Genomic DNA, 111,087 nt, shown 5'->3' with positions numbered 1-111,087 from the left:
GTGCAAGTCAATGTCTGCAGCAAGTAGAGAGACTGGCAACAGGTGTAGCTATTTAGGATATGTAAAAAGGTCATGAGTGCTGACCAGATGTGATTGGCTAAAGCTAGTATAACAATAGAGCTCAAGCATGAGTCACTTGTCCACAGTGGTCCACGCTGCTCCACTGTGGTCCACCCGGCTGCTGTTACCTATGTGCCTGCTGTAACTGTACCTATGTGTATCTGGACCTGCTGAGACTACATATCATGTGAGTGTCCTGTACTTCAATACAATCTACGTTTGACTTTTACTCATGTGTCTGCGTGTTCTTGCTGCAATATGAATTGGGGGCTAGCAACTTACTCTGCTACAACAGGGCAGCGCCAACAGTTCTCATGACCCATCTCTGGCAGCCAGCCCAGGAGGATACCATGAGAGTGGTATTAAAAGCAGAACAAACAGGAATGCACTACTCTTGTATAGTTCCTGACATAGGTTTTCAACTATGGTAGGAGTTCCCATTTCCCAACCTTGAGTTGCCAGGTGTTGTTGAATTTCAACTCCTGTCATTCCCAGCCATAACGTCATTTGCAGTCCAACAATATCTGGGGACCTTATGGTAACCCTCATAATCCCAAAACAGGATTTTAAACCACATTAAAGAGGATCCAGATGATCTATCATGAATCCCTGGAACTGAACTGTCGTCCCCCCCCCCCCACCCAACACACACGTTTCTTCCCCAGAAATTCTATTATCTGATGCTGACAGATCGTTTATTTTAATTTGGTGATATCTAATGAAGGCATCTTCAATAATGTTCTTAGTACTACCTTTTAAAGGTTGCATTTAGGTCTCATGGTACCACAGACCTTCTTGCAGTGAAGTATTAATAATCTTTTCCACCCACTCAGACACACAGACACCCCTGCTTTAATTTGCTAGGAAGGGCAGGAATCAAGCAGGCATAAGGTGAGTCTCACAAGTCTTGGGACAAATGTGCCCCAAGATATTATCCGTATATTCTCAAGGGCAGAATATGAGGTGGGAAATTCTGAGAAATTTTTCCTGAGCTTTAAATTGTCTTTGAATATTCACTGATTATCATGCTATCATTTTCGGAAATTGTTCATTGTACTCCCTCCCCACATCATACTCCTTTAGAAGACAATGAAGTGCCAAAACAGAAGATCCTAAGGACTTCTTTCATTTTGCTAAAAGAGATATTATAGGTGCTTGGAATTGCAAGTTAACCAAGTCCCGAGTCTAGGCCTCTAGACTTTTGTTTCTCTGCTCTTCCCAAAATGTTATTTTGCTCCCCCACCCACCCAAAGTATCCTCTTTAAGTATTCTGGATTTTCTGGATTCTTTGCTAAAATGCCCTCAAGGGGCCATCTATGAATAGATATGGGAATCTGAATTATTTCCATGTTAAAAAGTGAAGAATATTCTTTTCCAAGTCTCTAGTAATGGTGCAGCAGGAAAGTAACTTGCCTAGGAAGCATGAGGTAGCTGGTTTGAATCCTGGCTGGTATGTTTCCCAGACAACACCTATATCAGGCAGCAGTGATATAGGAAGATGCTGAAAGGCATCAACTCATACTGCACGGGAGATGGCAATGGTAAACCCCTCCTGTATTCTACTAAAGAAAACCACATGGCTTTGTGGTTGTCAGGAGCTGACACCAACTCAACGGCACAACTTTACCCTTTACTTTAGTGAAGAGCGGGGGAGCCTATCTTCCCCCCACACACAAATACAGTTGGATTTGTGGTACCCAGGATTTCATCATCTCACTCCACCAGACCTGTAGCATTACTCCTCACCTTCACTTGTACAAAATTGAGGGGAGAAAAAGCAAAAAAAGAAAAGGGGAAGGGAGCGGGCCATGACAGATGTGACAGCTGCCACCAAATATCTCTCAATTCCACCAAAACTCTGTCCTCCCACAACAGCCCCAAAATCTCCACTTCTCCAAGTAAGAACAAATAGGGGTAATGACCCCCGCCCATTGCTGCCGCGTCTGCCGCCAGGAATAAGCAATTTTTCTGACTCATATATTGTTTTGGGAAGCCCCCCACCCCCTCGAACCAGCTCCGAACTGGCTGAAATTCAAGCTGAGCTGAGCTCCAGTGTGGAGGGGGACAAAAACAAACCAATCCGAATCTGGTTCGGCTTTGAACGAAACTGGAAAAACTCGTTTTGTGCACATCCCTACCTACTAAATCAATTGCACAACACTGGCACATGGATCTTGAGAGAGAAATTTATTTATGCAGCTCATCCCACCCAAATTCCAGTACACAAAAACTAATTTCAGTCCCCATTATCCACAAGAATAAAAACAAATCCAGAGGATTTTATTCTGCTGGGTTTGGGTTTTATTGCAAATGAACAGAGGGATTTCAATAGGAATTGTTAGATCTCTATAGAGCATTCCATTTCACTGTTACTCTTATTTTTAGATGTTCTTTTTATTGTGGAAAACATTGTTTGCTCAGCATAATCTCCACATATTCCCAAGAACTTCAGTTTTATTGAGAGGGAGAGGGAGAGAGAGAGAGAGTCCAGTAGTGATGTGTATTTCAAAGATGCAAGTATTTTTTTGTAAATTCTGAACACTGATAGGATTATAAAACACTTCCCTGTGCCCTATTTACATGACAATACTTTCATAAGAATATAAGAACAGCCCTGCTGGATCAGGCCCAAGACCCATCTAGTCCAGCATCCTCTTTCACACAGTGGCCCACCAGATGCCACTGGAAGCCTACAGGCAGGTGTTGAGGGCATGCCCTCCCTCCTGCTGTTACTCCCCTGCAACTGGTACTCAGAGGCAATCTGCCTTTGAGGCTGGAGGTGGCCTATAGCCCTCCTCCATGAAGTTATCCAAACCCCTCTTAAAGCCATCCAGGTTGTTGGCTGTTACAACACCTTGTGGCAGAGAATTCTACAAGTTGATTATGTGTTGTGTGAAAAAATGCTTCCGTTTGCTGGTTCTACATTTCCTGGCATTTCCATCAGTGTTGTCATGTAAATAGGGCACATAGCTATTGGCAAGTGCCTATTGGTTTGTCTTACAGACCTTGTGAACTGAATGATTCGTACCCCATTATTCCTCATACTGAATGATAGGCTACCTCTATTTTTTGTTACTCTGAAATACTGCAGAAAATGAGATAATGGGAAATGTTCACATTTTACAGTAAGAGTGAACCTGGATTTTTGATATGTTACTTCTGACTGGTGGATAGCTGGAACTGTATATTTATAGCACAATTTGATAATACCTTTATTAGGAACAACTAAAATGAAACAATTGTAAGATAGGTCCTAATAAAGGTATTCCAGATTCTGGGTTTAGAATTCTTTTCTAATGGACCAACATGGCTCTCTAGAATGTTCATATCACAATAGCATCTAGGTGGTAAAGTGCATGACTAACTTGGTCCATTAATTTAAATGGAACTACTCATGAGTAATTTAGTCTGGATGTCAGCCACTACTTTTGAAAGGTGTGGTCCAGCTGTGATATCTCCACTTCCTATGAAGGCTTTGAATTCCTTAGGTGTTTTTCACTGCCTTAAAGTAATGTTTAAAGAGATTTCAGCCCAAGGGGCTATGGCTATAAACCATGACTAATATGAACTGAGTATGCCACAACTCTTTCCTGGTAAATCATTGGTCATATTCAACAATCACCATAGCTTGCCCAGGCGCGTAACAACGATCGGGCAAGGGGAGACAGTTGTCTGGGGGCCCCACTGCCTGGAGGGGCCCCCCAGAGGCACCTCACGTGACTCCCCATTGCCCCTTGCCCAGCCCCAAGGCTCCTCAGCCACTTGCCCTGTTCGCCGTCTCCCCAGCTTGTTCTCCTGGCCGGCAATGGAGCAGCAGACACTCTGCAAAGAGCTCCTTTTCTCCCGCCTCTCAGCTGATCGGCGGGTGGGCGGGGCTTCCACGGTGGTCTGGTGTAGGCCTCTGTGAATCCTGAACTCGAGTAGGGCCCAAGCAAGCCAGGAAGGAGGAGGCAGCCAGAGAGGCCTCCACTGTTCTCTGCAGCAGAAGACCCCCTGCTGCCAGGTAGAGTGTGAACTCCTTTTTGTGGTTACCTTCCCCACCCCCCCACCCGGATATATAGGCATCTGCTTGCCATAGGGCTTTGATATGGGGGGGAGGGACTGAGAAGTCTCTGAATATTTATTTTTAAACAGCTTGGAAAATTTGCTGGCTTAAAAAAAACTATCTAAAAAGTCCTATAAGTGGCTTGTTTCATGGCAGAAAATTACAAAAACTTCTGGAAGAAACAGTATTATATTTATTTTATTCATTCATTTATAAATGCACTTATGTTCAAGTTGTTTTGCAACCCAGAAGGTCTGAGTGAGAACTGTGAAGCATGTCTTCTGCTTTTATTTTATTTTATTTTTCTTGTGTGTGAACTGCTCCCCAATAACTTGCAGGGACTTCAGGGTAAATCTGGCCAACATGTGAATGCAGCACCTCCATTCCAGAGGAGATGTGTGTTAAAGGGCTTTAAAAGCCTCCTGTGAAAAACCTCCTGGAATCAAACTTGACTGAATTTGTTCAGAATTCTGAGAAAACAAACATAGGCTCACCCTGCATGGTTGAAAGTCTCCTTGGCTAATCTGCAGCGAGGGGCCCATTTTAATCATTCATCTTTCTAGTGTGTTCTAGGCATTAAAAGTAAAACAAATGTATAGTACTCAATGTATATCTCTATATATTGTGACATGTGCGTGTGTGTATTCAGTGAAATGTATTTCCAGGCAGCATACTTATTTTGGAATATCAGACTTAAATCCTTGGGGGCCTGGGGTGTGCGGAAGCCCTGGACTTTGAGTGGGGGGGCCCCATTTTAAAATCTTGTCTCTGGGCCCACTCCAACCTTGCTACGCCCCTGAGCTTGCCATATGTTTTTTCTGATACCTTCTACAACATTGCATCTACTATTGTAGTGTAGGATATTTTTTCAATAACAAGAGTAATAAATAAATAAGCGGACATGAGGAAAATTACTTAAAGTAGTCCCATTGAAATGAAACTGACAGGTTAGGCAATGGGACTATTTTGAATAATTTTCCTTGTTGTGTCAGCCATTATATTTAACATGAAGAAACTCTTGCTTTCTTCTCCACCCCTTTAAATGTTACATGGCAATCCTCTGCGGCACATATAAGACTCCTTTTAAAATGTGGTCCTCCTTTGCTTTGACAAGTCATCAGAAAATCATACATGGGGACATGTCTGGAAAGCATGCATGCCACTTAAATCACATTGAAGAGGCAGACACAATTAGCAGTCAATGTGCAACAAATGGAGCAAATTCAGTCCATTGCCCTGCCCAATACAGATGGCATAGTCGCTTTTAGAAGGAAAGTAAAAACATAGTATTTTATACCCAGGCTTTTTAGATGAGGGCTATGTTCTGTGTTGCTGCTGCTCTATACATTGTTGAATTTTATTGTTTTATTGTGCATATGCTTAATAGATTTGTATTGTTTTAATATTGAAATTTAATATTTGTGTTAAGTTTTTAATAGATTTGCATTGTTTCAAAGATACTGTAAACTGCCTTGGGATTATTTTAATGAAAGGCGGTATATGAATCTGACACTAAATAAACACAGAGGCCACACAGAGCACCTTGTAAGGAAACAAAAGGAGAATTTGGAGCTCTGGCATTTTTCTGACTTTGTGAAATACAAGGTGAACAAAAGCTACTTGGGAATAAGCCAAGAATTCTCAGTGTGCCATTTAAGAAGAAAATGCTTCTTCTAGAACAGGCCTGCACAACATGCGGCCTGGGGGCCGGATGCGGCCCGCGAGGCCTTTCTTCCTGGCTCCTGGGGCTATTTCCCCTTCCTCCCCCTGCTGCTTAACCCCCCCCCCCCCGCCGCCAAATTCCAGCCGCTGTGCGGCTGAGGAGATGGCTGCGGGGGTGCGGGTGTTCTTCCTTACCCTCCCTCATGGCAGCAGTGGCACACAGCGGCAGAAACCAGAGCGACACTCGGGCCTGCGATTTGGCCCAGCGTTACTTCCCAACTGAAAGGTGCGCCTGCACAGTTAAGTCCCTTAAGTCTCTCTCTCTCTCTCTCCCCCACCAAGACTGCGCCATTCTCTCTCTCTCTCTCTCTCTCTCTCTCTCTCACACACACACACACACACACACACACACACACAGACTGCTCCATTCTCTCTCTCTCTCTCTCGCCAAGCCTCCTGCTGCATCCTTTCCATCTTTCTTTACCCTCCTCCCTTCTTTTCTAAAATTATGAGAAGAAGTTCTCTTCCATGTTTTGTGTGATGATTTGGCAGAGGTGGAAAGGAAGAACAATGCATTTTATTATGTATTTTGTACAGATTGTATAATATTTATATTATTAGAATGAATTTTAATTCAACTTATTTCATATTAATTTAAATCAATCTTGGTCTGCCAGAACATCAAAAGTTAAATATTGATTAAATTCATTTTTAATTCATTTTTAATTCATTTCTCTTTAATTTGGTTGATTGGTTGATTGATTGATATTAAGTGTTACTCTAATAATCAGCACCCTAGGAATTGACCTCGGCCCCCATGAACCAAGTCACAGTTGGTTTTGGCCCGCCAGGTCATTTGAGTTGTGCAGGCCTGTTCTAGAATATAGTTTGTAAAGGTTTATATGGCCTTGGGAGTATGTGTGTGTGTGTGTATGTATGTATGTATGTATGTATGTATGTATTTATTTATTTGGAGTAGACATGGTACAGTGGAAATAATCTAGAAGCCTTAATACCCATGCATAGGATATTAATTTAATAAAATTAATTCATCAGGTCCAACTTCTAGTGCAACTTCAGTCTGTAATGGACTGCAGACTCTATCCAGGTGTTTCTCAACAAGATGTGTCAAGTAGGATTAAGGGATCCCCTACCCACCCACCCACCCACCTGGTCTTCCTTCTGTAGTTCAAATCTTGCTGGCAAATGCTAAGGCAGTGAAAACTGCTGTACTGTCAGTAATCTCATGACTCAGCAGAATTTCCTCAGAACTGGATTCGTGCTTCATCATCTATGGCCTATCTGTTCACCAGATGTTTCATGTTGAGGCTCTTTGAGGTGTGGCCCAGTGATCGCTCTGGTGCACTCAGCAAACAATAAGAGGTACTGCATAATGAAACTGCAAATTGGCGTTTACTTTTTAAATTTGAATATCATTTTTCCCAAGTGACTATCCCTTATGATAATTGTACATATGTTCTGTACACTTTCAGTTTTTTATCTTTGTAACTAAGAACAAATGGCTTATGCTATGTAAATTCTTCCAAGGCAATTATAAACTCTGATTCCCAGTAAACAAAACTGATAATAAACTATCACCAACCTTACCTCTGAAGCTAACGTTCTGGGAAACTGGCGTGGCTTGTAATTATTTTCATTAAAATCTGCTCTTCACTAGGATGTGAACCGTTAAACTATCTGGTTTTACTGTAGGTCTGTGTGGGAGTATTTGCTTACATTTTATACAGTTCTTGTTACTGCAGTTTCTCTGGGGAATCTCATCATGGAATCCTTCCTCTTCCACTCTTGAACCAGTCAGTTTTTCATTCAAGTGCTGTTTATTCATCTGTAGCTGGATTATGTCTGTTGAAAATCTGCTTTATTGCTGGGATTCTGTATTGGCTGTATGCCCTGGTTTCCACACAGAATCTCTGTCAGTGATATTCTAGATTTATGTAGGTGCTTTGTCTTCTTCACCTCCTTGGGAATATTTATTTATTTCTGCCTGTGTTTTCAAACCGACTAAAATGGTTGAGATGCTATAGTCTGGCACCCACACTGAGTTTGCCTGTTTTTTGGAATGAGCCTGGAGAATGCAGGAATTGTTTTGCCTAATATCCAGGCCAGTTTTATCTTGGACACAGAACAACCAGGAATTTTTAAGAAGTACACAGTATTATGGTCAGAGCAGAGGTGCATTTAGGTAATTTTGGAGCCTGGACCTAAAAGGCTTAGGGGGCCCCCTGCCATGCTGGAGGCCCCCCTCCTTCTGCAAGTTAAGCATCATCCCCCTACACACACACACACACACACACACACACACCATATTTGTAACAGTTGGGGTATATTTATGCAAATATGAACTAGCAGAAACATTTCAACAACTTAACAGATTCTTATCCCACGCTTTTGTTTCCCCACTCTGCCGCCCCCTCTGTTGCTAAAGCACCCTGCACAGGTCATAATCACACTCGGCATCCCAGTGCAGTACAGGCCAGCAGTGACCACACCACCCGGGACAGTCTAAAGAGAATTGGGGCGGGGGCAAGTGGTGTGGAGGCCCTGGACTTTGGCCCCGAAGTCCAAGGGCAAGAGCACCACTGATTATGCTTCATGAACTTTCAATCTTGTGCCTCAATTCTCTTCACCTTTTTGTAGCAATGTTCATGGCCTGCCCTACCATTAAGCAGGGTAAAGCAGGTTGCTTCAGCTGTCAGATGGTGGGCTAGTTGCCATGGGCAGCATGTAGCCGACTCAGCACCCCACCACCAGGGATGGCCTGCAGATAGAGTAAGGTGGAATAGCATCACCATGTTTTTTCTCTTTTCTTTAAATAAAAGAATTAGGAGTGTGATTTACTGTAAACAGCGGTGGGGGAAGACAAGGGAGGGAAGAGAGAACAGCAAAATGTCATGGGCCAGCACTGGCAACGTTATATTGTAGGGATAAGAGATGAAAAGAGCATTTCCCCTTAACTTTTCTTCCTGTTCTTCCATTCTGTATTAGGTGGTTTTCAGCTTTAAGTGAGAAAGGCTTTGTGGATAAGAATGAAGCCTATAGCCCTATCCATATGTTATGTTCAATACACATACAGAATGTAGATCAGGGTTGCTCAACTTTGGCCCTTCTGTAGATGTTTGTTTGTTTGTTTGTTACATTTTATATCCCGCTCTTTCTCCAAGGAGCCCAGAGCGGGTACTACATACTTAAGTTTCTCCTCACAATAACCCTGTGAAGTAGGTTAGGTTGAGAGAGAAGTGACTGGCCCAGAATCACCCAGCAAGTCTCATGGCTGAATGGGGATTTGAACTCGGGTCTCCCCGGTCCTAGTCCAGCACTCTAACCACTACCATAATCTCTGGCTATTGGCCACTGTGGCTGGGGATTATGGGAGTTGTAGTCCAAAAACAGATGGTGGGGCTAAATTGAGCAGACCTGGTGTGTAGAGTATACACAGGTACAATTATTCACGGTATGTTGAACACAGGTATAGCAGTACACTTCCTTTCTGCACCATGTTTTTGAGGAGCCTGTACCCATGTTCACTTTTATCATAAATGCCGGTATATTCATTCACACAAAAACACATACAAAGTGTACAAACTTCGTTCATCAGAGCCAACTTTGTCAACACAAACTACATATGATGCTGGATACATCTTCAGAAGGCATGCTTATCCCAGAAGTGGTCCTTTTCTTTCAGCCAGCATTCCAGGCTGGCACAGCATGTTAGTACTTTCTCCTGGCTCCATTTTTTGCCACCCAAATTGCCCCCAAATGGAAATTTGCTCCAAAAGAAGCAATTACCTGCAAATCAATATGACAGGAAATCTAGATGCACAGGTTGACATTCCCCACAGAGCTATGAGATGCAGAAGTATCCCTGTGGAGATGCAAAAAGACTGGGGCTTAATGGCAGTCCAGTGTTTCCCTGCGGCCCCACCTGTGGCAAAGCAGTGGCAGAAGGGCATGATTTTTGCTCCTCTCTTCTCCCTTAAGATCAAGTGTTTGTTTCCAGGGATCTGATTTCTGGAGGTTGCACAGCCCTCAGGCGCAGATTCCTGGATGTAAAAATTCAGTCTGGTGGGAGGGAACAGAAGAAATTGTGCCCTTCCCCTGCTCTTCTGCCACTGGGACTGCAGAGAAAGACTGGAATGCTGTTAATCTCCAGTCTGTTTGCATCTCCACAGGTAGAGGCACTCTTACCCCTGGACTTCTGGGCAGACGTCCTCCAGGGCCTCCACACACCCTGGGAGCCCCCAAATCCCCTTTCATCTCTCCCAGGTGGTGTGGTTGGTGTGCCAGTCAGCCAAGGGTGACTAACCTGTGCTGTGATTGTTAGATAAGACAAGACAAGTTAGGCAAGGATCAAGAGAGCAGGTGGTAGGACACACAGTACAAAACAGCTTGTCCATGTCTTCAGGAGTCACAAACTGAAAGTGAGCCTGTCTGACCACATAAGAGGAGTTGCTGGATACCTTCATAGCATACTCTGCCCTAATTGAAGAATCCCGTTTGGCCCGCATACGCGATATTTTGTCCATGAAAAAATCATTAAAAGCATCCTAGTGGGTAAACTGATGGTTGTAAATTTGGACTGAAGGTGGAGCGGGTCATATTAGCCCTGTCACAACCCTAGACAATTCCACTGGATGTGAACTTACAGATGCAAAGCAGGCAGAAAATAATTGCTTCTTTACCACACGTATTGCCAGAGCATAGATCTTCAGATGTGCTCTATGTTGTAACCTGTTGGGTCCAAGTTGAATCTTTTCCCATTTGCACTCTAATCATCTACTCGCCACTTCAGCTCCCATTATTTTAAATACCATAGGGCTAATTTTGAAGCAGGTCAGAGAGGACGCTTAGGAGCTATTGTGTCTAAGATCCTAGTGAGTTCATAAACTGCTAAGCAAAGAGACAATTTTGAAGTGGTGATTCTCTTATATTTAGCAGAGAGAGAGCAGCTGGCCCCATCCAACCCCAGCACAGCATCCCTCCAGTGGCTGTTGCTGGTATCTACCTTATGTTTCCCTTTAGATTGTGAGCCCTTTGGAGATAGGGGACCATCCTATTTATGTATTATTTATTTTTCTATGTAAACCACTTTGAGAACTATGGTGATATAAAATTCATAGTATTCTGAATTTGTACCAGAGCATCAATAGAATCACTGGCAGAGCCAATTCGAAACCCTTCCAAGGCTTCTTGGAACCCCATAGGGTCCAATAATCTTCTCGGGTGGACCAACCTAATGGGTCCTTCATCCCTACAGAGGTGGGTTGTGGTTGCAAGTCTTATCTTAACCAGATGGTATCCATTATGTGTGATTCTACAGTCATATACTATGGTGTCCAAGTTCATCATTAACCATTGTACATTTTAAGTCCCACGGACAGGAGATCCACAATTTCATGATCCCTTCGGTTCATTAATCAATTCTTGACAGAATATTTACATAATTAAATCTGTGTGTGTGTGTGTGTGTGTGTGTGTGTGTGTGTGTTTTCAAAATAAAAAAACAAATTGGGAAAATTAGGATAATGAATAAATATAGTAAACAGTAACAACAACAACAAAAGAAATAAAAATAGAAGCATTGATAATTATAAAACAGCAGAAACAGTAGAAACACTAGTCTTGAGTGACATTCATCAAGATGGTACAGCAGTTTCTTCCTCCTCTGTAAAAGGTAAGCGGGTCTTATTGTGCCTCAGGCAAAGAAACAGGGCTGGAACAGCTGGAACCCTTCAGCCAAGATGGTATGGCTTGCTGATGTCATCATTTGGTTCCTTGATGCTATGCAAGGCAGCACGGTAGAATGGCAGGAAGAATCTGGACCTCCCTTCTGGGGAGAAAAACACAGAAATGCTAGAAAAAACCATTGCAACAAATGACATTCAAATGGGAACTGGGAGATATGGAGAATGAGGAATGAAGAAAGAAAACGTCTCTTACATTGTTCTCTTTAGGTCCACAGCCTTTTATGGTGGTCTCGCATTTCATGAACCTACAAAGGTATGAAAAATGACCCAGAAGATCAGTAACTTTTAATTCTCAGCAAAGGCCTGGGACTTTAAAATATTTTATTATTTATTATTATTATTATTTTATTTTTTACATTTATATCCCGCTCTTCTTCCAAGAGCCCAGAGCAATATACTCCATACTTAAGTTTCTCCTCACAACAACCCTGTGAAGTAGGTTAGGCTGAGAGAGAAGTGACTGGCCCAGAGTCACCCAGCAAGTCTCATGGCTGAATGGGGATTTGAACTCGGGTCTCCCCAGTCCTAGTCCAGCACTCTAACCACTACACCACACTGGCTGTTCTCTGTGAATATGCTGTTCTCCACCCCTGCAAGCTTAACCAGGAAGGTTCTGAGGAGGGAGTAGACTAGGTCAGGGTTCTCAGCCACAAAGGACATGTCTGAGAATGATGGGAGTTGTACTCCAACAACATCTGGGGGCCCAAGGTTAAGAAACCCTGGACTAGGAGGATCCCAGCCACACCAAACTATTCCCAGTGGCAGTTAGAAATGGCCTGCAATGCCATCTCCATGAAGGTTCTCCTGCAGTGAAGTGCCTCAAAAAGAAGGAACAATGGCAGTTGGCCCATTTTCATAGTTGTCTTCCAACTCAGGGCTCCGCACCCCTGTAAATCCAAGTCATACTGCAAAGAAAGATACTTACATCGTACAGCACATTTAAATTATAAAAGGCTACAATTTGGAGATGAGTTGTAGCTTTGATGGCCTCAGCTTTTTCCTGTACTACTCTGGACAGAATCCATCCTTTGAAGTGCTGTGAAAAGAAGTGGCACCTCAGAAACATTTTATTGGGTACAGAAAGGACACAATGCTCCTGCCATGCTACCTGTGCCTATGAATGATTTTGTGTCCAAACCACTGCAAATAGGCTCTGCTTTCCAGGAAGGGAGCAGTTCTAAAAACATCCTCTGGCCAGAATTTGAGGGCCATTCATTGAAACATTAACCAATACCAAGTGGTTAAGTTTGCCTGGATGGTGCCACTTCCAGCTGCAGGCATGAATTCCCCACTTTTTTTGGCAGGGGGAGTCCTTCTAGGTAACAATGGGGAGAAGATAAGGTCAAATTCATATTCCTAATATCATAGTTTCTATGCCCAGTTATAATTCTATTATTTTTCTCTCCTCCTCCACTTCCTCCTCTTCCTCCTCCCACTACTACCTACTACTGCTGCTGCTAATCGGGGGGACATCTTAAATTCCTTTCAAGAATTTCAGGTAAATACAGTATAGCCTATATTTAATCTACATTTTTAAATGGGCTGGGGGGGGGGGGGCGTTGTCTTACATTCAGAGTTGTCTGATTTGGGTAAATACAGTTTCCAATCTTGTTATACCTGCAGCCTAACAGGGTACAATCCATGGAACTTTGCCATGATTCTGGAAGTGTATAAAGTGGTCCTGTTTTTCTAGGGGAGAAAAGGAGTCTCTGCTAGACTCACTATGCTCATACAAATGAGGAACATACTTGGTGAATTCTCTCCTACATTTCTTTCGTGTGTTCAATTATCTGTCCATTCAATATTTTATCCATAGGCCTTTATTTAGTTCGTGTTCATGTTGCTCAGCATAACATTGCAAGAGATCTGGCATTTTGTAAAGTTTGTCTGCCATTAGAGGAAGAGCTCCAGTTGTGAATGGTGAGAAATTCTGCTACACCAATGAGATATGAGCAGGTGCTAAGTCAAGCCAGGCTGCATGTGGGACCACTCTTTCGTTTTAAAGAATGGAATATTCACCACTACATTTTCTTCCCTTTTTTTTGGTAAACTATTTTTGTAAACTTTTAAGACTCATTCTTCAGTGACGACAAATATATCAAGTAACAATATAAATAAATGAAACATCAATAATGAGCAATTACAATCAGTCCAGATGGCATTAAAGAAGGCTGTTAAAAATTTCTGTTTCTGCAGTCATGTTAAAACATTTAAGTCTATATTATGGTAATATAATCTAAAAATAATACTTAATCTGTCAGATCTTTTGTAAGATAGTTTTGATATATCAATGCAATTTAGGAAACGGATCCAACTTGCTATATAGAGACATTGGTAATTAATATTTAAAGAAACTTAAATTTATGAAGAGAACTTACATTGGATTATAATTTACCAAATTTTCTGAAACCAATCTTTTATCCTTGGCCTACTCTTCTTTCAGTTAGTGGCAACATAAAATTTAGGTGATGCCGGTAATAAGTAACTAGATTTTTTAAAAACATGGAAGTGTAAGTTCACTCAAATAGTTTCAAAGTACCCAATTTTGTTTGGGCAATATTACTTTTCCAGTTATACCTTTTATAGTTTCTTCAAAGACTTACCTCCAGAATGTGCAGCAGATGTGCAGTGGTTGGATTCTCTTCCAGCAGTCTTTGTAGCATTATCATTAATGCTGCTGAGGCATCTTTATACATTGTCTATAGGGAAACAGAAAGCCAGTGTGCAGTTTCTGGGTTCTACCCAGGCCCTGACACAACATGTCCACCAACAGGCAGCAGAGAACCACTCAAAGCAAGATACTTCACTGGAAATGGATCCATGTATACATGACAAAAAGCTGGAAGTGCTACTACATCTTCCTCTATTGTCTGGGGCTAGAGATGTGCATGAAACGAATTTTTCTGTTCACTTCAAATTCAAATCAAATTTGAATCTAGTCCAAAATCTGAATCAAAATTGAATCGATTCAACCCTTTTTCGGTGCCTTTTTTAACCAATCGGGGCCTGAATGGTTTTTTAAAGGTGCCAAATGTCTCTCGAATAGAATTCGAATCAAATTTTGAAAAAACGGAACAAATTCAAATCAAATTGCCCTTATAAGGGATGATTCGATTTGAATTCTAATTAGTCAAATCACCCAGATTCGAGTCAAATTGATTTGAATAAGAATCAATTTGTATATCCCTATCTGGGATATACAGTTGACCAAATGCTCAAGCTCAACTGAGGCACAGCAGTGCAAATGAGACAAATAATCAGATGCCACACAAAGACCTACCAGGTGAATTTGCTACAGTATGGAAGTTCAATCAGAACGTACCTGGCTGCAGACATCCATCCTTCGTATATCACTGCTAATCACTCTCTTGATCACTGCACAAAGCACACGTGACTCAAGCTCAGGACTTAGGGGAGGCTTGAATTTGCTGGCAGGACAAAGGGAAAGTATGAGAAAATGCAACGTGAGTGGAGGGATAGCCATCCATATTAACTTGCAATCAAGGCAATTGATGCACCCTCCAACAGGACAGGAGTTTGCAAAAGCCAGAGGAAGGCTGCTGCCAGGCACAGGGCTTCAGGCTCTAAAACATGCTGAGAAGGTAGGTTTCTGGAGTGAAACTGTTGTAAAAGGCAAGGGCTGCCTATTAAGGATGGAATGCTTCATTCTGGACACTCTCAGAGTCTCTTAAAGGGCTACTGCTGCTAGTTCTTTGCCCAATCCCTTCTGGAGCTGATCTGAAGCAATCCCTTCTTTTATAGACTCTTCATCATGCTTCTGACTATTCTGTTTGCTTTCCTGTATAATCTGTGTTCTCCTTCCTTTGCCAAGAGACAACCTCGCTAATACTTACTTATAAAGAATAGATAAACCCGATCAACCTCGCCCAGTCTAAAAATACATACCTTAAGTTGGAGATGGTGGACATGCAGCTCGTAAATATAAAGACGGCCAGTGGGTGATTAGAGAACTCCTCCATAGCTTCCTGGGAGAGACCAAGGGGCAAAAGAAAGCAGGTGAGAGTCGATTCCCCATGGTTACTCCAAACTCATTTTCACACTTCCCATCAGGTTTTCTGAAACTCTGTTTAGATGCCAATCCTAAGCTCCTCAGAGTAGAGGTGTTCACAGAACCGGTTTTGCCACTTCAAACTGGACTGGGACCTGGTTTGGTTTGACCGCTGAACCAGTCTGAACCAGTTTGGAGCTCTACTGGTAAAGGGGAATCCTGTGAGGATTCCCCTTTACCAGTAAAGGGGCAGGGGGTCTTCCCTAAACCTAGAGGGTGTGGGAGAGGAGTCAGTTAGTACTTACAGGTACTAGCAGCAGTGGCCATGGTCAGGTGTGTGGCTGGCATAGAAAAAGCTCCCCACCCCCGTCAGCCTCCCCCAGAGTCGCCCAGGCTTGTGGTGGCCCAGTTCAAGCCTGCTCAGGCCTGATTCAGGCCTCTGCGCACACATGGAGGCCATTTTAGTGATCTCCACACATGCATAGAGGCCATTTGCATGACCATACAATGTGGCCATGCAAATGGCCTTTGTGCATGCACAGAGGGAGGCCAGCGGGGATGGGGGGAGCCCCCACCGCCTACTACCGCCACCACTGATGCTATTACCTTTAAGTACTAAATGACTCCCCTCCCACCCCCTCTAGGTTTAGGAAAGCCCCCGAGTCCCTTTACTGGTAAAGGGGAATCCTCACTGCTTTCCCTTTTACCAGTAGAGCTCTGAACTGGCTCGGTTCAAACCAGGCTCAGGTCAGTTCGAACTTGGACCAGCCAAGGCTGGTCTGGTTAGACTCCAAGCTGTTGAGCTGTGCTGGTTCAACGTTGGGCCCAGCTCGAACCAAGCCAGCCTGCACACCCCTACCTCAGAGCAGAAATTACAACTCCCCAGTAGATTTTTATTGAATAGGTATTTGTTGATTTTAATCAAAATAACTGCATATTCTTTCTGTCTGCAGACCCATAAATTTACATTCAGAGAATTTCCCCAAAATTCAGTCCCAGGGCCTCTCTTGCCTTTCAGTCAGCTGTCACCTTCCCAATGGTGTTCTGGTGCTGATTGTCACTCACCACAAGTGTTTCCACCATGTCCGCTTTAGAGTAATGGAGGCCCAGAGTCTCCCTGCCATCTTTCCCTGTTGTCATACATTCAGCATTCACAGCATCAAGGAACCTTATGAAGATATCAATGCCCTGGAAGTTGCAACCATCAGACCATTAGACAGAGAAGAACATTTCTATATTACCAAAATTGTTTGAGCATCCTTTCCAGAGTAATTGAGGATGAAATTGGAAGGCTGATCCCTTCTATTCTTCCATCACTGAAGCACACCCAGCTGACATTCTCAAATGGCTGAAAAAATAACCCCACCAGAATAAAGCTTATCATTCCAAATTGCCTTAGAAAGTCATTGGGACAGGGTGGCATACTGCACTTGACCCACAAACCTCAGAATAAAAGCATGCCAACATTTCTACTTTCAAATGGTGAAAGTAGAATGAAAAGTCTTTTCTATAACTTTACTCAAGGTGTTCTGATTGCAGAATCACAACCCATCACAATGCATTCAGAGACTATTCGAAAGGGCTATAATTTTCTCTTTGGCAATTGGGGATTGTCCCCAATAGCCACTGTATAAGCGTCCAATCTCCTTTGGCTGAATGCAGTCCAACAGCCATTTGGAAACAGAATGCATTCCTATGGCCATCCAGAAGGTATGTATGTATGTATATATCTATTTATCTATGTATGTATTTGCAATATTTATACGCTGCCACTCCAGTACACTACAGCTCAGCATGGCTCACAACATTAATAAAATAGATAAATGTAAAATAAAAGATTGATACAGTTAAACAAGTTAAAAGACCAGGCTAAAACCACATTTAAAATTACCATTTTAAAAAAAGTTTCAAATTAAAAGTTATTAATAAAAAGCTAAAAACTGAGAACCATAAAAACTAAAAAAACCAACCAGATGTAAGCAGCAGATAAAACATTAAGAAGCCTCTTTAAAAGATGTGTTTTAATTGATTTAAAAAAAAACACTGAGGTAGGGAGCATGGCAAAGTTCTTCAGGGGAGGGTGTTCCAAAGCCAAGGGGCCACAACTGAAAAGGCCCTGTCTTTAGTCCCCACCAACAGATCTCTGTTAGTGGTGGGGCCATGAGCAATGCCAAGCAGAGGGCTCTTGCAGGTTCATATGAGTGAATGCGGTCCAACAGGTACCCTGGCACCAAGCCGTGTAGTGCTCTAAAGGTCAAGACCAGCACCTAATCTAGCCTGGAAGTGGACTGATAACCAATGAAGCTGCTGCAGGATGGGTGCAACTTGTGCCCACGTGCATCCTTGCAACAGTGTTCTGGACCAGCTGACTCTTCTGAACCATCTTAAAGTACAGCCCCATAAAGTGCATTGCCGTAGTCCAATCTGGATGAGTGACTGAGGTCATGAGTGACAAGTGACTGAAGTCAGGTCTGACTTCTCTAAGTAGGGTAGCAGCTGGCATACCAGCAGTAGCTGGTAGGAAGCACCTCTGCACATCTCTGCCACCTGTTCCTCCAAGGACAGTGGCGGGTCCAGAAACACCCACAAGCTGTAGACTTTGTCTTTCAAAGGGAGCGTGACCCCGCCCAAGGCCAGATTTACTTCACTACTCAGATGATCAGTTTTACCAACCCAGAACACTTCTATCTTATCTGCATTAAATATCAGCTTGTTTGCTGCCATACAGTCCAGAACAGCCTTCAGACCCCAGTTCAGAGCATCCACTGGCTTCCTGGTGTCTGCTGACTTAAAGGATAGGTAGAACTGGGTGTTATCAGCATATTGATGGCACTGCAGCCCACCCCCATGGATAACCTCTCCCAGAGCTTTCATGTAGATGTTAAACAGCATAGGGGACAGAATAGATCTCTGTGCACCCCATAGGCCAAAGGCCAAGGGGTAGAGCAGGTGTCCCCCAGCACCACCTTCTGAGTATGACCCTCCAGGTAGGAGTGGAGCCACCATATAACCGTGTCCCCATGTCCCAAGCCGGAGAATAGGGGGCCATATGCCGGTGCCATGTGCATGCTGACGCTGCACAGGGCTTCTAGGATGCACACCGCTTCAGCAGGTAGCTGCATGGGGCAGCGGAGAGAAGGTAAGGACTGTTCTTTCAAGTTCCCAGTCTCCCTGCCCAAAACGTGCTTGAACCCTGGTTCATGCACATTCCTACAGGAGAAATGACCCAGAAGGATACCACGGTCGATGGTATCAAAACCCGCTGAGAGGTTCAGGAGAATCAACAGAGTCACACTCCTTCTGTCTGTCTCCTGGCATAGGCCATCCACCAGGGCAACCAAGGCAGTTTCTGTCCCATATCCAGGCCAGAAGTGAGACTGGAAAGGATCTAAGTAATCAAATTCATCCAAGACTGCCTGGAGCTGAGACACCACCACCTCTCCAACATCTTGCCCAAGAAGGGGAGGTTAGAAATCAGTCAAAAATTATTTAAATTATCTAGGTCCAATGAGGGCTTTTTTAGGAAGGGCCTAAGGACTGCCTCCTTCAGCTGAAGGGGCGCCACACCATGGTTCAGAGAGGCATTTACCGCCTCCATCACCCATGGACTCAGTCCCTCCATAGCAGCTTTCACTGACCATTAAGGGCAAGGATCAAGCATACACGAGGTAGGCCTCAGCGTTCCAAGCAGCCTGTTCACCTTCTCAGACAACACAGTCTGAAAACCATCCAATATAACAAGACCAGACAGTACATTGGCAACATCCGGTTCTGGTGCTACAAAACCCTTAGAATCCAAGTCAGAATGGATACAAGGGATTTTATCTGCAAAATATAACATTGATCACAGCGGGCTGCCAAGGGTTCTGTTTGAAGGTCTTTCCAGCCCTCACATGCATTCAATTAGCCAATCTCTCTCATTTGTTTTCATACTAGCATTAATTTTACTATGTGTGTGGGGGAGCAAGTGTACCTTATTCCCACTCTTCCTTTCTCCCCATAACTTGCTGACAGGATGACACTCAGTGGTTCTACATGCTGATTCTGAGGGGAAATGACATTGAGAAGCATCTGTTAGGCAAGATATTAATATAACTTCTTTAAAAGAGGTCCAGCTTCTTGACACTGAAACAGTTGCAGAGGTCTGATCACCAGCTCGGCCACCACCCTAATAACCAGGACATATTTTCCCTTCCAACAATTCCCCCAAAGTCCATGCATCTCCTCAAACAACTTTTCTTGGAGGCGCTGATGGGGTGATTACCTTCCACAATGGGATGCTGATCTTTCACAGTGCTTCTGCTTTCTTTTCTAAATGCAGATACATCTTCTCTTACAGTGCTGTCACCCTGCCCCTTGAAAGGGACAACTTTGACACTCCTCTTTCTAAAGAAGAACCTCAGGTGTCTATGCCTAGAACATAGGGTGGGGGGAGATGAGAAATAGAGCTTACACAATCCGCTTGTTCTGTGTGTCAACATTCAGCTTGGGAATATTCAAGGCTCCAGACATTACATGAATTCACTTTAATGGGCAAAAAATAATTGGAGAGAAGGATCTGGACTGTCTGAATTGCTGGCAATTTGATCTTTCAAACTGTACTGAGAGCTCTCTCTGCACAGGGGGGAAGGTTCCCTCCTCACACCAGGGTCAGGGGCAGAGATGGGGCATATACAAAGGAAAAGATGAACTGTTTTACTAGCAGTATTCAGTTTTAGACTGGTCCTGGGCACCATCTCTCTCTCTCAGCACCCTGTCCTGGCTTGGAAAGGTGGCTAGGAGGAGGTGCCGAGGACTGCCCTAAAATGTCATTGCTAAATATAGAATGAGATGGTAGAAACCTTTAAGAAATCCTACTTACATAGTTATCTATTTCTCTCTGTCTTGCTTGCTATCAAAATTCAGCAATGATAGAAAAAAGGCCAAAGGGAAGAGTAGAGTATCAAGACTCTCTTCCAGCAAAGTACTACTGGCCATCTGACAGCTGAGAATGCAGAGGGTGATGTCACAGGGGAGGTGATGTCACAGAGGGTGATGTCACAGTTACCTTACTAACTGGGCTCCCCCCACCCCCGCCCAGTCTCATGTGGTTTCCTTTGAGTCTCAATGTTGAATTTTTAATGAGGTTTTTTATCCAGACAACTTCACTCGGCAGCTGCATATGGGTGCTGAAAACCATGGGGGACAAGAAAGAGCCCTGTGATTCCCCATAAGGCCAAGACCAAAGGGCAGAGCAGCAGTTCCCCAGCATACCACCTTCTCAGACCTGCCTTCCAGGAACTAACAGAGCCTCCCAAACATAGTGTCCCCCCAAACCATTCCTGCAAGGTGACCCAGAAGGATTCTATGGTCTAGGTATCAAATGCCACTGAGATGTCCAAGAACATTAACAGGATGCTGCTTAAGTCTAGATGTGATTCACAACCTGCCTTGATCTTCATTTTAATTTCTAACGCAAATTGAATCCAGAGAAAACACGCAGCCTTTGCTATTTTCTCCTGATAGTCACATGTACCCAAAGAGCCGCAAACCTAGACAGACACAGATCTGAAAAGTATCCAGCTTGCCTTGCAGATGAACTGCGGCTGCACAAGCTGTCTTGTTGCATTGACTTTACTGACTGTCAGATTGCTTTGTCAATGGACTGAGTGACATTAACACAGGTTTAGACTGTGGGAGAACATGTGCTGCTCAGCCCATTTGGATTTTTCATGAGTACTGAAAAGCCTTTTTTTAAAAAATAAAAAATAAAAATAAAGTGCAGTGCACATTCAATAATGACACTAATGCTCCCCCTCATTCTTCATGATCCCTAGTTCTAAAATTTGGTTTTTTAAAGTGCTTAAGGAAATTTGGGATGCACTAAAACAGGGGACAAGAGAATGATAATTGGTTCCCTCTGAATGGTCAGCCAAAGGCACGGAATTTCTGAGTGGACGTAGGAATGCATTAAGCCCTCATTGAGATTCTACTGCCCACTGCCAAGAAATAAGACTCTAGTTCATGGCTTTCCACAAGAATTTTTCCATGGAGTGAGGAGGGCAAAGTATATCCACACAAATCTATACATAAATTATATAAATAAAATTGGTATGCATAAAATTAATCCAGGAGGGGGAACTGACCCCTTGTCTACCCCTCTTTCCTCATAGTGTCCTTGCTGCACTGTTCACCATTACAGCAGCATTCATCAGAAGAGACAAACACAGCACAGGTGGCCCTTGTTATCAGCGAGGGTTCCATTCTTGCCCACAACTGTGGATAACGAGGTGAGGCAGGTGGCTACTAGGGGGAGGGCCTTTTCCGTGGTTGCACCCCATTTATGGAATAGCCTCCCAAGTGAAGTTTGCCTACTTCATCACTTTGTTCTTTTAGACACCAGGTAAAGACTTTTTTTGTTCACACAGGCCTTTTAAATTTAAATTTTGATTTTTAGATTTGATTTTTAAACTGATTTTAAAAGGGTTTTAAAATTGTTTTGTATTGTATATTTGTATTTTCTCCACACACACCACCACCACCCCTTTTGGTCTTTTATGATTTAATGTGTTGTGTGCTTTTATTTTATATTTTAATGCTATATTGTGAGCTGCCCAGAGAACAATTTATTATGGGGTGGATAACAAATAAAGCTTGTTTGTTTGTTTGTTTGTTTGTTTGTTTGTTTGTTTGTTTGTTTGTTTGTTTGTTTGTTATTATGAAACTACACATAACAAGACCTTAACCCTATGGGTATTGGGGGGTCACATTCCTGAAGGTCAAAAAAGCTTAAATAAGTGGAAAAGAGGCAGAAATAAGAGAAATAAAGCACTGTACCATGCTCAACAGGTTTCCGGTGAGCATGGTACTGGAGCAATGCCCACCCCACGAAGCAATGTCTCCCCTGCAATTCCCCCCCCCCAGCCCCAATTCCATTGATTTCCTGCAAATTTTGTAGGCAAATTTTAAGACAAAAGAGCCACAAAAAAGGCTTCATTCAGAAAAATAGTGGCTGGAAATGACATCGGAAATCATTTCCAGTCACCCAGAAACTATGGATAGGCAAATTTTTACTATTTTTGGAACCATGTATAACAAGGTCAAAGCCACCTAATGGTGCAGTGGGGAAATGACTTGATTAGCAAGCCAGAGATTGTTAGTTCGAATCCCTGCTGATATGTTTCCGGAAACACCTATATCGGGCAGCAGCGATATAGGAAGATGCTGAAAGGCATCATATCATATTGCGCAGGACATCGCAATGGTAAACTCCTCCTGTATTCTATCAAAGACAAGCACACGGCTCTGTTGCCACCAGGAGTCAACACCTACTCAACAGCACAACTTTTACCTTTATAACAAGGTCAGGTCTCCATTGCCCAATTGCGAAACCGCAGGTGCTGGGACCGCAGATAACGAGGGCCAGCTGTGTAGTAATTGTGATGTGGGAGTTTCCATGATCAGGAGGCTGATCTTGCTGCAGAAGAGACAGTGGTTTGACTGCTTGGCTGCTGTCATAAAACCAGTATGAGCAGTGTTTCATTACATAGAATTCCATTCTAGAGAATTACGACGGCATATAATCAGGGCAAAGCACTTCCTCAAGTCAAACCTAGCCATTCAAGGGACTGAACAAGTTGTTCTAGTAAGAACTAATCAGCCTACTTTTGTTTCACTGTCTCTACAACTGGACTAAATTTGGTTCAGATCATGGTTCACAGGTTAGATCTCTTGCACCTCAAATGTTCATGCATCCACCATCTTGGATAAGGGTGGATGACATTATCACAAACTATACCATTGAGGTGTCCCTGTGTGTCACTCACTACAGCTGTAGCAAATTTGGTTCAAACTGGTTAAGTGGTTCACAAGTTAGCCCACTTATTCTATCTATCTATCTATCTATCTATCTATCTATCTATCTATCTATCTAATTTGTACACCACCCCAAACATTCATCTCTGGGCGGTTAACCATAGCATAAAACCAGTTAAAAACATATACAAAAAAACTTAAAACAATTTAACAATTTAAAAACAAACCAGAGTTTAAAACCCAAAAAATTTAGGAAGCTGAGCTTGCACCTCAAATGTTTACGTGTCCACCGTCTTGAATTGGGTTGGATGACATTGTCACAATCTATACCATTGAGGTGTCCCTGTGTGTCACTCACTGCAACTATACCAAATTTGGTTCAAATGAGTTAGACAGTTCACAAATTAGTCCGCTGATGCCTCAGATGTTCATGTGTCCAGCATCTTGGATTGGGGTAGATGACATCATCACAAACTATGCTGTTGAGGTGTCCCTACATGTCCCAACAGCTGTAGCAAATTTGGTTCAAATCAGTTAAATGTTTCACAAATTAGCCCACATGCGCCTCAAAAGTGTGTGTGTCTGCCATCTTGAATCAAGGTGGATGACATCATCACAAACTATGCTATTGAGGTGTCCCTGTCTGTCACGCACTGCAACTGTATCCAATTTGGTTCAAACAGGTTAGACAGTCCACAAATTAGCCCGCTTACATCTTGGATGTTCACGCAGCCACCATCTTGAATTGGAGTGGATGTCATCATCACACACCATGCCATCTGAGCATCCCTATGTGTCCCTACAGTTAGTAGCAAGTTAGGCGGTTCACTAGTTAGCCCACTTGCGCCTCAAAAGTTTATGCGTCCACCATCTTGGATCGGGGTGGATGACATCATCTCAAACTACGCTGTTGAGGTGCCCCTATGTGTCCCTACAACTAAACCCGATTTGGTACCTGTTGGTCCAGGTGTTGCAAAGTTGATAGGGGGGTTGAGAAGGTGGGGGGGGAAGCCAAGAGGGATGCGGGAATGCTGAGACTGAGGGGGCGGGGGGAGAACTAGATGCACAGATGCTTTGTGTCCGGGCCAGCCAGTACTCTTTATTCCAGGATCACAGGATCCTATATGAAATGTGTATCAAGAAATTGAGATAGGATCAAAACTAATCTCAGGATCATGGGATCCCAGAATCAAATTGATCCTGAATCAAATATTTGATCCAGAATCAGACCTGAAAAAACAGGCCCTGGTCCCTGAAAATTTTGCTGTAACTTTTAGTTATTTCTGCACAAATTTATAAACTCAATATTATAAATAATTGTGTAGTCATATATGTATATATTTGTCTTATCAGGATAATCATGTATGTTGTAAAGTCTTTTCCCCCTTTATCCTTTATTTTTCAACCAATTATGTAAAACTTGAAATTTAGTCATTTTTTGTATTCAGAGACCCCTCATAATGTGAGGCCCAAAATATAGCTTACGTAGATTGTGCCTAAATCCAGCACTATGCATGTACAATTAACACTGCCACCTCCTTTTTATACAAACTCATGCCTGTGTTTTGTTTCTGCCTTTTATTTTGACCATCCAAAGCATATTGAACTTTTCAGAGCAGAATTCAGAACTGCACGGAACCTGAAATCATGAAGTGGCCTTTCTGGATATGTTTTAAAGCTTCTGTCCACATGTTTTTATGTTAACCACCCAGAGACGAAAGTTTGGGTGGTATAGAAGTTTAATAAATAAAAATAAAAATAAATAAATTTAGTTTAACGGCACAGAAATCATGTCTGAAAATGCATAGGGAAAGATGACTTAGAAGGAGAGGAGAGCTTGTCTTGTGGTAGCAAGCATGACTTGTCCCCATAGCTAAGCAGGGTCTACCCTGGTTGCATATGAATGGGAGACTTGATGTGTGAGCACTGCAAGATATTCCCCTCAGGGGATGAAGCCGCTCTGGGAAGAGCAGAAGGTTCCAAGTTCCCTCCCTGGCTTCTCCAAAATAGGGCTGAGAGAGATTCCTGCCTGCAACCTTGGAGAAGCCACTGCCAGTCTGTGAAGACAATTCTGAGCAAGATAGACCAATGGTCTGACTCAGTATATGGCAGTTTCCTATGTTCCTATGAAGACTATATAGAAATGACATGTAGGAAGATATTGGTAATTCCAAGCCTTTTCTCAGTAACCATGTCCTCTTTGGACCTCATTCTATTAATTTACTCTTCCCATATCAGTTATGGAAAAGACATGCAGGGGATCACTGCCTTGCCATTCAGTCATTATGTGGGAAATTATCTGAGGTCTTTCTGACATATATTCCAAGAGATGTGCCTAAATTTTGGTTAGGTCATGCTGTTTCAAATACCTAAGAAATCAGGATGGATGCAAGCATTTCCTTTAGGTATAATGTGATCTTGATTTGAAAGAATGAGCTCAATTGAGATCTATTTTAATTCTTTGGCTCACTCTTTCCCAAGTGGCCAATGGAGTTAGTGCTAGTTTAACAGAGCAACTGTGCCATCCAGTGGCTGTACAGGTTAACTCAGAAGCACTGTCTGAACATTGCAATGTCTTGTCTTGGGTAGAACTTACATTGTTATTTGACACATTTGTATCCTACTCTCCCTCTAACAACTTCAAAGTATGATATGTGCTATTGAGCATCATCTGAAGATGATACTCAATGAAGACTTACCAAGAGCCACACTATCGGCTTGGTGAATGAATGGGGTGTTCCTGACATAAATTGGATGTAAAAGGAAAAGACATTGCAAAAGCATATTCAACCAAGCACCTAAAATGACTCTGCCGATCAAGACAGGGCTGGTTCACACAATATGGTTCTGGGCAGCCACCCATCATGCAAAGAGGTGCACCACTACTCTCTGCCCTCCCAGCACACCATCCCTGCATGCTCAGAGTCACATAGAGATCGAACATCTGAACCAGCCTCTAATCACATGGTCAATATAAGCCAACAGTCAGAGCTGATTATAACATCCTATCCCCACATAACCATATGGAGCTGGGGTGGCATACTGAGTAGGCAAAGGGTAATGAAACACTTTCAGTCCTTTTAATACCTGGGTCACCACGCAGGGCCATAACAACAGAGCAAGCCTACATACTCTGTATCTCTATGCACCTCCATCACAACGTCTTTGTCCTAGTGAGAACTTCCATTACTAGGTAGGAGATTTGAGGCAGAGTAGGGATGTGTAATAACAGAGATACATTGGCACTCCTTTTTCATGGATGCTTCCTCTGCCTATGGCCTCTGTACACCTTTTCCTATTCTAGCCTTCACCCTATTGTTACATATATATAATCTTGATGTGACAGCCAGACCCAAGTACTTATGAAATCACTTTTTAAAGCTCTTTGAAATTTTCAGAATGAACATTTAATAAGAAAGAACAAGATCAAAAAGACGGTAGCAACTGGGAGGTCACAGGTGCTTTACCTGGAATATAAAGGTAAAGTGTGCCGTCAAGTCGATTTCGACTCCTGGCACCCACAGAGCCCTGTGGTTTTCTTTGGTAGAATACAGGAGGGGTTTACCATTGCCTCCTCCCGTGCAGTATAAGATGATGCCTTTCAGCATCTTCCTATATCACTGCTGCCTGATATAGTACCAGCGGGGATTCAAACTGGCAACCTTCTGCTTGTCAGTCAAGCATTTCCCCGCTATGCCACTTAAGGTATACCTGTGGATAAAATTGAGGAAGTAAAATGCTTTCCAGCATCAGGGACATACATTTTGTCATATACTGTAAATGTGGATGGGACAAATATGCTCAGGGCAAATTTCCAATGTAATGGGTTTCCCCATGGGTTTCCCCATTTCCTCATGGTTTCCTCATTTTATAAGGAGAATGGGGTGATGCAATTTATCTGCCTTTACAGATCTTTTGAAGATAATATTCTCTCCTAATCTTCTATTAAAAATTCTTGTGGGGATTTGCAATTGGAGGATATATGGAAATTCTGCAGAATGAAGTGTTAGTGCAGGTGCTTGGCTTGCAAAGAATTTCACTGACACTGATGATGAGGCTGGGTAGGAATTCTCCTGCAAACCCTGGAGGATTGTGTGTTTAAAATGACTGCTGGCCGACCAACACTATGCATTGTTAACCAGACATGCAAAATCTCCACTTTGAAAAGAATTCTGGTTTGAGCTGGTTCTGAACTGCGTACAAGTTTGTTTCCTTTGCCTGTGATCTTTTACAATCTGGAGTCCCAAGACAAAAGCTGTAACGAAGCATAGGCTGTTGGATATTGACAGTCAACTGGATTAGTTAGCTGGATATTTATCAAAATATTCTACATGGCTACATTTGGTGAAAACAGATTCACTCACTGGTAAATTACAGAGGAGACTTAAATGCTAATAGATAGCACAGACCTCAAGACATTAATTCAGATTGCAGTTCTAAAGTGTAAAAATCCAATTCTTTTATTGGATGTTTTAATATTGTGATGTGAACCACTCAGAGAACAATTTTGTTACGGGGTGGCTAACAAATAAAGATGATGATGATGATGATGATGATGATGATGATGATGATGATGATGATACATAAACCCAGTTGTATGTGTGTGTCACTGCATAAGCAGATGTGATGGGGAACCTACTCCATTCAATGTGACCTCTAAGGAAACTGGACATGATTTATAGGATGGGAGAGAGGGGCTGTGTGTGCAGCTTTCTCACAGGCTTTAAAAGCTAATTCTATTCAATGGACACAAAACTGTTTGTAAAGTTACCACTGCTTCTATGAATATAACAGTCCAAGCACCAGGGGCAGTTCAGCATAGGAACATAGGAAGCTGCCATATACTGAGTCAGGCCATTGGTCTATCTAGATTAGTATTGTCTTCACAGACTGGCAGCGGCTTTTCCAAGATTGCAGGCAGGAATCTCTCTCGGCCCTAACTTGGAGATGCCAGGGAGGGAACTTGAAACCTCCTGTTCTTCCCAGAGCAGCTCCATCCCTTGAGGGGAATATCTTACAGTGCTCACACTTCTAGTCTCCCATTCATATGCAACCAGGGCAGACCCTGCTTAGCTAAGGGGACAAGTCATGCGTGCTACCACAAGACCAGCTCTCCTCTCTCCTATATCATGAGGAAAGTTGAGGCAAAGTCCTCAGGCAGTGCCTGCACCCTGAGGCAGTAAATGCGGGCATCTGGACCCATCATCCCAACACCTGCAGCATCACCTCAGCTGCTCTGCCACTCCCAGTTTGTAAAAGCAAAAATGTTAGAGATAAGCTCATCGAAATTAATGAGCTTATATCTCTACTAATTTTTAAGCAACTAATTTTTGCTTTTAAAAACTACTCCATTTTTCACCCACCAAGCAGTTTTCTCACACTGTTCTGCTCACTATTCTAATTGAAGTAGCTCTTCAGATATTCTAATTGATGGTAATTCCTCCTTATTTTGAGTTTTTAAAATTGTCCAAAAGGATAGGAACTAGAGACGAAGTTGGAAATATGAAAATTGTGTCTCTTTTAAAACCCTATACATGTCAACATGCTGCTATCTGTCAATCAACCTGCACATACATACACTGTAAGAACAGTTTACACCTTTACAAACATAAGTTTTAGAACACATATCAATAACACAATAAATAAATTCAACAAACAGTACTAAATGCAAACCAAAGAGTGGGGAGAGTTTTTTTAAATTCTATTCCCCCACCATGGTTCAATCCAGGACAGTGGTGTATTAAGTCCAGGGGCGCACCAAGATGATTTGGGTGCCCGAACCACCTGGATCCCCCAGTCACAAGCCCCCCCCCATGCAAGGGCTCCCAAAACCTCCTTTTTGGGGGGCCACCCCACCAAACCTCCAGTTTTGTTTTGTTTTTTAATTCCTCCCCCCTTACTGCCGCCAAGGGGTGCTGTGGTGGGGGGAGAAGAGCAGTCCTTCTCCCTTCTCCCCCCTTGACCCCAGTCTCATCCTTGAGAGACTGGAAGGATGCTGGCCATATCTGTTCGGTCCAGTATTTTTAACACAGTGCGAGGCGCGCCTGTACAGTTTAGAGATCGCCGCAAGCCGTAAGGGGAAAACAGTTTTTTAAAAAACCACAGAGGTTTGGTCGGGTGGGGTGGGGTGGCTGCTGAGGGCCCCCCATCCATTTGGAGGGCCCCCCAGACCTTGGAGGACCAGACCAGGTCCCCAAGGTCTGGGGGTTAGTGCACCTCTGATTAAGTCCTAGTTATTTCACACCAAATAATAATCTAGCAAATGCATTTTGTATCAGTTGAAGTTTCCAAACACTTTTCAAAGGCAGCCAAACATAGAGGGTATTACACACATCAGATTTGGAATCACTTGAGCATGATTGGCAGTGGCCAGGTCTAACTTCTCCGGAAAGGGGAGCTGTTGATATACATACAGGCATAGATTATTTTTCAGCTATGGATGCACACATAAGCATACATACCATGGTCAGGCCTGATCCCGCTTCCCGGATGCATTATTTCTACCATTGTGTTGCAGGCATATACATAATGTGTGACCATTCACAAGTGACCTCTTAAGCTGTTATCTTGATAAAAGCATGTTATGCCCTGAAGAGGCCTGGAAGAGACTGATCTAGACAGAGAAGGAAGTATTGCATACAGATATACAAGTTCTTCACCTTTGGGTCAGACAGAAATTTGTGAAGAATTATGTGGGTATAGGCCGCTGATCTTTCAATCCACTGTGTGTGTGTGTGTGTGTGTGTGTGTGTGTGTGTGTGTGTGTGTGTCCATGTGTTGAGGGATGGCTACAATACTTGCAGGTTATGCTCTGAAATATTGGTTCATTCTTTCTCAAACTAATAACAGAAGCTGGTTTGTCTGGAAGTGATGTTGGATGGTAAACTACTGATAAAGTCTGGTATCCATAGAACTGGAAGCAGACATCTGGAGACAGATGTCTGTATCAGGAGGGATAGAAATATGATAAATAAATCTTATATATACATACATAAAACATACCTGAAAAAAGGATGTCATGCTTCAATTTTAAAAAAAATCTTCAGGCTGACTTCCTAACAAAGGACATATATTAGTAGGGTCCGCGGGGGCACAGCAGGGGCCTTCATGCAACTCCCCCAGTCCTTTTGTGCTCGTGCTGCTGTGAAAGAGTGCTAATACTTCTGAGCACTGCCTGCATCCCAGAAGCACTCTGTAAGAGTGGGAACAGATCACAGAGAGCGAATGACATATTTCCACACATACAGAGGACTTCTGGAGAGTGGAGACTGCTTGGAGACTGTTTGGATGTATTAGAGCTCTTGCAGAACAGCACAAATGAAAGAGGACTGGGGGGAGGACTACGGAAATGCAGCCGGAGCCCTTGCGCAATCCTCCCTGTTATTCCACGCACTTTATCAGTCAGGATGCTAACCTCTGTAAATAAAGTATACAGGTGAAACTCGAAAAATTAGAATATCGTGCAAAAGTGCATTAATTTCAGTAATGCAAATTAAAAGGTGAAACTGATATATGAGATAGACACATTACATGCAAAGCGAGATAAGTCAAGCCTTAATTTGTTATAATTGTGATGATCATGGCGTACAGCTCATGAGAACCCCAAATCCACAATCCCAGAAAATTAGAATACTGTGAAAAGGTTCAACAGTCTAGGCTCCAGGTGTCCCACTCCAATCAGCTAATCAATCCATAACACCTGCAAAGGGTTCCTGAGCCTTTAAATGGTCTCTCAGTCTGGTTCATTAGGAATCACAATCATGGGAAAGACTGCTGACTTGACAGTTGTGCAGAAAACCATCATTGACACCCTCCATAAGGAGGGAAAGCCTCAAAAGGTAGTTGCAAAAGAAGTTGGATGTTCCCAAAGTGCTGTATCAAAGCACATTAATAGAAAGTTATGTGGAAGGGAAAAGTGTGGAAGAAAAAGGTGCACAAGCAGCAGGGATGACTGCAGCCTGGAGAGGATTGTCAGGAAAAGGCCATTCAAGTGTTGGGGACTTTCACAAGGAGTGGACTGAGGCTGGAGTTAGTGCATCAAGAGCCACCACACACAGACGGATCCTGGACATGGGCTTCAAATGTCGTATTCCTCTTGTCAAGCCGCTCCTGAACAACAAACAACGTCAGAAGCATCTTACCTGGGCTCAAGAAAAAAAGAACTGGTCTGTTGCTCAGTGGTCCAAAGTCCTCTTTTCTGATGAGAGCAACTTTTGCATCTCATTTGGAAACCAAGGACCCAGTGTCTGGAGGAAGAATGGAGAGGCACACAATGCAAGATGCTTGAAGTCCAGTGTGAAGTTTCCACAGTCTGTGTTGATTTGGGGAGCCATGTCATCTGCTGATGTTGGTCCACTGTCCTTCATTAAGTCCAGGGTCAACGCAGCCGTCTATCAGGAGATTTTGGAGCACTTCATGCTTCCTTCCGCAGACGAGCTGTATGGGGATGCTGACTTCATTTTCCAGCAGGACTTGGCACCTGCCCACACTGCCAAAAGTACCAAAACCTGGTTCAATGACCATGGGATTACTGTGCTTGATTGGCCAGCAAACTCGCCTGACCTGAACCCCATAGAGAATCTATAGGGCATTGCCAAGAGAAGGATGAGAGACATGAGACCAAACAATGCAGAAGAGCTGAAGGCCGCTACTGAAGCATCCTGGTCTTCCATAACACCTCAGCAGTGCCACAGGCTGATAGCATCCATGCCACGCCGCATTGAGGCAGTAATTGCTGCAAAAGGGGCCCAAACCAAGTACTGAATACATATGCATGCTTATACTTTTCAGAGGTCCGATATTGTTCTATTTACAATCCTTGTTTTATTGGTTTCATGTAATATTCTAATTTTCTGGGATTGTGGATTTGGGGTTCTCATGAGCTGTACGCCATGATCATCACAATTATAACAAATTAAGGCTTGACTTATCTCGCTTTTCATGTAATGCGTCTATCTCATATATCAGTTTCACCTTTTAATTTGCATTACTGAAATTAATGAACTTTTGCACGATATTCTAATTTTTCGAGTTTCACCTGTAAGCTTTAAAATAAATGCAAAATGATAAACCAAGTCAATGAATAGTGCCTGAACACATGTGACACATAGACATTGTGTAAGATTACCGGAACAACTAAAATGTACATTAATATGTCAAATTATTACTAAACTGACAGTTCCAGTAATGTTACATAATAACCTGTTCATATGAGAAGAGACTGCACATCTAAGCAGCTGATCCCTTTCCAGTTCATGTCTTTAAAAGTAGCTGGATTTGCACCTAAGACACTATTAGGCAATGGGAAATTTTAACGTCATCACATTTACACAAGTCTATGCATATTTATTCAAAGTCGGGAATGAGGGATAATTTCAGACAGATTTTGTATGCAGAAAAGCAAGTGGCCTGAAACGAGGGATGTAGCCTAATTGAGCAAGTGGCGGGGAGGAAGAAAGACAGCCTGGGCTGTTTCCCTCTGCCCTACCTCTTCCAGGTGTGTACCCTCACTAGTGCTGCTGCTGCTGCTGCTATATGGAGCAGCCTGGGGCCTCAGATCCTCTCCACCTCACCAGGAAGCGAGTGACCAAGATGGTGATGTGAAAGCAGCTGGCCTTGTTAGCTCTGATCAGTGGGAATTCTCCCCTCTCCTTCCTTCCTTCCTTTTTTGGTGGCCTATGTCTGGACTTTTAGAAACCGTTTTAATGCTGTTTTATATATGGACTCTCCTACAAAAGGATTTAATTCGTTTTAGTCCCCCTAGCCCCCACCCCCTTTTAAAACTGCTCCTCTGTTTGTGGTTTGTCTTTGGGAGGAGTTATGCACTCAAGCTGCTGGAGCACTGTTGGTCAATTGCTTAGCTCCCCCCCCCCGGATTATTTGGTTTTTAATAAAGGACAACAGATGATCTTCTGTTGTAAACTTTTGAACTAACCTAAACAATGGGCCAAAAAAAAAAAAAAAAGGCAATGTGTCAGCCCAGAAGTGCAAGGATGGGTGAAAATTTTGAAGCAAACACGTCTGGATACATTTATGGCAATGAAGGACAGTTAGACACCAAAAAAGCCTGCAAGTCCGAACTACCCTGTTCCCACATCGAATAGATTTGCACTCTTGGAGCAACAGGAAACTGAGTTAATTGAAGCAGCAACGGTTATGAAAGAAAGACAGTTGCAGGGGGATAATACCTTGGTCAATGATAAAGAGCTTTTAATGAACCTATCTCTTGCATCAGTTGGAGGGTTGGATCCAAAAGAGTGCCCCGGATTATCAATAGATTTTATGAGAAAACAATGTTTACTAACAATTAGGACTGTCCTTGCGATATTTGAAAAATTAAACTTAATTAGCCAGAAGGTTGATTGTATTATGACTCCAGTTGACACCCTTATGCAAAAGCACTCATTTAGTACAGCTAGCTTTATCAGAAAGACTTCTGTGAACAGAAATGTGGTGGGCACAGGGAGTGACTCTGGCAGACATCTGATATCAGAATTCTTCAGACTAAACAGGTTGCACTTCAGATTATTATTAATTATCTGAAGGTAACCGGGATGGGTGGGTGCAAGGCCATTTGATCTGCCTTGCCGGGACTTACCAACTGTCCCCTCTGCCTCCTGTGCAGCTTCCAGCCCAGAAGGAGAGCAGCCTGGTTGTCTGCTGCCAAGTTCCAGCTGGCTAGTTGCCAGCTTTCTAGATAGTTGAACTGAACCATCGTTCGCTTGTCCTGGGAGCTGCTTGTGGGAGGAGTGGTTTTGGGGCCTGCAAGCTGAAAAACAAGGAGGCTTGCCAAAGGCATAGCCGTTGGGCTGCCTGTAGGCGGCCGCTGAAGCAGGCCACCGAAGGGGGCCAGCCTTTGGGGCTGGGCCTTCGAGGGGAGGGCTGGGGGGTTGGGTCGGATTGTGCCAGGCCTTTCTGCAGGTATGTGTTTGGGCTCTCTTGAGTGGGATGGTGCTGGGAGTGCGCCCGGCAGTTCTGGGGCAGCTATTACTGTAGTAGTGGGGAATAGAAGAATTGGCACTGGCAGAGCAGCTGACCGTTACAGGGGAAGTGAAATCAGTAATTTAGTAACTGTTTCTACTTCCAACTGCCTTGTCAACTCTCAAGCCTCTGGGAGCAGCTCCAATTACCCACAGAATCTGGCCTTGCTCCTCTGCAATGCCAGGTCAGTTCAGAATAAGACTGAAATTTTTCACGATTTGATCGTGGATGAGGGAGCTGACCTGGCATGTATACCTGAGACTTGGTTGAGGGAGGAAAGTGGTCCAGCATGGGCTCAGCTTCTCCTTTCAGGTTATTCTGTCATGGAGGGGAAGTGGGCGGGTGGCTGGGTGGGGCAGACTGGCTGTGGTTCATAAGAATACCATTTCTCTTACCAGGGCCCCTGTGAGACAGTTGACTTATATTGAGTGCATATTTTTGAGGCTGGCAAGTAGGGATAGATTGGGGATTCTGTTGGAGTACCGTTCACCCTGCTGCTCAACTGACTCCCTAACTGAGCTGACGGAGCTGGCTGCAGAGTTGGTGTTGGAGTCTCCTTGACTTTTGATGCTGGGGGACTTCAACATCTACTTTGGGGCTGGCTCGTCTGGTGCGGCTCAGGAGTTCATAGCAGCCATGACAACTATGGGCCTATCCCAATTAGATTATGAACAAACTCATGTTGCCAGCCACGCACTCAATTTGGTCCTTTATTCTGATCAGGGGGCTGTTCCATGGGTGGGAGATCCGGTGGTTTCCCCATTGTCATGGACGGACCACTACCTGGTTAAGGTTGGTTTCACAGCCACAATCCACCTCTGCAGGGCTGGTGGACCTACTAGGATGGTTCATCCGAAAAGGCTGCTGGACCCAGTAGGATTTCAAAAGGCCTTGGAAGATTTTGATGTTGGTGCGGCCGGTGAATCTGTTGATGCCCTGGTAGGATCCTGGAACAGGGCAGTAGACATGATTGCTCCTAAGCGTCCCTTCCAACCTGTGTCCAAAATGGCCCCTTGGTATACAGAGGAGTTGTGGGGGCTAAAGCAGTTGGGTAGGTGACTAGAATGCAAGTGGAGGAGAACTTGGTTCAAATCTGACAGGAAGTGGCACGTGACCCATTTGAAGACCTTATGCGGTGGCAGTGCGTGCAGAAAAAGAAATTTTGGTCTGTGCACATTGCAGCTGCAGGTTCACGCTCAGCAGAGCTATCCCAGGTTGTGAGGAGTTTAATTTCTGCTCCTTCTACTCCAAATCAGATCCCGGTGTCATTCTGCTGTGACACTTTTAATGGGTTCTCTGTGAACAAGATCTCCTGTATTCGGGCCAACTTGGACTCCACTATTTCTGCAAGGTCTATGAAGGAGGTCCAGCAATCCTTCTTGTGGTAATAGGTTGGATATGTGACTCCTGAGGATGTGGACAAGCTGCTTGGGGTGGTGCGGCCTACCACTTGTTCTCTGGATCTTTGCCTGACTTGGCTGCTTCTATCTAGCAGGGAGATTGTTGGAGGCGGCCTAGTTAAAATCATAAATGCATCGTTGAGGGAGGGTAAGGTGCCTCCTTGTCTGAAGGAGGCAATGGTTAGACCACTCCTTAAGAAGCCTTCCCTGGACCACTTAGTGATTGATAGTTACAGGCCAATCTCCAACTTCCCTTGGTTGGGCAAGGTGATCGAGAGGGTGATGGCCAACCAGCTCCAGGCAGTTTTGGAGGAAACTGATTATCTAGATCCATTTCAAACTGGCTTTAGAGCTGGCTATGGGGTTGAGACAGCCTTGGTTGGCCTGATGGATGACCTTTACCAGGGAACCGATAGAAGGAGTGTGACTCTGTTGGTTCTTCGGGATCTCTCAGCTGCATTCAATACCATCGACCATGGTATCCTTCTGGATCGCCTGGGGGAGTTGGGGATAGGGGGCACTGCTTTGCAATGGTTCCTCTCCTGCCTCTAGGGTAGATTCCAGATGGCAGAGCTTGGTGACAGTTGCTCCTCAAAATGGGAAATGTTATATGGAGTCCCTCAGGGCTCCATCCTGTCACCAATGCTTTTCAATATCTACATAAAACTGCAGGGTAAGGTCACCAAGAAGTTTGGTGCTGGGTGTTATCAGTATGCTGATGACACCCAAATCTACTTCTCCTTTTCATCGTCATCATCAGGAAATGGCACTCATTTTCTAAATGCCTGCCTATAGGCAGTAATGGGCTGGATGAGGGAGAACAAATTAAAGCTGAATCCAAGCAAGACGGAGGTGCTCATTGTAGGGGTTCAGAATCTGAGGTGTGAGTTAGATCTTCCTGTGCTGGGTGGGGGTTACACTCCCTCAGAAGGAGCAGGTGTGCAGCTTGGGAGTACTCCTGGACCCAGGCCTCACCCTAGTATCTCAGGTGAAGGCCATGCTTTCTATCAGCTTTGGATGATTCGACAGCTGCACCCTTTCCTTGAAGAGGATAACCTCAAAACTGTGGTGCATCCAGGCTTGACTATTGCAATGTGCTCTACAGGGGCAGAGCCACAATTGGGCCAATGGGTTCAAAGAACCCAGGATGCACCCAATCAGGGGCCATGCCTCGCAGCCCCAACACACATTCCGCATCTGACATCAGACGCGGGGGTGCTGGTTTAGCTCCCAAGCGGGCGCAGCACACCCCCTTCGGGAGCTAAACTAAGGCTGGTGCTGCATTTGCAGCACAGCCAGGAGTGGCTCTTCCGTACATGAGCCACTGGCGGTTAGGCTCCGTGCCTGGTGCTCAACGAGGGGCTGCCTTTGTACGTGGTTTGGAAACTTCAGTTAGCTCAAAGTGCAGTAGTCAGATTGGTCTCTGGGGCAGCCTGAGACCATATTATGCCTATTTTGAAACAGTTGCACTAGCTGCCGATTAGGGTTGCGCATTTTGTATTTTTTCTGTTTCGATTTGTACCAAATCCAAATCAACCCCATTTTGTATTTTGTCCAAAATTAAGCCTTCCGAATCCACTAACCACTAACAAAGGAGTTAAACAAGGGTGCATTTTAGCACCCTCCCTGTTCAATCGTTACCTAAATAGCCTAGCTAATAATCTCTCCGATCCAGCGCTACACTCCCCAACTATTGCGGGCGCAGCTAATCCAATCGTGCTGTGTGCAGATGACGCTGCTATCATTTCACAAACTCTGTGGGCCTTAGGAGAGTGCTTAGGCTCTTGGCCACTTATTGCAAGGACAACCACTTGGTAATTATCTTCCAGAAATCCAAAGTGATGGTCTTTGCCAAGAGGCCTAAAAGGTTTAACTGGCAAATAGAAGGTCATCGTATAGAGCAAGTCAATAGTTTTAAATATCTGGGTGTGGTTTGTCATGCCACTGGGTCATGGAAGGCCCATGTGGACTACGTTGCCCAACAGGCACAAAGAAGTACTTCAGTAACATTAAGATACTTTCGCTCCAAAGGTGAAGAGGTCATCCCAGCAGAGTTAAAGTTATTTGCTGCTAAATCATTGGCCCAACTTTTGTATGGTGCACAACTGGGCCCCTACCCTAACTATAGGCCACTGGAGATAATCCAATCCAAGTTTATTAGAGCAGTATTCAGGGCCCCTCAATGCATCTCCAGTGCAGCACTGAGGTTGGAAACGGGCCTCCAGAGGGTGAAAACAAAAGCATGGATTTTAATCCTCAGTTATTGGTTTAGGATACATTTCTCCCCTCTGGGATTGATACCTTTTATGTTGGCCGATAGGCTTCAATCCACCTGGACATGAGCAATGATGGGTAAATTGTCATCACTCAGCCTCTCTGCTGAACATTTGTCATTATTAGATTATAGTCAAGCCAAAGAGATCCTCAAACAGAGGGTCTTGGACACTGAACATCAGAATGATTTAAGGTCCATCCCGGAGACCATAAAAGGGTGCCTTGGTGACTTTAACCAGGAACATGCTAGCTACCTACTGTATTGTCTCTCTCTTTACCAAGACATCACAGGGTTTTCCTCAGAGCAAGATATGACACCTTATTATCAGTGGTTTTATCTGGAAGGTTTTTGAAAACCCCTCTGGCCAGTCAGTTTTGCCCCTATGGTTCAGATGGGGTCGAATCTGTCCACCATGTGCTGCTGTTTTGTCCGTTTTATAATGATAGCTGGTGCAGTCTTATTTCTCCCTTGCTATCACGCTTTCCCAGCCAGACCGCTGAATTTTACGCCACACTCCTCCTTGCAGATATAAAACCATCTACCCCCTACAAGGTTGCCAATTTTTAAAAACATTTTTATATCCCGCTTTTACTTCAAGGAGCCCAGGGCGGTGTACTACATACTTAAGTTTCTCCTCACAACAACCCTGTGAAGTTGGTTAGGCTGAGAGAGAAGTGACTGGCCCAGAGTCACCCAGCAAGTATCATGGCTGAATGGGGATTTGAACCTGGGTCTCCCCTGTCCTAGTCCAGCACTCTAACCACCACACCATGCTGTTAAGATTCATCAACAGCTAACCTTAAGATCCATCAACAGCTAACCTCCAGCCCTTCTTTTTAGATGTCGTTACATGAGGCTACTATGTTGGTGTATTTTGTATGATTTACTTCTTATCTGAATGTAGTATCATCTGTTTGTATATATAACTCATCATTGATCGTAATAAAGCTATTCAGCCTAATTGAGCAAGGAGGGAAACAAATGTCCTTGTACCCCAAGTTAGAGCGACCCTACCAGCTGAGTGACAACCTGCTGTTTGCTCTCCCCTTCCCACCTCTCTGAAAAAGAAGGTGGGAGGTGGGCAACAAAATGGCAAATGCGGTTCAGTGTTGGCAAGTGTAAAGTGATACACATTGGAATGAAAATCCCCAACTTCAAGTATATGCTGATGGGATCTGATCTGTCGGTGACTGACCAGGAGAGGGATCATGGTGGACGGTTCGTTGAAAATGTTGACTCAATGTGCAGCAGCTGTAAAAAAAGGCCAATTCCATGCTAGGGATCATTAGGAAGGGGATTGAAAATAAAACCTCTAATATTATAATGCCCTTATACAAAACTATGGTGCAGCCACACCTGGAGTACTGCGTACAATTCTAGTCACCACATCTAAAAAAGGACATTGTAGAACTGGAAAAGGTGCAGAAGAGGGCAACCAAGATGATCAGGGGCCTAGAGCACCTTCCTTATAACACTAGAACCAGGGGTCATCTCATGAAATTGATTGCCAGGAAATTTAGGACCAGCAAACGGAGGTCCTTTTTCACACAACTCATAATCAATTTGTGGAATTCTCTGCCACAGATGTGGTGACAGCCAACAACCTGGATGGCTTTAAGAGGGGTTTAGATAACATCATAGAGGAGAGGTCTATCTACGGCTAATAGTTGGAGGGCTATAGGCCACCTCCAGCCTCAAAGGCAGGATGCCTCTGAGTACCAGTTGCAGGGGAGTAACAGCAGTAGTGAGGGCATGCCCTCAACTCCTGCCTGTAGGCTTCCAGAGGCATATGGTGGGCCACTGTGTGAACCTGGATTATTATTTTTATTTTTTTTTTTTTATTTATTTATTTTTATTATTATTATTATTATTATTATTATTATTATTATTATTATTATTATCGCACAGACTGACTACAAACAAAGGCATGACAAAGTAGCAGGGATGATACACTGGAACATCTGCAAAAAATACAAGCTACCTGTAGCCAAAAATTGGTGGGACCATAAAATTGAAAAAGTTGAAGAAAATGAAGATGTAAAAATATTATGGGACTTCTGACTACAAACAGACAAACATGTGCCACACAATACACCAGATATAACTGTAGTCGAGAAGAAAGAAAAACAAGTCAAAATAATCGACATAGACCAGGGGATAGCAGAATAGAAGAAAAAGAAATAGAAAAAATCACCAAATACAAAGATCTACAAATTGAAATTGAAAGGCTGTGGCAAAAAAAGACCCAAATAATCCCAGTGGTAATTGGCGTCCTGGGTGCAGTTCCAAAAGACCTTGAAGAGCACCTCAACACCATAGGGGCCACAGAAATCACCATCAGCCAATTACAAAAAGCAGCTTTACTGGGAACAGCCTATATTCTGCGACGATATCTATAACAGCAACAACATTGATAATAAAATTCTGGCATCCCAGGTCCTTGGGAAGGACTCGATGTCTGGATAAAACAAACCAGTCAATAACACCTGTCTGACTGTGTAAACAAGAAACAATTCGATTTCTATGCCGCCCTTCCAAAAATGGCTCAGGGCGGTTTACACAGGGAAGCAACAAATAAATAAGATGGATCCCTATCCCTAAAGAGCTCACAATCTAAAATGAAACACAAGATAGACCCCAGCAACAGTCACTGGAAGTACTGTGCTGGGAGTGAATAGCGCCAGTTACTCTCGCCCTGCTAAATAAAGAGAATCACCATGTTAAAAGGTGCCTCTTTGCCAAGTTAGCAGGGGTTGGGGTGCTGGACTAGATGGGCCTTGGGCCTGATTCAGCAGGGCTATTCGTATGTTCTTTTAAAATTAAAAATGATTAAATCATTGAAAAGCCTAGGACACTTATTTTGCATACAATAACTTTTACCTTCGACTTACAAAGGACTCCATCATTGTGCATTAAACTAAGCCAATATATTTGGTATTAAAAGCGATATATGCAACCAGTTCTTTAAAATTATAAACTAAGCTCAAGTACTAATTTTAAGGAAATCTGCTTCTGGTATTTCTGGATCCACTATGGCACTTTAACAAAATTCAGTTGTGCCAGTGGTAGAAAAGCTCAGCAAAAAATCAATTTATTTTAACAAGCAAGTCTGGGGTGCCTTGTTACTGTGATATATTTAACTCCTCTGTCATAGTTGTTCTACTTGGGTGAGACAAGGTCATGGCTAACGTGTAAGATGATATGCGCGGCCAGTCTTTTTGAAATGAACCTTGGCGGCCTGTTTTTGTTCTGCTTTTGGAATTTGTTATAAATGTATAATCTTTTTGAAAAAGCATTTGTGACCTTGTATTGTTGCATAGGACTTGGCTGCTAAGTAAGCTACCAGCCTCAAAGAAACCTATTTCCAATGTGACACAAACTGCACAATTTGTTAGCAAAAATGTTCTCAAAAGTGTGGTTCTACTTTAGCTAGCCAAAGTGTGAATGAATCTCATTATGCAATACTGTTAAAAATGACTTACCCTGCAATCCTATGCATGTTGACACAGAATTAAACCCAGTGGGGTTACTTCCAGGTAAGTGTGCATAGGTTTGCCACCTAAACCGATTTAGTGCTTGCTGGTCCTCTTCTGTAATCAAAATCAGAACCTATTTGTCTATTGCTCTTATGGACAGAGATGTATTTATTTCTCATATTTTTATACCGCCTGTCTGATATATACATCTCTAGGTGGTGTACAAAATTTAAAACAATATAAAAGTCACAGATTAAAATCCATGAAATACAATAAAAAGAATAGCATAAAAACAAATTATTAAAATTAAAAGCCTGTGAGAACAGGTGAGTCTCAAGACTCACTTTCCTGAAAACAAACAGAGAAGGAGATGCTGTTATTTCAGTGGGGAGCATATTCCTAAGCCCCGGGGCAGCCACAGAGAAAGCCCTGCCCAGATGAGCCAGTGGCAACTGTAACCGGACCTCTCCAGAAGATCATAGCAGGCAGCAGTGTTCATGACAAAGAAGGAGCTCTCTTAAAAACCCTGGGCTCAAGCCATTAAAGGCTTTATATGTAATAACCAAGAGTCTTTAAGGTAACCCGGTCCTAGATCATTTAGAGATTTGAAGCTTAAACTAATAATTTTGAATTGAGTCCAGAAGCATGCTGGTAGGCTAGGTAAGAGGTGTCATACATTCTAGATGGCCTGCACCTGCCAATATTCTGATAGCTATAATCTGCACCACTTGGAGCTTCTGAACTATGTCAATGGCACTCCCACATAGAGAGTATTACAATAGTATTACCTGTACAGAATCAATGCATGGATATCTGAAGCTAGGTCAGCACTTTCCAGATAGGGTTGCAGTTGCTGAAACAGTCAAAGTTTATCATAAGGGCTCCTAGTTGTCACCAATACCAGGCGCCCAGGGAAAAAGCCACATCTAGGACCACCCCCAAACTGCAAACACATTAACACTGTGCTTCAGGAAGCACTGTGATACCATCCAGAACTGGTCTAACAGCTCCATGCAGCAAGACAGAATCCTTTACCAGCAGCACCTCTGTCATGTCTAGATTAAGTTTCAACTCTGCCCTCATCTAGCCCAGAATTTCCTCCAGACACTGGTTCAGGGTTTTGTCTGCCTCTCTGGGTTTAGATATGGCAGTGGCAGGTTGTGTTGCCGGGGCTGGAGAAGGGGGGGGCAGAGGGGCAGGCACAGAATGGGCCACAACTCTCTCTCTCTCTCCCCACACCACCCCAATTTTAACTTGAGCTGGGTGGGCTGGTTGTTTGCCAGGTTAAGCTGTGCAGACTAGTCATTCGCTGGGGATTCCAACCCAGCGAATGTCCAGCCCACTGAACATCATAGAGAGAATGGCAGGAGATGGATGTGGGGAGGGAGGGAGGGACTGAGAGGAGCAGGGAGGGAGGAATAGAGGGAGGGAGAGAGGGAGAGCTGCAGCCTGGTCTGCACCCGCCTGCTCCTCCCTCTACCCCCACCAACCCCAGCGACATTGGCTACCACTGAGATATAGGAAACGAGGTAGAACTGGGTATCATCAGCAAACTGATACCCCAAACAAAACCTCTAGATATCCTCTCCAAAAAGTTTTGGGTAGATGTCAAAAACCATGGGGGTACAAAATGGAACCTCTGAAGAATCCCATATCTCAATGAGCAAGAGTTAGAACAAGAGTGTTTTCCTGCTTCCTTCTGGATCTTCCATCAAGTTGTAACACAGAGTTCCCCCGTTCCAGCCTAACAAGGGGTTCCAGAAGGATACCATGGTCAATGATGTTAAAAGCTTCTGAGAGATCTAGGAGAATTAACAGGGTCACACACCCTGTATCTATCACCCAGTGAAACATATCCACCACAGTGACAAAGGCAGACTCGGTCCCAAATCTAGGCCAGAATCTAGGCAGGAAAGGATCTAAATAATCAGTTTCATCCAGGACCACTTGGAATTCAGAGAAGCCACCACCTGCTCTGGGAACGTGCACAAAGACTGCAGGACTGACACCAGACAGTGGGTGATAAAGGATAGATAGAGGGTTGGCCTCGCTCCTCCAAGTAATCTGTCCATATCCTTAAGCACAGCAAGTTAAGAAATATCCATAATCTGTCCATACAGGACCATCTGACTCTTGACCCTGTCATCCATGGGAAGTCTAAGTTAAGTCAACACAAACATGAGTGATTTACGAGCTTGACTTGTATTTTTCAGGTGATATTATGGTAAAGTTATCTGAAAGATGAGTGTCAGATGTTTGGACAGGGGGCGCAATTTCAGTGCTTGCCCTAGGTGCTGTTTTCCCTAGATACGCCTCTGATGAAACCCACCATTAGGGGATGGGACAAAGTTATCTGGGAGTGTCTGTTTTATAGCTCTGATGAAACCTCAGCTGCCAGGCAAGGTATAGGCTAGAGTGCAGTTGCATCTCTCGTGAGAAGACATTCAAGGGCCTTGCTGAGGAATCCCAACCAAGTTTGGGCTTCCAATCCTTAGTGACGTGTAAATCACCAGAAGCTCACTGGTGAGTAAATGAGCGGCTGAAATAGGGGGAAAGAGAACACACACTGAAGAGGAGAGCAGGCTTAAAACACTATTTATATTATCGAGAGTCCTAGGATTTAATGCTTGGATTGTCTGATATTTCTGAAGCAGCCTACTGGCAACATTCTTCCACTTGCCTAAAGACCATTTTTTTAGAGCACTAAATGTTCACTGGGCATGGAGGCATTCCAGCTGGAGGGTGGTTTGTATTAATATTTCTGATTGCTTAATATGGCTTCTGTTTTTAACCTTAATTTATATGTTGTGTTCTTGGTATTTACGTTTTCGAAGACCTCATAAAGCTTACAACTGAATTGGAATCAACCAAGGGAACAGGTTTATATAACTTTAAGATTGTTGCAAGGCTGCTGAGGGTTTTTTAAATGCCTGAATATATATTTTTAAATAAGATCAGGGGTTGAGGGGATGATCCGCCTCATTTCTGTCTTTGCTGATAGAAGCACCACCTCACCAGTCCACACAGGATGGATTCATTCAGTCCTGTGTCATTGCTGTTACATCCATATACTTGGAATCATAGAATGCTAAAGTTGGAAGGGACCTGGGAGGCCTGCTAATCCATCCCACTGCTCAGAGCAAGATTCTGCTACAGCGTCCCATCCAACCTCTCTTTGAAACCTCTAGAAATTAAGAAGAGCCCAACGTGAGGCAGATTGTTCCTGTCAAACAGCTTTTAAAGGTAAAGTATGCTGTTGAGTCGATGTCGACTCCTGGCAACTACAGAGCCCCGTGGTTGTCTTTGATAGAATGCAGGAGGGGTTTACCATTGCCATCTCCCGCACGGTATGAGATTATGCCTTTCAGCTTCGTCCTATATAGTTGCTGCCTGATATAGGAAACATACCAGCAGGGTTTCGAACCAGCAACCTCTGGCTTGCTAGTCAAGTCATTTCCTCACTGTTCCATCAGGTAGCTTTCAAACAGCTTTTAGAGTTAGGAAGTTCCTCCTCATGTTTACACTGAATCTGCTTTATTTTATCTATTTATCTATTTATTTTATTTTTTACTTTTATATCCTGCTCTTCCTCTGAGGAGCTTATTTTTATCTTCACAACAACCCTGTGAGGTAGGTTAGGCTGAGAGATACATGACTGGACCAGACTCACCCAGTGAATAATTTCTTGTAATTTCAGACTCATTGATCCTAGTCCTGCCCTCAGGGCAACAGAAATTGTGCCTTCTTCTGTGTGCACAGTCCTTCAGTTAATTTAAGGTGGCTGTCATATCTCCCCTTAGCCTTCTCTTCTCCAGGTTTAATAAACCCAGCTCCTTTAACTTCTCCACATAGGGCTTTGTTTTCAGAAACTTCATCATCTTTGTTGCCTTACTCTGAACCCATTCCATGGTGTATCATCTTAAAATGATGCGCACAGAACTGGACAAAGTATTCCAAGTGAGCTCTGACAGGAGCAGAAAAGAGTAGAAATATTACTTATCGTGACCTGGACACCATGTTTCCATTAATATAGCCCCAAACTGCATTAGCTCTTTTAGCAGATGCATCACATGGTTGGCTCATTTCAGCTAAGCAGGGGCTTTTTCAAGCATCAGGCTTTACTGCGGATTTACCATGAGGCTTTACTGGACATAACGAATACTCTGACATAAGAAAGATGATTTTTTTTATCCCAGACATAAATTGGGCTAGGTTCCAATACGGAGGGGAAAATCTAAATCATGTGTGAAGTGTTCTCTGAAATATTGCATGGACTTCGGGGTAAATCTGGCTGATATGTGCACACACCCTCCCAAAGTAAAGTCGCAGTAAAGTCACTGTCTGAAAAAGCTCCTTGTGATTGTTTTGGAGAACCAAGTTAATAGCATTAACCTACCAACCAGTCACAGCGGGAAAATGGCTTGACTAGCAAGCCAGAGGTTGCCAGTTCGAATTCATGCTGGTATGTTTCCCAGACTATTGGAAACACCTATATTGGGCAGCAGTGATATAGGAAGATGCTGAAAGGCATCATCTCATACTGTGTGGGAGGAGGCAATGGTAAACCCCTCCTGTATTCCACCAAAGACAACTACAGGGCTCTTTGGTCACCAGGAGTTGACACCGATTCAACAGCACACTTTACCTTTACTGGGAGAACCCTCTAGACTAAGTTAGTCATGACTAAGTCCCATTAGCTAGCATCCTGATTAAAGTAACTCAAGGAAGTCCTGATGAAATTACAAGTTGTTCTAGTAAGAACTTATCAGCCTACTTTCCTTTCACTGTCTCTATTTCTGGACTAAATTTGGCTCTACAAGGTCCACAAGTTAGATGCACCTCAAATGTTCATGTGTCCGCCATCTTGAATCGGTGTGGATGACATCATCACAGATTATGCCATTGAGGTGTCCCTGTGTGTCACTCACTGCAACTGTACCCAATTTGGTTCAAATGGGTTAGCCAGTCCACAAATTAGCTGGCTTGTGCCTCAGACGTGCACATGACCATCATCTTGGACTGGGGTGGATGACATCATCACAAACTACCCCGTTGATGTATCCCTATGTGTCCCTACAGCTGTACCAAATTTGGTTCAAATCAGTTAAGAGGTTCACAGGTTAGCCGATTTGTGCCTCACAAGTTTATGTATCCAGCATCTTGAATTGGTGTGGATGACATCATCACAAACTATGCCATTAAGGTGTTCCCATCTGTCACTCACTGCAACTGTTCCTAATTTCATTTAAATTGGTTAGTCAGTCCACAAATTAGCCCGCTTCTGCCTCAGATGTTCATGAGGCCACCATCTTGAATTGGAGTGGATTACATCATCACACACCATGCCATTTGGGCATCCCTATGTGTCTCTACAGCTGTAGCAAATTTGGTTCAAATCAGTTAGGTGGTTCACAAGTTAGCCCACTTGCAGCTCAAAAATTGTGTGTCGACAGAAGCAAAATGGCGTTCGGAACGAAAACACCTGACTAATTAGTAGTCAGGGATTTCATCTATCATTTGGTCCTAAAACCTTCCATCAGCTGGATGGAGGTCGGTATGTGTGCAGGGCTTGGTCCTCCTTCTGGAGGTGTGGGGCCGGGGGGCCCCAGACCCTGAAAAGTCTGGAAAACCCTGGATGAACACCTGGAGAGACCTATCTGCAATCATCGGGCTGAACAGGAAGAGGCATTTCCACCACCCAGTAACGAATGACCTGCAATAAATCCTTTTCCTGCTCTAATAAATCTCTGAGATGACTACGGCTGTGAGTTTCTCAGATCTATGTGTTGTTGTTTTTTACTCTCAACTTTTGCTTATTTTTTGTTATCTTTTATTTTGAATCCTTCTATGGACTTCGCCAGAGAGTTCAGCATTCCAATGCTATTAGCTTTTAGTTGCTTTGAAGAATCCTTTTAAAATGTTAGAGGCTACAGCAATTACTTATTTTATCTTGATCTTTAACCTACGTGTAATCTGTCGGAGATGATCATGAACTTTGTATTTTCTGAGAACCCCCCTTGAACATTTCAGCAAAGAAGTGCAAAAACTGCAATGGAGAAGAGGAATGGCGAAGAAGATTGGATTGGAGAGAAAAGCAGCTCTTTCGTGGGTCTTTTTACAACTGTCCTGCAATGTCCTTACAAAGTCCCAACTGGAAAGACTTGTTTATCTGCGTTTGGGAGGATCTGCCTCGCAGATCTTCCTTGAATTTATAGTTCCTTCTGTTTGCACAGCTGACAAAGTGTTTTATGGCTGGACAATTATCTTCCTATTACCAACCATTTGAAGCTCTGACAGGGGAAATGAAAATGACTGGTGAGAATTGGCTGACTGTTTTGGCAGACGAAAAGGAGGACTGTTTTCCTATGTTCTATCTCTTTTAGTGGAATCAGGACTTCTCGGTCTTTTGTAGTTCAATACCACTGATGGAAATGCCGTTCAATCACAGCTAATGTCAATTAGCATTTTGTATCGGGATCTTGACTTTACTTTGAAGAATTTCTAAACTTGTTATTCAGGTGGAGTGATGATGATTTTTTATTCTGGTGTTGCAACCATGGTACTTTTTGTTAAACACAGGGAGGGAAAATTGGCATGGGGGGAGACTGTTAGGTGGTGCTTCACTTTAAGATAATTTAAGAAGATTTTTAAAGATTTAGATACTTTTAAAAGGGTCTTTTAAAGTATCTAAATTTTATTTAAAGGTTTATTTGCTTTGGCTATATGTCTTTTGGGTGTGTCCTAAGAACTTCTTAGTTTTTTGATAGGTAGCCACGGCAAGACTTATGTGGAAGGATTCTAAATGAAGGAATTTTACTGTATAGAAATTTGATAACCCTTTGTTCCCAGGCATAGAAGTTAAAGTCCCGGCACTGTTTATTAGTCTTCCCCTAAATGAGAGAGTGTCCTTGGACACTGATTTTAAGATTTGATATTAACCCTATGTTATGTGAGTCAGCTGAGATGTTTGCCAGCTTTTCTTTCTTTCTGTCTTTGTGCTGGGATAAATGAAAAGCCCGATATTTTTAGTGATGTATCTATCAGTATTTTATTTCTCTTTGCTGATATATTTTCAATATAATGGAATTATCTTTTCTCTTTTATTTCTCTTTCCCCCTGAGCTTGTCCCCCCCCCCCTTTTCCTTTTCTCTCCTTTTTGAGGTCTCCTTTTTTCCCCTTTGTGGCTCCTTTTCTTTAGGGTTCATATATAGGTTTTGACTTAGAGTATAATTAAATATTATACCTTTTTATTGTATTTCAATTTATTCCCGTGTAAATTGTTCCTTTTTTCTTCCTTTTAACCATTAAGATTTAGGGAACTCTATATAGGGGTTTAGCATTGAAATAACCTACTCAGAAACTGAGGTGTTGTTTTTATGATATACCCAAATGTTCCAATGACTTAAGGAACTGCTATATACCTTTATGAAAGAAACGATAATTAATGTAACTAAGTTAGGGTTTCATATATAGGTTTTAACGTTGAGTATAATTCAATATTATACCTCATTAATCGGCCTTTCAATTAGGGGGCTCTATATAATGGTTTAAAACAGATAATAACCTAGTTAGGAAATGGGATGTTGTATGATAAACCTGATAGTTTTAATGAGTTAAGGAATTGCCACAGATTTTTGTCCTTTGTTTCTTTATGTTTCTCTTTTCCCTATTATAGAAGAAATGAGATATATTAAGAATGGGGGGATTTTAGGTTTAAGGCATAAGATTATTGGCACTATTTTATTATATGATATTATAGCTTTAAAAAGACTACGTATCGAGATATTTTATTTGGAAAGCTCAATGTCTGACTTTTTGGTACTCTTAAGTCTTGGTTTGAACAATTTAATAGTTAGCCTTAGCTTCTAACTGAAACCAAATTTCAACTTTTAAAATATATATATACCTTTATCATATCTATTTTCTTCTTCTTCTCAGTATCTTTTTTCACTTTCATTTCCTCTTATGGGCTTTTACTGGTTGTTATGAAAACTGTGTAATGATAACTGTTGAATGAACTGCTTGTGATGCAAACAATCAGAAGGAAACTGAGAAGGACTACATGTATGTACAGGGAGAGATCTCGGTGTCATAGCTTGATAGCCTATTCTCCCAGTGGTGGGTTACAGAGACCAGTTTTGGCTGAAGTTAGTCTATATCTTTCCATTTATCTCTCCAGTTTTTTGTTTGCTAAATGAATAGGAGTGCTGAAGGTTTAATTGGTTTCTGTCACTTGCATATCTGGGGACAAGATGGAATTTTGATTATAAAATATTGGTGGATATGTGGTTCCGTATTTACAATATATGTACCTTTTCCTTTGGCAGAATTTGTGTTTTAACGCTTACATTTTCTTCTCCATTGAATTTTTATGTTTTAAATTGTTCTTTTGAGGCCAAGGTGAGAGTTCTATGGGAGGTTTGAGGTTCATTTTTTTCTCTGATGACTGGATTTAGTTTACCCCCTATTTCTTAAAGATTATCTTAACTCATTCAAGTATACTTAAATATTATTACTCTGCACAAGTCTTTTTTCCTTTTCTTTTGCTTTCCTTGCTGTGGATGAGTCATTGCTCTAATGCATGTATGATTATGTCAACCTCAGAGATGTAACCGGTCTTATTTCTATTACTAATAAAACCAAAAATTCTATTTTAAAAAAAATTGTGTGTCCACCATCTTAGATTGGGGTTGATGACATCATCACAAACTACACTGTTGTGATGTCCCTCACTATGACATCAAAGTGTCCTTCCCTATGTCTCCCTACAACTGTTCCCAATTTGTTTCATATTTTTTCAGGCGTTGCAAAGTTAATGGGGGGGGTACACACGGACACACACAGAATGCTGAGTGGTTTCATAAGCCTATTGGAAAGTAGGCTAAAAATGACAAGTTAGGTATAAATTCCTTGAGTACATTTAATCAGGATGTCAGCCATTGAAATTAATGGGACTTAAGTTAGTTCTGACTAACTCACCACATTCATTTCAATAGCGCTCAGTAACTAGCCTGGATGCTGCCCTGTGTTTCCCATTTTATATTAGGGGGAAATGGGAGCTTCCTCAAAAGAGTCAGTTGATCCATTTTGGGTCTCAGAAGCATCATAACGAGGTTCTAATAGTCCATTAAAGCTTCTGCCACAGTGTGTTTGCAAGTCTGTAACACAGTAAACTTCACTGTTTTTCAAGTGCAGGCCTCTTTGGCAAAAACCTTCAAAGTGAGAGCCATTTCTCACTGTAGTGACCTCTGCACAGTGCTGTACCTTTCTCAGTCCTGAGAGGGCCAGAACACCTTTCACACAGAACACCTTTCTCAGTTCTGGGATGGCCTTTAAGCGAGAAGGAACCCTCTCTTTAGAGCCCTAGGAGGAAAGCACTGGGAATGGCTACACTTCCCAGCAGTCTGTGCACACCTTGAAGATGGTGCAGGTCCTCAAGAGGACTCCAATTCCCTTAAAGGAACCCAACCCCGCCCCAGTCCTGGGCAAAGCACAAAACTGCACCGTGAGAACAGTTATCTCTGCATGGTACCAGGAGACTGTGCAGAGTATTTTGGCCAAAGCTTAACGCAGACCCAATAAACAATTAGCCAATTAGGGTTGATGAGGGCCACTCCTGGCCCCTGGGCCTTACACTGAAGAACACTGGTTTTACATGTTGCAACACTACTTTCTGTTTTTGGTGTATGTCAGTCAAGAGACTGAAATGATTCAAAGTATTCTGCTCTCTAGGAAAGTTAAGGTGTAAATAGACCCAGAGAAACTTCCTTAGAACTTAGCACGTTTTCTATTTTGAGAATTTATAGAGAGCTTTTCAACAAAAGATTTGAATGTATTAGACAGTAATAATGGATTTAATTCTTAACTGTAACAATCAATGGTGAAAGTCCCCCTCAGTTTTGGAATGCAGAAAAAGGTAGCAGGAAAAGTCAGAATTCTGAAGACTTTATTCCCTTCTAATCTGATATATGGAAATCACTTTGGCTGGAATATTTCAGACACAGACCTTTTCCAGTACTTACAGAGTTTTTGCAGATGACTGGCTTTTATTTATTTTAAGTTCTCTATTGTCTTTCCACTGCAGTGCCCAAGGTAGTGTTTGTTTGTTTATTGTTAAATTTGTATACTGCCTTTCATTAAAACAATCCCAAGGCGGTTCACACAAAAATTAAAAACAAGACTATAAAAATGTATTAAGCTAAATTATAAAAACAAATCTGACTAAAAAGATTTAAAATACAAGCATAAGAACTGTACAAAATACAAAGAAGCAGCAGCAGAGACAATCATATAAAAGCCTAGGTAAAAAGCCAAGATTTAACATGCTTTCTAAAAACTGTGATGGAGTCCAAGTAGCGAATAGCCACCGGGAGAGCATTCCAGAGTCTGGGGGCAGCAACAGAGAAGGCTCTGACCCGCATGCACAACAGCCGAGCCTCCCTCATTGTTGACACCCAGAGCAGAGCCCACTCAGATGAGTGGGCAGCAACCACTTGGGAGCAGGTGGTCTTTCAGGTATCCTGGGCCCAAACCGTTAAGGGCTTTAAAGGTCAAAACCAGCATGTAGAATTGGACCCGGAAACAAACTGGTAGCCAGTGAAGCTCTTTCAAGATGGGTGTGATGTGCTCCCACCGGCAGCTCCAGATAAAACCCTAGCTGCCACATTTTGCACTAGCTGCAGTTTCTAAATATTCTTCAAGGGCAGCCCCACGTAGAGCGTGTTGCAGTAATCCAGCCGTGACATGACTAAGGCATGGGTTTAAAGGTTGTTAATTATAGCTTTGCAGACAATAGATTTTTCAAAGGTTATCTTGAAAAGAACTCCCGTGTGTAGTACACATTCTTCCCCCCCCCGCCCCCAGGGTTTCTGGTCATATGGGTTTTTGCAGCATTTTGAGCTGGACCTCTGCTGTGCCAATCCCCATATATTTTGCGTCTTGTTAAACCTAATAGGAAGATCAGCAGCTGAAGAAAAGAAGACTTTACACACACAAAAACAGTGAAGAGCCTTCAGTGCTCAGAAAAACAGGTCGCTGTTCTGTGAAATCCTTCATAATTAAAGTCTGAATTTGTGGCTTTTATTGCTGAAAGCCAATATCCGGAAGTGTCCCCTTTTAAGACACTGCCATATAATTGCAGAGAGTCATGTTGGTCTTTTTAGTGAAAAAAATCAGAAGAAACAGTAGGGTAATGACCATTTCCAATCTGTCATTTTTAAGAAAAGGAATTGAGAGGATTGTGACTCGATAACTCCAGAGGTTGTTGGATGAAGTCTCTGGAACAGAGCCTGCCTTGGTCACCCTGGTAGATGGGCAAAAGGTACACCAAGATATACGGGAAAGTGATCCTTTGGATTCTCCTGGACCTCTCAGCAACCTGTGATACCATCAGCCATGGTATGCTTCTGGACTGCCTTGCACCACAGAAGTAGGGAGCCTCAGGTTGGCCACCCTGGGGCTACACACTTAGCGTCTGTGTAGGGCCTTTTCGGTGGTTGCACCCCATTTATGGCATAGACTCCCCAGTAAGGTTCACCTGACTTCATCACTTTGTTCTTTTAGATTCCAGGTAAAGAACTTTTTGTTCACTCAAGGCTTTTAAATTTTAAATTTAAATTTAAATTTTGATTTTTAAATTTGATTTTGAAACTGATTTTAAAAGAGTTTTTAAATTGCTTTGTTTTGTATTTTATATCCCCCACCCACCCTTTTGGTCTCATATTATTTAATGTGTTCTGTGTTTTTATTTTATCTTTTAATGCTGTGTTGTGAGCCACCCACAGAACAATTTGTTATGGGCAGCTAATAAATAAAGTATATTATTAATCATCATCATCATCATCATCATCATCATGCAATTTACACACAGTCTACCAAATGTTATTGACTAGATTTGGTATTTAATTATCAGGCCCTTTCCAATAATCCCTTTCTATCATCATCATCATCTTCCCATCTGGCATTCCACAAATGGTTCAAGACATTTTTCTTTCTGTGTCTTCAGTTGTTAGTTCTGTTTGCATTGCTCCAGCTGTTCTACTGCTAATCGCTGTTCTGCTGTGGGTTTTTTGCTTCCATTTGTATTGTTATAAATTGCTTTTGCAATTTGTTTTGATTTATTATATTGTAAGCTGCTTTGAAATTATTCCTGAAAGAGATATGATGAACATGAAAGCATGCTCATTTCTTTGTGACCTTCAATTTGGTTCTGAGAAAGCTATTGCCCTACTATTACTTTTGGATTGATTTTATAAAATAGCTAGAGATTTGTTTTCCTGCTCTCAGCTTAATAAGATCACTGTGCAGGATTTCTTTTAGCTTGGCCTTAATGCTAATAAAAGGGTGGTTTTATATCTATATCTATATTTATATTTAAATGAGAGGTGGCAATTCAATTTGTATCATGGAACAAAGTTTTTTATGATGCCTTTAAAACAGGCAGCTGGTTTTGTGAAGTTAGGATTTGTTGAACTTTACACTGGATGCTGTACCTTTAATTATGGGATACCGGTAAGAGTATTCCTACGTATGAGCAAATATGCTCATACAGTATATCACTGGTATAAGGGAATCATACTATAAAGCTCAGAAAGTGTTTGTTTCTAATCTGGCAGGTATGATGCATACATGGAGTTCTCTACCTGCAAGAACTTCCCCATTCAGTTCAATAGAGGGATCTGATCTATGCAAATACACTTACGAATTCAGACCCTCACACTGAAATAGTTGGTGAAGCTTTGAACACACAAATGCAGGAAATCTTAATTGAGGTCCATGTATATAGTTGATAACTGATCACCAGTGGTATACCACTATAGACATCCTGTGTTAGCCAACTGTCCCAGAGGCTCACCACACAATCCTAGGCCTCCATTACCCATGTTACAGAACTCTATCTTGTCCTTAAGCAACCCTCTCATATAAGTGAGAAGATCTCATACAGACCGTGCTTTAGTTGTCTGGCACATGGAATGTATTTTGTGCCAAGATTGATTGATTGATTGATTGATTGATTGATTATGTGCCGTCAAGTCGGTGTCAACTTTTAACAACCACATAGATAGATTCTCTCCAGGATGATCTGTCTTCAACTTGGCCTTTAATGTTTCTCTTAAAACATTCATTGTGCATTCATTGCATTCATTGCTGTTGTAATCATCTACCCACCTTGCTGCTGGTCGACCTCTTTTTCTCTTTCCTTCAACTTTTCCCAGCATTATGGACTTCTCAAGGGAGCTGAGTTTTCACATAATGTGTCCGAAGTATGATAGTTTGAGCCTGGTCATTTGTGCCTCGAGTGAAAATTCTGGATTGATTTGTTTTATAACCCATTTGTTTGTTTTCCTGGCTGTCCATGGTATCCTCAAAGGTCTTCTCCAACACCAAAGTTCAAAAGCGTCAACATTTTTTCTGTCTTGCTTCTTCAAAGGCCAGCTTTTGCATCCATAGAGTGTCATGGGAAAAACTATTGTCCGAACGATTCTAATCTTTTTAGGTATAGACACATCACGGGATCTAAATATCCTTTGCAAGGCCTTCATTGCAACTCTACCAAGTGCTAGTCTGCGGGGTATTTCTTGAATGCTGGATCCTTTACTGTTGATGGTCATTCGTAAAAGGCAGAATCTACCCATCACTTCAATGTCTTCATTATCAATTCTGAGGCTGGTTGCTGTACCCATTGTCATCAGTTTGGTCTTCTTTACATTTAGTCGTAGTCCCATTTTTTCACTGTGCTCCTTGACTTTCATTACTAGAGCTTGCAGATCATCCACATTCTCAGCTATCAGAGTGGTGTCATCAGCATAGCGCAAGTTATTGATGTTTCTTCCTCCAACTTTAAAACTATACTCATCTTCTTCCAGTCTAACTTATCTCAGTATATGTTCAGCATATAAGTTGAATAAATAAGGAGAAAGTATACAGCCTTGACGTACTCCTTTGCTGATCTGGAGCCAGTCTGTTTCACCATGTTCTGTGTAAACTATGGCTTCCTTTCCTGTGTATAGGTTTCTCATGAGAACAATGAGATGTTCTGGGACACCCGTTTTCCTAAGGATATTCCACAAGAACAGGGAGTTAATTTAAGGAAAGGGAAAGGACATAGGTAGGCAATTCTCATGATTGCAAGGAGGAGCAGGCAGGCAGGGGTGGGGAAGGCAAGGTAAAACTTCCCTTCCCCACAAACAATCAAGGGAGGTGGAAGTGAGCTTCACACTCCCACATGGGCAACCCAGCTCCATGAAGCTCTGTGAAGCACAAAGCAGGCTGGAGGGATCCAGGGTCAGAACTTGTTGTTCCAGCCTCTGGGCATCCCACAATGCAATATGCAGCACACACATTGCATTGGGAGATTCCCCCATCTCTGTGTCTACTCGGGTTGAATTCAGATCAAGGAGTCTCACGATACCTTGCAGCTGGGGTTAAGGGTGCAAGTGCACCTTTAACATTGTCTAGCAGCTGTTGTGAACCAAACCTGATCTGAGCTTCAGGGATGTGATAGAGGCATCCCACTCCAGGTCTGGTAGCTCCTCTGCTGTCAGGGAGAATGAAGGTCTTGGGCAAGGAGGACATCGGTCTGAGGAAGAGGGAAATGCTCCTTTAGAAGGGACCCCTTCCATGAATGATGAGCCCATATCCTCTCGCACAGAGGATACTCCTCTGGGGGGTGGGGGCCTCTTTGTAGTGGGTGATTCGATCATTAGAGGTATAGAGAGATGGGTTTGTGACCCACGTGTTGACCGCACGGTGACTTGCCTGCCTGGTGCAAAGGTTGTGGACATTACGCAGCGTCTAGATAGGCTATTAGGCAGTGCTGGGGAGGAGACAGCTGTTGTGGTGCACGTCGGCACCAACGATGTGGGGAAATGTAGTCGAGAAGTCCTGGAAGCCAAATTTAGGCTGATAGGTAGCATTTTGAAGTCCAGGACCCCCAAAGTAGCATTCTCAGAAATGCTACCTGTTCCACACACAGGTACAGTGAGACAGGCAGAGCTGAGGGGTTTCAATGCATGGATGAGACGTTGGTGCCGGGAGGAGGGGTTTAGATTTGTTAGGCACTGGGACACATTTGGGGGCAAGCAAGCCCTGTACAAAAGGGACAGGCTGCACTTGAACCAAGATGGAACCAGACTGCTGGCGCTTAAAATCAAAAAGGTCACAGAGCAGCTTTTAAAATGATGCCTGGGGAACAGCCATTGGGAGCTGGGCAGTATCCCATTCGGCAAAAGCCATCCTTTAAAGTGTGAGGGTGCAAAGAATTCAGATAAAACAGTAGGGGGCAGAGCAGAGCCACATAAAGAGCAGACGGTAGCCTGTGCCAGCAGGTCAAAGAGTCAAAAGAATAGCATACATCAGGTCAGAGATTCAGCGTATAGGTGCTTATATGCCAATGCCAGAAGCCTCCGAGCCAAGATGGGTGAGCTGGAGTGCTTGGTTGCTAACGCAGAAATAGATATAGTGGGCATAACAGAAACATGGTGGAACAGTGAGAACCAGTGGGACACTGTTATCCCTGGGTATAAACTCTATAGAAAGGACAGGGAGGGGCACCTTGGAGGAGGGGTAGCACTGTATGTTAAAGAAGGGATAGAATCTAACAAGCTAGAAAACCTAGGTGGACTGGGGTCCTCCACAGAAACCCTGTGGGTGACTATACAAGGCCTGAAAGGGAACGTGCTACTGGGGACGTGCTATCGCCCTCCGGATCAAAATGCCGACAGTGACTGGGAGTTGCAGGAAGAAATCAGGGAGGCATCAAGGAGAGGCAGGGCTGTAATTATGGGTGACTTCAATTACCCACACATAGACTGGGTAAATTCACAGTCAGGTCAGGACAAAGAGGTCAAATTTCTAGATACGCTAAATGACTGTGCCCTAGAACAGTTGGTCATGGAACCGACCAGAGAGAAGGCAACCTTGGATCTAATTCTGAGTGACACCCAGGACCTGGTGCATGATGTCAGTGTCATTGATTTTCTCTCTTGATTTTCCCTTTCAGCTTTCTTTTCACCATACTCCTCATTTTGGAGAAGTTTCCTCTTCTAAAGTTCAAAATGTCAGTGTTAGACGTCCTTGGTGATTCTCTTCCCACATGTATGCTGAATTTGATGGCACTATGGTCACTGTTCCCTAAAGGGTCAATGACACAAGGTGATTCAGGCATTAATTGATCTCTTAATAAAATGGAATCAGACACAGGCTTGAATTCCATATAATTCTGGGTTGGTACCTCTGGGTCTAATGCTGGAGTAAGGGGGTCTCCAACACAGCCAGGTTTGTTTAGAGGGTTAGGTGGGCGAGGAGCAGAGGGATTTAACCCAGGCTGAGTTAGGCTGGTCGTGAGAACAGCCTCAGTGATTGACATCCAGACAAATGTTGCATTAGTGACATCCAGACAAATGTTGCAAATAAAGATGCACACATGCAAGAATATGAATAGATGAACAGATGCTCAAAGGTGTGCAATCTCTTGCAGTCTCGGTCAATTGTGCAAGTGTTGTGATTGTGCAGTAAGGATAGCATGTAGTTTTGCCTCATTGCTGCATATGAACTGAGGTTTCACAGCAAGAGGTGCACCATAGATTGCACAAATGCACCCTGCTGCACCAGTGCAAATATATTAGTCTGGCATGAAGCTTTCGACTTAGCGGAATAGCTAGCACAGCCTCCTTTCACTCATGCAATGTGTTTCCACTAGTGCCACAGTAGTCTTGATGTCAGCCACCCACCATCTAGGACCCTGGCTAAAAAAAAGTGAAAACCCTGTTACAGCTGTTACTGGGGACACTGGATAAATCTAAGAACTAATCAAATAATCAAGGGTATATGTGTTAGATCAGTTGTGTGAGGTCTTTGTATTTATCCATGCAACTATAAGGTTGAAAATACCTTCTAAAGAAGCCCCCACATTTAGCCATCGAGGAAGATGTTTGAACTGCATTGTAGCCATAGTAAATTAATTGTGCAGTGTCTTCAAGTGCACCTGATTGGGGTGGCATCAGGAGTCAGCCAGACTGTGCACCAGTTAAGTGCCAATGCTCATCAGAGGACACTCCCAACAGGGCCAACCCTTGAACGCCCACTGCCAGTGGTGGCAGTAATATAAATAGTCCATGAGACATGCACCACTACTGTGCTCAGCACCCCTATCTACAACTGGGAGCATTCCCTCTAGCTAGGCTCACCCTTTCACCATGAGCATCCCCCTTTTCATCATGGTGGGCCTCTAAGGGATGATCCCATTAGTCAGTGGGGACTGGAAGAGAATCAGCAGTCTGAGCCAATTGCCACAGTTCTGCCTTTCTCAACCCTTCCCAGTTCTCAATGGGAGGAGGATGCACAGGTGACCAGGGGTGGATTAAGCTTTTTGCCACCCATAGGCAAAAAGGATTTTGCTGCCATTTTACCTTGAACAAAAAAAGTTTGCCCTTTTTTAAATAAGGTAAAGGGGGGGCTTCCTCATCTCCACCCTGCTGCAGCCGCTGTTGCCCACAGAGAGGGGCAGCAAAATTTGAGGAGGAGCAAAATTTGCTGCTCCTCAAATCTTGCCGCCGTAGGCAAATGCCTACTCTGCCTCTCTGTTAATCTACCACTGCTGATGACTCTTCTTCCTCCTATCATCCAAGGATGAGGAGGAACTGCTGCTGCCAGTGACTCCCCGCCCATTATTCAGTACTTCAAGGGGAAGTCCCAATGTACTGTGGGAGCAATTTGCCCTGGGTGAGTAGGCAAGCCTACCATGCCATGAGAGTTCATGGCAGCCCTTTGCCCCAGGGCCCCATTGCTACACTTAAAACTCCCCCTTCCCTCCTTCTCTATGAAAAATACTGCTGCAGTTCTGGGTTTTGGAGCCCTACCAGGGAGTTATATATAGCTCTGTTTAATAGATTTGTCATATTACCATCACATGTGTGGAGCTTGAAATATGTAGTCAGCTTTCAACAGACAATTCTTTGATGATTGAACTGGTTGTAACTGATAATGCAAAAACTACATATTGGTCTAGCAAAACAAATTCTAACAATATGAATGGTGTTGGTTTTTGACAGCCATCCTTCCAGCTTTTAAATCAAGATAAGAAATTGATATCTAACAAGGACACAGAGAGGAGGAAACAAAAGGAAATTGATTATTGACTCAATTCATCCTCAGACAGGGTCACAACCTACCTGCCGGTGGCCAGAAACTTGATGTGAGTATGCAATTTTTATTTATTAAAGTATGGGAATGTCCTGAATGGGGAAAATGGAGGACAGCCAAGGGGCAATCCATGTTCTTATCAAGGGGGAGGGTGAGTCTGCCGGGATGAATCCACAAAACTGTAGAAAAAAGAGCAAAACCCAGAGAAGAATTATTTCATTCGTAATCCCATGTGGGATATCAATATGGTAAATCCCTGTGGTTGTTTCCCAGTAAAAACCATTTGATCTTTTAAAACCACTGGATCATATATATATTTTTAGAAACTGTGTGACACCAAAAATGCTGGGAGAAGTGTTTTTTGTTCTTTGGTTTGGTTTGGTTTGATTTGGTTTAGTTTGGTTGAACCCCTATCTTGTGGCTATTTTTGGGATGACACACATTGCAGGGATTCCGTGGCTGAAATCCTAGCTAATAAAGAGTGTGCATTAGGAGGCTCTGTGGGGACATGAGAGGGGCCAGTGTGCACTTCTTCCAGTCCCCCTCTATGCGCTGTTGCATCAGAGAGGGTGAAACCTTCCATCTCTGCCTGAGCTCCAAAAGTACTCTGTAAGAGAGGAAATATTGCTGATCCTCAGCAATGTGTTTTACTGAGCATTTCCAGGGTACAGGCAGAGCTGGGAAGTTTTGCCCTCTGGTGCAACATCGCATGCAGAGGAGGACCAGGGTAGCTGTATGCAGGCCCCTGTCATGTCCCCGTAGAGCCACCTAGGGTATCAGCCTGTGTGTTTAGTTTGGAGGGAAAGGGAAAGGAAGGGTTATGAGTGTCTCTTCTAACTTCTTTCTCCCCTTTTCTTCTCAGAAAAGAGAAGATACTGAGAAGCATTTCTCTCTGTCCCTGGAAGTAGCAAAGCTGAGAGAGCTTCCCTAACTGAGAAAGCTGTTGAATGATTTTGGCAAACCATAGGTAGATGAACCTAAGATTAATTTTGAATACCATGAATCGCACTGTAGATGTTCATCGAACCATAGTCTACCAACCACCAGTTTCAGGACAGGGGAGTCATTCCCTCTTCCTGGTCTACTGAGGTGGCGTCTCAGCAAGCTCCATAGCGCTCACATTGCCAGGCTGTGGACAAGTCATCAGAACATCTGCTGGGTGGCAGCCATTGGCCACGGTCTTCAAGAGGGCGTGCTGAGGATGATCGTGCCTTTTCGGAATGGACCACCTGTCCTCGGCAGAGAAAGGGCATTTAAAACCTGTCAAACTGCATTTAAGCCCTTCTCTTGACAACAATTGCACCATCACCCTCATAAGAGCCTTGCTTCACACAAGCACAGTTACTGGTAACAGCAGGATGCAGAGAGGCACTATTTTTCTGTTACTCTGGGAAGGGATCATTTTGACTTCCTAGGAGGGAATATGTATATGAGGGAGGGCAAAATATCCTGGGGTCTGGTCCACTGTGATTAAGGATGTTCTTGGGATGGCAGGCCCCAGCAAAGTAATCCAGGAACATTCAACACACTCCTGCCCCCCGTGTTGGCTTGCCGCCCAGGGATTAGCCCTCTCATGAGAGGGCCAGTCCGCTGGGGAAGACCAGAGGCTCAGTGAGCTTCGGGCCTCCATTGAACTATGCTCTCAGCAGGTAGGCCATCCAAATCAAGGGCCCCCCACTTGTGTGGGACTTCCGTTCTCTCTGGTAAATAAAAGAACTTGTACACAATGACCCCCTCCTCTCCAGGCAACCTTTTTCATACTCCCAAGGTGTAGTGGCCACTCCATGTGCCCAGGCGGTACTGGATAGGCAGACTAGGGAAACACCAGAACCAGGGATAGATCTTTACTCTCATTCAAATTTCCTGGGTTTGGACCAGTGTTGCGGCATATGCAGATCGGCCACAGTGGGGAATCATGGGAGAGGGGAGCCCTGATTATCAACGATCCCAGGAAAGTAAGGTAGGAGCCCCTGGTGGCGCAGTGGTAAAACTGCCACCCTGTAACCAGAAGGTTTCAAGTTCAATCCTGACCAGGGGCTCAAGGTTGACTCAGCCTTCCATCCTTCCGAGGTCGGTAAAATGAGTACCCAGAATGTTGGGGGCAATATGCTAAATCATTGTAAACTGCTTAGAGAGCTCCGGCTATAGAGCGGTATATAAATGTAAGTGCTATTGCTATTGCTGTTGCTAAAAACAAACATACGTAAATATATGCCAATGGACAACCAGACTGGCAGAGCGACGGCTTGGGCTGCTTCTTCGCAGCAGTTGCCAAGACAAGGAAAGGTGTTGCTGGGATACAGGTCCCTGCGGCTTGCTTGTGTCAAGCAACAGGCTGTGCAGCAGCTGCCATCCGGTCAGCATGCATGTCTCCATGGCTTTTTGCTCTCATGCGAGAGGGGTCCTTGGGAGAAGGGCCGTCGTCACACGTAATTAACAATCCTGCCCCATCCCTGTGTACCCCAGGACAGTTCTTCTCTTGAGTAGTGCATGGGTCTCTCTGGCCGGTGTCAAAACTCCTGTAAGGTGTCAAAACTCCTGTAAGGTAATAACCAGTGCCACTGATTTATTACTAGTGTTCTAACAACAGTAGCAATCTTACTAATACTTATTAAGTAACTCTATGAGTCCTTCAATATACTGCAGTGGACAATGAGGAGTGGGTACCATTAGTACCTTTGTTGTATTACTTATTTGTAGGGATGTGCACGAAATTCTCTGGGAACATCCCAGGGGGCAGGAAGGGGTTCCCTTAAGAGGAGGCAGACAGGTCCTACGTGCCCCCCTCGTTGAGCCTCGCCTCCCCATCACGGCACGGTACTCTGTAAAGTTCTACCATGACAGCAGCAGCCTGTGCTGCTGTCTCCTTTACGGCGTCCACGGCAATGACAGGATGCTGCTCCCAGCATCCCTCACGCAGCGTCAGCACGCAAATGGACCCAACGCATGCGCCTATGCCATTTGTGTGCCAATGCTGTGCGAGGGATGCTGGGAGCAGTGTCCTGTTGCCACTGCAGGCGCCTAAAAGGAAACAACAGCACAGGCTGCTGCTGTCACGGTAGAACTTTACTGAGCACAGCACCAGGATGGGGCTGAGGAGGCTCGCAGGAGGGGCAGGTAGGACCTGCCTGCCTCCTCTTAAGGGAACCCCACACCCCGCACCAAAACATTTTGTCTGCAGGGAGCCAAATCATTTTGGCACCTCTTCAAAGAGGTGCTGATATGATTCAGGCACATCCCTGCTTATTTGATTGAAGGCATTTGATTGTACAGATGAATCTTCACTAGAAGCTGGAGGTAATCACAACTATTAGGTAATCACAACTATAAAAGAGCCCCTGGTGGCGCAGTGGTAAAACTGCTGCCCTGTAACCAGAAGGTTACAAGTTCAATCCTCACCAGGGGCTCAAGGTTGACTCAGCCTTCCATCCTTCCGAGGTCAGTAAAATGAGTACCCAGAATGTTGGGGGCAATATGCTAAATCATTGTAAACCGCTTAGAGAGCTTCGGCTATAAAGCGGTATATAAATGTAAGTGCTATTGCTATTAGATTTGACATTGTAGATTTGCTGAGTCATGTACCTCTTAAGAAAAGAAGAGCTGTACTAGTCCAGACCGATGGTCCATCAAGCTCAGTATCCAGTTTCCAACAGTGACCAGCCAAATATTTCTGAGCATGAAGGCAACAGTCTTCTTCACTGGTTGCTCCCCAGCAACTGATATGCAGAGGCACACACTCTCTGAATCTTGTGGTTACATTTAGTTGTCATGGTTGGTAGACTTCGGTGAACCTGTCTCCATAGACTGATGTTGCCTTAACCAGAGGCTGATGTACAAGATCAAGCAATTGATGTAAGCATCAACAGAAACCAGGATCATGTTATGCCACTCTGAAGAGGGGCAAATCCCCTGGATTTTTATACTTGGTGATGTCCTTGAACTAGGCTGTGCTTGCTATGCTTCTTGATGGATTTGGGCTGTGAGTTCACTGCCAGTCAGACAGTTGATGCAGTCAGCTTTAACAGTGTTTTGGTTGGGCAGAGTGGAGGGGGCGGGTTGCTGATTTCAGTTTTCCACCCACTCTTTCTAACAGTCTATTCGTGTTGGCAAAGCTGGCAGTACCAACTACATGTTTGACACAGAAATGTGGGGAGCACACTGATGTGTCTGAGAGTCTCTGGATTGCAGCATTTTGTCTTGTCTGTACCTAAAAACTGTTGCAGAAACTGTGAAATCTTGTGAATTTTCTAACCAAGGAGAAGCAGCAGTCTTCTGTTATTTCGGTCCTATTTCTACAAATAAGCCATGAAAAAAACATCTCTGCTAGCTCTTAATTATTTTATGGATACTATGTCTGGTAGCAGTATTTTCACTCTAGAGAATCTTAATGATAGAGATAAGGAAAAATGAAGATTTAAATAAAAATGTTTAATATGAGTACATTATCTCTTTTTATGCAGATTTTTGGTGAATGCAATTTATTTATGTGATTTAAACTGCACCAAGAGAACAATGAAGAATAGTTCGAAAAGCTACACAGTAAATACAGTATCCAAACCTGGTAAATTGTTATTGTGATATCGTTTAATTGTTCCTTAGTATTTGGATAGCTTTGTGAATGGTTGCTTATTGTGATGGCCCACACGCACAAAAAGAATAGCATTATAAATGCTGGTTGAGAGCCATGAAACTGCATCCAGCAGCTGTAACTACCTTGCCTGAGACTGGGGATATTAAAACAATTATTCATTCCGTTCGTACCCCACTTTTCAAACTACTGGTCCCCAAAGCAGCCAAAGGTTTTTTGAAACACAAAGAGATTCTATTTAAAATAAAAACAAACAATTAAACTAAGGGGAGCTAGTGATCTGGTATGCCAGATTTTCACAGTTCTACAGCAGTGCATTCACTCTGCTCTGCCTTAATACTCTTGTATTAGGAGGTTTCCATCTGCATGTTCTCACATATTACAGACAGCATTTTTAAGCTGCTTTTATGCATAGATAGGAATCAAGCAAACTTCTCTTTCTTCATAAGGTAGGCAGGGAAGAGGTTCAGAGGATCTCTTCCTGCGGTACTCTTTCTTCCAATTGATCAAAGGCTTTTTTGAGGAAAATAACACAATTATGTGTTATCGAGAGATGGGGCGGGGGGGGATCCTTTGGAATCTACCTTGATTTATTCTGGGCGAAGAGTTGGTTTCAAATCTTGTCTGGTTTGAATGACATTGAGGTGGGTCCCACGATCAGTGAAACTCGCCATAAGGGGGTTAGCAGGGAGAGCAGGCTTAGCCCGCTCTCCCCACAGACGATCAAGGCAGCAGCTTTGGGTGGCCAGATTGGCCGCCCACACAACTGCCGGCTCTGTCACGGAGCCAGCGGGGGCTGTGGGGATCAGAGGCCATGTGGCCCCTGGAAGTTCCAGGATGGGGTCTCTCTAAATGCTGCTTGCAGCCTCCCAGAGGGGGGTCTCCTCGTGTGTTGCCATGGCACGGAGCCACACCGCAGCAATACACAATCAAGAAAACACAGTTAATGGAGCGCTTACTCTGTTGACCTCGCTTTAGTTGAGGGCTACTTAAGCGGCTTACCCGCTTTGAGGAAACTGGGCTCACCTGTCAGCCCAGTGGTTCTCACGCTTGCCCAAAAGCGGGCTAGGCTCCCTTAGCCCGCTTTTGGCCAATCGTGAGAATAGCCTCATTGTGAAAGACATCCCATTGTGAAGTTTAAAAAGATGTGAATAGCTATAAATTTGAAAGTTGGAAGGGGGGCAAGCATTTGGGATTAACGTGTCATTGTTCAAAACGAGTATGCATTCAAAGACCTTGAGGTCATTCACACAATCGAAAACTGTCTTCTACCCAGGTTTGGGAACTGTGTGTACTCCCAATTTTTGATTGTGTGGAAGCAAGGTTAGAGGAAAACCTGGGTAGAAGTGACTGTGTGGAAGCAAGGTTAAAGGAAAACCTGGGTAGCTTTTTCTCCTACCTTGCTTCCTCACAATCACTTTTACTCAGGTTTTCCTCTAACCTTGCTTCCACACAATCAAAAATTAGGAGTACACACAGCTCCCAAACCTGGGTAGAACACAGTTTTCGATTGTGTGAATGACCTCCTTGTTAACTGGGAACATTTTCATGAATAAAAAATAATCTCTGCACATAGGCCTTCCTGTATAAGGCTTTCCTGTATAAATTATAAATCCACTGACTGAATCTTCAGCAGCAAAATTCTCTTTCTAGTGATGCAGCAATTGTGTTCAGGCAGCTGCTTGATGGCCTTGTTACACAGCCTTCAGCAATCATGTTGTATAATACAACATGAGTCTACATCTTCTTTTCGTATTCTCAAAACACTTATTTTGCTAATTCAGGAGGAAGTCTTTCCCAAACCTACCTGGAGAACCCAGGGCCATTCCGCATGCAAAGCACCTGCCCTACCACTAAGTCACAGTTCATCACTGATGTTTTCATTCTTTAAAACCTGTATATTTGACGGTCTTGGTCCTAAACCACCATTTGCAAATCTCCATGAATACTGATTTGCAAATTATGTTTGCAAATCTCCAAAAATACTGAGACATTGGTCTCAATGTTTTCTATAGGCTTTGCTTCCAAATAAGTGTGATTAGAATTGCAGCCTGTGCCATTGGTACTTGCAGATGAGTTTAGGGCAAAGGCTTCAATTTGCAAAACTCCTAAGCATGTTCCTGGAGTAATCAATGAATAAACTCTGAAGCAAGTTGTTCGAATTGCAACCTTACTAATTAAATGACACTTGATCAACTTTCCCATTACAGAGCTTCCAAGCAATGGCCATGACAACCCGGCTTTCCAACCGGATGAAACAGCTGCACAAAATGGCCATTTAAAGAAGAACAAGAAAAAGTAGGTTTCTGCCTTAATTTTTTCAGTGTCGTTGATTTGCCTCAGATGACCTCAATTGACCTTTCTGCTTACATCTTTTTAGAAAGAAAAATGAGAAGTCAGAGAAGCCAAATAAAAAGATGGTTGGGGTTTTTGAGCTGGTCAGTATATACTCTGTTGATTTGCTTTCTCTTTATTATCCATCTATCCATCCATCCATCCATTCATTCATTTCAGTTATTTATTACATGCAGTGATATCAGGCTTTGAGCTCATATGCTCCCTCCCCTGCTACTGTCACCCCACTTAGGAAACAACTCTCAGGAGATATTACTGTTATCTGAATCTCAGTCTCCCCTAACTGTGGATGCGGAAATGTCTTTCTCCAGAATTCTCACAATTCATGGCAAGGGAGATCCCGTGTTCAAATAATCATTGAACCTTTCCCCCTATATTACCTTTTATACACTCCAATGGGAGGAGGGAAAGAGGTGAGGAGAAAGTGTGTGAGCCCAAGTGCTAATTCTGCAATGCATAATATAGGCGGAGTAATATCCAAGAAGCCCAAAACTGTATTAGCAGATTAAAATCTACAAGTAAAGCAAAGATTTACATGTAGATTTGAACACAGACTTTAGACTTCTTTTTAAAAACAATTTTTAGATGATAGATACATGCCTCCTGACTTGCCATCATAACACATCAATAAAGAAACAATTCAACATGGGCTTTGATGTCCTTTAGGGAAACAATATTGGCATGAATCTAGGAACCCAGCTGAGCCTGGAGATAAAAGGTGATCAAGTGCATATTTGGCAGCCTTGCCTCAAAATGGAAATCTGGATAAAGAACAGTAGTTAACCAGGGTCATCACCTGGATCATCAATTGGGTAATCACAGATTTTAAATGGTCCTGGATCCTTACCTTTACTTTAAAAAGAAACAAGGATCCTAACTTCTCACAGACACAGCATATGCCAGGGCAGGCACTGTCCACATTCGCACATAACACAAAACCAGAGGTGAAGGGACCTCTGGTTTCATTTTCAGTACGTCCAAATGCAGGCAACCACAGTTTCTCAGAAAAAAGGACCCACCGTGTTTCTGATGTTATCTGTGGTACATATTGCCCCAACTTATTCAAACTTCTGATTATCTGGATGTATTGGACATACCTTGCTTTGCATGTACAAAATTCAATCCCTGGCATCTCCAGGTAGAAGGCAGGGCAGAAAAAGAGCCCTGTCTGAAATCCTGGAGAGCTGCTACTGGTCAGCATCAGCAATACTCAGGAGAAGGCTTCCTATGCCTAGCTCAGATTATTTGAATAAGATACTTTTTAGCTTGCATGTTTTAAAATTCTGCCATAATTTAATCCATATTCTCCTGGTTTTTCTTTATCAATCTAGTTTCGTTTTGCAGACAAGCTGGATATCGCTTTATTAATAGTGGGCTTTCTTACTGCTGCTGCAACTGGAACTGCAAATCCACTTGTTATCATTATCTTTGGCCAGATGACAAACACCTTTGTGGTGACCAGCTTTAATTCATCTACAGGTAAAATCTCTAAATTTACCCAAAGTGGTTTTGAGGGGTTCAGACTTTCTAGACTTGGAGAGGCAGAGAGCAGTGTTCCCACTAACAGAGATTCCCAGATGTTGTTGACTACAACTCCCAGAATCCCCAAGCAAAAGCCATTGCAGCTGGGGATTCTGGGAGTTGTAGTCAACAACATCAGGGAATCCTTGTTAGAGGGAACACTGGCTGAGAGTGTGGTTGGAGGGAGAATGGACTTTAAATTTCGGACAATGGGAAGTGGCTTTAAAAAGAAAAGAAAAGAAATCTTGAATAGATTTAGTTAAAGAAAGAGTTCTCAAGTATTTCAATAGATGAGGGGGAAACAAATGGCAGCTAATTGGCATCTATGGGAATTAGATCTAACCTACAAGTGGCGCAGTGGGGAAATGCTTGACTAACAAGCAGAAGGTTTCCGGTTTGAATCCTCGCTGGTGCTATATTGGGCAGCAGCAATATAGGAAGGTGCTGAAAGGCATCATCTCATACTGTGCGGAGGAGGCAATGGTAAACCCCTCCTGTATGTGATTGTCTTTGGTTGTACCAAAGACAACCACAGGGCTCTGTGGGCGCCAGGAGTCAAAATTGACTTGACAGCACACTTTACCTTTACCTCATAAATACCAAACCCATGCACTCTTGTTTACCGGGAAGTAAGTTCACACTAAGTTCAATGGGGCTTGCTCCTAAGTAAATGTGCATAAGATGGCAACCTTAATCTCTCTGTTAGTTTCAGCTGATTAACAACTTGGCTTGCAAATGTAACTCTTTATAGAACTGCAGTCCTCAGTATATATTAAAGGAGATATTAGCAAAGATGGGAGGCTTCGTTCACACACGCCCAAGAAAAGAATAAAGAAGCAGCTGGTATCTGTTTTGGTATTTCCTGTGGGACAGACATGGCAGCTCCCTTACAGTTTTAGTTCTTTTTTCATGTGTGAATTGGGATGGCTATGTGTGTGTTGAACACAATTTAGTGACTGTATGAACATCTGAATTGTTGACTGAATCAAGTTACCATATGTCAAAAATATCAATTCATGCACCTAATATACAATACTTAATCCTTGGGGCAATTGCCCTTGGACCCCACACATAGAGGGGGTTTATGGTTCAGTATTTGAAATGATCAAATTGATCTTTTTCATTCAAGGCAGTAAAACTACTAAGGTAAAATACAAACCCAGGATCAAGACTTATTTCAGTATTGTGGATACTGAAACACAATACTGTGTTCAGCTCTGATATGTCTAATGTATAAAAGAATTGGGGGTGATTAGTTTATGTCTTGAGCATTCCTCATTGAACATATTCAGTCATGGTGTGGTATTCATTTATCTGTGGCTGATATACTATGCAATATTATAGACACAACAGTGGTGGCCAGTGAGGGGTACCTTTACAATGTTATCACCAGTGGTACCTCCGGCACCTGCAAGCTGCCACCAGCAGCAGCGTTCCATGCGGAGATTGTCATGGCTCCATCACTCACTTGGCCTCTGTGCATATGCGGAAGCCATTTGTGTGGTCGGCAACACCATCACTTTTTAAAGGTCCCTCTTGCCATCCTCCCTCCACCCCAGTGCCATGCTCACTGGACACCGCTGGCACACAATGAAATGTAACGCTTGCACAGTTTGCACAAGCACTGTTGCACAAATGCAAAAATTATGCAAATGGAGTTATGCCACACTGCAGTCATTATATAGCCAGCCCACACAGCTCTACCTGATGAATGGACAGCCTGGAGGCTTTACACACAGGACTTCTGCCCCGACTTTCCTTCAGAAGAGAATGTGTGCGTTCACACACCAGCCAAACTTACCCTGAAGTCCATTCGAGATCCTTGGACCCACTCCACACACAAGTCAGGCTTTGTGATGCAAATTCTAACTTATCTCAAGATCTCAAGATATTTCCAGATTTTTTAAAATGCTGGTTTTAAGCTACTTCTTCTGAAAATGTCGGAGCAAACAGGGGGAGGTGCTGAAATTGAATCATTAGCATGATAAGAGTCATGGTCTCTTCAGAAATGCAGATCTATCTCTGCAGGGAACTCTCTCTCTCTCTCTCTCTCTCCACCCCATTGGCTAGGAAGGAAAACACTGATGCTTGCCATGTGTACTTGCAAAAACGAAACCCGAGAGCAGAGGGGAGGGGCTGTTTCCCTCAATGCTGCGGGTGTACTTCAAAGTGGCTTTGCTCAACATTTATCCCTAAGCCTGAAGCCGTGTGAATAACCTCCTGCAGGCAGTGCAGCTCTTAATTAACTCCAGAGATGGGCAGAATAAGAGAGAGAGGAGCAACAGAGGTGCCGGGAACAGGAGGCAGCCATGTACCCCACCCCCACCCCACTTATTAGAACAAGCCGCTTCTGAACTGAAGACCTTCCTATTTTGGAGGCAATTTATTCTACTGCCTGGATGTGTTTTATTTCTTGCTGTAGATAATTTTATTCTCTTTAAATTTAAATTGCTGTTATTTACTTTTATGTCCAAATATGTGTTTTCTGTTATATTTTTGCAAGCTGTTGCTTTATTTTAAAACGCAAGATATAAATACATCAAATAAAACAATAAAATTTACAAGCTTCTTAAATGAAACTTTTTTATAGGTACCATCTGAGAATACCATGATAAAATTACCAAAAAACAAAACAACCCACAACTTTCAAAACATCTTCTGATATGACTATTGCTACTGTCTGTTTTATAGATGCTGGACCAATGAACCGTTCGGAGTGCCCAACTTCAGATGTAGAAGAGCAAATGGCCTTGTAAGGACTGCACATGTACTCTCTCTGAGAGCTATAGTTTCGTCTTGCTTTCAGGCCAGATTTGCTTTCATCTTCTTATATCTGGGATTGCCACCAGACTTTTTTCTTCAGCATAACAATGTGTCCAAAAGAATTTTGTTCAGCTCATTCACCCTTAATATCTTCAACAGGCATGCTTATTATTATGTTGCTATTGGCTGTGGCGTATTGGTCTGTAGTTGGATTCAAGTCTGGGCCTTTCTGGCGACTGCTACAAGACAAACTGCAAGGATCCGCGAGAAGTTCTTTTTTGCTGTCCTGCACTAAGGAGATGGCCTGGTTTGATACTACCCAGATCGGAACATTGAACACTAGATTGACAGAGTAAGATGTTGCTGTTATACTGGCAAGAGTGACAGTGGTTTTTTGACACCTACCAAGAAGAGACTCAGATTCTGTGGTTAGAGTTCTTTGTCCCAGTTCAGCAAGAAGACTGTTCTCACACACAGCTTAACCCAGGCTAGGGATGACCAGCCTGAGTTAGGCTGCACATGAGAACCCCCAGGATTGGGCCTGATCCGAGCAGGCCAGCGCTGCCTAGTCCCACTGTGAAGCCTGGCTGTTAGCCAAGGATAAGGGAGTGAGAGCTCCCTTAACCCGGACTACCAAATTGTGTGTTCACTGGGGCTATGTTTAGCCCCAGCAGACACAGAGATTGGTACCTAGAGTGCCTGTCTCTTGGGGGAATCCCCCAGTGCATCATGTGTGTCGCACAGTGCATTGTGTGGGATTCTCTGAGGTCAGGACAACGAGTCCCAGCCTCTGCTTACCCGTGTTCTTGGGAGCAGCACAAACAGGGGCATAGCCAGGGAAGAGGGTGCCTATGTTCACCTCTCTCCCCAGTGGCCCCTCAGAGTGAAGGAGATAATGAAGAAAACAGGGAGGGGTGGACTGGGAGGCCTCGAGGTCTAGGTTCTTTGAACTCATCCACTCAATTATAGCTACGCCCCTGAGCACAAAAATTCATCCCCGCTGCTCCCCACAATGCTGGTCATGTGGGCAGTTTGTGTGCTGCCCAGGCTCCAAGTGGTCATCTGGGGGAAGGGAGGTTAAATGCTGCCTTCCCCCCTACCCACCTGCCCAACTGTGTTCGCATGCGGTCATGTGACTAGCCTCTACGAATTATATACATACCCCTAGCTGCTTGGAGAACCAACCGCATATGCTCTTCTCAGTCCAGCAGCTAGGATTGAGAAGAGTACATGTGGAACTCTTTTTCAGAAGTCAGAATCTTGCAAATTATGTTTTGAGAGGGGGAGCAGCCACTTATTATTGAATACTATTGGCTACTGTCAATTATGGAAATAAGGCTTACGAAAAGGGTATAGGAATGTGCGGACCGGTCCAGGGGTTCGGGGGTTTGATATGGAGGTTCGGAGGTTTGGGATCGAACCAAACCACACTCCGGTTCCGTCCGGACTGGAACCGAACCTCTGGACAAGTCCGTGAATTGTTCGATTTTTTTAAAAGGACAGGACAAAGGACAGTATAGAATGTAAATCTAAAATAAATAAATAAAAATCTGCAGGAACTGTTTTGGCAGATTTGGTGAGGTCTATTTTATATTTTATTTATCTTATTTATTTATTTATTTATTTATTTATTTATCATATTGCTTGATATGGAGATCTCTAGGTGGTGTACAAAGCATAGCAAATGTAAAACAGTATAAACAGAATTCACCAAAATAAAAACAATCTCAGGTTATAGATAAGCAGATAAAAATATATTAAAAATTAAAATTTTCAGTTAAAAGCTGGGGAAACAGGTAAGTCTTGAGGGTATTCATAAAAGCAAGCAGAGAAGGAGATACTCTTATTTCTGGTCTTGTGGTAGCAAGCATGACTTGCCCCCATAGCTAAGCAGGGTCTGCCCTGGTTGCATCTGAATGAGAGACTTGATGTGTGAGCACTGCAAGAGCTTCCCCTCAGGGGATGAAGCCACTCTGGGCTCTTCAAGTTCCCTCCATGGCTTCTCCAAGATAGGGCTGAGAGAGATTCCTGCCTGCAACCTTGGAGAAGCCGCTGCCAGTCTGTGAAGACAATACTGAGCTAGATAGACCAATGGTCGGACTCAGTATATGGCAATTTCCTATGTTCCTAACAGGGAGCGAATTCCACAGCCCTGGGGCTGCCAGACAGAGAAGGCCTGGTTCCGAGTTACCACCAAATGAGCCAGCGGCAGCCATTACCAGGCCTCTCCTGGTAATGGTCTTAACAGGTGTCAGGGTTCATGACAATTTTGACTGTGATATGTTCAGAAGTCACTTTTAAAGATTTAAATCATCTGGGTGACTTTAAAAAAAAATTGGGAACCTTTAGCAGTATACAGTGCATGATAGAAGTAATAGTGCATTTGCATATTTGAATGTTGTACTCCATTGTCATGCATGCCAAATATTTAGTTGCCGACTGCTGGAAACACCCTAGACTGTGGCCAATTCCTTAATATATAGTAATTTCTGAATGTACAGGGAAATGATCCATTGTTCCAATCTCATTTTCTGTGTCCAATACTCTCTAGGAAGGAAATGAAACTGTGGAGGTGGATTTGTTCCTCCAAGAGTAAACCGATGATTGTTGATGTGCATATGGCATGGCAGATTTATTATGTCTCATAACGTAAAATGCCAGTCAGTGTGAAGTAATGTCTACAGTAATATTCTTTCTATTACTATCCTTACCATTCATGAGTGTAGATTTTCAATAAAATTGAATGAAATCTGTAAGACTTGAGCAGTTTCTTTTGGTTTGTGATTGACAGCCTGACTAAATTGCCCATGAGAAGTCCCATTGAAATTAATGGACAAATTAGTCATGAATTACCCATTGATTTCAATGGGACTGCGCATGAGCAATTTTGTCTGGATGTCAGCCATTGACGGCACAAAAAATAAAAACAGCCTCCAAATCTTAGTAGTTCACACTTTGCATTTATCACTGAGATGTAATATCAGAAAAGTGTATGAATAAGAGCAACCACTGACGTTCCTCTGTTTTCTGTTTAATTGCAGCGATACCATTCAAGAAGGCATTGGAGATATGATCAGTATACTAGTCCAGTATCTGTCCACATTTGTGACCGGGATTATCATAGGATTTTCATATGGATGGAAGCTGACCCTAGTGGTTTTGTCTGTTACCCCGATTCTTGCTATATCTCGGGGGGTGTGGTCATCTGTAAGCTGCTAGAATTACATGTAAAAATTCTCTTTTGTATACACAGTGCAGAAAGGTGGTAAAAACAAGGAAAGAGGGACAATAAAATAAAAATCTGAATGTTTTAACAAGCTGTACATATCAGTTTCCACTACTGAGACAAATGGCAGCCTTGGGGGAAGGGTGATTTTCACAGGAACATTGTGGGAAAGGGTTAGCCCCCTGCCCCATCCTCCAGTGCCTGTTCTAATCCAAAGTAGGGAGTCCCCACAGCTGCTTCTGCTAGAATTTAATTTAATTTAATTTAATTTAATTATTTCTAGTTCAACTTCTATACCGCCTTTCATAAAATGTATTCCAAGGCGGTTTACAAAAATTAAAATACAATAAAACTCCATAAAAATTGCATTAAAACAGTAAAAATTTAAAATGTAAAAATCAGTTAAACCGATAAAAACCATAAAACAACAACCATACGAAAGACAAACAGAAGCAGGAGAGTTGAGACACCTGACATTTTGAAGAATTTGAAAAGATTTGACATCCAATCATGAATCTCCATCATCCTGTCTACGTAGGCCATTGGACTGGGGACACCCAGGTTCAAAGTCTTCCTAGGCTATAAGGTAGTGGTTCCCAACCTTTGGTTCTCCATATGTTCCTGAACTACAACTCCCACCATCCCCAGCTACAATGTATTGTGGCTGGGGATGATGGGAGTTGTAGTTCAGCAACATATGGAGGATCACAGGTTAGGAACCTCTGCCATAGGGCATACTGGGCCAGTCATTTTCTTTCAACTTAATCTGCCTCCCAGGTTGTTTTGAAGGAGCTTCTTAGAGGAAGGGTGGAATAGATATGTAATAAATAAAATTCTTAAATAAATGAAAATAAAATCTATTTCCATTTGAGCCTGCCATTCTTAGTTCTAATTGATAAACTTTATGCCTCATAATGACTGAAGGTTTTGAGGACTATAAAAGCAAATTGGTTTGGGAAATAACTGGATAAATACTATCTCATTCTCCTTCATCTCACTTCTCTTTTAATTTCAACAATTAGATTCAGTATCATGTGTTTTCAGTTAAAAGGAAAGTATTTTCATTTTTGGTTCATGCATTTTGAAAGAAACCTTCTTGTCATTTTGCTAAAACTCATAAAAGTGAAGCAAGTTCATCCAGAGATGGCCTCTGTGCAGATAACTATATATATCAGCAACCCATTTTGTAAATTTGGGGAAAGGGCTAATGCAGGGCTAGAATTAAGCTATGGCAACGAAAGACATTCCTGATTTCCTATATTGTAATTTACCTTCTATAAGTAAAATCTATTTTAAAAATTATATATAAAAAATAGATTTTATTTACTTTTTTCAGATTCTGTCATCTTTGACTACTAAAGAACTCAAGGCTTACGCTAAAGCCGGTGCTGTGGCAGAAGAAATCTTGTGCGCCATTAGGACTGTTGTTGCTTTCAATGGACAGAAGAAAGCTCTAGCAAAGTAAGATATATAGCACTGACAGTAGCTACAAAATGTAATCACAATGCCTTGGAGAAGATTAGACATTACTCCTTCTTTCCAAAAGCTTATTATCTGAGAACATTATCAATCAGCAGGAAAAAGCAGCCTTCCAGACTGGTGTGCAAGCATAAACTAGTCTCACTTAATATATATTCAAGATCAAGTAGTGCTGATTGTGCATTTACTGTTTAAAGGGTGTGCTTCCTCCACATTGTTGGGAATTGCATATGATGGGTTAGGCTTACCTGCAATACATGAGAGAAGTTTCTATACAAATTGTTGTGGTGTGTGTATTTTTCCCCAATCACCATGTATGGTTTAATGAATTCACATTTAGTTGCTTCATATCTCATAAATATTTAAAGAATACCTGCATCTTGCTAATTTGGGAGGGTCAGACGTGTTTACAAGGCACATTGGACTCCTACGATCCATGTGATGGCAGGAGTGATGATGGTCACTAGCTTGGATGGCTTTAAAAAGGGCTTACACAAATTCATGGCGGACAGGTCTATCAATGGCTCCTAGACTGGGGTTACAGGCCACCTCTAGCCTCAGAGGCAAGATGCCTCTGAATACCAGTTGTAGGGGAGCAACAGCAAGAGAGAGGCCATGCCCTCACCTCTTGCCTGTGGGCTTCTCAGGGGCATCTGGTGGGCCACTGTGTAACAGCATGCTGGACTAGATAGGCCTTTGGCCTGATCCAGCAGGGCTGTTCTTATGTTTAGTGGAGTTCACACTGTACCTCTGCCCATCCACATGGCTTCTAGAAACAAATGTGGATGCCCAAGTGAACTGTGTAGTCTGAGCATGCTGTGCCCTGCCTCTGTCAGTGAAGCATTACAGGAGAAAACCTCCCTGCCTTTCTCAGGCACTTCCTGTGGGAATAACCATCTTCATATGGGAAAACCTAGTAAGGTTCCAACAGAAAAGTTGTGACTTAAAAAAAAAAAAAGTCAGAAATGCTTGTCAGGCTATAATTTAGGGGTTCTCTAACTTGGTCCCCCAGATTCTATTGGACTACAGCTTCCATAATCCCTAGCCACAATAGCCCGGGCATTGTGACTGGGGATAGTGGGAGCTGTTGTCCAACAATATCTGTGACTCAGGTTTGAGAATCTCTGCTGTAATTATTGATGCAGGAGAACTGAAAAATCAAAACAAATATCTTAAATATAACATTTTGGGGTATGTTTTCAGATCTGATGAAAACCTAGAAGCAGCTAAGATTGTTGGGATGAAAAAGACTATTACCACCAATGCTTCTATGGGTGTCTCACAATTTTTTATATATGGATGCTATGCACTTGCCTTTTGGTATGGAACCAAACTCACTGTGGATGAGCCCGATATCTATGACATTGGAACAGTGTTAATTGTAAGTTTATATTTCCACATAACACAAAGTTCTTGCTTCTATCTGTAATATCTCTAATATTTGAAAAAAGACTTTGAAGGTATCTGAAAAAAGATTATATAACTGATATCCATGGCTCTGCAGAGGGTACAACATGTTGAAGAAATGTGAGAGATACATTTTAAAAAACGGTGTGGTCAGTTTGGCTGGAAATACATTTTCAGACTTTTGCTGTAGCACTGACGTTATTGATGCCAAATAATTGACATTTTACCCATTTCCCCCCATAGGTATTCTTTACTGTGATCATTGATGCTTTCTTCCTTGGGCAGGCTTCTCCAAATTTAGAGAGCTTAGCCAATGCTCGTGGTGCAGCCTACGAAATCTATTACATTATCAATAAGGTATTTGTTGGCCAACATATATAATATGATTGTTGTGATGTTCTTTTTAGTTATTTACTGTGATACCACCCATTATCTTACATATCTCAATCTGTTTCTTGAGTCAACATTGCAAATCTGAGATAAACTTTTTAAAAGAGAGAGAGCAGGGTACATCCCATCAATATCTTCTTTAGCTTCCTTTATTTATAATGCTAACCTTGACATATCAAGCCATCTTATTTATTTGTTGTTTCTCTTTGTAAACCGCCCTGAGCTATTTTTGGAAGGGCGGTATAGAAATCAAAATAATAATAATAATAATAATAATAATATCAAATGAAACTTCAGTTTGTATCAAATTTACATTATTTGTTGACCTCAGATTTAGTAATGGCTACAACATTAATTGCCACCTAATGGTGCAGCAGGGAAGTAACTTGCCTAGGGAGCAAGAGGTTCCTAGTTCGAATCCCCACTGGTATGTTTCCCAGACTATGGGAAACACCTGTATTGGGCAGCAGTGATATAGAAAGATGCTGAAAGGCAACATCTCATACTGTGAGAGATGGCAATGGTAAACCCTTCCTGTATTCTACCAAAGAAAACCACATGGCTCTGTGGTCGCCAGGAGTCGACACCAACTGAATCGCATAACTTTACCTTTACAGCATTAATTATTGCAAAGAACTGGCATAGTAACTACAATAAAAGAATAGGTAAATGAAGTAGAGCAAATAGCTTTTCTCTCTCCATCAAGTGAAACTATGAGTCTAAAAGAAGGTAAGCAACATATTAGGTCTGTTCATACAACCATCAAAATCAGAGTAGGAGGCCATGTACGCAGGTTTGTATGATTGTGTGAACTCACAAAAGTCCCTCCAACCCAGATTGCTGAAAGCAGGATAGCCCAACTTTTATACCCAGCTCTTAACCAAGGTAGGAGGAGGAGAGAGCTCTCCTACCTTACTTTTCTGGTCATGTGGATGTATCCAGCAGCAACCAGGATCTACTAAACCTGAAAACAATAGAAAGCTGTAGCTACAGGGGCTGCCATCCATGAATGTGCCACTTTGAAGCACACTCTCTGATCCTATACTGGGCCTGCCTCCTGATCCTTTGTGGCCAATCAGAGGGCAACTAGTGATGTAATGAGGCTTTCCAGTCTACTGGCAGTGCAAAGCATGCTGGGATGGCCTGTAAAGCTTTCAGAGGACTCTATTCTTCCAGCTCCTGATTTCAGCAAAAGTTGCCTCATCTGGCTTACTTGTGTGTTTCTTGGGTTTGCTGACCCAAACAAAGGTACTGACAATCTGTTACTACTAGGGTAGGAGCTCTCTAACCCCCACAACCCAACCGGATATGGTTATGTGAAAGTTCCTATTGAGAAGTTTGCAAAAAACTGCCAAGAATTAATAAGGTTTTGGAAACAAAGATTAATGCTTACAATCATTTTCAGCAACTTAATGTTGGAATTATGTTCTATGTATATTGGGCAGTACCCACCCCAAAAAAATAAAAATAATACCCAGACTAGTTAGTCATGGCTATGTCCAATTGAAATTAATGAGATTTAAGTTAGTCATGATGACGTAAGTCTCATTAATTTCAATGGGACTTAGTCATGACTAAATTTATCTGGATGCTGTCCAAATATTTGAACTTGTGTTATAATGTAACTATTGAAAATAGCACTTTAATGTGTGTAGACATATTTTAATATCATTTATATCTCAAAGATGCATAATACACTTCTGGTATATTACACAAGCAAAATCTGTTATAAAAAAAATGAAGTAGGCCAAAGTCTGGAAGCCCTATCGTGAATTTAAAAGAAGTTGCACACTCTCTCTTGCCTTAAAAAAAGTGTCAATTTAACATTCTATATAAATTATCTTTGTCACTGGTCACAGTGAATCAGTTTTCTAAGGCCTGATTCAGATTATACTCCTGTTCTCTATCCTACATGTGGTGAAATAAGAGCACACTCTCTCTCCCAAGCTGTCTTACCGCAGAGACTACTGGACATCCAAATCCAATTGTCACACAGTGGTGATAACTCTCAGATTTTAACTGGAATATCTGTTTTCCTGTCCAGACCGAAACACACTGGAGTGAGTGTGTGTGTGTGTGTGCCTAATCAAATATTACCTATATGTATGGATTCGTATATGAACTTTAAGACAATCTATGTCTATATATATAATTCTCTTGGATGTACCCATCACTAATCCCATGTGTGGCAGCTCTCACGAGATTTCACAAGCGAGGGGAGGGGGAATGGAAAGCGGGGAACATAAGGGCAACAGACAGGCCAGCTAACGACCTGGCAGGCAGGCAGGTGGGCGAGCAGGGAGAGAAAGCAGCGGCAGGGGGGAGAAAGCAAAAGCAGCAGCAGCTGGGGGGGAGATAAGGCGGGGGGAGAAAGCAGCAGCAGCAGTCGGTGGGGGAGAAAGTGGAGAGCGGCCAGAAAAAGCAACTGGCCAGGTGGCCGGCCAAAGAGAAAAATCATTGGAGGTGGAAACAGGGAAGAAGAGGAGGGAGGGCTGAGAACAAGGGGATGAGAATGAGGGAGAATTAGAGTCACAGATGCTTTGTGCCTGGGCCAACGAACATAGTTGGGCCTGACTTGGGAAATCCTTTGAGGCATCTAACATTCTGGAATTTAAAAAATCTCAGGGATTTCACTGCAATGTTTAGCTCCGATTCATAAAAGAGAAGACATGTACAAGGACAGTTATTCAGAAATGTGTCCTTCCTTTTTAGCATATTGAAACAACAGTGTAAACACATGTAAGCAGCAGTGAGTAAAAATAATATTTATTATTATTATTATTATTATTATTTTTACATTTATATCCCGCTCTTCCTCCAAGGAGCCCAGAGCAGTGTACTACATACTTGAGTTTCTCTTTCACAACAGCCCTGTGAAGTAGGTTAGGCTGAGAGAGAAGTGACTGGCCCAGAGTCACCCAGCTAGTCTCATGGCTGAATGGGGATCTGAACTCGGGTCTCCCCGGTCCTAGTCCAGCACTCTAACCACTACACCACGCTGGCTAATTGTAAAATGCTCAAACCTAAAATGTCTACAGTTCTGTCCTATTCCTGCCAGTTGTGCAATTAAAGTGCACTATGAAATTCTGGGTAATTTGCATACTTTGGGTTGGGAATGTTGCCACCTTGTTCAGCTGCAAAGGAAAAGTGGGAACATGCAAAATACTGGGAGACAAACTTGGGTGTAGCTATGGAAGACATGAGCAGTGACCAACATTAGGGATGTGCGAAATGTTTCAGGTACAGAACAATCTGTACCCGAAACAGCCAATTTCGGGTGATTCGGATCCGAACCGAATCACCCTTCTAGCCCTCCGAAATTTTTCGGAGCCGAAACGAATCACCCCTGTTTTGGCTCCGAAATATCTGTTGTTTCGGCCCTCCATTTTGTGGCCAATAAATACCTTCTTCTTCCCCCTCCATTTTGAGCAATGACATCTATTTGAATTTCCCACATTTTTGCCTCCCATTGACTTCAATGCAAAAAGGTCTGATGTGACGTCTACTCGAATTTTGGGTCCCAGGGGCAAAATAGTGGGGTGGGGTGGTAGTTCCTAATGGGTGGAGGCTCCCACCCCAATTGCAGAGGGATTGGCCAAAGGGCTGTTTTTTGTGAATTTTTGAAATTTTAGTGTCTTTGGGGCAGATTGGGGGCATAACGTGGGATCTGGGCCAAAAGAGTGGGGTGGGGTGGTAGTGCCTAATGGGTGGAGGCTACCACCCCAGTTGCAGAGTGATTGGGCAAAGGGCTGATTTTTGGTGAATTGTTGAAGTTTACACGTCTTTAAGGTTTTCCCCCATTAGGTATAATGGAGGGTGTATCGCTTCACGTCAGGGGGAAAGGGGTGGCCTAGAGCAGTGTGCAGTTGGTGGTAGTGCAGCGCAGGGGCAAGGAAGCTACCTGAATTTTTTCAAAGGATTTGGGCAGAGGGCTGATTTTTGGTTAATTGTTGAAGTTTACGCGTCTTTAAGGTTTTTCCTCATAAGGTATAATGGAGCTTTCAGCAGCCCCATAAGTGCACTTGGGGGGTGCTGGGGTGGCCCATAGTGAGTGGTGGTGTAGTGCACATAGGGTGCCAACCACCCCCATGGGTTTCTAACCCATGGCGTACAGGGTTCTGTTGTTTCTGTGGTGTTCTGAGTGTGGATTCTATGATAGCAAATGAGGTTTTCAATGAGACACCATGAATCCACTCTCATCTTCTTAACTGAAGTGCATCTTCTTCACTGTCCTTGATATATTCTTGAAGGCCTCTTTTCTCCTCCTCTGCTGTTTGATGGACTTGCAGCATTCCTCTTCCACCTGAGCTGCGAGGGAGGTATAGCCTATCGACATCACTGCGGGGGTGCAGAGCATGATTGATGGTCATTATTTTCCTGGTCTTACGATCTAGCGTCTCTAGCTCTTCCTGGGTCCAGTCTATTATTCCTGCACTGTATCTGATAACAGGTATAGCCCAGGTGTTTATGGCTTGTATGGTGTTCCCGCCATTGAGTTTGGACTTGAGGATTTTTCTAACTCTCCTGATGTATTCACTTCCAATTTTTCTTTTAACTTCAGTGTGTGCAATGTTATCAGCCTGGAGAATGCCCAAGTATTTGTCACGTTCTTTCTCTTCCAGGTTCTTGATCTTGCTTCCATTGGGCAGTTCTATTCCTTCTGTTTTTGTTATTTTCCCTCTGTTCATTATTAATGCAGCACACTTGTCTAGTCCAAACTCCATTGCTATATTGCTACTGAATATATGGACATATATCGATTTCTGAATATCTGAATATCGATTTCTGACTGGGACTTTCCATACAACTTCAGATCGTCCATGTACAGCAGATGGTTGATTTGACTTGATGTTTTAGATGTTTGGTATCCAAGCCCTGTTTTGTTTAGTATTTGTGAAAGTGGGGTCATGGCGATTACAAACAACAGAGGGGATAGTGAGTCCCCTTGGAAAATGCCTCTTCTAATGCTAAACTGTCCAAGTGTCTCGCCATTGATTGTTAACTGTGTACTCCACATGCTCATTGCTTTTTTATAAATATCTGAATGTTTTTGCTGACACTATTATTATTATTATTATTATTATTATTATTATTATTATTATTATTATTATTTGATTTCTATACTGCCCTTCCAAAAATGGCTCTGAGTTCCACCAAAATCAGTGGAGAGACATATAGGTAACTGCTTAAGAGGTGGATTTTAATGATATTAAGATCCGTAGCATTTATCTGGACTTAAACATCTGTTATTTCAGTACATGCTGACATTCTCATGACTCCACCAAAGCAATTGTGTCTGTTGTCAAGGCTGGGAGTGGGAAGTAAGGCACCATAATAAACTCACTTTTGCTAAAGCAGATTTACAACTGGCCAGATGGCAGCTCTTGTCAAATGCCTAGGTAGTTCAGTCCCAAATGTTTTGTTGAGCCTATGTATGGGCCAGATACCAGTTTGGGCATAATTCAAGGAGGGCAGAAAGGGTGATTGCCCTTGCCCTCTATTTCAGGCCACACGTGATCATTCTTCAGGAGCACCTATATCTCTAATAATTGTGGTATATAAAAAGTAACCACAACAAATTCCCTTTAAAATATACTGTTATTTTGCAATTTATTCTGAAAAGTGGAAGCCTTTGAACCCTGCTGGTTATTTTCTCCTCTTTCAATAGGGTTACTAACATAACATTTGTAAGAGTTCAGTGTTGCATTTATTTACTGTTGGGAAATGAAGAACATGCCTATAATCTATAGCTGTAGAAGTATAGAGAACCGTGTAACTTACTTCCAAATTCTGCTTCCAGCCCCGTCCCATAGACAGCAGTTCTGATGAAGGGTTCAAGCCAGACATACTCCAAGGAGAAATTGAATTCAAAAGCATCCATTTTAGCTACCCCTCTAGACCTGATACAAAGGTAAGCTGTTTCTTGTTCTTTTTGGAGAGATGGCTCTTTTAAATTTATAGGGGTTTTTTCTGTGTAATAGAAGAAAAAGTCTTGGTAGGTTGTTAAAAATGTCTTTTTTGTGAGTTGTGGCTATATTTAAAGGATATGTAATAAAGCGATACAGCTAGCATTTGCATCCGGTTAGGAATACAAAATGTCTTTGTCAGATACAACAATCAGTCCTATGTTAAATGTTTGCATCACTTTCAGGATGTGATTCATTGATCAAATTGCACCAGACCACTGTAGGCCCACATCTTGAAGCAGTTTACCTCTTGATCTTTGTGTATTTTAATTTTCATCGTAAGAATTGTTCATCCCATGAAGCTAAAGAGATGTCAAAAGTTGCATTTATTTTAAAGAACATTTATGAATAATTCCAGATTCTTAAGGGTCTGAACCTAAAAATCCTTCCTGGGAAGACTATTGCTCTTGTTGGCTCCAGTGGTTGTGGGAAAAGCACTACAATTCAGCTGTTTCAGAGATTCTATGATCCACTGGAAGGACAGGTATGTTTTTAACTAAACAACTGTTGCACCATTTCCAGTGCAGTTAGTTGCTATTTCCTATGTAAAAGGGAGGGCAGGTTCTCATGATCCTCACAATGCCAACAAACCGGGATATGGGAAATTCTCAAAGCACACGCACACCTGATTTTTGGTAGTAAGAACCTGAATATTTTTTGTGATGTCAGATTGGCATTACACCTACTGAACATTTAACAGAGATCAGTAATCTAAGATTTTATCTAAGGTTGCTGATCTCCATTAAATGTCAGGTTGGCGTGGTGCCAAAAAAAATCTCCAAGTTCTTATGACCAGGATTTGGGACTGTGTACGCCTCCAAAATCTCCCATTTCCTGGTTTGCTGGCATTGCAGGGATCGTGAGAACGTGCCAGCTGTATATGAATATAAGAAAACACCCTCCTGGATCAGGCGAAAGGCTCATCTAGTCCAGCATCCTGTTTCACACAGTGGCCAACCAGGTACATCTGACTCTGTTTCTTCAGTAATCAAAGTTACAAGTGAGAACCCACAACAAACCACAACAAAATGTTGGGGTGTACCCAGAGCTCCTAACAGTCCTGTTCAAGTCTCCAGCTAGCCTGGAAATGGCAGATTGTAGTGCTAGAGGCTCCGGGGATTTTTTCGGGAGTGAGAAAAGGGGAAAGGACACTTTCTGAAATTTGTGTCTACCTTGCTATACAATGTTAAAGGGCTCAAGTTCAGGGCTGGCTGCTAGCCCTGAATGTGACAGCTTTATTACTGCATGGGATGTGAGATTCTGGAGAGTGGGAGTGGAGGGGGGGGAGATGTTGCATAGGGAAGAGAGATGTTTTAACCTCTGGGCATACTTCACCCCAACCCCCTTAGAATAGTAAAAACTGTTAGGAGCCATGCAGGCTGGCCGACCCTCTTTATTTTCTTTTCCTCCCAAAATGACACCCTCAGCTGCCCTCAAATGTCTGGCTCAGCTGCCCTCAAATTTCATATGTCCTGGCAGGCAGCATCCTTCTTGGCTGCTATTTTGGCAGCAATGGAAACCTTTTTCTTGGAAGAATAGCAGCTGGATCAGGACTACGGAAGCAGGGTAGGGTTCTGATCTGCATGGGGCACTAAGCTAGCCACTAGAGACTAAATAAGAACTAAGTCCATCCAGGCTAATAGTGCTTTAAATGTCACATGTAGTTTGGCCACCATTAAAATCTGCTTTAATTGTGTAATAAAAGCAATTATTCTTCATCTGTCTCCCAGGTTACCATCAATGGCCATGATATACGGACACTAAATATCAGATGGATGAGAAAAAACATGGGCATCGCCAGCCAGGAGCCAGTTTTGTTTGCTACCACAATAGCTGGCAACATTCGCTATGGCAGAGAGGATATTAGTGATGCTGAAATTGAGCAAGCAGCTAAAGAAGCAAATGCTTATGACTTCATAACCAGACTTCCAGATGTGAGTACCTGAACTAAAGTGTTAGGGTCTTTATTGTGATCTTGCGGACCTTACTATGTCTGTAAAGACAGTTGCTGACATAATGTGCGCCATGTTGGGGTGCTGCAGACTTTTAAAGCAGCCCCAGCACTGTAGAGAAAGAGCAATTGCACAATCATGGCTGCCACAGTTGCTCCCATTGTCATGAATGGAAGAAATTGCAGCAGTGCTGATTGCACAGCCACTCCTGCTCTATAGCATCAGGGCTGGCCTACAAGTCAGTGGCTCCATAGCTGTGTGCATCTTGTCACTCTCTTACTTCGGTTGGCTGGAATGATCCAACTATCTGTGGTTTGTTGGATTCTGAACACACCAAGAAGGAGCACTGGGCCATCATGCTTCATGGTCCCTCACATGCCTAGCTGAGAGAGAGGAATCCGGATGTCTTAACTGCAGTTTTGCATGTCATGCAAATTGGGAGTTTGTGGTTTAAATGAACCCTACCAGATGAAATATAAAACCATGGGTTGATCCTGGTTTAATATCCTAGTTTATTGGAATTACCACAAATTCCCAGAATGCATGGCATATAAAACTGTAGTTTTTGGAAACCAGGGTCCTTCCCCTTCAGCTAAGAACACAAGGGGAGCAACAAACTTCCTGATGCAAGTACCTGAACTTTGATGTTGTGAATTATGATCTTGAGGGCTTTGCTCCTATGTCTGTAATGATTTTTAATTTGGGCTGGCCCAAACATGCCATCTGTCTGGGGTTTGTTGGATTGTGAATGAGCCAAGGAGGAGTTTTGGGCTTCCATGTTCAAGGGAGGAGGGAACACACAGATTTGGCATTCCTCCCTTGTTTGTTCACAATCCAACAAGCCACAGCTCATCTGACTGTCTCCAATTTTGTGCTCTTGAGTAAATTCAGTAATTTATGGAGGTTTTCCAAATGGTGATTTACTCCTCCTTCACTACACATAGCAGTGGCGTAGCCAGCAGAGTGGCAGCCTGTGTTTTGCCCCGCCGACGTCCCCCTTTGCATGTGAAATCACATGCAGGGTCCCCTCCCCTTTGCATATGACATCACACACAAAGGGGGCAGATCCCAGGTTTCATGGAGCCCTTGCCAGTCCTCCACTCCAGAGCTAATTTCCAGGCAGCACTTGCTACTGGATCCTGTATTTACCTTCCTTTCCCTCCAGTGAAGGAGAGAAAGGGAAATAAATATGATCCAGCAGCAAGTGCTGCTTGGAAATGAGATTGGGAGGGCTGGAATGGGCTCCACGGAGCCCAGGCCCTGCCCCCTTTGCCCATGACATCGCACACAAAAGGGGCAGGGTCCTGGCTTCGTGGAGCCTATGCCAGCCCTCCTGTTCTCATTTCCAAGCAGTGCTTGCTTGTGGATCACATTTATTTCCATTCCTCTCCCTTGCTGGAGGGAGAGGAAGGTAAATACAGCATCCAGGAGCAAGCACTGCCTGGAAATGAAAGCAGGAGGGCTGGAATGGGCTCCACAGAGCCCAGGCCCTGCCCCTTTGCATGTGGTGTCACATGCAAAGTGTGCAGGGTCTGGGGTCCACGGAGCCCAGGCCAGCCTTCTCGATCTCATTTCCAAGCACGCCCACTTTGTGCATGACGTCATGCACCACGGGGGCTCTGTCAGCCCTTTTCATTGGCGGCCTGGGGTTCTTTGAACCCATTTGCTCAATGGTGGCTCCGCCCCTGATACATAGGATGGGGAGAGTTCATACAAGGGAGGGATTTACAGAGATTTCAGCACAGGAACAGCAAAGTGCCATTCACACAGCCAGTGACATTTTTCATGACGGTTCATGACAATTGGCCCTTAATACATAATATAAGTGTGTTTTGAAAGCTGCACTTTGGGAGAACGTTGAAAATGGCCAAGTGTTTTCAAATTGTGTTTATACATGATTACAGCTGCTAGGATTATATATGCTTCTAATTGGCGTATTTTGGAAATCCGTTCCTTAAACGACTGGTTTTTGAAAGTATGAGACTATGCTTCAATTTCGAAAGTCTCAGCTCATGTACATAGTATATCTACTGAATCATTCATGTCTGTTTGGGAACCCTTTATAAATTATAATATCTGTTATGGTCAAACTTTGTTCCAATTTTCTGGATTTGACTTATAGTGTTCTCGATATATAACTTACAAGAAGCTGATCAGATTTTACAACTTCTGTAAAAGTCTGAATTTCTTTTGCTTTATCTTGTTCTAGATATCTTTTCTTTACTAATGCAATTAGAAAAATGAGGTTTTTCATTATGAAAAATGATTGTTTTTATATTGTCTTTATGGTGATTTGTCTCTGTCTCCAATGGTTTACTTCTTAATAAAAATTCTTATTAAAAGAAAGAAAGGACTTCAACTCCCATAATCCCCAGCCTCAGTGGCCTTTGGTTGGGGATTATGGGAGTTGAAGTCCAATAACACCTGAGGACCCAAGTTTGAGAATCACTGGCCTATCTAGTCAAGCATCCTGTTTCACACAGTGGCTCACCAGATGCCTCTGGGGATGCCACACGCAAGAGGAGAGGGTAAGCCCTCTCTCCTGCTGTTGCTCCCTTGCAACTGGTATTGAGAGGCATCGTGCATCTGAGGATGGAGATGGCCCACAGCCACCATACTAGTAGCCATTGACAGACCTGTCCTCCATGAATTTGTCTAAGCCCCCTTTAAAGCCATCCAAGCTGGTAGCCATCATCACCACATCCCATGGCAAAGAATTCCATAGATTAATTATGTGCTGTGTGAAAAAGTACTTCCTCTTGTCAGTCCTAAATTTCCTGACCTTCAGTCTCATGGGATGACCCACCCCCTGGTTCTAGTGTTGTGTGAGAGAAAAATTTCTCTGTCCACCCTCTCCACCCATGCATGATTTTATACACCTCGATCATGTCTCCCCTTAGTCGCCTCTTTTTCAAGGTAAAGAGCCCCAGATGCTGTAGCCTAGCCTCATAAGGAAGATGCTCCAAGTCTTTCTATATATGCAGGAGATACATGATCTTGCCGTAAGAGGAACACCACCACACCAAAAAAAATAGCATGTGCTTGCTGTGGAATGTGTTTGTGTTTGGTGGTAGAATGTTCCTAAAGCATTTTTTAAAAAATTGATAGCCTTTCTCAGTTGTACAACAAATAGCGGAAGTATTATGTGATTTCATCTGTACTCTGAATATCCCAGAAATTTAACACCATGGTTGGGGAAAGAGGAGCCCAGCTGAGTGGAGGGCAGAAACAGCGCATTGCTATTGCCCGGGCCCTCGCCAGGAATCCCAAGATCCTGCTTCTGGATGAAGCTACCTCTGCTCTGGATACTCAGAGTGAATCCATAGTGCAAGCAGCACTTGACAAGGTACACATGTTGCAATTCTTGGCTGACATGCAGCATTTGAGCAAATGTGTCTCACTATCTAAACTTGGAGAGGAGAGCTGGTCTTGCGGTAACAAGCATGACTTGTCCCCATAGCTAAGCAGGGTCTGCCCTGCTTGCATATGAATGGGAGACTAGCAGTGTGAGCAATGTAAGATATTCCCCTCAGGGGATAGAGCTGCTCTGGGAAGAACAGAAGGTTTCAAATTGCCTCCCTGGCTTCTCCAAGATAGGACAAGATTTTTTTACTGAACCAACAAACTACCAAAGCATACAGTACGTTGCCAAAGATAGGGCTGAGAGAGATTCCTGCCTGCAAACTTGGAGAAGCCGCTGCCAATCTGTGAAGACAATACTGAGCTACAGTACATAGACCAATAGGTCCCTTTGTCCCTATACACCAAGATTATTGCTCTAGCTTGCATTCCTGACTAGTGTTGTACTTTATTTGTGCCACAAGGTACAAAGCCTGTGGCATGCCTCATATGTTTTGCAGGCAACTTCTGTGCAACAGTGCAATTTCAAGCATCCCCAAGACAGCTCTTCCGGCATTAGCACAACATTGTTGATTGCACAGGCACTTTATTAGTCTGGATATCAGCCCCTATGTATTTTAAGAGCACAGTTACAGCAAAGCATAAAGAATTAACATAAAGGATTGCAAAGCTTTCTGTGTAGCTAAAAGTAACACCCATGCTATTCAGAGCACAAGGATGACCTACCATCAAAGATGAATTAATATTCATTTGGTGGGAACAGAGGAAGCTGAGAGGTAAAATGGACATTGCAAGGCCTATTTAAGGAAGTTGTGGTTTATGATATAGCAGCTAAAGATGAAATCCTATGCATACTGACCTAGAAATCAATCTAATTTAACTAAGTGGGACTTAACTTACAAATAAACATACATAGAGGAGAGCTGGTCTTGTGGTAGCAAGCATTACTTGTCCCCATAGCTAAGCAGGGTCTGCCCTGCTTGCATCTGAATGGGAGACTTGATGTGTGAGCACTGTAAGATATTCCCCTCAGGGATTGAAGCCACTCTGGGAAGAGCAGAAGGTTCCAAGTTCCTTCCCTGGCTTCTCCAAGATAGGGCTGAGAGAGATTCCTGCCTGCAACCTTGGAGAAGCCGCTGCCAGTCTGTGAAGACAATACTGAGCTAGATAGACCAAGGGTCTGACTCAGTATATGGCAGTTTCCTATGTTCCTATAGGATCAGGCTTCCAGGAGCTAGATATAATTTTAAAAATAATGTCGTATACAATACAATTTGTTTTAACCCTCATCTAGTCAAAGGCAGTAAAATATAGTTTATTACTTAGTTCATGGCTTTGAAACCATCTAACAAGCTTCTGATTCATACCTGAATGGAACAGGCAACAATGGAAGCTACCAATTGATGTTCCTTTTTTTTTTTTTTTAGTATGTTCCTCAGTGCAACATAAATAATACTTGAGGGGTGATTCATAAACCATTGAATCTGTGGTTGCCCTGTTAATATCAAAGGACTTCCAGAGTACATTATTAAAGACTTCCTCTTGAATAGACTAATTGCCATTGGTCATTGAATTGGGATATTATTTCTGCTCTATAATGAGAATGACCAAATAGCAAAGTTGAATGAATATAACAATGAAGGAGTTATTAAGGGCACCCAGTTTTTAATCTACTAATCCAGGAACTTGATCTAAATGAGAATGATAGAACACATGATTCCATTATTTTCAACTAGTTAGAAGCATGCTAGTGTATAAAAGTAGAATGAGGAAGACTTGTTGCCATAGCTCTGGGAATGTGCATGGACTAACACTATGTGTCACACCCAGGGTATTTCAGTGATGGGGAGACTCAATTTAGTAAACTCTTTTAAAGGTCAATATTGCTTACCCTGTGATGGTAGTAAGTAATGCAGCAGGTAATGGAACATCCTAACTTAGATGCTTGATTTACTGCCTGTTCTCCAACCATGTCAGTGTAATATTGCCCTTACGCTACAATTGTCACATATGGTCAGAAACCTGGTGGCCAGCCTACTTTCATATTGGCCCTTCTGTATATTTAAAAATCGACCTTTTGAAAATTCTTCCAATGCTTGTTCTACAAATGAAGGACTGAATCTTCTAATGACAGGCGATGAAGAACAAATCTATTCAGTGAAATGTCAAACTTTCTGTGAGCAACCAAGAAGACAGATGCTTCATATGTTAAGCACCTTTTTCAAAGCAATTTAGTAGGTAAAAGAACCTGAAATTTGTTCTTTTTTAAAAGTTTTGATCAAACTTATATAGAAAGGGTACATTGGGCTGAGGTGTCTGAAAATATATAGAACCTTTTATGGGTGGAGGTATTTTTTTTAAGAGCAAGAGTAAGAGTGCTAGAGGAGATGCTTGGCTGTCGAAGAAGCAAAGACATTGTATTGAACACTGCTTTTGGTTTGCATCAAGCTACTGACACCATCATTTCAGGCTGCTGCTTCCTCTCCAGTGAAAATTGTGAAACAGCTAAGCAACCACCTTTGGTGGACACAGCAATGGCCTCTAGAGCCTAAGGCACACAGCATAGGGAGGTATTTTAAAAGTATGTTGAATCTGTGGATTCCATCCAAATTGTTGATACTTGAGAGGGATTATGATTGGATTTCATCAGTGACGGATGTTGTTCACACTTAGCTAGTGTAATGTATCAAAGAATGTCATATATATTATCATATCACAGCAATGTTATGGAGTGCACCAGGTTTTCTTCTGTTTCATTCTTTATTTGTGAGAGTCAGATTTATCTAAAATAGAGGTTGTTCTCATGCCCAGCCAGGTGGGGCAGCCGGCAGGCGGTGAGAAAGGCAACAGAAGCTTGCCTTCCCTGCAGACAATCCAGCTGCCGGGTATGGATGGGAAAGTTTGTGCGGATTGCGTGCCCAGACGGTCTGCTGTTGCCCAGGCAGTGTGAAGGTGCAGGGATTGGGACATATCATCCTAGCCCCCAGAAATCCCATAATGCACCATGCAAGTGAACAGTGCTATGTAGGGGTCCTCCCAGTGACAGCCAGGAGTGCTCTCCTGTGCCAGCACCAGGGAGCCGCCAACGCTGACACAAAAGCAGTTAGCTGGGTTAAAGGCTAACTGCTTCTGTCCTTAACCTCCGCTAACTGGTGGGCTCCATAGACAGGTTTGCCATCGTGGCACTGCCAGGAGCCATGCAGCTCCTGCCAGTTCTCACAGACAGCCAAGCCTGGGCTTAGCTGCCCTAGCCCGGTCTTGGTTGCTCATTTGAACAGCCTCATTGTTTATTTTCTCTTCCATTTATGAAAATATGCTGGAACTCATAAACATATTCAGAAAAAGCATGTGGTTGAGCTCTCCTAGGTTTCTATTGCCTCAAAGTGTGTGTAGACATGTTTGAATACTATACAAACATTCCTTGAATGTAAAACAAAACGTTCTGGTAACTTGCCTACACAAATTTGCCTACTTTCTTTTCATTATAATATTGATTGATCATTACCGTCTTCACAAGTTAGCCCACTTCCACCTCAAACGTTCATGCATCAACCATCTTGAGTTGAGGTGGATTACATCATCACAAACTATGCCACTGGTGTGTCCCTATGTGTTCCCTACAAGTGTACCAAATTTGGTTCGAAATAGAATGTTAGGTAGTTCAGAAGTTAGTCCAATTGCACCTCAAATGTTCATGCGTCTATCATCTTGAATTGGGGTGGATGATGGAGAGAGGGGGAGAGAGAGAGAGAGCTGAGTGATGCCTTAAGCTTACTTTTCTTAAGTAGGCTAAAAAACCAACATGTTGGAGAGAAAACTATGCTAGAATCCATTTCTTCATCTTTATGGGCAATGAGTTCTTGGCATGAAATCAAATGTGACTTCCCCCACTAGAAGTATCTTGCTGTATCACTTCAGAATGTGTCACATGCTTTTTCTTAGTATATAGATGTAATTAGCTTCTGTTAAATGGATCAGCCATGATATTTCCCTTTGGTACTGTATTTTCTTCCAAATGAATTCCTTTGTTTTTATAATTAGTGTTATGGTTGAGATGATCAAGAGGGTGAAACAGAGGGTGAAACATCAGAAGAGGAGACAGATTTTGAGACTGAAGATGACACTGATGATGATGATGATGATGATGATGATGATGATGATGATATCTCTGAGGGAGATGACGTAAATGATCCAAAGACAAATGACTTGGAAAATCCTACTGATGAAATAGCAGTGGTCAACACGGAAAGCTTTCATAGGCGCAGTATAAGCAGGCGCAGTATCAGTAGGGCTTCTACCAAAGGATATTCTGAAAGGAAGAAGAGGAAGAAAGGAAAGAAAAAGAAGAAAAAAGTGGTTGGTGCTAAGTTTAATTCTAATATACCTTGTGGGGATAACATAAAATTCAGAATAAGTGCTCCGTTTTTGTTGAAAACTGCTAGGTGCATCATTTTTAAAAAATCATTTTTTGTAAAAATATTGTTTGCTCATTGTCCATGATAAACTCTGATGGACTCCAAATTAACACACTCTGCGTTGGTGGATTTACCTTTCTGCTGAGGCTGAAATGCAAGATCTCTGTCACTTGCCTAGCCACAAGGGCACCGAGTCCCTGCATTTTATTGCTATAGTATGTTGACTCCAGGCTTATGCTGAGCTATTGCAAAGGAAGGACAAGGCTTAATAATGGAGTAGCTTACATAAGGTTGGGCAGAATAAAGGGTGGAGATGGGTATAACGTGTTATATAGAGTGATGGGGTTGATCTTGAAGAGCCTTCACTGACTCCAGTCCAAATGCACCTTTCTTCTCTAGAATTGAGTTCTGGGGTAAAAGCAAAAACCAGCTGGCTTTCCATGAAGCCACCAAGAATCCACACACAAACACACACAGAGACACAATCTCTAGAACGGTTTTTCATTTAAAAGACATTTGCTATTTTTTAATTAAGTCGGCAATGACTAATCAGATGAATGTGTGAAGATTCATGCAGCACTTTTAAAAATAAGGGCAAGCAGCTCATCTGAAGAATGGACCACCTCCAGCCTCAGAGGCATGATGCTTCTAAATACCAGTAGCAGAGGAGTAGCAGTAGGAGAAAGGGCATGTCCTCAGCTCTTGCCTGTGGGCTTCCCAGAGGCATCTGGTGGGCCACTGTATGAAACAGGATTCTGGACTAAGCTAGGTCTTGGTCCTGATCCAGCAGGGCTTGTCTTATGTCCTATGTCCTAAGGGGGAAGGAGCAAGACTGATGGTCTTCTTCTTCACTCCTTCGAGCCAGTGTTTGATTCACTGGCATGCAGATCTGCCATTACAGTTGGAAAACTTTTGTAAACTGCCTAGAAAACTTTTTTTTTAGGCACATTAAAATCTAATAAACAAAACTGAACTTGCCTTGCAGTTGTGGGACACACTGAGTTGTTCTCTCTCTCTCTGTCTGTCTCCCCTCCCTCCCTCTTCCTATTACATTTATCTTCACCCATAGAAAGTAATGGAGGAAAACACAGAAAACGGTGAGCTCTGGTAGTCTAGAAAAAGCTGGATAGAACTAACAAGGTTAGCAGGAAGATTTAGAGGAGGAAAGAAAAGTAATCTGATGGATAAACAGGAGATGCTTTCAGGCATAGGGAACAAATGGAGCAAGCAGGATGAGCACCCTGGGTCCCACTCTTTTAACCCCCATTAAAATTAACTGGGAGAGGGCCCCACACTGGCTGATTTGCCGTGCCTGTCTCTAAGGACAGCCCTGCTGACCGGTGAAGAAGACTTGGATCCAATATAGCACTGGAATAGCATTTTTGAAAAGCTGAGAACTACATTTTGCCGAAATATGGCCAAGCTTCTATTAACTTGCAGTAACATAGCAATTGTTTTAAATGACCTATAGAAACTGCTCATAATAACCTCATTTAATATTTTTTCTTAACTGTTGTGTTTGATTTTGTCTTCACATAACCTCACCAATAAAAATGGACCCGGTCAGTGGCCTCCAAGGTCCGGGGAGGCTCCAAATGGCTGGGGAACCTCGGGAAGCCACCCCGCACCCGCCCTGCCAAAACACTGTGTTTTTTTCAAGAATTACAGCCTCCACACGACCAAGGGGTGGCTGCTAGGGGCTGAGCACACAGTCCTTCTCCCTCCTCCCTCTGGCGGTGGCAGCCAGAGCAATGCTGGGCCCATCTGTTCGGCCCAGCATCTTTTGCCAACTGCAAGGTGCACCTGTGCAGTTCAGAGATCGTCAAAATCCCGTGATGTCACAGCGATCACTTGCAACGATCTCTCAACTGTGCAGGCGCACCTCACAGTTGGCAAAAGATGCTGGGCCAAACGGATGGGCCCAGCATCCCTCCCGCTGTTGCCGCTGAAGGAGGGGAAGAAGGACTATGCCGCTCACCCCCTGGAAGCCACCCTTCAGCCACATGGTGGCTGTAATTTAAAAAAACAAAAAACAAAAGTTCAGTGATGGGCCCCAAAAAGTAGGTTTTGCGGGGCCTTGAGCGGGGGTCGGGGCTCGTGGCTGGGTGGCCCCTGGTTACAAGTACCACACACTGTGATCTCAAGCCAGATCAGGGGCTCTACAATTGTATTTGGATATAAAAAGAACACTTCCGTTCCACTTCCTAGTTTAAGACTGTGATGAGTAATCACATCATGTGTAATTTGGTCCTTACAGATCTTTGATGTTGAATTGAATAACCAGCCAAGGTTCTTCCACCCACACCACCCATTTGCACACATGGCTCTTGATCCAACAAGGAATCTGTGCAGAACTCTGTTTCTACACACACACACACACACACACACACACACACCAGGCTTGCTGCATTGGGACAACACATTGCTTTTGTCCAAATAGTCTTTTATATCATTTTTACAGTTCAGCTATGCAATCCTTCACATTGGTTAGTAAACATGTTACTTCAAGATGAAGAAGAAAGCTCAAGCTTCTTCTGTTTTATATGGTGCTAATACACTTAGTTACAAGCCCAGACCTCATTTTATTTACTGTAAATGAAATGCACAGCAGCAGTGAGCACAAAGCCAAAAAGTGAATGAGACACTTTTATGATGCAAGAGCCATGTGCAGAGACATCTGTAATGTGACTTATTTTTAATACTTGGTAAAGGAGTTCAACTTGGAATATGTAACATCAGTTTTCTTATAAATCTTACTTCACACATCTTTTGAGACCTGAAGCAATTTTTCCATGTGTATCTGGCCATCTTTTGAGGGTTTTTCCCAGTACTTTGCTCAGACTCCACACACACACACACAACACACTTTAAACTAAAATATATTGCACTACTTTCTACCCTTGCATCCTCCTGCATGATAGGGAAATCCATATTTATTTTATTTTTCAAATTATTCCCTGCCATTCAGTCCTCTCTAGGGAACCCCAGGTGGCTTTCAGAATAAACCCTAATTAGCAACTGCATGAACTGAAGCAATACATTTTAAAGAGTCATAAAACAAAAGCAGTACCAATCCAACTACATTTTTTAAAAAAACTTAACTGGATTTCAATTATGTTGGAAACTTGGCTCAGAAAGAAAAACCATGGCCTATTTCCTGAATGCTTCAGTAGACTAAAATTGATGGGGAGAGAGAGTTCTGCAAAAGAGATCCTGCCACCCAAATCCAACAGCCACGTGAGTGGCTGGCTTGGTAGGGACCACACTGTCATGGGGTCGAGCGTCAATCCCAGCCGATGCTCTCTTGCAGTCAAATTTCCTTCATGAATTTAGGTACACAAATAGGAGTGTTACCACCCAAATCCAACAGCCACGTGAGTGGCTGGCTTGGTAGGGACCACACTGTCATGGGGTCGAGCGCTAATCCCAGCCGATGCTCTCTTGCAGTCAAATTTCAATAAAATTTGGCCCTCATTGCACCAACTTGTGTCTCGTGTCTCCTTGGGGTGTGTGTGCAAAGCTTTCTTTTCTTATAGCTATCTGACTTGCCTCCCACGGTGGTAACACTCCTATTTGTGTACCTAAATTCATGAAGGAGGCAGAGTCATATGCAAGCAGACATTCCCTGAGCCTTGATAATGATGATGAGTATAATAATACACAGCTGACCTTCTCCCAGGGCTGTCCTTAGGGCATGGCAAGCAGGATGACCGCTCTGGGCCCCGCTCTTTTAACAGAATTAACTGGAAGGGGGCCCCACACTGGCTGATTTGGCTCGGGCCCCACACCTCGCCAGGGCTCTTGTTGTGAACTACACCTGGTTTTGCACTCTGTACATGCTCAGAGGGAAAGAGAGAAAGTCACATCATACACAAAATGAATTGGTTCTTGGAGATGGTGACCATGTAGGATCTGGGCACACAAACAGAGAGAGAGAGAGAGACTCAAAAAGTTCAATGGGCTTTATTATAGAAAGTTGCTCATCAGGATAAAATAATCCACATTAAAAACATGTTTCCAATGCAAAGTGTAGTGTAATGTGCCTAACTAACATATGTGTGTGCAATCAGTAATTACAGCTATATAACAATCTAACAAATCCTAATAAAACATTTAGAGAGAAGCAGAGAAAGAAGGAAGGAAGGAAGGAGGGAGGGAGGGCTTAGGAAGGGGGTGGCAGTGACTAGTAAGGAGGAGGAAAGTGGGGAGCAGGCTAGGCTGTGCGTTGAATAGGCATCTCACCAGGTTCACGAAGGAGGCTTCAAAGGAATTGTTCATTGCTGGAACTTGAGCACGATGCAGGCTTCAGATGGAGGAGAAATGCGGGTGCTGGAGAACAGGAGCCTGGGGTGCAAGCTTCAAGTAGTCAAGCAGGCTGGGGTCAGCTGCTCAGAGCAAAGTGAAGCACCATGGCTGGGTAGTCTGGACTTCTCACTGCGCAGCAGAAGTCACAGACAGTTCCTGTCCATGGACAGAGTTCCTGCTTGTTGCCCCGTGGCTCAGCAGCAAACTCTGGGATGGCTCTTGAGCAAGTATGATTGTTAGGCAAGATCGCTAATCTGCCATGTCAAGAGATTCCTTCTTATAGTTGTCCCATCCTTTGATGTCCATTTGAGTCTCCTGGATCACAAAAGGTGTCCATTCCTGTTATCCTCTGGATATTGTCTTTTAATTATCAAAATTAGCTCAGGATATTTGGTCAGTCCAGAGTAATCTCAATCCCATCTTCTGTTAGCTGTTATCTTGGGGAGGGGACATTCTATTTTGCCCAAAGCAAATCTGCATGAGCTGCAAATGGGCATCTTCTCTTGTCCCCAGATTTGGGGCCTGGTCCAAGAAGGTGTTAAAAGGTGTTAGTAAAAGGACTAAATCTACAGGTGTTTTCCTAGAGTGGAATTTCTATAGACAGCAATTGAGTATCCCCTTTGGGCAGAGCAGAGCAATCACTGACAAGGATTAACATAGACTTCTTGCAACAGGAAAGGGGAGATCAGCCTCTGGCCTCTTCCACAGACTTAGGGGCGATTCTCACAACCAACAAAAATCGGGCTAGGAGAGCCTAGCCCAATTTTTGTTGGTCGTAGGAACCACCGGGCTCGCAGCCGAGCCTGGTGGTTCTTGAGCAGGTAACCCACTCAAGAACCCCTGCTAAAAAGCAGGTTTGCGGAGCGAGCGCTCCAGCAAACCTGCTTTTTAGGCTCGTGAGTAGCCCCCCGACCAGGAGGCGAAAAGCCGCCTCCCGGCTTGGGGGTCTCCCCAGTATGCCCTGCGCGCTCGTGCAGGGGCTTGCGGAGCTTGCGGGGGCCACGCTACCCCTGCTCCCCCCACCCCCCGCTGGCTCCGTCACGGAGCCGGCCATTGTGTGGGCGTCCGATCCGGCCGCCCAGGGCTCCCTGCCCGCTCACCGGTAAAAACCGGGTCTCACTGATCGTGAGACCTGGTCCATTATCTGATAGTGAGTTACATTTTAGCATATTGATAGCTCAGGCCTAGCCCTTGCGTATCTGTGAGTGCCCATTTCACAATACAATGCTGGATTGCCTCTTCCTTCACAGAGCAGTTAGCTGAGGCAGTCATGAGACCTGGGTGTCAGTTCACCTTGAGTTCAGGCATTTAATTGAACTCTTAATAAAATGGAATCAGACATAGGCCTGGGTTCCATATAATTCTGGGTTGGTGGCTCTTGGTTTAATGTTGTTGTTGTTGTTGTTGTTGTTGTTGTTATTATTATTCCCGTCTCTCCCTACAGGCATTCATTCCATTGAAACCAGCCTTCCACCAGGTAAATAATGCAATCCTATACAATTATTTAAATTTTAGACATTGGACTTTGTATAGAACTAAAAGAAGTAATAACCGCTTGTTTAAGGAAACCACCCCCATCTGCTAAAGGTGCATTATCATGAATGCCAAAATAGTAGAAGAAAGCAGGGGCAGAACATTCATTCCCCTTTATCTATTGCCCAACTAGCTACAGGTGTTTGATTAGGATTCATGGTGAGGCATTATGGGAAAAGTCTCTGATCTTGGTCTAGGACCGGGGAGCCCTGAGTTCAAATCCCCACTCAGCCATGAAAGTCATTGGGTGACTCTGGGCCAGTCACGCATCTCTCAGCCTAACCTACCTCACAGGGTTGTTGTGAGCATAACCATGTACACCGCTCTGGGCTCCTTGGAGGAAAAGAGGGATATAAATGTAGAAATAAATAAATAAATAAATAAATAAAATAGTCTCAGAGTTGAAGCAGACCTGACATACAGATACCTTTTTTTGGAGAGGAAGTATTTTGAATGCAATAGTGACATCTAATGGTTCAGAATGATACATATTGCAAATCTGTTATTTAAAAATGCTTATCCTGGCTATGTTCCAAGGAAGTGCACAGACAAAAAGGCTTAAACTCAGTAGAAGATGAGTCCTACCCAGTTTCAGAGGTTGGGCATGCTCCCATTTTACGATCATGTGTTAGATAAGGTGGTAGGAGGCAGGAAGCTTGATCATCTGCCAAGCCCCAGCTGGGTACGATGATTTTTTGCCTCCTCTGTCAGAAGCTGGAGATGGATGCACACATCCTAGGGCATTCACACAAGCTTAAAAAGTTAAGGACTAATGAGCCCAGTGCAGGTGATTGTGAGAACCCAGAATTTCAGGGCAATCCTGGCCAAACTGCTTCAGTTAGCCAGCATTTAACCAGAACAGGTCATGAATAATCCTGGTTATCTGTCCTGGTTAAATAAATGCTGGTTAATTGGAACAGTTTGACCAGGCTTGCCCTGAAATTCTGGGTTCTCACAATCACCTTCACAGTGCTCACTAGTCCTGATTAACATTTTAACCAGGATCATTGTGATTATGTGAACCCAGCCCTCACAGTTTTGCTAAACAGAGTTCCTTATATCTTATCCTCAGAGCAGAGGTGCTCTTCCCCCTGGACCTCCAGACAAAAGTCCAGGCCTCCAAACCCCCTGGGGCTCCCAAATCCTTTTTAGTCTGTCCTAGGTGGTGTGGTGGCTGTGCCGCCGTGCTGTGCTGTGCCGGGAGGCCGGGCATGACCGTGATGGTGTCTGAGTGCTGCGGCCAACCACAGCTGCTCAATCTCCCTCCCACTGTGTTGGGATTGGCAGAATTGTCAAAGCAAAATGTGGTATCTGCAGGTCAGTGGGTTGAGCAGATTCCTTTCTTTGACCATATTGTGGTGTGAAAATACTGCATTTAAAATTGTGGTGTTTAAAATTCTGCGTGTGACATGGGGTGTGTGTGTGTGTGTGTGTGTGTGTGTGTGTGTGTGTGTGTGTGTGTAGGAGGATGGGGGCAGGGGCAAAAGGCCTTTAGGTCCAGGCTCCAAAGTTACCTAGGTGCACTTCTGCCTCCGAGTACACCTTCCTCACTTTCCTGCCTTCGAGGATTGGTTTATGCTTAAATCTGCAGTGGAAAATGTGAGAGCATACCAAGAGAGTCTGCATGACATTGGGCGAACACACGAATAAATCAATACACTTAGTGTTGTATTATATGGTGCAGTTTGCAGCCGCTGACTGTCAATGCTAACAACCTGTCCTCTGCAAAAACAATTACTTGAGTCCCTCAGCGTATGTAACAACCGAACCTTACTACTTGTAATGTTCCAAGAGAATGTACAAATCACAGCGCTGATGCAAAAACATTTGTGTAAGCAGGAAACATCAGTGGAGGTAATCCTGCCAGACATTGCTGCTGTTGTTTTCACCTGAGGTCAATTTGCTTGTTTTGTAGAAATATCAGCCAAACTTAAGTTCTAAAGCCAGTCAGTCGGCTACTGCAGAATTTACACTATACATTTGAATTGGCAAGAATAAAGAAAGTTTATTCTTTATTCAAATAATTGGCAAGTAAAGAACGTTTCCACTATAGATTCACATTATGTTTTAACCTTTCAGTTTTGGAACTCATATTTTACTGACACTTTCAACAATTTGTTGTAGTTACTGTCTCCCTGAAGCAATAACAGTAACTCAAATCATAGTTGGTATGAAACTCAGCTATAAAGGCCATTCCATCTGGGTACCATTAATCTAATGTACTCTGAAAATTAGGAACATAGCACAGAAAGCTGCCTTATACCGAGCCAGATCATTGGTCCATCTAGCTCAGTACTGCCTACACTGATTGGCAGGTTTCAGGTAGGGGTGTGCACGGAACCGCGGAACTGTGAAGCGTCTCCAAGACGTGAAGACGTGAAGCAAAAGGCTTACTGAAGCAGCAGCAGCCAAACGGGAGAAGGGGTAGCAGGGAGGTATCCTGCTGCCCCAATTATTAACAGAACTACGGGCACCGGAGGGGGAAAGCGGCGGGAGGGGTAAGTAAACCCTCCCCCCGCTCTTAAAGGAACCCCCCACCCCAAATCACCCGAACCTCGAACCGCCCATGTCCGGACCAGTCCAGAGGCCTGTAAAATGACCTCCGGAACGGTCCGGGCTCATCACTAGTTTCAGGCAGGAATCTTTTCCAGCCCTACCTAGAGATGCCAGGGAGTAAACCTGGAACCTTCTGCATACAAAGCCAATGAGCTACGACCCCATCCCAAAAGCACATGTGTTACAATGGACAGCACTCACATGTAGTCACCCATCCAAATGCCAACCAGGGTGGACCTTGCTTAGCAAAGAGACAATTCATACTCACTACCACAAGACTAGTTCTCCTCCCCAAACGTCTACTGCTCAGTTGTTTAGTTGTTTGAGATAGCTGCTTAGCTGTTTCTGGCCCATTTCTTCCTGTTTGTCCATGTCTTCAAATATTCCTGCTTTCACTAAAATGGAATGAAAAATCCCAGCATTATTTAACAAGATTGAGGAAGGAATGGAGAACTGAAGGGATTAATTAAAAGGTAAGGTAAAAGTAAATTGTGCCATCGAGTCAGTGTCGACTCCTGGCATCCACAGAGTCCTGTGGTTGTCTCTGGTAGACTACAGGAGGGGTTTACCATTGCCATCTCCCACACAGTATGAGATGATGCCTTTCAGCATCTTCCTATATCTCTGCTGCCCGATATAGGTGTTTCCCATAGTCTGGGAAACATACCAGCGGAGATTCGAACCGGCAGCCTCTGGCTTTGTAGTCAAGTCATTTCCCCACTGAGCCATTAGGTGGCTTAATTAAAAGGTATTTGATGTATTTGATGTTTAAGTATTTAAGTGTTTCACTCAAATTTTATTTTTGATTATTCTCTACCTTGCTGCTTAAGGTTATTTGATCTTTAAAGATCACTTGATCTAAATGGCTTGGAAACAGGTTATCTTCAGGGTCACTGCCTCCTACATAAACTTATCCATGCTCTCTGGTTTTCCAGTGAGGGAATGCTGTATGTTTCGTTGTGATCTGAGTTGAGGCTGTTCAGCATACGGAACAGGACATTTTCCACGATTGCACCTAGGGCTGTTAAATCTCAAGCTTTTGACCTGAGTCTCAGGTTTTGGAAGGCTGTGTTTAGTCATCTGAGAGAGCCGTCCAATCTCCCATTCAGAACTGTGGACTGGCTGGTGGCCCACTTCTCCAGCTCCTCCAATTGGTCTGAAAGGAGATGAGGCAGATTTCTTTTTTGTTTTAGTCAATCAGTTATTGGCAACCATGTGACATCATCAGGCCCTACCTTGTGGATCTCACCAGGTCGTAATTGCCTAGGACGCCTCCAACCTGACAATCCTAATTGCATCCAAGCTCTGGAAATTTATTCCCCAAGAGACTTATTTGACTCTGTCCCTTTTTGTCTCTCAGTCGTCTGTGAAGACCGTCCTATTTTGAAAGGCATCAGGGGATAGGGCAGTAGGTAGAACATCTGTTTTCTATGCAGAAGGTCCCAGGTTCACTTCCTAGCATCTCCAGGTCAGGCTGGGAAATAATCCTTCCTGAAACCTTGGAGAGCTTGTGCCAGTCACTATACACAGTACTGAGCTAGATGGACCAATGGTCTGACTTGGTATAAGGCAGCTTCCTATGTTCTGATGAGACATTTGTAGAATTAGCCTGAACCAGAGACTGCTATGGGCTCTTTGACTCTTTCTGCTGATCTCAAGGCTATTGTTTCATTGACATTCGTTGTGCTGATATTTTTTCTATATATCTGATTTTTACCTCCGTTAGCCTCTTTGAATGTTTTTTTGTAAAGCAGCAAGGGGGAATAAAAATTCTTTAAAATAAATAAAATTAATTATGAGGTAGGATGCTGCTTTCATTTTATGACCTTTAAAACATCCGGTTAGTCCAGGTGCAACCGCAATGGGCATACTGAATAAACTGTAAATAAAAGACTGTAAAAAGTCTAACTGGGCCCAATATTCTTGGAAGATTTATGCCATAGGCAGGAAATAATAACCAGGAAAAAAAGAATAGGATTATACATTAAAGCAGTCCATGGCAAAGGACAGGAAATTGATTCAAGCTGAGCTGGCATTTTTGCTGAAATGAGTTGTGTCTGCTGTTCAGTGTTCAGCTCTTGCAATTTATAGAGACACTTCAGTGCTTCTGTATAAACCTTCAGGAAGCTGTGAGCAAACTTTGCTATATATAGGTACATGTCCCAGCTATATGGAGGGAAATGCATTTCAAAGACCATTCTGATTCAAATAGAGAGTTTTGTTAGATGGACACCTCATCCATGTTTCTTTTGCTGAATAAAAACCATAAGCAGAAAAGGCAGCTGTAGCAAGTGTTAGGTTTTGCTTCATCTGGTATGAGATTTTTAACCTGAGCCTACTCTTAGAGGTTCAGACATCACACAGAACCATGGTTTATTTTAACTATGGTTTATTAAGCAAAGCTGGCACCACAGATGATCACTAAATATGGGCTTGTTCTGCTATATCATGGTTTGTTTGGGGACCCACTCCTTATCTATGTTCTCCATGAACCAGACTGGCCTCTCTATTTGTTATGATCTCCATGAACTGAGCCTGACCTCTCTTCATCTGAGACACACCTGGAGGACTTTGAGGAAGAAACAGGATGCAATGTCCTCTCTCTCTCTCTCTCTCTCTCTCTCTCTCTCTCTCTCTCTCTCTCTCTCTCTCTCTCTCCAGGATTCTGGGTGTCCTGTATCTCCTGAATCCCCACTTCAACCCAAGGACTCCATGGAAGAGACAGAATGCAAGATCCCCATTTTTTTGCTCATCGCGGCATTTGCTCGCTCTGTGACAGTGCAAATTTGCTTGCAGTAACACATGAGTAGCCCCCCGACTGGGAGGCTACAAGCAGCCTCCCGAGCTCAGGGGTCTCTCCAGGATGCCCTGTGCACTTTAAACACACCCGCACACTCCAATTGTCCTCACAATCAGTCTTGAATGCCATAGGCGATTCACACACATTCCTACCCAGGAAGAACTAAGACACAATGCATTCCAAAAAAAGGTTGTCTGTGCTCCCCTGTTCAGCAAAGCAGGACAAAAGAGAGGTGCCCTCAAGGCACATTTTGGGATATAAGTATCCCTAACTCCATGACCCAGTGTGCTTCCTTATGTATTTTACACCTGGGACTCCCACTGCAAAACATCTCAGTGTTTCCTTGTGCCTCTCACTCTGGACCCCATCAGACTGCAACAAGAAACTCCAGCAGATCACCTTGGTGTTCCCTCCTCAGGACAGGTGGTCTAGCCTCTTGTCCCACTCCTTCAGGGCTGAACCCATCCCTTTCTCTTATTTCTGAAATCTTGTCCCTCTATCTTAAAGTACCTCTCTAGCCCGCCTGGGAATTTACACATAATTTGGAACTTTAAGCTAAATGTGCCTTACAATAGTTTGTTTCTTAGCATATTTGTAGTGCTTTTAAACTAGGGCCACATAGTAATTTAGTCTGATTTTATTTTTAATAAACTCCTTTTTTGTTTAATTAAAACCTCTCTTTCAAGCCGATTTTCTTGAGTTCATACACTTGCACAAATTAAGGCTGATTGGAACAGTCTCCCCTTTTGAGCTAAATTCCCCACATTCACCCGAACTAGGGGGTGCAGGCCAATCACCCTTGAGGCAGTTTCATCAACACAACTTAAGGCACCGAAGACCCATTTATTCACCCAGGCTTTTAATTAGATTTATGGCTTTAAATTTAAATGATTTTAATTGTTTTTATTTTGATGTAAACCTCCCTGAGCTATTTTTGGAAGGGCGGTATATTAATACATACTTACATACAATTAGCTTTAATTTATTGGAGAAATGCTTCAGCTCCATTTTTGCTGTCCTTTTTTGTACCATTTTCAACTCTTTGAGATGAGGAAACCAAAAGTGTAAACTGCATTCCAAATGTAGTTGAACATGGATTTATATGGTGGCAATAAAATACCTGCTGTTTGATGTACAGTTCACTTCCTAATAATTCTTAAAACTGAATTTGCCTCTTTCACCACTGCAGCTATTGAGCTGACTTCATCAGTGAGCTTTCAGCCACAATCTCAAGATCTCTTTCCTCAGTAGTAGTTGTATCTTTATTATGGTCTCTGACCAGCATAACACAACATTACATACATACAGATGTTTATGTACATACAGTATCTTATTAAGTACATAGCCCAAATAATTAGGTCCCGTATATTCTATTTTTAGCCAAGATCTGTTGGCAAATTCTCTCAGCAGCAACACAAAACTCAGTAATCACATCAAAATCTATGTGAAGTAGGAATATTTTGGCCCAAATGTAAATCACTTTGCTATTTTTATACTAGACTTTTAAACCACATGTATACTATGCGTAGGCAGTCTCAGTATAGGGAAAACAATGTATTATCTAGCATTTGAAGACTATATATATTTTCCAAGTGTCTTGGCCACTCACACGCTAAAACTTCTACTTCCCCTCACCAGCCGGGACAGTGAAGGGTATCATAACTTGTGGGCACTCCCACAAAATGAGCACTTCGTTTTAAGTGCCTTAAATTAAGCATTGTTCTCAGTGGAGGAGTTCGCCCTGTCCAGGCTTTGCCCTGCCGTTTCACATCCTTCTCTCTGAATGCTCACAGGCTCCATTCCCTATATTTGACATGCTGCCTGCTTCTCTTTATTACACTTCATGTTGGGATGCCTGTACACTAGTGACATCTGCTGGCCATCTTTAAAATGGAATCATTAGCCCTCAAAAACACAATAAACATACCGTACAGCTACCACAACAGGAGCCACCTAATGGCGTAGCAGGGAAATGGCTTGACTACCAAGCCAGAGGTTGCCGGTTCGAGTCCCCGCTGGTGTGTCTCCCAGAATATGGGAAACACCTATATTGAACAGCAGCGATATAGGAAGATGCTGAAAGGCACCATCTCATACTGTGCGGGGGGAGGCAATGGTAAACCCCTCCTACCAAAGAAAACCACAGGGCTCTGTGGGCAGCAGGAGTCGACACCAACTCGATGGCACACTTTACCTTTACCACAAGGGGAGGATCGCAGCTGGAGATCCAGCTGGACAATGGTGGAGTCAGGGGCTACCCAGACAATGAGTAGGGCTTGGGCTCAATAATGTCAGAGTGGGTGTTAGGCCTGGCCACTAGCCCTGACAGCAACATCAAGTACCTGATCCACTGCTACAACACCACCAAACCCAAACAACAGTCACCACCCAGGAGTGTCTGAGGTGTCCATCAGACACCTCAGAAGTGAGGGGTGTGCAGCCCCCTGGGGCAGGGGCAAGGGGAGGCAGTTGGGGCCCACTGCTTTGGGGGGCCCCCACAGGCAAGTCACATGACTGACTCCCCCAGCCACGCACCCTCCCAGGCTTCCTTCAGTTGTATTCAGCCTCTGAAATTGATGTGTCTGTTAAGACCTGGAGCTACCAGAACAGCATGTCTTTCCCTAGCACCATTAAATGACTTGCATTGTCCACAATTTACAAAAATTATCACTATTCAGCCTCATTCGGGGCAGCAGATCCCTGTGGCTTACGGACCTCCACTGCTTGCAGCAAGGCAGAGGGAGGGAGGGAGGGAGGTGGGGCCCCAGCATGCAATCGGGGCACAGCAGGAAGGGCTAGACTAGGAAAGAGGGAGGGCACTTTCCCTCAAGGCCTCTTGCTTCAGAATAGACCCACAGAGAAGACAGATTGCCTGAAAAGTATTTTCCATTGTTGACAGTTTGGGAAAGGCTTTCAAAGATTTTACAATCACATCCCCCTTTTCCCCTCCCATCTCTTGCCCACCCCCAGTTGCTGTTCTCTGCCTATATATTCAAGAAATTAAGTAAATAAATGTTGAAAAGAGAAAAATAAATAAATAAAGTAAACAAATGTTGAAAAGAGGGAAGAAGAAAAAGGGAGATATTTGTGGTGTCCACACTGGTGATGGCTTTATATATGAAACCGCTGGGAGAGGTCATCAGGAGATTTGGCTTGAGGAGTCATCAATATGCAGGTGACACTCAGTTGTGTCTCTCTTTTTCATCAGACACAGGTGGATTGGTGACTGTCCTGAATCGGTGCTTGGATGCAGTAATGGACTGGATGAGGGTGAGCACATATGAGCACTGCAAGATATTCCCCTCAGGGGATGGAGCCGCAGTTCTGGGAAGAGCAGAAGGTTTCAAGTTCCTTCTCTGGCTTCTCCAAGATAGGGCTGAGAGAGATGCCTGCCTGCAACCTTGGAGAAGCCACTGCCAGTCTGTGAAGACGATACTGAGCTAGATAGACCCATGGTCTGACTCAGTATGTGGCAGCTTCCTAGGTTCCTATGAGGGTGAATAAGCTGAGACTCAATCCAGACAAGACTGAAGTACTGTTGGTCAGTGGCTCCTCTGCCTGGGTGAATGATGTCCAGCCTATTCTAGATGGGGTTGCACTCCCCCTGAAGGACCAGGCTTGCAGTCTGCGAGTGTTCATCGATCCAGCACTGTCACTAGAAGCTCAAGTGGCCTCTGTGGCTCAGGGTTCCTTTAATCAGCTTCGACCTTACCTGGACAGCGATAGTTTGGCCACAGTTACTCACACTCTGGTAACCACCTGCTTAGATTGCTGCAGTGCCTTGTATGTGAGGCTGCCTTTGAAAATGGTCTGGAAACTGCAGTTGGTACAAAATAGGGCTCCAAGATTATTAATTGGGACTGGACGTTTTGATCATATCGCGCCAGTGCTTCGTCAGCTGCACTGGCTTCCAGTCCATTTCTGGGCCCAATTCAAAGTGCTGGTTTTAACCTTTAAAGCCCTAAATAAGAGCATCTCCTTCTCTCTTTGTTTTCAGGAGGACCCTGAAGATGTACCTATTTCCCCCAGGCTTTTAACTGAAATCTAATTTTAAAATTTTAACGTGTTTTTATCTATTGTGATTTTTATCTATTTTATGAATTTTAAATGCTTTATATTTTATATTATGTTTTAATCTGTACACCACCTAGGTATTTCTATATTAGGCAGTCCAGAAATTCAGTCAATCAATCAGTCAAACTTGGACCAAGTTACTTGAAAGAGCGCCTTGCCCCATATTTCCCTACATGCACCTTAAGATCTTCTTCCAAGGCTCTCCTCCGGGTGCCCCTGCCAAATAAGGTGAGGCGGATGGCTACCAGGGAGAGGGCCTTTTTGGAGGTTACACCCCATTTATGGAATAGCCTCCCCGGTGAGATTCACCTGGCTTAATTACTTTGTTCTTTTAGATGCCAGCTAAAGACCTTTTGGTTCACCCAGGCCTTTTACATTCGGGGTTTTTTAATTCAGCTTTACAGATTTTCTCTGATTTTTAACTAATTTTAAAATGAGTTTTTAATGCTGCTTTGTATTGTATTTTGTATTTTATTTTCACTTTTTTTGTCTGTTATGATTTAATGAGTTATGTGTTTTTTACTGTAAATATAAATCCATTTTTTATTGTAAATAGTGTGAGCCGCCCAGAGAACAATTAGCTATGGGGCGGCTAACAAATAAAGTTTTTATTATTATATTATATCATCATCACCACCATTATATATCATGGTTGTACTGTTGTGCAAACCTGTTTGTGCAATTTCTGCACTTGCACAACTGTGCAAATATTACATCCCATCACATGCATAACAGCATGTAGTATGTCTGCTACAGAGAAGAAAGGGAAGTTCAAAGGAACATTATGCCCCACCCCCTGGACCTCTCAGAGTCTTAAAAAGAATCTGGGCAGAGTTTGCTGGGATGGCTCACCTTAGGCAGCAGATTTGGAGGTGTAATTAAAAGGCATCAAAAAACCAATTATATAGCATATTGTTCTGTTTTCACAATTGAGGCACTACCATTTGGATTTTCTGCCTTTGGCATCAAGATCTGCCATCTCTGGGCAGTGCAGTTGCCACCATAATTCCAAACTGGGTAACAACCTGTTGAGTGGCTAGCTGTATGGATCTCCTAGTCCGACACTTCTTAACCCAACTGACACTCATGCTCGATCTTTTCCCAAAGCTACTCCTGAGGCTTAGGGCACTCTCGGGAATGGTGTGGGATGTGGTACAAAGGGTTGCAGCTGGAGGAGAAAGTTGGCAGAAACTGCTTCCCCCCAAGAGACTTCAAGACTGGGGAGCAGAAGGAGTTGCTTCTCAACCCATGCCCTCAGAGGCTGCTTTCACACGGCTGTCCCCAGGGAGACCCAACCATCCTCTGTCTGCTGCTCCTCCTCAGCCTCTTTCCTTTCCTTGTATAGATAGCCACACACACCATCCAGCTGCCTTGCAAACTACCCCTTTCACCACCTCCTGGAGCTCTCCAGGAGCTTTCCCACACAGGACTTCCAGCTCTCGGAGTATCCAATGAGGGAATGAAACTCGCAGCATTAGGGAAGCTCCCCTCCCCTCTCTACTGTGAGTTTTCTTTTGTGTAGATTCACACACAGCTCACTTCCATGTTTTCCTTGTGGCCAATGGCTTCCTAGAGGAGGCCGGACGCCACGCCTCCCTTTCCCCCAAGGCTTTAGTAATTAAAGCACCCTCTGTGATCTGGCTTTGTTGAAGTCCACACACACACACTTCTGCTTAATTGGTTTGTGCATCAGACTGCCTGTTAGACATCAGCCTTGGCTTTCTATCCCCCCCACCCTGGTCACGACCCCAACACACACACACACACACACACACACATCCCCAGCATGTGTCAGCCCTCCTGCAGAATCACCTCTGCTTTTGCAGTCTCATCCCAGTTTGGATGGCATGCAAGGAAATGCTTGTTTCTGCAAAAGACTGCAAATCCTCCTCCCAGAGGAGACTAGGGTTAAAGTCCTTGTGTGAGAAAGCTCCTGGACAGCAGGCTTTACTGCAGGTTTACTGCAAGGCTTTACAGCTAATTCAAAGTTGTCCCAAAAACAAAGTTGTCCCAATAAATTGTTGGAGCTAGGACCCTGGCAGCATCAGCTCTCCACTGCAATGTCTCATAGTGACCACTAGGGGGGTTAGGGTCATGGATAAAAGTGCTGGACTCCTCCTCTCTTTGTTCTTCCAGTGTTGGTCTCCATTTCATCTCTCCAAAGATGGCTGTTTGTTTTTGGTCTCCCTTTTCAGCCATGAGCTACAGCTGAAATTAAACTGCAGGCTTTTTCACATTCATTTGTAACCTTTTCTTTAAATAAATCCTTGTAGTTCTTCAAACCTAATGAACTGTCTCAAGACCTCTTGCTTTGCTGCTTTCTCACCAAACTGGTTTTGCTCTGCTGTTTGGGGACTGCACGGCCATTCTTCCCCTACATCAATTGCGCTACACTCTAACACACAGTGAAAAACTCAAATTGTGTGTAAAGTGCTCCCCTCCTATAGCTCGCAGGGACTTTGGGGTAGATTTGCCGGATGTGTGAACACACACCCTCCATTCCGGATGAGATGCAAGCTAAAGGGCTTTAAAAGCCTTGTGTGAAAAATGCATGCGCTCTCTTACCCCCGGATCCTGGGGCCCTGGTCCATGGCCTCCGAGGTCCAGGAGAGCCTCCTGCCACCAAGCCACCCTGTGCCCACCCCACTGCTGTCCTGAGGCACCGAAAACTTCAATAATTCTAGCTGCCATCTGCATGGCTGGGGGTGGGGTGGGGGGTTAGGGCTTGTGAGTTTCTATTGCAACTGTGAAGGCATGCAGCAGCGCCTTGGATTTCTCAAGGGCCACTGA

General features: G+C 43.3%; 2 protein-coding genes across 12 annotated transcripts; one reads left to right on the top strand and one right to left on the bottom strand.

The window, feature by feature from the left end:
- Positions 1-4,003: 4,003 nt before the first annotated feature.
- Positions 4,004-110,584, top strand: ABCB5 (ATP binding cassette subfamily B member 5). 9 transcript variants are annotated; one of them, XM_053265971.1, is made up of 22 exons: positions 11,588-13,030; positions 21,694-21,810; positions 59,517-59,659; positions 60,470-60,574; positions 64,068-64,168; positions 66,406-66,493; positions 66,576-66,633; positions 67,882-68,029; positions 70,994-71,186; positions 73,876-74,041; positions 75,397-75,521; positions 76,743-76,920; positions 77,190-77,303; positions 83,137-83,247; positions 83,661-83,786; positions 85,033-85,236; positions 88,430-88,600; positions 90,749-90,852; positions 92,656-92,970; positions 98,779-98,811; positions 107,432-107,493; positions 108,221-110,584. In XM_053265971.1, exons 4-18 carry the CDS (start codon positions 60,555-60,557, stop codon positions 90,773-90,775), a joined length of 1,830 nt encoding a protein of 609 aa, XP_053121946.1. In that variant the 5' UTR covers positions 11,588-13,030; positions 21,694-21,810; positions 59,517-59,659; positions 60,470-60,554; the 3' UTR covers positions 90,776-90,852; positions 92,656-92,970; positions 98,779-98,811; positions 107,432-107,493; positions 108,221-110,584. The 9 variants fall into 9 exon arrangements, with proteins under 9 accessions (XP_053121951.1, XP_053121946.1, XP_053121952.1 ...); XM_053265977.1 differs by having other exon boundaries at positions 108,375-108,397; XM_053265972.1 differs by lacking the exon at positions 11,588-13,030 and adding an exon at positions 14,957-15,549.
- LOC128331926 (uncharacterized) lies at positions 11,349-20,531 on the bottom strand. 3 transcript variants are annotated; one of them, XM_053265981.1, is made up of 10 exons: positions 20,403-20,531; positions 19,806-19,954; positions 19,515-19,585; positions 16,607-16,729; positions 15,439-15,518; positions 14,855-14,960; positions 14,136-14,231; positions 12,458-12,568; positions 11,726-11,777; positions 11,349-11,615 (listed from the first exon to the last, which is right to left on the bottom strand). In XM_053265981.1, coding segments are annotated over exons 1-9 (780 nt in total). In that variant the 5' UTR covers positions 20,405-20,531; the 3' UTR covers positions 11,349-11,615; positions 11,726-11,735. The 3 variants fall into 3 exon arrangements, with proteins under 3 accessions (XP_053121956.1, XP_053121957.1, XP_053121958.1); XM_053265982.1 differs by having other exon boundaries at positions 11,349-11,612; XM_053265983.1 differs by lacking the exon at positions 16,607-16,729.
- Positions 110,585-111,087: the final 503 nt, after the last annotated feature.

Source organism: Hemicordylus capensis, chromosome 6 (assembly GCF_027244095.1).
Source record: "Hemicordylus capensis ecotype Gifberg chromosome 6, rHemCap1.1.pri, whole genome shotgun sequence".
Lineage (NCBI taxonomy): Eukaryota > Metazoa > Chordata > Lepidosauria > Squamata > Cordylidae > Hemicordylus > Hemicordylus capensis.
Note: the sequence above shows the minus strand (reverse complement) of the source record. Positions and strands in the feature narration are given on the sequence as shown.

Excerpts from the sequence above, each read along its gene's own strand:
- LOC128331926 (XM_053265981.1), bottom strand. Across the intron at positions 14,961-15,438 it reads TCCACCATCTCCAACTTAAG|CAAATTCAAGCCTCCCCTAA; the intron begins GTATGTATTTTT and ends TTGTCCTGCCAG. Across the intron at positions 12,569-14,135 it reads ATCTGCTGCACATTCTGGAG|CACTTCAAAGGATGGATTCT; the intron begins GTAAGTCTTTGA and ends TTCTTTTCACAG.
- ABCB5 (XM_053265976.1), top strand. The coding sequence starts at position 60,555 with ATGATTTTGGCAAACCATAG. Across the intron at positions 66,634-67,881 it reads TGGTTGGGGTTTTTGAGCTG|TTTCGTTTTGCAGACAAGCT; the intron begins GTCAGTATATAC and ends TTATCAATCTAG. Across the intron at positions 83,248-83,660 it reads CCTCTAGACCTGATACAAAG|ATTCTTAAGGGTCTGAACCT; the intron begins GTAAGCTGTTTC and ends GAATAATTCCAG.